A 144,179-nucleotide genomic window follows, 5' to 3' on the forward strand; every position below is an offset into this window, starting at 1 on the left:
AATAGCATTGGGCTCAGGCAAGAACTTGAGGGACTCTTTCGTTGATCAACATTGTATGAGACAGATGGTTTGGGTTTAATTGTCCAGAAAATTCAAGAGCCACTGTAGCACCCTGACATAAACTCCTGCATCATGCAGTCTGCAAGCAATGTGAGCAATGTTTGCCAATGTTTTTGATTAAATTAGATGCTCCAAATGAAGGCAACTTGCAGCATATATGTACTCATCTATTAAATTGACGGAGATCGTTAATGAGCCTTGTTGGAGAATGGTTTATTAGTAAGGGCACGTAGATACCTACACTTAGTAATAAAGTCATAATCACAAATAAGGTCCAGTCAAAGTCTCAGTAAATGTATCCTTGCTCAACCCTTGGTAGCTTGGCTGGCGAGCAGTTAGGCTTAACTATGGAGACAGGTGAGTAAATAAAGCATTGAATATCACAAAAATAGTGAATAAGAAAGACACAACACATAATAAAATCCAACACCAATATATAAAACTCGGAAATCGTTTTATCTTTAAAATTATACCAAAAGGACAAGAATCCAATGTAGGGAACCGGAAATATGAATATCTAAAGACTCAATAAAAAAAAGTGCTTTCTAGCGCTTAAAAGCAAAAAGCACCAATAGTGGACATCTGGTCACACCTCACCAGGTCAAAGTAAAAGTTTGAGGCCTAATGCGGTGAAGCCCAAGTTGGATACATTGAGTGTTGGGCCTCTGTCAAAATGTTACCTTTTTGCCGCTTTTTCTTTTGACATTAAGCGGGTCTCTTCCTAAGGGCAGCTTGCTTTTTCCCAGAAGTGCTCCGAACTTCTCTAAAATTCTGGATGTTCTCCCAGAAGGTATTTTTAGGGCCTTACAGTGTCCACAAACCTAATTAAAGGTTCCAGAAGCTCTTGGGACTATAATTCCCACACTGCACTCAAATCATTAAGAGTCCACTGGACACTGGTCAGCTCGGCTCGTCTTGCAGGAATTAATGCAGGACACTCTTGGTAGCTCCTTTGTTCCTGTTGCTTGCAGGGATTCCTCTCCTGAATCTTTAGAAGCAGGGCAACATCCTTTTTCGAGTGAATCCCACAGTGAGCAGCAGGTGCAGTCCATCTTGATGCAGTCCAAGGGTTCAGCAGGGCAGTCCTTCTTCTGAGTTCTTCCAGCAGGGATCTGAAATGCTGGGCAGCTCTTCCACTTGTATTCAGGTTTCTGGGTTGGCAAGCAGGGTGGCATCCCTGACCAGTAGGGTGCAGGGTGCCACCTTCTGTAAAGACCACTTCCTGCGTCTGCATAGTGTGGCACATTTCAGTCTCAGAAAGCACTATTTCTCAGAATTCAAGATGGAGAAAATCTCTTCTGGAGGTTCAGGTGTGGTTAAACCCACCCACAGGTTTGGGTAACTTTCCCCTACACTCCCCTTACAGCACTTTTCTCAATCTAATTGCATGGGTTCCCATATGGATGGGGGTGCAGGAAATGGGAGAGGTCTGGTTTCTGTCTCAAGTATCATTCCCTCAATTGAAGACCAGTTTGGCCACCCAGCCTCCTTCCTGCTTTGGCATCTGCTGCTGCACTTCTTCCCCTACCAGATAGTTCCTTTGTATCAGCCCAGGCACTTCACACCTCATTAAGGTAGCTCAGCTTAGTTCAGCTCATCAAAGGTTGACTAATCAGGAAAGTCCACTACAGGGCTGATTTTAGATAACTTTAGGAAAGAGTTCTAAAACACTTTCCCTGTAATAGTTATAATAAACCTAACATTGGCACGTTGGTGGATTTGTTCTAGTAATTTGACATACTGAATGCTATTTTTAGCTCACTGTAATCAAAAATAAGGATTTATTAATTTTAAATGAAGCCTTCCCATGTTAGCCTATGGAGCTAATGCACTACAATGGGGAAAAACTAAATTGGTAGTCTTTCCCTCACCAGGGCTTATAAACCAACTTCTGTAATGCCCCTGCTTATAATTACACTGGACCCTACCAGTGGGGCACCTAGGGTAGACCTTAGGGGTGACCTTTAAATAAAAATAAGGTAGTTAATAAGGTGGTTTAAGACTTTGGAAGTACTTTTAGTTCCAAAGTCTAATTTGGGCTTATTTTTCTTCTAAGCTTTAAGTTTGTCTTTATTCAGCGAATATCACCATCCATCAGAAATAGCAACCAAGTATCAACATAAGTAATTCAATGATAAAACATTCAGTCAGAGTGAGAAGGTGCATGCCAATAATTCATACAGACAGATATAATAAATAACAACAAATATTAAACCAAATATAAGCTTAAAAAGAGATAGCCTCTATAAAATGAACACCAGAATATTTGAATTCTTTTAATCGCCCTCATCATAACCCTCCAAATCGATATCAAATACCGTGAGATGGGCAATACAATAAATTGCCTAGTATCTAGCTGTAAAAACTCTCAACACTTCTCCATAGTCTTTCAGCCCCAAATTATGTCATAAAGGGGCAATCCAATTAATTATCAACCTGTCAAATACGGACCAAGAAAATAAAACATGCTCAACAGTTTTGTGACATAAGCTACACAATGGACAATAACTATTGGACGGGTTTTCCAACCGATCCCACTTGGCCGTATATGAGATGAGGGGGAGGGTTCCATGCCTTAAATGAAAAAGATCTTTTTTGCTATGTGTGGCTCAATTTCATACATAAAGAACTCATTAATTGCTCATATCTTCCTCCAGAACAGAAGCGCCCGCAGCCAGGCTTTATTGAGAGCAGGTTTGAGTCCCAGGTCTAACCATGAGGGGAGCAGTGGAGTGCCGATTGGAAGTTCTAGCATTCAGCGTGTAATGCAGTTCTCAGTTCTAATCAAAGCTGGTGCCTCCCTATTCCCCCATAATTTGGCTCCATATAGAGAAGCCCCAACAACTGATGGTTATAGACCTGCAGAACTGGGCTGGCCGGGGGATATTGTGATGCCATTAGCATCTTCAACACGCCGCTGACATGTTGATTGAGCTTGAGGCCAGACCTTGCAATATGGGGTTGCCATTTAAGATGTTCAGTTAAGATAATACTCAAGTATTCAAAGGTATGTCCTCTCTTGAGGGGGCTTGCCCTCAGAGTTGGATTTGGTTAGGATTAAGGACCATGTATTTAGTCTTGGCAAGGTTAATGTCAAGATCTCCTACCCTACAAAAGTGATCAAACCTACCAAGGATTTTTTAAAGGCCCATAGGTGTTTTAGATGTAAGAAATGTATATTCCAAAAGCCGAAGGAATCATTTCTTGGACTGCAGCAAGTAGGCCTCCCATTTCTGTATCTCCCATTCCCTCTTAGCTGTCCATATAGTTCCCTGATATATCCCTTTTGCTTTTTGAATTAGGGGAGTGCTACATGATTTAATTGCACCAGGTTGGAACACGTCGCCTACTAGTGGCAACATTAACTTCTATAAGAAAGTGACTTCTCAGGTTTGCAAACATTTGAGCCTGTATGGTGCTGATCCCGCATACGTTTGAGCTTTGCTACAATGGTGTGTCAAGCAGAGGTAGAATTTCCCACATTGACTCCGAGACCACATTATAAACCTTGCCAACTGATTTCCTAGAGAATGACATTTTGCTCCATTTAACCCTTCATCTGTTGGAGGCCAACACTAGTCTTCGATCAAAAGGTACATTGCCATCCGCCTGTTGAGAGTAAAATAGGTTTCTAAACTTTAAAGCTAAAGCATTATGGCCACTATCTAAGCAAATTAAAACTACCATTTCAACTAGTTTAGAACAGAGCCGAACATCAAACAGAAAATAAGCAATTAAACGTGTGCACTGTAATCTACTGTAGCTGTGATTGCGCCTTCGCCTGACCTAGACCTGCCATTACATGCTCTAAACCAAAGAATAAAGTTGCAGGGCCAGAGAGGACCATTTCTTTCTCTGCATAATGGACAATGCCGGAATATCTGATCGTAGATCTTCTTCCTCCGTATGGAGTGCCAAGTGCATCCAAAGGTTCAAACTCTCATTAAAATCACCAATCACAATTTCTACAACCTCCCCAGGACCTAAGAAATATGGGCAGATAGCATTTGCGGCACACTGCATTTTTTTTGTTTGGTGTAGGCCTACATTAAGGGGGTCATTCCGGCCGCGAATGACGGAAGCACCGCCAACAGGCTGGCGGTGCTTCCCAGCCCAATCTGACCGCGGCGGCAAAGCCGCGGTCAGAAAACCGGGTCCGGCGGTTTCCCGCCGGATTTCCCCCGGGTGGGCGAATCCGCCAGGGCAGCGCTGCAAGCAGCGCTGCCCAGGGGATTCTGACCCCCTTCCTGCCAGCCTGTTTCTGGCGGTTTTCACCGCCAGGAAGAGGCTGGTGGGAACGGGTGTCCTGGGGCCCCTGGGGGCCCCTGCACTGCCCATGCCACTGGCATGGGCAGTGCATGGGCCCCCTAACAGGGCCCGAGCCTGCTTTTCACTGTCTGCCTAGCAGACAGTGAAAAGTGCGACGGGTGCAACTGCACCCGTCGCACACCTGCAGCACCGCCGGCTCCATTCGGAGCCGGCTTCAGTGTTGCAGGCCTCTTTCCCGCTGGCCCAGCGGGAAAGTTTCAATAGCCGCAGCGGTCTTTTGACCGCGGAGCGGCCAAATGGCAGTTCCCGCCAGGCGGGCGGCAACTGCCGCCCGCCGGGGTCAGAATGACCCCCTCAATGTTATAAATACAGTTAGTAACCAGCCCCAGTGAGGTTAGTAGGATGCACAGCAAGTCGGGGGAATCAAACATGATTTCTTTAATGCTACAGCTCAGTGTTGTTTTAACCCAGATTTTAATACCCCCTGCTGGCCGACACCTGCACTGGAAAGTGGCTCCCTTGCTAAATGCCACAAAACCAGGTTCATATACAGAGGCAATTGTCCATGTTGCCTGAAACATGCAAATGTTGTACTCGTCGACAAATGCATACTAATCTGGGAGAGCCAACTTTAACAATAACCCAGCTACGTTCCAGGTTAACAACCTGATTATCGTGCTGCAAGGAGCCCCCATCACATCCATGTCCACACCCACAATGGCAGTAGAGATTGGAAGGCTAGCCACATTCCCGTCCTCTGACACACTGACCTAATCAGTACTCCCAGTGCCTAACAGGGACAGGACCAGTTCTTTTGGAGGCACATAACTCAATACGTTCAACCCCCCTCCAAACCTGCTCATGGCTCATCTACGTCATCCTGCCGCTCACTTCCTACCAAATCAAACTCATCCCTGAATGGCATTTCATAGGTCATTATGGAGAAGTTGGGTTTGGAAACTGAGACCGGAGAGACTGAGGGTAATGGGTGCAGGATGGCTGACAAGCCCACAAATGATCTTTCGGGTTTGCAATTGCATGGTTGCCCTGACAGCTAGTGCACCTACACAACCACCCTTCTTCTCAGCATGTCAATCAATACCCTCCAGACCTGAAAAGGCTTAGAACCTATTTTGTAGGGGAAGACTAAACTGAACTGGTCACCTAGCCAGGAACAGATCTGCCAACTGACCCCTACTATTCCTGGAAGATGACTGGGTTGAATTCTTATAGAAGAAAGCAAGTGGCCGATGGCAAATTGTTAATGACTGGTAATACATTAACAGATGACAAGTCTGCGGGACAGGCAGTAAATTAACTTCAAGTACTTCCAAAGTAATTTGGGGAGAGTTGGTGCCAGCAACCCCAGGCTTCACCAGTAGACTCAACTTAGCCCCAATAGTGGCTAACTGGTCTTAGATCGGTTGCAACTTTGCATCTAGTAATTTGCTAAAGCTATTGCTCAAATGATTCCAAATATTGGTACCTGGAACACACAATGCAGCTATATGATCAGGCCCTAATGACACCAGGTTCCACTGGGTTTTCTCGGTCTTGACCTCCGTGGTTTTTTCATTCTCTTGACCGCAACCTAAAAGACAGAAGAGCAGTCAACATCAGGGGCGCCATTGCCAATGCCATTGGCAAGAGTAGATCATTCCCATGAACAGATCCTTACAGGTCCAACAGTAGCCCTGGCCCCCACCCCCATAGCATCAACTGTACTTGGATGCTGGGCTGAGGGTTCAAACAAATTGTCAGAGCTTGAAATGGACATGTTAGTTGGCATCAGAAAGTCTGAAGCATCTGACATGAGTGAAAGATGACGCTCTACTAACTGTATTTTGAGAGAAACAAGATCGACTGCCCGTACCAAAAAGTTATCTTTGGTCTAGTGGGCACAGACTTGTGAGCCCACAGTGATTCCTAAGTCTGCATTCCTTTTCCCCATATTATTCCCAATGCACAGGTATACACAGTATCAAATAAGCGTCACAAGATCTAACTAATAAGTTAATAAGTGACTGCCAATGAAGGTTACCCATGCACAGGAAGCTGGAGCCCGAGTTATAGAGTTCCGAGGACCCTCCTTAACATAGTGCACGCTGGGGGACGAAGTCCCACCCCAGCACGTTCGAAGGTTGAAGCAATGCAGGCTGGTAAGTAAGTTAGTAAGTGATGGGATAAAGGTAGATAATGCTCCCTGTGATACACCTGCTAATCTTGTGCCTGTACTTAAGAATGATCCAGAGGCAATGATGTGTAGCCCAGTCATCAATTTGACTTGAGGAGAAAGGGTATGGCTCCTTGAAGCTGCTATCTGAAGACTTGGCCCTATCTTCTACAGCAAGTTAATGATGGACTCCGTCTTCAACCTGTAAAACTGGATGAGCTCCTCCTCCCTAAGGTCAATAAGGGATATGAGCTGCCAGAATACATGCTTCCTCCTCCTTCGCTGCCTATGTGATGGTGGTAGTCTTCTTGCTACTCCTAGTTGCAGAGTGACGACCTCCATGACGAAGTCGAGCTTGCCAAAGTGGTTTGTGGTGTTCACATTTTTATACCACAGCCACTGCAGCATTTCCTATGCCTGGTTTGCCGATGCACTGCAATTCTGGTACAATTCTGGTGCATTGTGCTTCCCGTAGATGTGTGCCACAGAGGTAAGCATATAAATACCATTGTGTTACTGTTGCTTCTGAAGTTCCAAGGGAATACCTACAGTGCATATATTATAAGCTGCATGGCACAGCTGCTCCGGGGGCAGCTTTTGCCCCAAACAGCACTTACAAAATGACACATTTTTCAAATGAATAATTAAAAAAATATGACCTTAGGCTTGCACCACCGTTGCACCAAAATTCTCAGTGCCATGCTGGCGCAAGCCTCTCATAAATGTACCTCAAAATGTAAAAGCATCTTTATTGCTGATTCACCTTTTGAAATTCCAGCATGGTCATTTTAGGATTTGCTACAGTACGCCCACACCCCAACTTCCACTACCTATGCAGCAAACTATAAAGCCTTTGTTTATGTGCATTGAAATTTATGACCTGCCTACTACAAAAGCATCCGAGCAACAGATACTCAACCCTTTCTGTTCCTTACACAACATGCATTCTGTGACAAGCAGGATAGGAACACAGTTGCTAAAGCTTGTAATGGGGACCTGTCACAGTGTCACTTGCAACCTACAGAGGATCCATCATTAAGAAAAGTATCCATTATTGGGTTATTTTAGAGAGATTATAATCTTTGGCCTGAAAAGTATACATTTGTCATGACACAATGACTAGGATTGACGCTGCTGTACGACGCTGCTGTACGACAAAGGTTTACACCTCAGTCAACCAACAACTCAAATTCTAATAGTCTCTTCTGCCTGACAGTCTCTTCTGCACATGTGTATCCCAGTTGTTTGATCCTAATGATGCCCATTTTACCTCTTGAGCATACCTCACCTGATGAAGTTCCTTTATATGTAGGTACTAAATGAGGGTCATGTGCTCCCTATACAGCTGTAAGAAGTTTAGGGTTCTCAGAGGAGTAATTTGTCTTTCTCATCTAATTTACTGTCATTTGTGACCTCCACAATGAAAGATATCTAGGCTTCTAAAGTTGCATCAAGCCTCCTTATTATCAGCATCCTTGGAGAACAAAATCTCAACTGCCTCTGCCCGATGCTTTTAAAACTGGGTAAAAAGCTTCACCTGAGCCTCTCTCACTTAATGATCAAGGAGATAGATAATAGGCATTCGTACCTATCAGGTACTGCCAGAGGAATGATCAGAAAATGGACCTCACTGTGTCCATATGCTGTGCCATGTTTTAACTGAGTAAATGCTTAAGACCATATGGTATCCAAAAAACCTAACCCCAGTGTCATGATGACCATCAACCCATAAATTGAAATACCAAGATGCAGTAAAACAAGTGTATTTCAACACTGAAAAGATTACCATGATGAGACAACAAATTACCTCCATACTGGGGAGACCTATAAAAGAATATAGAGTTTGATTCCCAAATACAGCTTAGCATATGTGAGATCATTCAGGCCTGAGAGATGAAGTCACAGGCAAATACCACAGATAAACCTCCTCCTCCTCCTTGCATCTGCAGACTACCCACCAGGGTGTATGTCTGCAAATGTTTGGTTGGCCTAAATGCCAGATGGGAAAAGTCAAAGAACAAGTTACTTACCTTCAGTAACGCATTATCTGGTAGAAACTCTATCTAGCTGCAGAATCCTTACCTCTGAATTCCCTGGCGTCAGCTCCGAATCTGGAATTTTTTGCTGAGCAATACACTGCGCACGCCATCGGGTGACGTTGTTCAGATCCATGTGTGTCGTTCCGCTCTGCGTGGTGTCGTCAGCATCATTGGGGCCGTCTGTGATGTCACAGTCGTCTATAAAAGCACCATCCCGAGGTGCGTACGTCAGTTGTTTTCCCACAAACTTCCATCCTAGAAGCCGCAGAGTCATGGATAGAACAAACAGTTTGTCTGTGCAAAACTAGAGCCCTAAAAGGGATAAACCCTACTAGACATATCCGCATATCAGGGAGACGTGGATGGGTGTAAGTAATCAGCAGCTAGATAGAGGGGGTCATTCTGACCCCGGCGGTCAAGGACCGCCGGGGCCAGGGTTGGCGGGAGCACCGCCAACAGGCTGGCGGTGCCCCGCAGGGCATTCTGACCGCGTCGATTTGGCCGTGGTCAGAACAGGAAAACCGGCGGTCTCCCGCCGGTTTTCCGCTGCCCAAATGAATCCTCTGCGCCGCCATGGGGCCCCACGACACCCCATACCGCCATCCTGTTCCTGGCGGTTCTGCCGCCAGGAACAGGATGGCGGTATGGGGTGTCGTGGGGCCCCTGGGGACCCTGCAGTGCCCATGCCAATGGCATGGGCACTGCAGGGGCCCCCGTAAGAGGGCCCCACAAAGAATTTCAGTATCTGCTCAGCAGACACTGAAATTCGCGACGGGTGCAACTGCACCGGTCGCACCTTCCCACTCCGCCGGCTCCATTCGGAGCCGGCTTCCTCGTGGGAAGGGTGTTTCCCACTGGGCTGGCGGGCGGCCTTTTGGCGGTCGCCCGCCAGCCCAGTGGGAAACCCAGAATCACCGCAGCGGTCTTATGACCGCGGAGCGGTGTTCTGGAGGGGGGAACTCTGGCGGGCGGCCTCCGCCGCCCGTCAGAGTTAGAATCACCCCCAGAGTCTCTACCAGATAATGCATTACCAAAGGTAAGTAACTTGTTCATCTGATAGAGACTTCTAGCTGCAGATTCCTTTCCTTTGAATAGATACCAAAGCCATAACCTCCTGGCTGTGGGCTGCAGATACCTCTACTTACACTAAAAAGTCCTGTAGGACTGAATGGGCAAAGTGTCTGAATTTCTGTACCTGATTGTCCAGGCAGTAATGTTTTGCAAACGTGTGTAATGATGTCCACGTTGCTGCCTGACAAATATCCAGGACTGGAACACTCCAAACTAGCACATTGGTAGCAGCTTTGCCCCTGGTTGAATGAGCCTTCAGGAGGCTGCTTACTGGCCAATGCATAGCAGATCTTAATGCAGAGAATGACCCAGCGTGAAATGGTTAGTGTCTGCACTGCCCGACCCTTCTTTGCTCCCACGTATCCCACAAAGAGTTAGTCAACCCCCCGGAACTCTTTTGTGCAGTCAAGGTAGAACGACAATGCTCTTTGTGGGTCCAGCCGGTGGAGTTGCTCCTCTTCTTTAGAGGGATGCGGTGGAGCAAAGAAGGTGGGCAGGGTGATGTTCTGACCCAGATGAAGTGGGATCACCACCATGGGAAAGAAAGAGGCACGAGTTCTGAGAACCACCTTTTCTGATAATATGGCGAGATACGGTGGCTTGGATGAAAGAGCCTGCATCTCACTCACCCTCCTGGCGGATGTTATTGCTACTAAGAAGGCTGTCTTGATAGTGACCAGCCAGAGGGGACAGTTGTCTAGGGGCTTGAAGAGAGCACACATAAGAAATATGAGGACCAGATTTAAGTCCCATTGGAGCATAACAAAGGGCACAGGGGGAACCATATGTACAAGCCCTTTGAGTAATCTATGTACAATAGGCTATTTGAAAAGTGAAGGCTGATCAGGCAGCCGAAGTAATGCCGGTAAGGCAGAAAGATAGCCCTTGAGAATACCCAGGTTGGAACCTTGCTGGGCAAGAGAAAGTATAAAGAGAAGGATATCAGTAAGAGAAGCAGAAAGAGGATCAATAGACCTCTCTGTACAATAATATCCAAAGCATTTCCAACGGCAAGGGTATACCGTTTTAGTGGAGGGACGCCTGGCTGCCAAAATAACATTACAAACTTCAGGAGGAAGGTCAAAAGCCATCAACTGCTGCTGCTCAATCTCCACACATGAAGTCATAGAGTTGACAGGTTCTGGTGGAGAATCCTCCCCTGCTGCTGTGACAGAAGATCCTCCTGAAGGGGCAGCCTGATTGGAGGATCAAGGCTCAATTTCAGAAGCTCGGGATACCATACTCTCTGTGCCCAATCCAGAGCCAATAAGATTACTTGGGCCCGGTCATTCTTGATCTTCTTGAGAACTCTGGGCAGAAGTGATATGGGCAGAAAAGCATACAGGAGGCCTAAATTTCACTCATAATGAAAAGCATCGCAGAGCGATTGCCGTCTTGGAAACTCCAACGCATAATACTGCTGACATTGCACATTCTCTGCAGAGGTGAACAGATCTAACCAAGGCTCTCCACACTACTGAAAGACTCCTTGCGCCACATCCGGGTGGAGATACCATTTGTGATCCGCTAGGCACCGATGGCTGAGTTTGTCTGCCCTGGCATTCAGAGAACCTGCCAGGTGTTGAACCACCAGGGTTATGCCTTGCTGTTCCAGCCATGTCCACAGACGCAGAGCCTCTTGACAAAGGGTCCACGACCCCATACCGCCCTGCTTGTTGCAATACCACATTGCAGTGGTGTTCTCAGTGAACACCTGCACTATCTTCCCTTTAACAACAGGAAGAAATGCTTTCAATGCCAGTCCGATCACCCAGAGCTCCAGTAAGTTGATATGGAGTCTGGATTCGGCCAGAGACCTCTGATCTCCACCTCTCCCAGATGGCCGCCCTATCCCAGAAGTGACGCATATGTCACTACTGTGAGATCTGGTTGGGGAAGGGGGAGGAGTCTGCCTCTGACCCTATCGCAGTTCACTAACCACCACTGCAGGTCTTTTGCAGTTCTCTCCGAGATCTGAACTGAGTCAGTAATATTCTCCTGATGCTGCGCCCTCTGGAACTTCGGGTCCCACTGCAGAACCCTCATTATACCATCAGGCATGCTTGACTAACGGGATGCAGGAGGCCATGGGTCCCGAAAACCTCAGAGTCTCTCTCACCGAAATCCAGGATAGAGGCCGAAACATCAGTATCATAACCTGAATATCCTGGACTCGCTGCTCGGTGGATAAGCCCAAAACTGCACTGGGTCCAGAACAGCACTGATAAAAGGGAACTTATGAAAGTGAGTCAGGTGTGACTTTGGCACGTTTATAGTGAACCCCAGTGAATGAAGGAGGTTCACCGTCATCTGAAGGTGGCTGATGAGAGCCTGGGGCGTAGGAGCCTTCAACAGCCAGTCTTGGACACAGAGGAAGACTGAAATCCCTAACCTGCACAGATGAGCTCCTACTACCGCCATCGCCTCGGTGAACACCCGAGGGGCACTGGTGAGACTGAAGGGTAGCACGGTAAACTGTAAGTGCTCATGGCCCACGTTGAACCGCAAGTAACGCCTGTGGGCAGGCAGGATGGGGATGTGAAAATACGCATCTTGCAATTCCAACGCTCCCATCCAGTCTCCTTGGTCTAGGGCAGACAAGACCTGAGCAAAAGTGAGCATCTTGCATTTCTCCTTTTTGAGGAAGAGACTGACATCCCGCAAATCCAAAATGGGCCAAAGACCTTTGTTCTTTTTGGGAATCATAAAGTAGCGGGAATAACAACCACTGCCTACTTCTGACATTGGGACCCTTCCTATAGCTCCCTTGGCCAAGAGAGCTGTAACTTCCTGGCGGAGCAAAATTAAGTGATCCTTCATCAGCCATTCTTTAATGGAGGCATATCAGGAGGGAATAGCCCTTCTTTATGATCTGAAAGACCCATTTGTCAGATGTTTTGGACCGCCAGGGAGATGAAATTGAATTCTCACTCCAACTGAATGTGTGTGGTCTTACAGAATACTAGGAGGACTTGGGTGCTGTGGAGGAGGGAGGCTGGGTGGTTGCCGCCCTCTGGCTAGACCCTCTGGGCCTAAAGGTACCACAACCTTGTCCTTGCACTGGATGCTGAGATGATGGAGGACAGTGGCTGATTTGAGGGTGGCATGGTACCCCACCCCTTCCAAATCCTCGAAAGGGAAGAAAAGCAGACTGCTGATGAGCTGGCGCCAAGAGGCCCAAGGACCTGGCTGTAGTCAGTGAGGCCTTGAACAGCTCAAGCGACGAGTCTGCCTTTTCTCCAAAAAGGTGTGCGCTATCAACAGCATGTCCATAAGGTTTTCCTGGACAACCCCCGAAAAGCCAGAAGTATGAAGCCAGGATTAAATCACCCTGCCCAGCGAGTTGGTCGTGTCCAAACCACACTAAGTCATAAACTTGGCTGCGTCTCTCTCATCTTTGGCAGCTTGGATGAGAGTGTCCTGTACGTCCTCCGGGACCTGGGGCAGCACCTGTGTCACCGTATCCCATAAAGTATGGGAAAAAAGGCCCAACAGGCATGAGGTGTTTACAGACCTCAATGCCAGGCTGGAGGCAGAAAACATCTTCTTTCCAAGCTGATCCAGCCTCTTGGATTACCTATCCAGGGAAGCGGAAGGGAAGGCACCATGGGAAGTGGAGGCTTGGACTACCAAGCTCTCCAGGGCGGGGTGTTGGGTGGGGAAACTAGGGTCAGTAGAAGCTAGTCAATGGCGGCGGCCGATTGTCCTATTTACAGGAGCCCCTCTGCTGGGTTTGGAACACGTCCCCAGCAGGACATCAGTGAGGACTTCGTTGAAGGTTAACATCGGTTCCAATGTGGAAACCCCTGGCTAAAGCACCTCTGCCAGGATGTTAGTCCTGAACAGCACCGTAGGCAACTCTAGGTCCAATACCTCGGCTGCTCTACCCGCCACCATGGCATATGAAGCTCCCTCCTCTGTAGCCACAGAAGGAGGTGAGAGCATGCCAGTATCAGGAGAAGTATCCAGTCCACTGGCTTCCCTAGATCCTCATACCAGTCCTGCACCAATCCATATTCTAAAGGGTCCTCAGACCCCTCCCATTCCTCACCTGCGCCTGGCTGTTTAAAATAAGCCTCAGGCACTGATCTGGGCCCTGTCGGTGCCGTCAAAGTCAGAATCAACGTCATACGCCGTCATTCCGGCTCTGGATCATCCGGAATGAGGATGGAGCTCGCACCACCAATGAGAGCTGGCGGTGGGGGAGCGCCAACATCAAGACCAACACCGGAGTAGGTTGACTGTGTGGGACAGGCATCGATCCGGATCTGATATCAGATACTGGGGTCCCTAACGACGTCGGGCCGAAGCCACAGATGTGGAATTCGATGGGGCCATTTCCGACCATGCAGGGCCCGAAGGCTCACCAGTGGGGGCAGCCCACTCAAATAAGAGGCGCATGGCTTCATAAAATTCTTTAAATTGAGTGGAGGTCACTCCTGGATTGGAGGGGGACGCAAAGTCAGCCTTGGCATCGGTTCCCGCAGAACCATGCATGGAATGTCGACGTTCCTGAGTCGCCTTGTCGGCCAACAAACATTACAAAGTCAAGGTCCTCTTGGACTTCTTCCTCTTTTTGGGCCTCTTTCCCGAGTGCCCAGAGGACTTGGAGTGCGAAGAAGAGGACTTGGGACTACCTGAGCGGTCCCGCGACCTCCTCCTCGACCGAGCCCGTGACCTCCTAGGAGTTGTGCCAACCGAACCCGACTGCCAGGCCGCCATGAGCTTCAGAGACCGCACTCTCAAAGCGTTGGGGGCATTGGCCCTGCAGTCAGAACACAAATTTGAATCGTGGTCTCTGTTGAGGCACCAGAGACATAGCTGGTGGGGGTCCGTCACCGACATGGTGCAATGGCATGCATCACATGGCTTGAACACCGTCTTCCTCGAGGAAATCTTGCACAGTCAAAAAGGTCGAAAAAGGCAGAGGGTAGTTCGATCCCAGACCTACGCATAAGTGGCGCAGAAGGAAAAGAAATGACGTATGTGCGCCGGGGTGGTGCCTTTATAGTCGACCGTGATGTCACAGACAGCTCCAACGATGCTGATGACGCCACGCGGAGCCGAATGACGGACGTGGATCCAAACTACGCCACCCGATGACACTTGCAGAGTATTGCTCAGCAAAAAATTCCAGATTTAAAGCTGATGCCAAGGAATTCAAAGGTAAGGAATCTGCAGCTAGTAGTCTCTATCAGATTCTCAAATTTGTGTAACAAGTTTCACACTGTCTGAAATTCATGATGGCAGTGCCAGGGGATTCAAGTTGGTATAAGGTGTAATATCCAGTGTTCAAGCATGGCTCCATCTTTTTCCGTACACCCAATGGACGAGGATAGAATCTTACTCTGCCATGCTAGCAATACAGTACAGTGGTGCCTTTAGGTCAATAGTTGCAGTGCATTAAATAAATATGTTAAAGATTATAATTTACACTCTTAATATCAAAGGTTTGTTTGTGAAGCAAAGAGTTATTATTGTTTTCTTTTGTTTTCAAAGATCAGTTACTCTGCATCAAGCCCACTCCTGAGCAACCGGAACCAGTTCCCTTCCTTTTTCCGAACCATCCCAAGTGACAACTTCCAATCCAGAGGTTTAGCCAAACTTGTGATGCATTTTGGGTTCACATGGGTAGGTCTTGTAGCTGATGATGATGATTATGGCCAACAGGGAATACGTCTGCTGAAGGATGAGCTTATTCAATTTGGGGCTTGTGTTGCGTTTTCTGAAAACATTATCACAAGTATGGCTGACAAGAATGCCTTTCACATTGTCCAAGTGATTAAAAAGTCAACAGCCAATGCCATTGTCATCTTCTCCAACAGGCCTAATGTTGTGCAAGATGAGATGGTGCGACAGAATGTGACTGGAAAGGTTTGTGTTGCCACTGAAGGGTGGTCAACTGCCCCTTCTCTTTCTATTGAAAAATACTCAAGCGTCCTTGCCGGCACCATTGGTTTTGATATCTACAATAAAGAAATGCCAGGCTTCAGAGAGTATCTCACCAGTTTCTGCTCTTCAAATTCTTCAGATCATATGTTTCTTCAAAGGTTTTTGAAAGAAGGCTATGGTACCAAGTGGGTGGACCAGGAAATCCAAAGGAATGTGGAGGAAATATGTGCAAAACTGAGCAGTAGAGCACATGATTTGGAAAGTCTTGACTTAAGTCCTAAAGGAATCACCAGTTTTGGAATCCCATACAATATTTACAGTGCAGTGTATGCCATTGCATTAGCTTTAGATGACCTGCTTTCCTGTAGGCTAGAAGGAGGACCCTTTTATCAGAAGACATGCACAGACATCATGGATTACCAGCCATGGCAGGTGAGAACCACACTTTTATCTCCGAGCTTCGCCACAAAAATGGCTACAATTAAAAATAAATTGCTCTATTTGATGGACAATATACCTATATTTTCGTATCCTCGTGCGTTTCCAAATCACTTTAACATCAGTGCATCTTCAGGTTGCTCATTAGCATAAAGAACAAAATTATCATAATACATCCAATAAGAAATTGACATGTTTACCTTTACCCTAAATTCTTCACAGTGCTCTGCCAGTAGATCAATCATTAAACTTAACATGTAAGAAAGCAGAACTTGAATGATAATTATTGGAGCTCCCAACATATTCAAATGCTAGATCCTGAAATGTTGATATTGTTTTCTGAGATTCATCTGCTTGATAAATTTCCTGCCTCCCTAAAACACATATGTAAGATAACAAGGGTCTGTTCCAATGAAGTGTGTGATTATTCTGTGCAAACATTTTCATAGTGTAATCTGAACTAAAGAATTAAAAACAAACTACTGTTTATTGTAAGTGGAAACACAGATGTTTGATTTAACTCAGGAACCTAAATTAACATTTTTAATGGTAACAAAAATACAACTAATAATCAAAATTATAACATTATGTCATGCACTGCATCTAGACAAAAACTGTTTAGAAATGTTTGGAATATCAAAATAGTATCATAATCACAAACATGAAGCTTTTGGGGTGTATTGCTTTTAATGTACTTTTAACTTAGGACATTACTTTGTATAATTATGGTAGTGAAGATACCAAATAATATTAACCTTAGCCACACACTAGCATATATAACCACTATTGTTGTAATGCATATAGCGTTAATGTCAGCATAAGAATGAAAGTAGCAGATCATATTTGGATTTGCCGTCTTTGCAGCTGTAATAACCATATCATGTTTTCCTTTGTCCCTTAAAGTTCCCAGACCCTTTAGCTCTATAAGAATCCTGATCCTAAGTGCCACCTTAGACTGAAAATCTCATGCACACACTGGGTGTGCTCTTAGATGGGGAGAGCCTGAATACTCTTGAGGGACTAGCCACGTGGAGCCACTCTCAACAGGTCCAGGCTGCTGGCAGCATTTATTGATTTTGGATTGTTAAGTTTTTACGGTACCATAGGGGCACATAGGGGAAGTGTTTCTAAGTTAAAACCAGTGCCCTCGGGCATGTAGGGGCCCTTTGGTTTTAAAATGTTTGCATATGTTATGCACCTCGGTTTTATGATAATGATTGCAAACATCATAACGCATGCTCAAAGCAGATATACTGCATTCACCAGTTGTGCATCCATCAATAATGGTACCATTAGCTAATCACAAACATCTTGATATTTGTGATAATAGTGGTTGCATTAGGCAAGATGCATGCTGCCCACAGGGGGACAAGGACAGCCATATCTGGCAGATCATCTTCCTCTTCTGTTCTTTTCTTTACAGGCTTTGTAGGGCAATAGATGATTTTGCCCACTATAGCAGACCCTAAAGGTTTACATGGCTAACTTCACAGATGCAATGATCATCTTTATGCATTCTGGGAAGAGCTAAAGGGATGTCTTTCTCAGACACCCCTCCTAGGAAACATTTTCTGCTTCAACCAGTTTGGATCTGCAAACTGTAAAAAAGTGTACAAACTTGGATTGACTGTGAGGTGCTTTCAAACCATAAGCTTATTGAATATCTCTTTCAATACTCAGTGTGGGCGATGTTGATGTTGGTACTTCCAAAAAAAGTGATGAGCAGAACGCATTAATAATTTCAGCCACTAGTAATTACTGTAGGACGCATTCCAGTGCACTGTTTTTTTGTCATTGAGCTACTGCAGACATAACATACAAGAGACAACTTTGTGCAAATCAACCTTGATACTCCACTAACAAGAGACGTCCAGCCCAAACGGCGAGTCCATTTCTGGAGCTGCCAGAGAATGTAACTGAGTGATGCTCATTTCTCCTTAAATGGAAACATGCCTGCTGATGCTGTGGAAATTACTTGTGTGAAAGTCTCTCGAAAGTCTAGGAAGTCTGGAGATATGGGCACAAAAAATATATGGGACATATTCAAAAGCCACTCATGAGTATGTGCAGTACTATACCTTTACTGGCAGAGACTAGCACAAGCAAGCTGACCAACCGCTCATGTAGCCCTCTCCTCTTCTCCATTGCAACCTTGTATTCAATTCCATGCACAAGCAAGTAGATAGATGTGAATGTTGAGGCACAAATATAGATAAAATGATGCAGAGTTGCTGGGTCGTGGTAAAGCATAGCATTTGCCGATGAGGTCACCTTTGAGGAGGTCCTGTTTTGATTTAGCTGCAGACGGTGGGCCTTCGATCTCTGTGATAGCAGTATAAGTATCATTTCCAGTACTGGCAGCATCCCACTTCTCCCCTTGTGTTGGTACTAGTGTTCTGTCTTGCTATGATAAGTAGCTACACCATCCAGAAGTTCCTTGGAGCACCATCACAGTGCACCACATCCTGTGCTACTGCTCACAGCACTGATTCATGGTTGTGGCTGTCGAACTGGTTTGAGAAGTCAGGTAGTTTTCCAACTTTGAGGCTGAATTGCAGTGCCCATTGAGTCTCACGGCAGACAATTTAGGTTAAGATGATGAAAGGAAAAGATGAACCTAAGCTGGAGGAGGAATCATTAAATATTAGAGATGAATTACATCAACAGCTCTTGCCCTTTTTAGTTGCTGCTCTGTAAATTATTATTGTGAGAAACTAGTTTGTTAATTCGGGTGAATGACAGTCCACCACAAGTAATATTATCACTATATTTGTTAGATGCAATAAAGATTTCAGTAATTTAAACCTGAGCTCAACCCTTTGTAGCTATGGTACAGAGTGGACATTCTTAACTTAAGAAAATATAATATACATTTAAAGGTACCAAAACAGCTAAAAGTCAAAAACACAACACAGCAAAAATCTCATAATAATTTGATGAACATAATGATACCAAAATGACAAAAATCTAATGGGAGAAGCGATAGATATGGAATTTGTAAACTTTTAAATAAAATTAGCACCATGAAGACTTAAGTGCCAACCACTGTGATCTCCTTATACTTAAAGGCCAAGCCTGATAGAGCAAAGGGTTGGATACAGAAACCTTGTTTGTCCCATTAAGACGTTTTACCTTCTGACTTAGGACCCGATATAGATCTTGACAGAGAAGGAACCCTGTTGCAATGGCAACAGAGTTCTCTCCCCCAAAGAATATGGTCCCCCCATAGTTTAACTTCTGAAGGCTGACTCCACCGTGGTCAAACTTCTTTGATGGCTTAACAGAGTAAGGGTCATTAGAGAATTGGCTATACATGTCCTCTTGTCTAATTTTGATAGGCAGAAATATAGCAGTTTTTCAGTGCCCATCAATGCCACAAAAAAATATGGCAGTAAGGGGCACTGAAAAGTGCTCAATGCCCCTCTTGCCATGGAAGGAATGATTGCTGCCGTAATATTGATATAAACAATATTGATTCCCTAAAATAATAGCAATTAAATATAATTTACCAAAATATTTTCTTCCTATACTTAACTAGCAAAAACATAAATATCGATAAGCAAAATATCTCTATCATAAATACCTATTTTCACTTATATTGATAACAAAATTATTGGACACACAACTGTTGTGACCTTTACATAATCATATGAAAACACACAAATATTGGAATATAATATGTACACTACATGAACATCGGAAAAAAATCTATTGTTTTAAAGCAAAAACTTGCAAAACCATTTTACATTAAAACATATACAGTTAGCCATTTAAAAATCGGTCAATATTCTAACAGTATTGTAGCAATTGTACATAATTAAAATAAATATAAAACACCCAAAAAAGGAAACAAATCAAAACATGAAACTATTAATACAAAAATATATTTCACCACCATTAACATTTAAACAATAAACACAAATTATTTTCTATATGTAATTAAATTATACATCCAAATTAAAACAAATATATCAGTATTTATTACACACTTATTAAAGTTCATCATACACAAAAAAATCTAAAAGAACACTGAATGTCAGAATCACAAAATAAAAAAAACAATAAAGGTAAGCATTTTAACTAAGACTAGAAAAGGCATACAAAATGTACTTAATTACTATTAAAAAAACCTACAAAAGCTGCAAGAAGATGATACTCTGCTGGATTTTCTAAAAAGAACCAGCAAACAGAAGAGGAAACATATATACAACCACCTTCTAAAGGAAGTAAAGCAATTATTTATACTAAATTTCAGACTAACTAATTTTAAATTAGTAAAATGAAGATTCCCCAACTACACAATCCACAAATTTTATGTTTTTTAATATAGATACTAGAAAGCAATTTCTGCAACTTGAAGAAAATGCAAAACAACAGAAAAGTGATAGAAATTAAATATCTAGACAAAGACTAACAACAATTAATTTAATTAAAACATTTACTAAAAACAAATTCACCCTAACACTACTATTAAATACCTACACTCCCTTGGTCCCCCACTAACTACCAAAACACATTTAACAGAAAACTAAGCACTATATAGATCATTTCCAGAAACTAACACAGTGCCAAACATGGATGATAGATGACACATTCAAAATGCTCCCCAAACCATTCACTCAGATTTACACCATACATTGGAAATACCAAAACACTAGTATACGATTCATGCACGTCCTACTATCTAATAAACAACATTAAAAGTAAAACAAAAAACTACTACATACAATATTAATAGATTTTGAACAACCATGATTCAAACTATTCTAAAACTAGGGGTGATTATAAATTCTACTCCGCTGGCAGAGTGTGTGGGGTGACAGAGTTTTTTCTTGTGAGCGGCCCACCAACAGTAAATTGGTGAGCACAAGCGAGAATTGCCATCCCCAGTGTGATTTTCAGGTGCTAGGAGGACACCCGGTAAGATTTTCTCAACGCAGGTGGACGCAACAGTTTGGGCTGAGTAAGCAGCCACTGGAGCAGCAAATCTACTTGAGCAGCAGGAAGGAAGCAGCACATGGTGCCGTTCACGCTGATTTTGTAGTGCGGAAAAACTCCTGTTGATAAAAATCAGAGTGAGCAGCGCAACATGCCGATTTCCACCAATTTGCAGATCTGTGCGGAATCCTGAAGAGTTATTATTTAACTCCCTGGAATTCAGCAGAGTGAAACTCCACAACTTTTGCCCCCACCCCAACCTAAATCTTTACCTACAAACAGCCATATATGGCTATATATTGAATATCCTTGGGTTGGCAGACTGCACTGGTCAGGGCACAGACGCCAACCCAAATTCCAAATAACATGGTGAAATTTCTTTGAAAGCACCATGGCATAGGAAACCAAAACAAACCATGCAGTGGAAGGATGGCACAAAGCCTTCAAATCTACACCTGGCAGAATCCAACCTACACTATACAAATTCATTGAAGTCCTACAAAAAGAACAAAGTTACCACGAATTATGAGTGGAGTAATCAATAACCCAAATGAAACCGAAAGTAAACAAACACAAAAAAAAATGCCATACTCCAATGTAATGTGAAAATCTTTAACAATATATGAGTATACTAATAGGAGAATCAATAGCCAAAAGCCTATTATAAAAAAAATCCTACACAACACCAAATAAACTGAAGTAAAAATCCAAACAGCGACAATAACATTATTTTTAAGTAATTGTGAAACTAATTATTTTACATATCAACGTTAAAAATGTAAAATACAAATTAATAATTAATCTGAAGATGAAAAATAATATGTATATTAAGTTAAAAGATGACCAACTACCAAAATGTGTATTATAAATCAAATCAGATAACAACAATCAAATAAAGCACATTAAATAGAATATGATAAACAACAATCACATCAAATACACATTCATATATAAATATAACATTCCTCACCTAGCAGTACATAACTTAAATATAACAAAGTTTTGTTGTTGCAGATCATCCTTCATTGTGATGTAGTCAAGAATATAATCGACCAAAAACGGAAAAATAAATAGAAAGAATCCCCAAAAATGCAGAAATAACACAAGCCATTAGAAATCCATCAAAGCAATCCAAATTCTTAAAGATCAATAAAAAGCCTGAAAAATTGTTAAAAGAAAAAATTGTTCTGGGAAAACCGAAAAACCAAACGAAATTAAAATTAAAAATATTGGTTTGCTAGAAAAAAAAATGATTTCCTTTAAAACAAAAGTGAAAAAAGGTGACAATACCCACCCACAAAAACAGTAATTAAAATGTGAAAGTAGCATAACATCACAAAAAATAATATTCAACAATATCTTCCTAACAAATACAACCTCTACTTGATAGAAACTGCTATTCAACAAAAACACACTAACTACCTGTAAACTTCCCAAAAGCCAAAAAACAATACCCTAACTGGCATTTATAACCACTCCCTATATCTCTCCTGCCCCCGAAATCCTATTAAAAAAACCTTAAGTATGTCTTACTTACTCTACCAAATGGCAGCACTTTTTCACAATTTCATGGATGAAACTGCCCCAGAAACTAAAGTGGCGGTTGTGAATGAATGCGGTCCAAGGGACTGACTGAGTGTGGTAAGCAGGATTGCAGGGAATACTATTGTGGTGGCATGGAGAAAACGCTGTACATTGCCTGATGCTCCCTGGCCTGGGGGTGTACCTTTGTGGAGGGTGGTGAAGGTCCATGCGCCCTCCAGCTTGAAACTCCGAGGCTTGCATATGGACGAGGGCAGGCCTCAAAGCCATGTAATAGAAATCGGGAGTGCTGTTTGGGGTTCTGGCTCACCACTCTGATTACCTCTGAATTCCTCCCCAACACTGGACAGACTGCAGCCCCGCCAGCTCCTGCAGTGACACCCCGGGCGTCCTTCATACTGGCAGCTCTAACACGCTGACTGGGGATGACGCGGAGCAACCGTTCACCTGGGGGCTGAGTTGCAGAAGTCTCAGTAACAGATCCACGCCGAGACAGTCCTTCTGGTGCTCATTTTAGAACAGGTCAGTCGAGGCAGAGGAAGTGCCCTCTTCAATATTAGGCACTGAGTGACCTCCGAGTGGGGGCTTTTGAGAGTATCTACTGCAACTTTCCTAGGCTTCAGAGGGGATTGCACCCTTAAACTATCCAATCAGATATTGTTTATATATATAAACAGGCATTTGCTCTCCATGATTGATTGGATTAATGTGAATTAACTCAACTCTAGGCGTGGCCTTTGGGGCCTTTCCAGCATGAAGTATTGGGTGGGAACTAGCAGACTGTTTCTTCTGTATACTTCTTAAGCGCCCCCCTCATTGCAAGCCCACGCACAGTGCAATCCTGGACATTTAAGGCCTGACCCAGCTTCTGAATGACTCACCAGTTGGCGGTCAAGTGACAATGCCATATGACGACTTGGCTGAAACTGTAGAGCCGTGATCTGAGCTAAACCGGTGAGGCGCTATCTAACTGCACTGTGAAGTGCTTGCCTCCCTCCCATGCTGCTGGATCTGCTTGTGGCTTGAGGTGAGGTGTGGCGGGACCCCCACAGAGAAGACTGTCCTAGTCCTCTCCAGGAGGTGGGGGACAGCGACACTGCTCTTTGGACCCTTCTTGGTTATACTGCATTCAAGGGAAAACTGAACAACAGAACGCTTTGCCACCAATAACAATGGGGAAGGCTAATGGACACCACTCCAACCTACAGTTTGACTCTAATAAATCTGCCCCTGCCCCGCAAAGTAGCTCTGAACACTTAGCTGTCGATGACTCTCCAGCTGGAGGTGCTAGTGACTCGGCTGATATGAAGTCCTTACTAATGGCTCTGCAACAAAGCCTTACATCCACTGAGAGTAAAATGGATAACATGTGCACCTGAACGAATACTATCATCAACAAATTGAAGGCAAGATGGGTGTATCGCGGAAACAGAACAGATAATTTTAGCAGTCAAAGACACTATGGCCCTCATTACAACCCTGGCAGTCGGTGCTAAAGCGGCGGTAATACCGCTAACAGTCCGGCGGTCACAAAAATGGAATTACGAGCATGGCGGAAACCGCCAACACGGCAGCCACTTTAAAACACCGATCGCCACGACGGTAGAAACAAATACCGCGGCGGTAACCGCCAACAGACAGGTGGAAATCAATATACCGCCCATACTATTACAATGCACCAATCCGCCAGCTTTTCCGGGGCAGTACCAACGCCACCATAAGCACGGCGGAAACAGGAATTGGAAGGGAAACCACTCACCACTCACCTCTCGAACCAGGATGCCATGGAGCCCAAACTACAGGTGTTACCAATGTTGGTGTATCTTCTCATCTACCAGGAGTACGAAGGACGACAGCGACGACCATGGTGAGTAGTGCACCTAGCACACAGGGGAGGGTAGGAGATACACCCCGTCACCCCCTGGAAGAACGCAAGGACCAAACGAAATGAGTTTAATGAGTGTAATATTCGAACAAACAGATATCCCAAGAGAAAAGTAAATATTCAGTATATACAACTATTTACAGCAAGTACACAAGTCTGTACACTGTCCCATTAAATGTCCGTGGACAAGTGGTCCCAAAAAGCATGGGCGAAGCTCACACGACACCAGCCTCAAAATGGAGAGAACACTGCAAGGGCATCAAGTAAAAAAAAAAAACAGGCACCTCAAGGGGAAGGGGAGGGTGGGCACCTCAGCCGGATGATGGGACGACGCCACTGCTCCTCGAGGTACCTCCATGCCCACTGTCTGGTCCTGGGGAGTGCAAAGCCACAGTCTCTCAAGTGGGTGGTTTGCCCACTGCCTGCTCCTGGGGAGTGCAAAGCCACAGTCTCTCAAGTGGATGGTTTGCCTACTGCCTGTTCCTGGGGAGTGCAAAGCCACATTCTCTCAAGTGGGTGGTTTGCCCACTGCCTGCTCATGGGGAGTGCAAAGCCACAGTCTCTCAAGTCGGTGACATGTTCCACTGGTTCTGGAGGGGGCTTGGCGCACAGAGTGCTTCATCCTGCCAAGGACTGTGTTAGTGGATGCTTTTCTCCATTGCTTCTGGAGAGATCGGTGCCCAGAGTACTTCATCCTGCCAAGGACTGTGTTAGTGGATGCCTTTCTCCACTGGTTCTGGAGGGGGCTTGGTGCCCAGAGTGCTTCATCCTGCCAAAGACTAGGTGAGTGGATGCTTTTCTCCACTGGTTCTGGAGGGGGCTTGGTGCCCAGTGATGCTGCACCTGGGGTGTGGCAGTTCCCATTCCCCCACCTGGGTGTCTGAGCCACGAGATTTTCACGGAACAGTAGCATGATACTCCATGGAAGCAGAGCCACACTCAAACTGCTTGTAGTGCCAGTGCTGGTACCTCATGTAGTGTTTGCAGGGTCCAGGACGTCTCCTGCAGCCTCGGACAGCTGCCCCCTGGGGATGCTGCTGATGTCTGCTGTAGTGGCACTGGCTAGGCACGTCGCGGGGCAGGTGGCGGTGGCTACGGCGGAGATGCAGGCGGTGCTGCCCGTGGTGCAGGTGTCCGTAGTAGTGGAGGGAGACACCAGGCCGCCTCCAGTAGCCTCGGACGGCTGCCCACTGGGAATGCTGCTGATGTCCGCTGTAGTGGCACTGGCTGGGAACGTCGCGGGCAGGTGGCGGTGGCTGCGGCGGTGGCTGCAGCGGTTACTGCGGCGGTGTCTGCGGCGGAGATGCAGGCGGTGCTGCCTGTGGTGCAGGTGTCTGTAGTAGTGGAGGGAGACACCAGGCTGCCTTCAGCAGCCTCGGACGGCTGCCCACTGGGGATGATGCTGGTGACTCTAGGTATGGCAACTGCCGTGCAGGTGGCGGTCGTTGCGGCGGTGCTCACCGTGGTACAGGTTGCTGGCCTGTCATGAGAAATGGGTGGTCACCAGTCCCTCACCAGGAGACTCCGTGCCCTGACTTTCCTTTGATTTTGTGTCCCTTCCCCACCTTGGTAGTCACTGCTGGCACCTTGGCACTGTCCTCTTTGGTTCTGGATGAGGTCTTGCTGGGTGGGTGGTGCGGCTTTTCCCTTCTGCATGCTAGCCCCTTCTTTACCTTGGCAGGTGGCGGAATCGGTGGTCCTTAGCTTCAGTAGGTGGCACACTGGCAGCCCTGATGGGTGCCCCCTTCGATCCTCCCAGACTTGCAGGGACCACAGTGGACGACGCTTTGGTGGCTGAGGTGCTGGTCTGGGCTCTAGACATCCTGGCCCTAGAGGAAGGACGGGGGTTGTAGGGAAGAGGTCAATGTTAGCCAGGAACAGTTTCTTAAACACACTGGGACGGGAAGTGGGAGGGGGTTTGGGAGTGGAGGAAGAGGTAGTGGTTGTAGGAGGTGTACGTCTGCTGAGTTTGGGTGAAGGTGCATGGGCTGGAGGCTGTTGTGAGGTGTATGGCTGTTGACTGGGTGTGTGCCGGCATTTGTGTACTTTGGGAGGAGGGCTCACAGACACACTGGGAGAGGACACGGGGGATGTGTGAATGGTTGTGGGGGTGGTGACTGCACGTGAGCGGTATGTTGCGATGGGCATGCTGGTGATGGAGGTAGTGGCTGAGGATGTAGTGCATGCAGGTGTGACTGGAGACGAGTCTGGGAGGGAGGTGGAGGACATGGAGGAGAGGGACACAGTGGAGGCATTGAATGTTGGTGTGTCTGCATGGGTATGGTGCTTGTGTGAGTGCCTGTGGGATGTGTGGTGCTTATGTTTTCCTGAGCCACTTTTGTGTGTTGATGTGTGTGCATGCTGATCTGATGGTGTGCTTGGGATAGGCTGAGGTAGAGGGGATTGGGTCTGGATAGTGGAGGTTGGAGGGGGAGGCTGGACACAAGTACAATGGCTGCCATCAGTGCTGAGGCCACAGCCTGAAATGCTCTCTGTTGGGACGCCATGCCAGAATAAATGCCCTCCAGGTATGCATTTGTTTGTTGCAAATGCCTCTCTACACCCTGGATGGCATTCAAAATGGCTGACTGCCCAACAGTGAGGGATCTCAGGAGGTCCATTGCCTCCTCAGTGAGGGCTGCAGGGCTGACTGGGGCAAGGCCTGAGGTGCCTGGGGCGAAGGAGATGCCCACCCTCCTGGGTGAGCGGGCACGGGAAACACGCTGAGGGGCTGCTGGGAGGGCTGTGCTGGTTGGGGGGAGTGGCGGCGGTACCTGTTGTTGCGGTGTGCACAGAGGTGCCCGCCACCGCAAGGGAGCTCCCATCAGAGGAGGAGTTGCTGTCGCTGTTGTCCCCTCCTGTATCCGTTGTGGAGCTCCCCACTGGTGCCTTCAGACTCCATACATTCACCCTCCTGGACCATGTGGGATGCAGCTCCCTCCGTCTCTGGTGCCTCTCCTCCTCCGGCAGATGATGCTAATGCACACAAGGACAGGGTGACAAAACAAGATGGGGGAAAGGCAGAGGAGACACATGGTCAATGCCAACAACACCACTACCGTTGGCGGACACAACACACAGGAAGCAGCCCTATGCACTAGGCCATGCACTAGCAGTTAGTAGGAAAAACACCAGCCCATGGGGGACTATGCCTAACCCCATTTGCTGCACACCTCAAACCCACAGGAGGATGACTAGTTGTAGATGGCCACTAACACTATTGGGGTTAGAGTGCCACAGAGTAACAAGGGACCTACCCTACCAAGTCCGCCCTGGCCTAGGGGAACCCACAGCCCACATCCCCCACCCAGACACCTCATAAAGCACGCAGAGTCAGCTGAATGAGACTGTACTCACCCCCTTGTGGCTGCTGTGATGCCCTCAATCGCCCATCCAACTCCGGATATGCCACCGCCAGGATCCGGAACATCAGGGGGGTCACGGTGCGACGGGCACCCCTTCCACGTTGGGAGGCCATCCCCAGCTGGGCCTCCGCCGTCGTCTTGCTCCAGCGGTGCAGGTCCTCCCATCTCTTGCGGCAGTGGGTGCTCCGTCTATGATAGACCACCAGGATCCGCACTTCCTTGGCGATGGCACGCCAAATACCTTTTCTTCTGGTGGGCATTGACCTAGAGGAAAGGTATAGCATGATAGGAAATTACTCCCCAGTCCGGTTCGTCATACTCATTGCCCACCACTTCCCACCCATGCCCTGACACACATACACTCACCATCCTCTCATGCAGCCCTCAGCCCCCAATCCCACATGTATCTTCCATCCACTCCATACATTCATAGCCCACGCATCATCCTCACAGTGTACTCACCTGTTTGTCTGGAGGACCGTAGAGTAGCTTGTACTGGGGGAGGACCCCATCCACTGGTCTCTCCAACTCCTCAGAAGTGAAGGCAGGGGCCCTTTCCCCAGAAACTAGAGCCATTGGGCCAGATGTATAAAAAAGTTTTGCACTCGCAAACGGTGCGAATCGGTAAATTTGGCCGTTTGCGAGTGCAAAACAGTGGTCTGCGATGCATGGAAGGCATTCGCAGACCACACATAAGAAAACGCTAAAATTTCGATTTCTTGCGTTGCGACCTGGAAATTGCGAGTCGCAATTTGCGATTTGCAAATTCCAGGTCACAAGGCTATGCTGCAAAAAATCGCAAATTGCGATTTTTCGCAGAATGGCATTTTGCACTTGCAAAATACCATGATATGCAACCAGGTGGTAACCTGGTGCAAAATTTAAAAATGCAGTTAAACTGCATTTTTAAATTGAACATGTGAAGCACACATGCCCTTTTGTCATGTGTATACCTTACATGTTGCTGAAAATGATTTTGGGGTGCAGCAGAGGGGGCCTTAGGCCCCCAGCACCCTGGCCTTTTGCATTTCCAAAATTGCGATTTCTGTTTCAGAAATCGCAATTTTTGAAATGCAAAAAATTCGAAGCTATGGGCCAATAGGCCCATAGCTGCGAATGGGGCCAGTATCGCAATTTGCGAATCGGTGATAGCATTTGCGATTTTTAAGAAACCGCTATTACCGAATCGCAAATGTGATACATGGCCCTTTGCGAGTCGGTAATAGCGATTTCTTAACAATCGCTATTACCGAATCGTAATGGGCCGTGATGATACATCTGGCCCATTGTCGCTTCCAGACACAGGTCACAGCAGCACTTGCAGTGTAGGTCCTCTCCTGTTGAAGATCAGGTATCAAGTGAGTGAACAGATAGAAAATGGCGGTCACGTCCGCGGCGGTGCGTACCGTCACCGCCGGCATACATCGTCATTGGCTCATGGAACCTATAGGGCCCAATGATAACCAATGCTGAATCAGCAAGATGCCTGCGCAGTTACCTCATTTCCCCTTGTCCCTCCTTACAGGTTAGGCAGCCGCCATTTCAGGGTGGCACATGGCATGGCACCTAGCTGCGTCACTGCACATTTGGGCAGAAATACGGACAGACAACGCCACACACGGATTTACTCACATTAGAGCAAAAACACCTGTGCAATCTATGTGGTACCTGAACCTCAGCTCACCATTCTCCTCCATAGGGCACATCCGCTGGGGCAGATGATGACATCCTCCGGTGTACAGACCCCTGGTGGACCTGTCAACAATGGAAGATAGACACATCATTATCACCTACAGACTTGATCGTGACACAATCCAAGAACTGTGTGCCCAATTGGAGCCAGACCTGATGTCAGCTATACGCCATCCCTCAGGTATCCCCCATCTAGTGCAGGTCCTGTCAGTGCTCCATTTCCTGGCAAGTGGTTCCTTTCAAACAACAGTGGCCATGGCATCAGGGATGTCTCAGCCAATGTTCTCTAACATGTTGACCAGAGTGTTATCTGCCCTGCTGAAACACATTCGAAGCTACATAGTTTTCCCCCAGATGGAGGATTTGGCAACAGTGAAAGCGGACTTCTATGCCCTGGGACATATCCCCAACATCATTGGTGCCATTGATGGTACACATGTGGCATTTGTACCCCCCCACGCCAAGCAGGAATGAACAGGTGTACAGAAATTGAAAAAGCTACCATTCAATGAATGTGCAGATGGTGTGTTTGGCAGACCAGTATATCTCTCATGTGAATGCCAAATATCCTGGCTCTGTGCATGACGCTTACATTTTGAGGAATAGCAGCATCCCTTATGTGATGGGCCAACTCCAGAGGCACCGGGTGTGGCTAATAGGTGAGCCTAAGGTTCCCACACAGTATGAATAGGTATCTGGGTATGGGGTAGTCCCTAAGGGTTGGTGTGTGTCTAACAGATATCCCTTGACATTTGCAGGTGACTCTGGTTACCCCAGCCTCTCATGGCTACTGACCCCAGTGAGGAATGCCAGGACAAGGGCAGAGGAACGCTACAATGAGGCACATGGGCGAACTAGGCGTATTATTGAGCGGACTTTCGGCCTCCTGAAGACCAGATTCTGGTGCCTCCATCTAACAGGTGGCTCCATATACTACTCACCAAAGAAGGTGTGCCAGATCATCGTGGCATGCTGTATGTTGCACAACGTGGCTTTGCGACACCAGGTGCCTTTTCTGCTGGAGGATGGGCCTGATGATGGTCTTGTGGCAGCTGTGGAGCCTGTGGACAGTGAGGAAGATGAGGCAGATGAGGAAGATATTGAAAACTGAAACAACATCATCATGCAGTACTTCCAGTGAGACACAGGTGACAGACTGGCACTGCTCATCTCATATCTCACTACTGTAGGACATTGTATAAGTCAGCCTTTTAACCTCTGTGTATGGACCCTGACAGTTCACTTTGGCTTTCCTTTTCACAGATCTGGGTACCTCATTCTGCCTTCTGCTATGCTTACTGCTGCTTAACAACTGTCATACATTGGTATGTGCAAATGAACATTAACATTGATATTTGTCGAAGAAGTTGTAATAATACATTTGTGAAAGTAAAGACTGACTCCGGATTATTTTGTGATTGAAGGGTGTTTATTTCAGTGCTAATAAGTAGAGGTGTATGTGCAATGGGCTGGCAAGGGGGCCTGGGAAGTGGAGCAATGGCAGTTTAAGGTGGACAGGGTGACATAGTGGGTCAGAAGGGTGACAATCAGGAGAGTCCTATTTCCTGGCGGGGGTCTTGGTAATGTTCTCTGTCTTCTGCCTGGATCTCAGGGACCGTTTTCGGGGTGGTTCTCCTTCTGCAGGGGGTGGGGTGCTGGTGGCCTGTTGGCCCTGTGGCAGGAGCTCCTGTCCACTAGTGCTGGTGGACGTGGAAGGCTGTTCATCTGTTGGGCTAGTGTCAGGGGCCCGGTGGTATGCCACTGTCTCCCTAATGGTGTTGGCCATGTCTGCCAGAACCCCTGCAATGGTGACCAGGGTTTTGTTAATGGACTTCAGGTCCTCCCTGATGCCTGGGTACTGTTCCTCCTGCAGCCGCTGGGTCTCCTGAAACTTGGCCAGTACTGTGTCCATGGTCTCCTGGGAATGGTGGTATGCTCCCATGATGTTTGAGAGTGCCTCGTGGAGAGTGAGTTCCCTGGGCCTGTCCTCCCACTGTCGCACAGCAGTCCTCCCAGCTTCCCTGTTGTCCTGTGCCTCCGTCCCCTGAACCGTGTGCCCACTGCCACTGACCCCAGGTCCCTGATCGTCCTGTGTTAGTGGTGTTGCCTGGGGTCCCTGTATTGGTGGACACACTGCTGACTGACATGTCCTGGGGACAGAGGGATGGGCCTGCTGGGTGGTTGCTGTGCTGGTGTTTCCTGAGGGGGGAGGTTCAGTGGTGGTTTGTGACTGTGGCAGGGGAACCGACTGTCCAGAGGTCCCTGATGGGCCGGGCTGGTCATCTTGATCCAGGCGTGCAGAGCTGCTGTCATCACTGTGGGCCTCTTCTTCGGGGGGACTGGATATGGCTGGCACCTCCTGTGCGGTGACGTTGTGTAGGGGTCCTGTTGGGGTGTAAATGCATTGTTATTGTATCTGCGTGTGCCATCTTGTGCATGGGTGTGTTTACCTGTATGGTTGTGATTTTTCTGTCAGCTTGGCCTTAAGTGAGTGGTGATTTTGTGGGCTGGGTGAGTGTCTCTGCTGGGCATGCTGTGGTGATGGGTGTCCATGCAGGTCTGTGTTTAGGGTCCATGATTTGGTGTTGCATGCAGGGCTTGGTATTGGGATGTGTGGGTTGTGATAGTGGGATATATGTGAGGTGTTGGGGTGATGGGTGTGAGGGTAGGGGTAGGGGTTTGTGATGGCATGCAGGTTGGGTGGGGAGGATATAATAGTAGAGATATGACTTGCCAGAGTCCAGTCCTCCTGCTACTCCTGCGAGGCCCTCAGGATGCATGATCGCCAAGACTTGCTCCTCCCATGTTGTTAGTTGTGGGGGAGGAGGTGAGGGTCCACCGCCAGTCCTCTGTACTGCTATCTGGTGTCTTGAAACCACGGAACGCACCTTCTCCCGTAGGTCGTTCCACCTCTTCCTGATGTCATCCCGTGTTCTTGGATGCTGTCCCACTGCGTTGACCCTGTCGACAATTCTCCGCCATAGCCCCATCTTCCTTGCTATGGATGTCTGCTGCACCTGTGATTCGAATAGCTGTGGCTCTACCCGGATGATTTCCTCCACCATGACCCTGAGCTCCTCCTCAGAAAACCTGGGGTGTCTTTGAGGTGCCATGATGTGATGTGTGAGGTGATGGTTGATGTGATGTGTGGGGTGATGTGTTGGGGTGTGTGGGGTTTTGTGTGTGGATGGTGTATGAGTGATGGTGTTGTGTGCCTCTGGATGCTGGTGTTGTTTTTGCTATTCTCTCTCTCTGCTTCTTCCAAAAATGTTGTTGTAAGGGGTTGTGGGTAATGTGGGTGTGTGTTTTATAGTGGTGTGGGTGTGGTGTGTGTACGTGTGTCAGGTGTGTGTAGTTTGAATTGTCCAATGTGGTGTAGTTTTGTAAGTGTGTGTGTATTTTGAGCACAGCGGTGTATGCAGCCAATGGATTACCGCGCTTGAATGACCGCTGCATTGTTTCGTGGGCCGTGATAGTGTGGGCGTATTCCACTGACCTTTGGTGTGGCGGACTTGTGTGGATGTCTGTATTGTGGAGGATTTCTAAGTGTGGGTCATAACACCCTTTTTGTGGAGTGGCTCCTCACCACCCTCTTTGGTTCTGAAGCATTCTCCAAGATGCTACAAGTGGAACAAGCTCATTGGACACTGATGACCCAGTCCCCGCCAGTCGCTCCTCCCTGAAAGATAATTGCTAGACTTTTGAACTATTGCAACAGACATACTGCTTTCCATCTGACTTGTGACAAGCGTGATTTGCAGTTTGAAGGTAATACAGTGTCAATATACCCAGACTTCACAGTCGCGGTACAAGGAGCCCGCAGGAAGTTTCTCTCCATCAAACAAAAGCTGAAAGAGGCCAATATCCCCTATGCAATGCTGTACTCTGCACACCTTTGTGCCTCCCACAGAGGTAAAGAACATGACTTCACTTCCTCACAAAAGACGGAAGAACTCCTAAACTGGACTGTCGTGCGGGCTCCCCACTCTCCTTGGTGGATTACAAGACACCTCACTCCGGCCCCTCCTCTCCCTTGTCAGAACAAGGAAAACATGGCATCTATTGTAATGGCTAACCTCAGCTGACAGCGGCACATCCCAATTTGCCCAAACTGTCCAGGTGAGCTTGCCCGCTGTCTGAGAACCAGTTTAAAACTATCAACACACTTGTATGCCTCTCTGACATGCTAATACTGAACATTATTCGCCTATACCAATCACATATTTTGCTAATGAAACCCCAGATATGGTGCTGCCTGAGATCTATGGGGCACTTAATAATGCTCCCTGGAAAGCATCAAAATGTGAGTGAGGTGGTACAGCATGGCTCTCTTGATGAAACTTCTGTAGGATAACCCTGATTTTGTTGTTTAGCAATATCTCCTTTTTTGTTGTTTCACTTTCCTCTGATCCTTTGGAGGTATCTTCCCCCAAAACCGGCCCAGTACTACATCACCCCTATTTTATTCACTTTTAAAGTGTATTATCTCTTCTTCCCAAATAACTCTAATTACCCATTATGCTTTCTTCTTTTTGCACTTCTAACTTTCATCTCGTAGGATTCCAATTAATCATATGTTACAATAAGTGGAGGTTCCCATCCCACTGTAGCTGGGGGCGTTAATGTTCTTGATTTGTCTTCAGTGTTATTGGCTTGGTGGGAGCAATATTTCTGGTAGGATTGGGCTGCCAGTGTGAGTGGTGGCCAAGAAAGGGTTTATTTTGTTCATTTTCTTGTGCACATCTACCTACGTTGATGTTACCACCTTGGCTCAGTCCAATGTCTCTGTAATTTCACTCCTAGTTTGCTAAGCAGGCAACATGATCAAGCTTTAGAGATAACGGACGTTGAAGACATGTAGTCTAGTGACCGTCATCTCAGCTTTAATTGTCTCACATGGAACATTAGAGGCCTATAGTTGCTTATTTGGATAGGCACAATATACACCTAACTGTGTTACAGGAGACACACTTCGTTAACAAAGCACATACAACATTCATCATACAAATGTGCTACATATTCCTCTTATGCATGTGGCACAGCAACAGTGGTATGTAAGGGTGTGCCATACATCCCAGAGGGAGCTTGAAATGACCCTCAAGGGCACTACACCTTGATTTGGGGCAGGTTGCCACAACACTAACTCACCATTGTTAATTGGTATGGCCCAAACACTGACGACCCCTCCTTGATAGATTATGGGGACAAATAGAAGATATTGGATTCACATACTTTCTATGGGGAGGAGATTTCAATCTGACTCTCAATGTAGAACTGGATAGAATGCACAGCTCCTCCTCCTCCCACAGTGTAGCAGCACAACATGTTCTTAACATAATGGAGGAACATGGGTTATTAGATGCCTGACCAATAATGTATCCACATCTGACAGAAGGAATCCTTTATTCAGGAGTACATGCAAATTGGTCTAGATTGAATTATTGGACCCTATCTCGAGCGATGGTGTCGTGGATTCAAAGGACCATACATTTGGCGCACAATTATTCAGAGCACTCACCTGTTCTCCTAGAGTTGTGTCCCCCACCACTACTCACATACTCCTTCACCACACATACTTTGGAGACTCTCTCCAATGTTACTGTTAGATACTCCACTTAGGAAAGAACTACAGTGAGAAATCAGGGACTTCCTTCATAGGAACTGAGAATCGGTCCCCAAACTTAGTACTATATGGGAAGCCTTTGAAGTCACAGTGTGAGGCCGCTGCCTAGCTATAAGTAGGAGCGTACTGTGTGCCCTTAGAAATATGCTAGATAACTTAGAGGGGAAGATTCGGTCTTTAGAGGCCCAGATGAAGACCTCCAGGGATCTTGAGGTGGCCAAGAAAATTACGACTGCCCTGACTGAATTTCAAGAAACTGCAGATCGAGAATTGCTTTATCAGGGCAGGTATGTGCAGACGAGGACATATGGGGAGGGAGAACAACTTGGACAGGCCTTGGCATCGATGATCCATAAACCCCGCTGCACAAACACTATACTTGAGATCAAAGACCAGAGTAACACCACAGTGTGAGACACCACAGACATATTGCAAGTGTTTGTTTCATTCTTTGGTACTCTGTACATCTCTATAAGGAGACAAGGGAAAGACACGGACGCCTATCAAGAGGACGTTGCGTTGGGGTGATAAAGTGACACCTAGAGGCAATTCCTGGCAGCAGATATCGAAGAGGATGAAATAAGGAAGGCCATAATGCAGTTACATTTGGGTAAGGCCTTCAGCCCAGATGGCCAACCTGTGGACTTTTACAAGCCCTATAGTGGTAGTCTCATATTGCTGCTCAAAGTGGTATACTGTGAAGCGAAACAAGACGGTATCCTGCCACCCTCTATGAGGGATGCCATGATCATCTCCTTACTCAAGCCTAGGAACCAGCAGATACCTGTGGCTCCTATTGGCCCCTTTCGCTCATCAACTGTGATGCTAAGATACTAACTAAGGAATTGGTGAATCACCTCGGCCTCTTAATGACGTTCTTGGTCAGGCTAGACCAAGCAGGCTTTATCCCTGGCAAAGCCACCTGTTCACCTTGTTACAGACCATACATCTGGATTTATCTGCAGTTGCAGTCTTTCTTGACGCCATTAAGGCACTGCCAGAGTCCAAATAAATGGCTCTTGTTCAACTCCTTTTACCATCACTCAGAGTAGATGGCAGGGGTGTCCTTTATCACCCTCTGCTGTTTGCCCTTGCGGTGGAACCGCTGGCTTCTAAGCTTTGACAGCATCATCACCAATATGCTATCAAATGTCCAAATAGGCACATTTTAGTATCGCTTTAGGTGAACGACATCACATTATACATTCAGGACCCTTGTGACAGTCTCCATACATTACTTTGCGAGTTTGTTCGATTTGGTGCAATGTCAGAAATCCAGATCAACTGGAAGAAATCTAATATTTTCCCTCTAACTGCCGCCACCCAGAAATTCCAACCAGATTTCCCTCTTAATTGGTGCTTTCCATCCTTCAATATCTAGGCATACAGATCTCTAGATGTGAAGAGGAGCTTATATGTGCGAACTATTACACACTGGATCTCAAATCCCCTTTCCATGGCAGAACTTATCTCCCTGATGAAAATGGTCATACTGCCAAAGTTACTTTACTCGTTTCACAATATTCCTCATTCATCGAGGAGACACTTCTTCAAAATGCTATAAGCACAGCCAATGCAGCTGGCCTGGGCAGATAAGCAATCACACTCGAAATGGGAACTACTCACTCAACCCTTTGAGTGAGGAGGCTTTGACGCTCTGGGCATGGAGCTCTGTTATTTATGCGCCCAAGCTCACCATGCCATTTATTGGTATAAGTCACTCCCTTACATGCTACACTTGGCTACTGAACATGGATAAATGGCCTAATCCCTTACATTGCTTATTTGGGGACCCAGGCATCCACCACAGCCCCCCCACCCCACAGGTTTCACCGCTGGCTGCACAAATCTAGCGTGGAGCAACCTGGACAAAACAATTTGTAAATTGCTAATGTACTCCCCTCCCACTTAAATACCAGGCCTCCATCCCTGTCATGCACAAAATCTCCTGTCAGAATATGCCGGCTGAGGTACGGGTTAACACTTGTGGGGATGTTATAAAGATGGACAATTAATTACGCGAGAGGCTTTCTTTGCTGGAAAGACTCCAACACCCCTAGATGTCTTCCTATATATCAGATTAAGACACAAAGTTAAAGTGCTACCCCAGCTTTCCCCCTGGGGCTCCACACTCTTGACAGATTACACTTACTACTCAACTCTGAAGGACCGCAGCACTTGGTGTCCATCCGTTACCATATGGCACAGCAGGAGTCACCGGGTGTGAAGGGCGGTGCCCAGGAGTGATGCGACCAGGAACTGGGTACTTCCCTTACAGATGTCAACAGTGCTGTCCACAAACAGGGCGCATTGCTTAGACTACGCATTATCCATTATAAATTTCTAAATAGGGTGTACGATACTCCTGCAAGGCTATATATATATTACCTCGGCCCAAAAGACAGAATTGCTAGATGCGGGAGGGGGAGATTTCCTCACCCTGGCCAGGTCATGCCCCCCAGGTCGGTCCTACTGGATGAAAATTGAGGCGCTGCTCAACCGGTCACTGGTTAGTATTTCACCAGACTAATGGCCTTTTTTAGAGTGTGGCGGAAGGGTTGCTCTGTCAGAAACGTGGTGGATATCCGTTCTGCCGTATTACAGTGTCCATAGGCTAATATGTAATCATAATATGGCGGACGGGATAGCTGTCACATTTATGAAGGAGTAATCCTCTCTGCCAAGATCTAAATCAGGCCCTTAGGACCTGAGTTAGAGTTTGGAGGTGGGGATTCCTCTGTCACAAAAACACATACACATACTGACTCACATATACAACTCGTAGCAAAACATCAGAGGTACAAGTCCCCTCACAATGTGCACACATGGACATTGTCGACAGGTGCAAAACTACCATCATTGTGGTACCAGCATCCATTTGTCAATGACTACGGACACTACAATTACAGTTGGCAATATGTGTCAGCTACAAGTGTGTCCCCATCCATGTCACACACAAATGTGTCCCAAACATGTGTATTTCAAAGGAATTAAAAGAATTACTGTGACATGTATTTGACTGCAGTGGTCTCGTGCCTATTTGCCGTGCCCACCCAACGTATTCAGCCAATACATGTTCTCTACCTAAAGGTCGCTGATGGAGGCGTCATGTTTTCTCCATGGTCCAGTGGCAGCAGCGACGGAAGGTGTTGCCCAGTCGTGTCCAGTCATAAACGGAAGCGGAAATGCAGGGAAAGGTGAGTTTTGGGCACTTCTTCATCCGCAACTCCAACCACTCAGACATGGAGTTCGGACCGGCACAGTTGTCTGGGCAGTAAGCCACATCCAAATCTGCTCGGTGGCAAAGGTGGCTGCAGACTTGCCGTCAGCTCCAATTCTCAATGCCACCATCAAAAATATTGGTGGAGTCGGCAGGACTTGGGCTGTCTTTCGCCTATGGTCCAGCCAACTTCTAAATTGGGATGGTGGACCACCAAGGTGGCAGATGCGATCCAGCTGTTTTTTGACAGTGGGATCATTACCTTCAACATCTAAAACAGCCCCTAAGTCTTGCCTTCTTAGTCTCAGGGATGGTAAAGTTTGTGTCAATGTGAGCTAGTGTGGTGCAGAATAATACTATTTTATGACTGAAGGAGAAGACATGGTTTCAGGGAGGTGACTTTCAGCTCCCAGGCATTATTGCCCATGTAATAGCATTGACCTAGAGTACAAAAATGTCAGATCTCTGAAACTAACCACAAAAATTGCTGAACCATAACAAAGAAAACAGTGTGCTGATATTTTTCCTAATCCCATTTATTTCTAGCTACTTGGATACATTAAAAATGTACAGTTTCCAGAAAGGTTTGGAAGAGGGAGGTTCTTTGATGAGCAGGGAAACCCACCAGCGCGGTATGATATTGTTAACTGGCACCTGAGTGATAAGGGCACTCTTACACAGGTGAAAATTGGTGAATATGACTCTAGTGCACCAATGGGGGAACCTCTCATCATCAACACCAGTGCTGTCCGGTGGATTGCAGGAAACCTAAAGGTGAGAATTTGCCAGATATGAAAAATTATTTGACACCTAGTTTTATGTTATGATTTATTATAGTTTCTGGTCTGGTACAGTGCTACTACTCCTGAACAGTGCTGATGTGACACCAATTTCAAGTGTCCTTTCGATCAGCTTTCCAGAGGTTGAAGGCAATATCTCCCTTTTGTCGCCAAATAGGTTGGGCCACTTGAGATCCCTGTATTATTTAATGTGAAATGTTAGTACATTTAGGAATCTTTAATTATCCAACTATAGGCCTATTTTAATTAGGCTAATCTGCCCCCAAGGGGGGGGCAGAGACCACTAGGCACCAAGCATTTTTTTTTTTTTTACAGATGGGGAGTGACCCCTTAGGTAAGGGTCGCTTTCCTGGGGGGGGGCAAATTTATTTTAGGCCATTTCTGCCCCTGTGGGGCAGATCGGCCTATTTCTATTAGGCCCATCTGACCCTAAGGGGGGAAGAAACCAGTAGGCACCAGGGATTTTTTTGCGCCAATTTCACACAAGGGGAGCGACCCCTTAGGCCAGGGTGACTCCCCTGGGGGGGGGGACAAATCATTTTAGGTAATTTTGCTCCCCTCTGGGGCTGATCGGCCTATTTCTATTAGGTTAAAAGTGAAATGTGTGCACTTCAAAACCACTCTTTGAATTTTCCTCCACTTGAAAGGCACTTTTGGGTATATATACTGGGTCTGTGACTCCATCAAATCAGACACTTCTGGAACTACACCTGGACTCTGTCAAAGGAACTGCCTGGCTGCCTGAAGGACTCATCTGGGCTGTTTTGCTGGAAAGATTGCTGGCCTGCTTGTTGCTCTGTTGCATGCTGACCCTTGACTGCTGGAAGGACTCTGCCTTCCTCCTCAAGTGCTCTTCAAGGGCTTAGATTGAGCCTCCTGTTCTGAGGTCTCTGGGCTACCAAAGACTTCAACAAAAAGATGAAAATACAACGCATGTGAAAATCCATGCAGCGCCTGCAAAATCTGATGCGTCTGCCGGATCGATGCAGCATCTGCCTTGTCACTGAAAAATCACTGCATCACCTGAAATTCAGCAGTTGCAGTTATACTTATAGTTATACCTATCTGAAGAAATAGTTTCACATGTTAATTCCCTTAGACTCTTTAGACATGCCTGCAGCCCAAACCTCTGGATGGAGTTACACCAAATTTGGCACAAAGGTAGTTTTTGGTCCGCAGTTCACAATTTTTTTAGTTGGTGTAAATCTGTTCAATTGCTTTGAAATATTAAAGGGAAAAGAAACTTGTATCTCTAGGGCCCCATATCCAGGAAGATCGCCTGCTGAGACCTGATTGGCTGCCAACAGCCATGCACTGGTAATTAACCTAGATATTACAGCACTCTTGACATCTTTTATAACACCACTGATAATATCACTGTAACAACTGATGTAAAATTATTCATAAAATATGAGCATGGCAGGGGTGCGTTTGATGAATCGTCATAAAACTTTCCAAAAAAACAAAGGTGTTCACTTCAGCTGCTGTCTGGAAATTTTTGGGCTGATCCGTCAAGCATGCATTGCTTGGAGGGTGGGGAAAAACAATGTAAAAACATGTAAGGGGACAGGATACCCTTATCCTGAAGCCATAGGACACAAGGCATAAAATTGCCCTTTTCTTTTCCAGCCAATCTGCGGATTTGAGGATTCTCCTCGGATCTTGGGGAAAAGCAAGGCCATGACTGGCTTGCCACAACGTGACACAAATATTATTATCATGTACGATAAACAAAACATAGAAATTCACTGAAAAAAACAAAGGCTACAGGGACATTATAGTTAAGTTTAGGTTATACCCATACAAAATCATAGAAATTCAGCAGTTGTAGTTATACTTATAGCTATACCTATCTGAAGAAACTATAACTCAAGCCGCAAAGTAACTTTGTGCAACGAGTTATAGTTTCACATGTTAATTGCCTTAGACTATGTAGACATGCCTGCAGCCCAAACCCCTGGATTCTAGGCCCCCACTTGACAGATCACCCCGAAACTTTCCACGCATAATAAAACCCTTTGAGCACGTTTTTTTGGTAACGTTTCATCAAGATTTGACAAACGACGCCAAAATAAAAAAAATGCTTTGTCTATGCAAACTAGGAGCCTGATTTAGATATTGGGGGGCTGGGTATTCCGTCACAACGATGACTGTCTGTCGACTTCTAAATCCCATTATTTCCTATGGGATTTAGATTTCGGCGGATGGGATATCCAGCACTGCAATGACGGAGTAACTAAGCTGCCAATTTCTAAATCAGGCCCCAGGTCCTAACTATAACTACCCATCTATTACTTACATTCCCGCTGCTAAGTCCGGCCTATTTGATCATCAATTTGCACATCTAGAGCCATCACACCATTACAGCCTTGACAGAAGAAATATATAGTATGTAAATGATGCTGATAGCAATCTAACATGTTATTACTGGGCAAGTGCTCATCACAGCCTACGTAAGACAATATATATGTTTGCCCACCCTGATTCCAATATAAAAAGGTTGTTAACATCCTTTATACAGACATGGGCATGTTATCAATAGTAAAATACAGGATAAAATATAACAAATAATGGGGAACTGAAGCGGTGTAATGAGCAACTTATAAAAAAAAAAAAGAGAAATAGCTGAAAGACATTAGAAATTTTGCAAAAAACAAAGCATTTCCCTATTTTTATGCAAACGTCTCTTCTGGTAGTTCATTTGATCTGAACTCTGTCCAGAATAGAAATTTTAAATGAATAAGGAGGATTACTGGTTTAGCAACAAGGCTTTGAAATAAGAGGGGGAAAGGAGGCCTGCATATAAAGGAGGAGGAATTTTGCTGATATGGCGGTCAGATCTATCAGACTGATTTTCATGTGTCGCTGGTTGCTAGAGTATTGTCAAGGGAATCTGAATGGGACAAACATAAAGAACTGAGGTGGAAGTTAGTTCAGAGAGCAGCAGCATCTTCAAATTTATATGTAGACGAGGATATAGAGATATGGAAACAGTGGAGGGTCCATATAGCTGACAAAGAGCTTATTCTAACTAGTAGTCTCTTTATCGTCGGTGTCCACTGGATAATTTTGAGCTTTATAAGGACATCCATAGTTTTTTTCAAGATAAGGTAAACAACTTTTCATGCAATATGCTACAAAGTAGAGACTGCTAACATATCTAAAGCCAATATCGGGTTATTATTGATTTATTTTGCATTTTTACGAAGCAATTCAACTGGTTAGGGTGGTAAAGATACTTGGTACCCATTGCAACAAATCAACAGGAGAATGGTAAATACAATTTCTGCTGAGAAATAGTTTTAAACAGTTCAGGGACATCAACATCTAGAAAAAACACGGATCAGGAGTCTGTAAAAGTGAAGGGAAGTGCAGAACTACAGGAGACAAAACAAAAAGTGCACTGAGGTAACAGCTGAAAAAGGAGAGACAGAATATGTGTAGTAAGCTATGGAAGTAATTAACTGAAAACGCTACCACTTTTGCGAATGAACTTCTGTTCGTGGTGTGCATTGGGTTCCAACAGGGAAAAAATACGCTAAAGGCAGCAGTTTTTATTTGAATGGAATAGAAACCCCAACTGAGTTGAAAATATTATATGATTGTGGGGATCACTAAATAAAGATAATCAATAATGTAGATTTTTTGAGGGAAAAAAATTAACATAACTTTATGGAGATAACAACTACTGTAATTTAGGGTCCCTGTAGCAGGAGACTACAAATGCTATGGCCATTTGCAAGCACGTTCTTGTGTAGCTGATAATTAATTAGTATGCACTTTCACCATGATTTAGAGTTTGGATCACAGGATAATCTGTCACAAACATGGTCGAATAACCTGCTCACCAAACTCTAGGTTAATCTGCTGTAATGGACCAACATTTTCCTAAGGTGTGTTGCCTCTGCTGGCTCTACCATCGTAAACCATACTCTAAAAGCCCAAAGAAGCAGGGGCTGATGGATTGAAGACATCAGACCGCCCCTCCTCTTCGGAGCGAATGGTCTGATGTCTTTTAAGTTGTCCATCGCTGCCAGGAAAAAAATGAAGGAATGATATCTACACCCAAGAAAAAAACATCTCAGGGTGAAGGAGTCCTTCTTTTTTTTTCCTTTAGTGACAAACTCATGTTTTTGGAGTTTGTTTCTGAAAAATAAAAAAGTTTGATATTTGACTGCCTTACAGATGGCAGCCGTCCACCAAACTTGTAGTGCCTGCAGAGGAACTGCCATGACAGAGATAACTGCTGGGTTGCCAGTTATCGCTAGCAATAATTTAGACCCTAAGCCATGTGGTTGAAGGGGTCCTAGACTAATGTAGACATGTTTAAAGAACTCCACCAAGAATTCAAATTATTGTCAAATGTTCATAAAATGTGGAGGTTGTGCTCCTTCATGACGGTTCTTCACTGAATGTTTATGGTTATTTCATTCATTGTTTTGTTTGTGTAGAAAGCATGCATTTTAATTGAGTTTTGTTGTAAATTGTTTCTTATACCAAAGTTGTGTGTTACAGAATGATTATCTTGATAGAATGATTAGAAAAACCTCTTCTCAAGGCCACAGTGTAGACTGTTGAAAAGTCCACAATACCTGCATGAGATACACTGAGCTCTAATTACTGACCAAATATGTCAATGCAACCCAACATGCGTTTAGCAATTGTAAGTGCAGATAACTGTTGGATATAAATTAAACAGTTAAAAGCATGCAAGAAAGTATTTAGCATTCAAAACTTAGATGCACCTTGTAGAAAATTCTTGCATGAGGCACAATAATTTTACAATGCTAACCTCAATAATATAAACTCTTAAATATGACAGCCATGTTCTTGGTGTCTACCTGTTTGTCTTTTCCACAGGCCCCAATTTCTGTGTGCAGTCCCAGCTGCTTATCTGGCTTCAGAAAAGCTCCTATAGAAGGGGAGCCAGTCTGCTGCTTTCAATGTGTCCGATGTCCTCAAGGGGAGGTTTCCAACCAAACTGGTGGGTTAATCAGCAATAATGAGATCCAGTGAAATGTCTTTAAAAATAAAATGAAGATAAATCTGTGATAATAATATGTTTCTTTTCTATTTCAGATTCCATTGAGTGTTCAAAGTGCCCCTGGGATCAATGGCCCAACGAGAACCAAGTCTACTGCATCCCAAAGATCACTGAGTTCCTTTACTATAAGGAGCCCTTAGGAGCCCTGTTGGCAGCAACCAGCATTTTATTTTCTATGGTACCCGTTTCAATCCTTGGACTATTCTTTCACTACAGAAAGACCCCCATTGTCAGAGCCAATAATCGCTCTATCAGTTACCTTTTACTTCTGTCTCTTACCTTGTGTTATCTCTGTTCACTGATTTTCATTGGGTTTCCAACACAAGAGAAATGCCTCCTTCGTCAAGTTGCCTTTGGTATCATTTTTGCTCTTTGCGTTGCATGCATCTTGGCTAAAACCATTATGGTTGTCATAGCATTTAATGCTACAAAACCCAACAGTAATTTAAGGAGATGGGTTGGACCAGAACTCTCTTATCCAATCATTGTTGTCTGTACACTGTTTCAAGTTCTTCTCTGTGTCTCTTGGCTGAGCATCTCTCCCCCTTTTCCACAGTATAATGTTCTATCAAAACCGGAAGTGTTAATATTTGAATGTAATGAGGGTTCTTCCATTGCTTTTTGGTGCATGCTGGGATACTTAGGGCTTCTGGCAACCATCAGTTTCATAGTTGCATTTCTAGCTAGAAAACTGCCTGACAGCTTCAACGAGGCTCAATTTATCACCTTCAGCATGCTGGCCTTCCTCAGTGTCTGGGTCTCTTTTATTCCAGCCTATCTCAGCACCAAGGGAAAGTACATGGTGGCCATGGAAATCTTTGCCATTTTGTCTGCAGCCTCTTCATTAGTTTCCTGTATATTTTTACCCAAATGTTACATCATCATTTTCAGACCTGAGATGAATTCAAAGGAGCATCTCATGGGGAAGGGAGCCGGACAAAAGAAGAAGGTGTAAAGCAGTGTTGTCCAACCTTTTTATCGCCGCGGACCGGTAAATGTTTGAAAACTTTTCCGTGGCCCGTTTGGGAGGGTGCAATGCTCTGCGCCTCGGCCGCCCGCCACAGTGAAATGAAGTTGAAGTTCCTCGGGCGGCCCGGTGCCGATTGATCCACGGACCGGCACCGGTCCGCGGCCCGGGGGTTGGGGAACACTGGAAAGGACCTAGGTCTACAGCCTGAAAATATTGACATAATTCTTCTTTTATTCAAAAACCTAGAACTAAAGAATACGTAACAAGATAATCTATCATGAAGTAGCACATTGGAAACACTATTGGTTTTCCGCTGGTGTCACTGTTATAAGTATCTGCTTTACAACCCATTGTGTGTTCCTTATGTTGTGATGCACTTAGTTTATGGGCACCTTATTGACAAAAGCATAATGTTAATAAGATTGAGGGAAGTGCCGGTGTGCAAATGTGTTCATTTATGTAAAAATTATTGAATCAACATAAACATAATTGTTTTGACCACGTACATAGAGTCCCCCGTGTATGATACACATTTGGCAAGAGATTAATGATGTTGTAGGTTCCAACTGTTCTGAGAGGACTGTTTTGGTGGTGGGGGCCCGGGCGGGGGGGGGGGGACACACTATAAGAATGTTGTGAATTAAAGGTGGGCTGTGCAGAGACTTATACTGTGCACATATTTTGTTTGTGTGTTGGTATTTGCATAGCTACGAAGCATCAAAATGCTATACATTGTTGAAGAAGAGGTAGTTTCTGATCAAGTAGGGTAAAAACACATGGTGCAGACATACACAAATAACTGTGAACGTGCACTTGTAATTTTACTCAAATGAGAAAATCTGCTTAGGGCAGGCTGTTGACTTTTCTAAGTAGAAAGACCTGCTGAACGTAAACCTTCCCAATCAAAGTATGCCCTGAAAATGTACTTGTCAATTGCAGGTGTAAATATTTATTCAGGTTGATAAACTTTTCCATCCTTGACTGTATGTGGACGCCTGAAAATGGAAACATTTGTACCTATTAGGAATTTACTGAAGAATTTCTGACAGGTGTATCGTGCTTTACGACTCTGGATTTCTTGGGCAAATGCAATAAATCTTAAGAATAAACACTATGTATAGGCTGTAAAGCGAACAGACAAGGTGTTATGTGTCTTAAAAGTTCGTGAACGCCCACAAACTTGTGACATTATGGGCATTCACCTCCAACACAATTCCACACTGTAGTCACTCCAGTTCCAGGGTGGGATGAGGTAAAACATAACTTTTAACCTTGAAGTGAGTGGAGGAGAAGGGGTGCCTCCATGGGGAAAAATATGTGCTATGCACGCTGGGAAAATGAAAGCTTTAGGAGACATTTCAGATGGCCTTCCCTGTAGTAAAGTTGAAGGTATACTGTGATTGTTTGTGAATTCCCAAAAGTAGTAACTCTGCATCCCTGTATGAGGTACTGGAGGTACAGTTTTACCAATTATTTGAAGGTTAGGCCCAAATCGTTCTTACTCCAAGTGAGGTGTAACCCTCGCTTGGGGCACAAAGGCCCAGATTTACAAGAAGATGATGGAGCGTGACGCTGCAACAAATTTGGCAGCGGAGAGCTCCGTCATTTTCAAAATGCTGGGATGTGCCATATTAACAACAATACAGCACACCCCTGTGTTTTCCCCTGCACCGGCGCTAAATTTGCTGCCGATCACCAATGCAGTCACCCTTGCGCCATGGTGCAAGAATGGCTGTGTTGCAGGGGAGATTGTTTTTGCGTAGGAAGGGACACTTCCAGCACAAAAACAATTTTTAATGGCGATTTGCTCTTTCTATGTGTGCTGCAGAATGCAGCACACATAGAAAGAGCAAAAAACTAGGTGAAATGAAAACACTTCTCGTTTCGCCATGCTAATGCCATCCCTGGGGTGGCGTTAGATTTGGCGCTGCCTCAGGTTTACAAAAACTCATAAATCTAGGGCAGCGTCAATATGCAATGGATGTTGCTGTGGCACGCCCACACCAACAGTCATTGCACGCCCCTTCCACGCAAAGTGCTGTGTGTGAAGAGGCCGTATTTACAAGGTGGCGTTAAGCCGCAAAAAGTGGCTCAACGCCACCTTGTAAATAAGGCACAGTGCATAGCGTTGTTAGGGCCTTGTAAATCTGGCCAAAGTTTTATACACCCAAAAAATAAATTTATATTGGGTTCAAAGTTCCAGTAGAGATTCCATGTGCTCAGGATTTTAGTGATTTTCTAAGACCTTCTCATGCTTATAAGCAATATAACTGAAGAGTTACAAACAGCCTTCAAAGACAGCCAAGTCATTTTCAGTAAAGGAAGCCATGGCTCATTTCCACCATAGAATTGGTTTAGAACAAGAGGTTGTACGATTGTCCAGATGTTATCAAAAGGTTAAAAAACAGCTTCCTAAAAACAGCTGATACTGTGCAGCCTAAGCCTTCCTTGCTATATGTGTGCTTGGATAGAAAGTTGTGAATTGAGTGTAGTATCTGGTGACTCAGCTTTCTCAATAAAAGTTGGTCAGATACACACTTTGGTTAAAATGCATAACCAAGATTCAGGCACAGAATTTGCCTTCTTCAAAGAAATTATCAAATAATGAGTTGTAACTGAATTAACTTTTAGATATGCAGCCTGGCAAAGGCCTCAATCTTTCAGAAGCAAATTTGAAGGCAGTCTGATCTCCACTTACAACAACAGTTATAGATGTAATTGAGAACCTTTGAAATACTGGTGCTTGAGACCAAAATGTTGTCCATCAAATCTACCAGCAATTAATATACATATTGAATGTTTTTAAAGAACACACTGGCACCCACAAGACATCAACAATTGATGGATATTGAGGTACCAATCTGTATATATTGTGCATGGCCAGCAAGCTGTATAAACTAATCAAAAAACAAATCTCCCATCCCAACAGTCCATACCTGACCCATCATTAGTGCAAAGGGTAAACTGTATCAAAAACAACAAAGAGAGTTAGCAAAATCAGCAAGTAAATATCTAAAGTATCAGCAACAATAATAGCCCATCTATCATCTGAAGCTGAGTAAGGCCTAACTTCGAGCTGTATTTTAAGAAAATGTGGTATGAGCTGTAAGAAAGTCAATATCAGTGCAGTAGCATTTTCACCCTTTGCAGGACTCAATGCTCATGGATGTCGACAAACCTTTTGACCCAGCAATAGAGTGTAGTATAGCCATTATACAAAATTAAATTACAATGCAATAAATCTTTAACAGTATGACCCATTTGTCCATTTAAGGAAACTCCAGCTGCGAATAAAGTTAAGGAGATTTATTAAAAACTCAGGATTAAAGTCACATAGATTGTTCTTAATATGAGATTACAAACATACAATATCATCAGGGTAGCCCAAATTGATGAAAGAAGTTTAGTCAAACTAATATTAATAAAATTAAAAAGTTCACTAACCAAAATACAAAACACTAACAGAATCAATAGTGGTAAAAACAATAAATGTTGCTCAGGCTGGGCAAACATTAATCAAATTCAATATGCATCATCAATTTTCAAACGATCAACGGAGAAGCCCTACCATAGCCGAATTAAGGACTGGCATGTGAAGGGCCGAACACATGCAAACAAAAAAAAACAAAGAGGATCGAAGGGAATTAGTAAAGAAGAACTCAGACAACCAAGATCTAACTAACTAAAGTGGACAAAAGGAGGGTAAGAAGGAAGGAACAAAATATCAGCATGTCAGGGGCTCAATTAAGAGTCATCTGAAAGAGCTTGGAAGGGAACATTCTAAATCTCAATAGGGCTTCTCAAAGCACAACGCCGATAGGAATATACCTTTCCAAGGGGTCCAGCATACAGGGGTTCTTCATCAGCAAAGGTTCAGGTCGAAAGGCATCTAGAAATCTGTCAGCATCTTCTGACCATAGTTCAATTGAACACTTTAATATCAGAGTTCATAAAACAATTTGATTTGTCAGGGGAATCGGTCCATGTTACATTAAAGAGCATCATCCAATAATAATTTATCACTGAACTCCAAACTGCATAATATGTATCCTTTCCCAAGACCGAATTGGGAACATCTTCTATCTGTGAGACTCCATGCAAGTTTGAAACAACTGCATAAAATGGCAGTCCATGCTCCACAATCTACTAATTCCAAGGGCGCTGAAATACAGTTTCTCTATGTTTAAACAATGGGGTCAATTACCAAAAGCTAGGCTTTTCATGGGAACGAAATCTGAAAGAAAACTCATATTATGAAAAGAAAAATCAACATTTCTGCACAGTCACGAAATACAGCTTACAGGCCTCACTTGAACTAACACAAGAAAAAATAATCAATACATATAATTCTTACAATTTAATAAAAACACCGTTACTACACATATTTATTTGTTCATCATAAATAATTCTTCAATAATATGCATGTCACATTCAATTTAAATGTGCACAAATTCTGTTAATAAGTGTTAATACATTTCAAGAGATATGGCAGAGTACTACATTTCTTATATATTTGTACACATATTTTAATCAATAATCATTTGAAATTCAATATTGTTTCAATATATATTCTATTGGTCTATAATCTAAATTAAATTTTAATACCAGTTTAGTCCTTTTAACATTTAATTCAAATACCACCTAAGTCGAACTCTGCATTATGAAGAGTACATTCATAAACGTGTCAATTAATTGTTCTATGTTTTAAACTGTTAGTACTCTGAACATTATAAGGCACAACTGTCAGATTCTGATGACTTTTGTGACATGAGGGACACCACTAAATTTGACTTTTGTGACATGAGGGACACCACTACATTTCAGGCTCCATCGCCAGTGACCTTTCCTTTGCCCTAAGAATGGCACAGTCTGAAGAAAGAGTAATTCAAGAGTACTGCTATCTTTCCTCTTTTCAACAGCATAATTCCAACAATGAACATAGGGTTATTCAAACTTCTGAATGTATATATTTACAAATGTACTGATTTGTCTATTGGTTAAGTTGTGACATTTTCATTGGGCATTTTAGATCTGACTAGAGATAGTTTTAACTTTTGCAAGAGTTCATGAATAAAAATAAAATAAAGAACATTGGCCCTCATTATGACTTGCCTGTTCCCTGTCGGACGACCTCCTCTCTGGACAAGGTAAGTTGTGCGTCCGACACTGGAGGGAGAGTGTTGTGTGTGGTGTCTGCCTGTGTCTATGAATGTGTGTGTTCGTTTGAGTAAATGCATGTATGAATGTTACAATGAGTGTGTTTCTGCATGTCAGTGTATATGTGTGTGAGTATGTTAGTGTGGATGTATGCCTGTATGTGTGAGTGAATACGTGTATGAATGTGTGTGAGTGAATGCATGTATGAATGTGTGTGAGTCAATGCGTGTAGGAATGTGTGTGAGTGGATGGGTGTATGGATGTGTGTGTGTGTGTGTCTTGAAGTGGAGGTGAATGGGTGTATGCGTGGTGCGTGTGGATGTGTGTGTGCATGTATGGGGGGAGTGGGGGGTGCTGTGACTGTAAAGGAATGGAGGTCAGGGTGGGGGCAGCGCTGTGACTGTAGTGGGGTGGGGGCCAGGTGATTGCTGGGGGGGAGGCATCTACTGGTCACAGGGAAGGAGTTCAGATGGTCCCTAAAAACCCCCACAGGACCTCCACACTTCTGAAAATCGACGAAGATCTCCCTCCAGAGTGAAGGCATAACTCTTTTGCAACAAAATTTAGATGACCAGCTGGACCAAATTCCACCAGATGGACGGCAAGGATGAGACCTACCACTGTGCTAAGTTTTGTGGCACTGCAACCTCCAGTGACTGAACCGTGCAATAGCCCCAAGTACTGGTGACTCCCCATTGGACACTCAGAAGTCCGCTCCAGACTGAAAAAGGACCAGGAGGAAGCCCCAGTTGAGGGAACTCAGAAAACACCAGGCCCTCCCACCAGAGTACCCCTGCTGACCTCAAAGTTACCCTCAACGTGACCTACCTCCTGCTTCCAAGGGCACCTTTGTGCACAGCTCTAGGCTCACTGATTCGCTCTGCTCCTGGCCACCCTGTGCCCTGCACCAAAAATCCAGCTGTGCCCTAAGGGTACCCCACCCCTTGTGACCTCAACATTCCAAGGGGACCCACTGGACTCACCTTGAAGTTCACCTGTGCAGTGCTTTTGCAAGTGGTCCCCCGCAGTGGCCTTGCACCAGCTCCAATGACTTTCTGAAGCTATTCCCGCCAAAACTGGGAGCCGCCCAAACTTAACCAGCTGGTCTCCAGGGCCCACTGAAGACCCCAAACAATATGCAAAAGGAGACATTGGTAAACGCATTGCCTGATTTTATATGTATTTTTAAAGTATTTTTTCACTGATTCATATGGTGCATAAATACTGACAGAACACAGACACTTTCTAAATTTTGAAACATCCTAACTTGAAACTAACTTATTTTTTTAACCCCTTCTCTGCGAGGCCTTTCCCCCTTCAGGTGCCAGGCCTCTTTTTGGCTATTTGGGATTCTAGAAGTACCCAGAGTTTGTGGGTTCCCCTGTAGGAAACCAAGAAATGAGCCAAAATACAGCGAAAATGTAGTTTTAAAAAAACAAATGGGGGGAAAAGGGCTGCAGAAGAAGGCTTGTGTTTTTTATCCTGAAAATGGCATCAATGAATCGTTTTCGGTGCTAAATTCACCATATTCTCAGCTTCAGGAACAGGCAGACTTGAATTAGAAAACCACATTGTTCAACACAATTTTGGCATTTTACTGGGATATACCCCATTTTTACTATTTTTGTGCTTTTAGCCTCCTTCCAGTTAGTGACACAAATGGGTATGAAACCAATGCTGGATCCCGGAAAGCTAAACATTTCTGAAAAGTAGACACATTTCTGAATTCACCAAGGGGTAATTTGTGTAGATCCTACAAGGTTTTCCAACAGAAAATAACAGCTGAAATTGAGGTAAAAAAAGCACATTTTCTTCATTTTTTCTTAAGTAACTTTTTCCTGCGATGCCATATTTTCAAAAGTAATACACTGTCACGTCTGCTGGACTCTTCTGGTTGCGGGATATATTGGGCTTGTAGGTTCATCAAGAACCCTAGGTTCCCAGAGCCAGTATAGAAGCTGCACCTTACAGTGGGCTTTGCTTGTATACCTGGTATTCAGCAATTCATTTGGTGAAATATAAAGAGTGAAAAATAGGTATCAAGGAAACCTTTGTATTTCCAAAATGGGCACAACATAAGGTGTTGAGAAGCATGGTTATTTGCACATCTCTGAATTCCAGGGTGCCCATACTAGCATGTGAATTACAGGGCATTCCTCAAATAGACGTCTTTTTACACACTGTCTTACATTTGGAAGGAAAACATGTAGAGAAAGACAAGGGGCAATAACACTTGTTCTGCTATACTGTGTTCCCCCAAGTCTCCCGATAAAAATGGTACCTCACTTGCGTGGGTAGGCCTAATGTCCGCAACAGGAAATGTAACATGGACACATCACATTTTTACATTGAAAACTGACGTGTTTTTTGGAAAGTGTCTAGCTGTGGCTTTTGGCCTCTAGCTCAGCCGGCACTTAGGGAAACCTACCAAACCTGTGTATTTTTGAAAACTAGACACCTGGGGGAATCTAGGATGGGGTGTCTTGTGGGGCTCTCATCAGTTTCTGTTACCCAGAATCCTTTACAAATCTCAAAATGTGGCCAAAAAAAACACTTTTTCCTCACATTTTGGTGACAGAAAGTTCTAGAATCTGAGAGGAGCCACAAATTGTCTTCCAGCAAGTGTTCCTCCAAGTATCCTGATAAAAATGCTACCTCACTTGTGTGGGTAGGCCTGGTGCCACAACAGGAAATGCCTCAAAACACAACGTGGACACATCACATTTTCCCAAAGAAAACAGAGCTGTTTTTTGTAAAGTGCCTGGCTGTGGCTTTTGGCCTCTAGCTCACCCGGCACCTAGGGAAACCTACCAAACCTGTGCATTTTTGAAAACTAGACACCTAGGGGATTCCAAGATGGGGTGACTTGTGGGGCTCTCACCAGTTTCTGTTACCCAGAATTCTTTGGAAACCTCAAAATTTGGCCAAAACAACACTTTTTTCCTCACATTTCGGTGACAGAAAGTTCTGGAATCTGAGAGGACCCACACATTTCCTTCCACCCAGCGTTCCCCTACGTCTCCCGATCAAAATGGTACCTCATTTGTGTGGGTAGGACTAGTGCCCGCGACAGGAAATGCCACAAAACACAACGTGAACACATCACATTTTCCCAAAGAAAACTGAGCTGTTTTTTGCAAAGTGCCTAGCTGTGGATTTTGGCATCTAGCTCAGCTGTCACCTAGAAAACCCTAACAAACCTGTGCATTTTTGAAAACTAGACACCTGGGGGAATCCAGGATGGGGTGTCTTGTGGGGCTCTCATCAGTTTCTGTTACCCAGAATCCTTTACAAATCTCAAAATGTGGCCAAAAAAAACACTTTTTCCTCACATTTCGGTGACAGAAAGTTCTAGAGTTTGAGAGGAGCCACAAATTGTCTTCCAGCCAGTGTTCCTCCAAGTCTCCTGATAAAAATGCTACCTCACTTGTGTGGGTAGGCCTGGTGCCACAACAGGAAATGCCTCAAAACACAACGTGGACACATCACATTTTCCCAAAGAAAACAGAGCTTTTATTTGTAAAGTGCCTGGCTGTGGCTTTTGGCCTCTAGCTCAGCCGGCACCTTGGGAAACTTACCAAACCTGTGCATTTTTGAAAACTGGACACCTGGGGGAATCCAGGATGGGGTGTCTTGTGGGGCTCTCATCAGGTTCTGTTACCCAGAATCCTTTACAAATCTCACAATTTGGCCCAAAAATTACTTTTTCCTCACATTTCGGTGACAGAAAGTTCTGGAATCTGAGAGGAGCCACAAATTGTCTTCCAGCCAGTGTTCCTCCAAGTCTCCTGATAAAAATGCTACCTCACTTGTGTGGGTAGGCCTGGTGCCACAACAGGAAATGCTTCAAAACACAGCGTGGACACATCACATTTTCCCAAAGAAAACAGAGCTGTTTTTTTGTAAAGTGCCTGGCTGTGGCTTTTGGCCTCTAGCTCACCCGGCACCTAGGGAAACCTACCAAACCTGTGCATTTTTGAAAACTAGACACCTAGGGGATTCCAAGATGAGGTGACTTGTGGGGCTCTCACCAGTTTCTGTTACCCAGAATTCTTTGGAAACCTCAAAATTTGGCCAAAACAACACTTTTTTCCTCACATTTCGGTGACAGAAAGTTCTGGAATCTGAGAGGACCCACAAATTTCCTTCCACCCAGCGTTCCCCTACGTCTCCCGATCAAAATGGTACCTCATTTGTGTGGGTAGGACTAGTGCCCGCAACAGGAAATGCCACAAAACACAACGTGAACACATCACATTTTCCCAAAGAAAACCAAGCTGTTTTTTGCAAAGTGCCTAGCTGTGGATTTTGGAATCTAGCTCAGCTGTCACATAGAAAACCCTAACAAACCTGTGCATTTTTGAAAACTAGACACCTAGGGGAATCTAAGGTGGTGTGACTTGTGGGGCTCTCACCAGTTTATGTTACCCAGAATTCTTTGCAAACGTCAAAATTTGGCAAAAATACACTTTTTCCATACATTTCGGTGACATAAACTTCTGGAATCTGAGAGGAGACACATATTTCCTTCCACCCAGAGTTCCCCCAAGTCTCCCGATAAAAATGATATCTCACTTGTGTGGGTAGGCCTAGAGCCAGCAAAAGGAAATGCCCCAAAACACTATGTGGACGCATCAAAATTATCAAATGCAAAACTACCAGTTTTTTTGGTGGGGGGGGGAAACCTGCCAAACCCAAACATTTCTGAAAATTAGACACCCGAGGGAGTACAGGGAGGTGTGACTTGCATGGATCCCCCTGGGTTTGCTTACCCAGAATCTTCAGCAAACCTCAAATTTAGCTAAAAAATAAAAAAATTCCCACATTTATGTGTGGGATCTCCGCAACAACACAAACGTTCCCATCAGTCTCCAGGTAAAAATGATACCTCACTTGTATAGGTGGGCCAAGTGCCTGTGACAGGGAAGGGCCAAAAACATGTTGAAAATAAATGGGAACTAAAGCGGGTCCAAAAGGGCAGCTTAAAAAAAAAAAAAAATGCGTTTTTGGGCTGAAAAGTGAGGCAGAATTTTTATCAGTATTGATGCAACAATGCTGGGTGGTAGGAATTTTGTGGATTGCTGCAGAATCCGGAAGGTTCCATCACAAAAATGTGGGAAAAATGCGTGATTTCCAGCAAAGTTGGAGGTGTGCAGGGCATTGTGGGTAAGAAAATGAAGCAGGGTGCATGTGAAGCACACCACCCTGGACTCACCCAGATGTTTAGTTTTCAGATGTGTCTAGGTCTCGTAGATTTTTCTACCCGGCAGTGTCCCAAAGTCCAAAAAGTGCGGCCCTCACCATTCCAAGTGAGACGATTTTGAGAGTTAGACAAGCTCTCATGGCCCAAATGTAAAACCAAAACCCAAAATAATCAAATGTCCTCTTGCTTGCCGTGGGATAAGATGTTTTAGTGTGCGGCGGGAGAGGTGAAAGACTGTTACAGTAGGGGTGGGTGCATAACCATGCCCATACGGGTTGGTAGGCACCACCCCATTAATTATTTATTTTTTAATTCCCTGGCCTAAGGGGTCGCTCCCCTTGCGTGAAATTGACGCAAAACAAAATAAAACTCCCTGGTGTCTTTTGGTTTCTGCCCTCCTTGGGGGCAGATTGGCCTAATAAAAATAGGCCGATCTAATGGCCTAAAAAGATTTTCTCCCCAGTGGAGCGACCACTGCCTAAGGGGCTGCTCCCCACGTCTAAAAAAATAAAACAAAAAAAATGATCACTGGCGCCTAGAAGTTTCTGCCCCGAACTGCCCCAAAGGGAGGCAGAAATGGCCTAAAACAAATTTGCTCCCCTAGGGGAGCGACCCTTGCCTAAGGGGTTGCTCCCCTTGGGTGAAATTGACAAAAAAAAAACAAGAAAAATAGGCTGACCTGCCCATCAAGGGTGGGCAGAATTGGCCTATAATAAAAGTGACCACTCGGGCGGAAGAGAAATGGTTTGCATTTCTCTTCCGGATCGTGCTGGAAGATCGGAGGTGACCTCTCAATCGCACTCACAGTGTGTTCTCAGCTTTCCACCAGATACCCTCACTCGGGTCCACTACTTTCACCTGAAGGAACAGATAATGCAGGCAGCCAGGCAACAGGAACCAACAGTATTTCAAGCTGACGCTGTCTACACATACCAGAACGTCTTGGCCTATACCCTATCCCGCCGCGAGGAGTTTAAAAGTGATACATAACATCTTCAGGTCTCAAACTCTCCTACCAATGGAGCTTTCCACTCTGCCTCCACTTTAGCTTCCAGGAAAAGACAATCGTCACCCGGACTACTGGGAGGGGATCTAAATGTTTCCCTTGATCCTGAATATGATAGATCACACCCCTGACAGGGAGAACCCCTTCGACCCCCAGCCCTCACCCACGGCCTTCTTGATCTTTCGTAGCTCTATGTCTAGCGTCACCATCACCTCACAAACGAGATTACACATTCTGCTAAAACGTCCTCAGGATGTACTCCACTTTTGACTACTTCCTGGCTTCCTGATCGCTGCTCCATTGCCTAACCCATACCTCAATAGAGGTTAAGGTTCTGGACAATCATACACCTGTGAGGCTGGACATGGGCCCTGAAGCTCCACAACCTCCGTTTCCGAAACCATGGATCATGAATGAGGTTGCCTTTCATGATCCGACTTTTAGTGTCTGTACAAAAGATATGATTGAACACTATTTTAATGAAAATGAAATAGGTGCAGAAGTGGCTCCGCAGCTAGGGCGGAGAATCGTCGCGCCCCGCCAGCAGCAGAATCTGCAAAACGTTTATAAGTAAAAACATAATTGTTAGAAATGGGGTCTCTGGTTGACAGTCAGGTTACCCCCTGTTCAAGCAAGGACCCTCACTCTAGTTAGGATAAAAGAGAATCACCCTCAGCTAACCCCTGCTTACCCCCTTGGTAGCTTGGCAGAGCAGTAGGCTTAACCTCAGAGTGCTAGGTGTAAAGTATTTGTACCAACACACACAGTAACTTAATGAAAACACTACAAAATGACACAACACCAGTTTAGAAAAATAGGAAATATTTATCTAGACAAAACAAGACCAAAACGACAAAAATCCAACATACACAAGTCAAGTTATGATTTTTTAAAGGTTTAAAATAAAAAGAGTCTTTAGGTAGTTGTAACACCACACTAGCGCTGCTAGCGTGAAAATGTACCTGGTTTGCGTCAAAAATAACCCCGCACGGGCGGTGGGCGTCGAAAGTAACCCTGCACGGCTGTGTGCGTCGAAAACAACTCGGCACGGCGGTGCGCGTTGAAAAAGCCAGCCACCCGACGATCCGAAAGTCCCGCGGCGCAGGGTGCGATCTCTCAGCCTCCGTCAGCGATGCTGCGCGTCGTTTCTCCTGCTCCGGGCGTCGGTTTTTCGGTCGCGTTTCCTGCGGCGTCGTTTCTCAGCTGCGGAGCCGGCGTCGCGTCGTTTTCTCAGCCGCGATCGGATTCGCGTCGATCTTTTCTCCGCACGGCGCTCGGTGCGTGTATTTTTTGTCCTTAGGCTGCCAGCCTCTCCTTTCAGGATCCCAGGAACTGGAAGGGCACCACAGAGCAGAGTAGGGGTCTCTCCAGAGACTCCAGGTGCTGGCAGGAAGAAGTCTTTGCTATCCCTGAGACTTCAACAACAGGAGGCAAGCTCTACATCAAGCCCTTGGAGATTTCTTCTTCAAGATGGAAGGCACACAAAGTCCAGTCTTTGCCCTCTTACTCTGGCAGAAGCAGCACTGCAGGAAAGCTCCACAAAGCACAGTCACAGGCAGGGCAGCACGTTTTCCTCAGCTATCAGCTCTTCTCCAGGCAGAGGTTCCTCTTGGTTCCAGAAGTGTTTCTGAAGTTTGTAAGTTTGGGTGCCCTTCTTATACCCATTTTAGTCTTTGAAGTCACCTTTCTTCAAAGGGGACTCACACCTTCTTGTGAAATCCTGCCTTGCCCAGGCAAGGCCTCAGACACACACCAGGGGGCTGGAGACAGCATTGTCAGAGGCAGGCACAGTCCTTTCAGATGAGAGTGACCACTCCACCCCTCCCTCCTAGCAGAGATGGCTAATCAGGAAATGCAGATCACACCCTAGCTCCCTTTGTGTCACTGTCTGGTGTGAGGTGAAAAACAACCCAACTGTCAAACTGACCCAGACAGGGAATCCACAAACCAGGCAGAGTCACAGAATGGTTTAAGCAAGAAAATGCTCACTTTCTAAAAGTGGCATTTCCAAACGCACAATCTTAAAATCAACTTTACTACAAGATGTATTTTTAAATTGTGAGTTCAGGGATCCCAAACTCCACATGTCCATCTACTCTCTAGGGGAATCTACACGTTAATCATATTTAAAGGTAGCCCCCATATTATCCTATGAGAGAGAGACAGACCTTGCAACAGTGAAAACGAAATTGGCAGTATTTCACTGTCAGGACATATAAACCACATTACTATATGTCCTACCTTATCCATACACTGCACCCTGCCCTTGGGGCTACCTAGGGCCTACCTTAGGGGTGCCTTACATGTAAGAAAAGGGAAGGTTTAGGCCTGGCAAGTGGGTACACTTGCCAAGTCGAATTTACAGTGTAAAAATACACACACAGACACTGCAGTGGCAGGTCTGAGACATGATTACAGAGCTACTTATGTGGGTGGCACAACCAGTGCTGCAGGCCCACTAGTAGCATTTGATTTACAGGCCCTGGCACCTCTAGTGCACCTTACTAGGGACTTACTAGTAAATCAAATATGCCAATCATGGATAAACCACTTACATACAATTTAAACAGGAGAGCATATGCACTTTAGCACTGGTTAGCAGTGGTAAAGTGCTCAGAGTTGAAAAGCCAACAGCAACATGTCAGAAAAAATTAGGAGGCAGGAGGCGAAAAAGACTGGGGATGACCCTGCATAAGCAAAAGTCCAACACGACCCCCTACCAGCCTAAAGCCAGGGGAGAACAATCAATACCTTGATGTACTTCCCTGATTGGGGCGATAGAACAGGGACCCAGGCCCACAACAGCAGGGGCATGTTCCAGTTCTACGCCTTCCTGACTCCAGTTGGATCCCTCTGTCCATACTCTCAGGGCCCACTAAGCTAACCCATGGGGAACCCTTCTCCACATCTACAGACACCATCTGTGCAACACCTAACTTTACTTTGCTCACAGATGTATTGCAATGGGCAGATAGTACCACCAGGGCCAACACAGTGGTGTTGCCCACTCCACCCCCGGGGTGTGACTCTCGTCCCCCCCCCAGGGGCAACTCTGTCCACCAGGACAGCAAGCCACGGTGGCCCCGGACAACTGTCAGGGATGAGAGCCCGACCTCAGGCCTCTCCAACCACTGTGACTGCGGAGAGTGGGGGGCGGTAGCCCCAGGTGCCTGGCACCCTTTGACCACTCTCTCTTCCACCAGGTCAGGGATGACAACCTGACCCTGGTCCCCCCCTCTGGGGCTCGGTACCCTCCCTGCAGAAGCGGCACCCCCAGAGTCAAAAACTGTCAGGGTGCTTGTAGAAGCAGTCCTGCACAATTCTTCCACCAGTGCAGGGATGTTAACCTGCAACTGATCCTCCAACCTGGGGTCTGTACCTTCAGGTTGGACCAGGGCCAGGGGTGAGGCTTCCCTCCCCCTGCCCTCTCTTCTGGGGTCCTGAACCACCCAACTAGGAGTGGCCCCCCCAGAAGACAACATGGTAGGGGCACTGTTAGTAGTAGCCCCTTCCTCCAGGTCAGGGGGGACACCCTTAACCTGGCCTCCCAATCCAGGGTCTGTACCCACAGACTGGATCACTGCCTGGCAAACCAGGACTTCCTGGGGGGCATACCTACCCCCTACCAGGTCAGAGTTTACCCTCTGAACCTGGTCATCCAACCCAGGGTCACCACCCTGCGGTTGAACCACTGCCTGGCACACCAGGACTTCCTTGGGAGCCCACTTACCCCCTATCAGGTCAGAGTTTACCCCCTGAACCTGATCATTCAACCCAGAGTCACCACCCTGCGGTTGAACCATTGCCTGGCACACCAGGACTTCCAGGGGGGCACACTTACCCCCCTCAAGGGACACACTGTCCCGAAGGGCCACACAAGAGTCTGGCTGGCGCAGGTCTCCTGACCTCTGCCCATCTGACAGAGTCTGGATTCCCCCCAACCCAGAAATGGTCTCACCAAGGTCATTCATGGGGGTCTCTGCTCTCAGAGCTGACCCCTGACCCTCCAGGTTCTCCACTGGGGTCCGCAACCCCCTCTCAACCCTCTGTCTGGACTTCTGCACCCCCTCACTAGGAGTGGTACTGCCAGACACCAGAACTGGTGGGACGCTGGCTACAGCGGCCCCCCCAAGTTCTCCTGACACTGTGGGGTCTCCCTCAACAGATGGCCCTATGGTACAGGCTAGGCTCCCCTCCTGGTGTTCCCGCAGGGAACCCTCCAGGACCTGGGACCGGATCTCGGGCACCTTGGGCCTCAACCCATCCCCATTCCCTCTCCTCTGAGACTGGACATGGGGTCCCTCACCCATCCCACTACACTGGGACCTACCTGGGACGCTACAATCCTTCCCTACCTCACCTGGTTGGGAACTACCTAGACCACTCCTCTCAGGAGCACCCCCAAATGCCTCTTCAGACTCTCTGGTACTCACCCAGAAGTCTGCCTCCATTGTAAGCTCCCTGGGGTCAGAGAACTCACACTCCACCTGGTGTTGGCATAGCTCTGGAAAATAAGGACTAGACATATGCTCTCCAGCAATTACATCACTCAGCCCCTCACATGAATTAACCAAAGTACCCTTCACCCAACCATCCAGTGACTCTGCTTTGAAAAAGCACCCCACATCACCCTCCTGAGACTGGTGAGACAGTACCTGACTGTCCCTGACACTCAACCCACACTCTTCTGGGATGTTTTCACACTCCATAACCAGGACTTCTACCTGGGGGGAACCCCTCTCCCTGTCACTCTCACTTAGAGTCAGTAGAGTGTCCCTCCCACCAGTAGGAATATGACTCCCCATGCCAGTTCCCCAATCCACCTCAGGGACCCTGTGCATCACTGGAGCTACCTCATACCCCTGAACCTCCTGGCGTGTGTTAACTCCCTCCTTCAAGTAGGGCACCACCTCTCTGGGCATGTGCACTTCTGCAGCATCACTGGATATACAATTGTTGCTGCCACCATTCCAGCTGGACTCAGCCCTCATGACTTCCAGCTCTTTCAATTTAAGCTCGTAAGCATAAATCATTTTTTTAATCTCTAAGTTCCTCCTCCTTTCTTCCAACTCTTCCAACCCCCAATCGAGCTTTTTCAGCTCCCATTGGTACTCCCTCTCTGCCTGTCTGTCCTGTAACTTTTCAGGAGTCAGACCCTTGGGTGACACCCTGCCACCCCTCCTGGGGACCCTCCCCCCAGGCGTAACAGGTTCCTCCACTACACCACTGTGTATCCTCTGCACTTCCCCCCCCATATTCTCCTCCTCTGTGTGCCTTCCAGCCTTCTTGATTGTCACCCAGGCCCTCTGTGCCTGTTGCAGCTCCCCCTCCCTGGTGGAGCTCTCAGTGGGACAGTCAAGATCTTTAAGGAACTGTTTCAATTGAGCAACTGAGTACTCCTTCAGTTTCTCCATTTCAAACACAGCTCCAGCTGTTGCATCTCCAGATTGAGACATGATGGTCACAAGTGCAAAGTTCCAAAGGCAGAAAAAAATAATTTCCCAATGAAGTAAAAAGAATCAGTCAAGGGATCAGCAAAATCATGGAAGTAGAATAAAAAGAGTCCTTAAGAGAAAAATAAAAAGATCACCAAACAAGTAGTATGTGGTCACGTAGTGGTCTGAGATCAAAACAGTAGTGTACACTTAATTACTGTATGTCAAGTACAAATACAAGTCCAATCCCGACCGCTGGTCACCAATGTTAGAAATGGGGTCTCTGGTTGACAGTCAGGTTACCCCCTGTTTAAGCAAGGACCCTCACTCTAGTTAGGATAAAAGAGAATCACCCTCAGCTAACCCCTGCTTACCCCCTTGGTAGCTTGGCAGAGCAGTAGGCTTAACCTCAGAGTGCTAGGTGTAAAGTATTTGTACCAACACACACAGTAACTTAATGAAAACACTACAAAATGACACAACACCAGTTTAGAAAAATAGGAAATATTTATCTAGACAAAACAAGACCAAAACGACAAAAATCCAACATACACAAGTCAAGTTATGATTTTTTAAAGGTTTAAAATAAAAAGAGTCTTTAGGTAGTTGTAACACCACACTAGCGCTGCTAGCGTGAAAATGTACCTGGTTTGCGTCAAAAATAACCCCGCACGGGCGGTGGGCGTCGAAAGTAACCCTGCACGGCTGTGTGCGTCGAAAACAACTCGGCACGGCGGTGCGCGTTGAAAAAGCCAGCCACCCGACGATCCGAAAGTCCCGCGGCGCAGGGTGCGATCTCTCAGCCTCCGTCAGCGATGCTGCGCGTCGTTTCTCCTGCTCCGGGCGTCGGTTTTTCGGTCGCGTTTCCTGCGGCGTCGTTTCTCAGCTGCGGAGCCGGCGTCGCGTCGTTTTCTCAGCCGCGATCGGATTCGCGTCGATCTTTTCTCCGCACGGCGCTCGGTGCGTGTATTTTTTGTCCTTAGGCTGCCAGCCTCTCCTTTCAGGATCCCAGGAACTGGAAGGGCACCACAGAGCAGAGTAGGGGTCTCTCCAGAGACTCCAGGTGCTGGCAGGAAGAAGTCTTTGCTATCCCTGAGACTTCAACAACAGGAGGCAAGCTCTACATCAAGCCCTTGGAGATTTCTTCTTCAAGATGGAAGGCACACAAAGTCCAGTCTTTGCCCTCTTACTCTGGCAGAAGCAGCACTGCAGGAAAGCTCCACAAAGCACAGTCACAGGCAGGGCAGCACGTTTTCCTCAGCTATCAGCTCTTCTCCAGGCAGAGGTTCCTCTTGGTTCCAGAAGTGTTTCTGAAGTTTGTAAGTTTGGGTGCCCTTCTTATACCCATTTTAGTCTTTGAAGTCACCTTTCTTCAAAGGGGACTCACACCTTCTTGTGAAATCCTGCCTTGCCCAGGCAAGGCCTCAGACACACACCAGGGGGCTGGAGACAGCATTGTCAGAGGCAGGCACAGTCCTTTCAGATGAGAGTGACCACTCCACCCCTCCCTCCTAGCAGAGATGGCTAATCAGGAAATGCAGATCACACCCCAGCTCCCTTTGTGTCACTGTCTGGTGTGAGGTGAAAAACAACCCAACTGTCAAACTGACCCAGACAGGGAATCCACAAACCAGGCAGAGTCACAGAATGGTTTAAGCAAGAAAATGCTCACTTTCTAAAAGTGGCATTTCCAAACGCACAATCTTAAAATCAACTTTACTACAAGATGTATTTTTAAATTGTGAGTTCAGGGATCCCAAACTCCACATGTCCATCTACTCTCTAGGGGAATCTACACGTTAATCATATTTAAAGGTAGCCCCCATATTATCCTATGAGAGAGAGACAGACCTTGCAACAGTGAAAACGAAATTGGCAGTATTTCACTGTCAGGACATATAAACCACATTACTATATGTCCTACCTTATCCATACACTGCACCCTGCCCTTGGGGCTACCTAGGGCCTACCTTAGGGGTGCCTTACATGTAAGAAAAGGGAAGGTTTAGGCCTGGCAAGTGGGTACACTTGCCAAGTCGAATTTACAGTGTAAAAATACACACACAGACACTGCAGTGGCAGGTCTGAGACATGATTACAGAGCTACTTATGTGGGTGGCACAACCAGTGCTGCAGGCCCACTAGTAGCATTTGATTTACAGGCCCTGGCACCTCTAGTGCACCTTACTAGGGACTTACTAGTAAATCAAATATGCCAATCATGGATAAACCACTTACATACAATTTAAACAGGAGAGCATATGCACTTTAGCACTGGTTAGCAGTGGTAAAGTGCTCAGAGTTGAAAAGCCAACAGCAACATGTCAGAAAAAAATTAGGAGGCAGGAGGCGAAAAAGACTGGGGATGACCCTGCATAAGCAAAAGTCCAACAATAATAAACTCCATTCATTATGTTTTTACTTATAAAAATGGGCGGGCCATAGGTATAATGGGAAAGGAGGGGGAGTGCACAGCACTCCCCTTCAGTGCGCACGTATGTTTGTCCGGCTGTCTCCGGCCGGCCAAACACACATGCGCAGTAGGCTCTCTCCAGACCAGCAACATAGTTGCTGGGCTGGAGAGAGCAAGTACAGTCTGCCTGGGAGCGCACTGGCTGGGCACTCCCAGCTAATCCTGACGCTGCTCTGAGCAGCGTCAGGATTGGCTGCAGGGCAGGCTTGGAGCCTGTGCCTGCAGTGATGGAAGAGCGGTGTGGCACAGGAAAAAGGTAAGTTTTCTTTTTCTTTATTTTGCTCCCACCAAACCACAAGCTGCCCCTTTTCCCTCCCGTGAGCCACACCTGCACGGGTGACGTCTCTCAAGCAATCTTGTGGGATGCAGTGAAGGCAGTTTTTAGAGGAGAACTCCTATCACACACAGCAGCATTTGAAAGAGCAGCCAAACTTTGCAAACAGGAACTCGAAACTCACCTCCAATAGGCCGAGTCTTGGCATAAAGTAGGGGGTTTGTATGGGACCCTATGGGACCTTAGACGCATTAGGGGACAACTGGAACATCTGCTAATGAAAGATGCAGCCAAAACCTCCTTTACATTGGCCAAACTTATTACGGGCATGGGGACAAAGCTGATCGCCTTTTAGCCCATATAATATGTATACAATCCACACACAATCACATTTCAGAAATCCAGGATGAGGAGGGTGGCAGACACACTGAGATGCCATACATTGTGTTAGTCTTTCACACCTATTATTCGGCACTCATTTTCAAGCCCAACATCTTGACGAACATCGCCAAGAAGACTACCTCCGGGACTACATACCCCCTGATAGGAGGGAGGGACTGAACTTGCTAGAGGACAAAATCAGTCCTGATGAGGTTGGGGCAACGATTGGAAATATCCACACACGCAAGGCTCTTGGCCCGGATGGGTTTCCAGCTGTTTTTTTCATAAAGCTTTTGCGCCCATGCTAGATTGATCCATGGCCAGGGTGTTTAATTATTTCTTAACGGTGGGCACAGTCACTGACTCGATGTGTTGTTTATTCTACCGCTCAATTGCACTTTTGATTTGTGATTTAAAATTCTTGTAGCACTGCTCCATCATATATGGCTGGCTCTCAGAGCACTCCAACAGTCAGATTTATACGCAATAGACAGGCCCATAATAATACTCACCTGGCCATAGCCCTTAAGTGAGCAGCAGAATGGGGTCTTCAACCTATGGCACCCCTCTCCCTTGATGCTGAGAAGGCGTTTGACAGGATTGATTGGACATATCTGTCAAAGGTCGTTGCTAAAACTAATATGGGCCCTAAAATGACAGCCTATATACAAAGCCAGGGCTCAGAAAATCTACTCTACCACTCGCTATGGCGAGTCATAATTGGTCAGGTTGAGCTATTTTTTGGACTTACTCACCCCTTCTGGTGAGTTAACAAAGAAGAGTTGTTCTATTCAGTTTGAAAGTGGTGGGGCAATAAAATATACCTTTAAATCTTGTACTTATGTCACATTTGCTCTGTGTTCACAGACAGAGGTCAAAAGTCAGTTTGTCTTACAATTAATTTTCCTTCTGAATGCAGAGTTCCAGGACTTTGTAAGGTGAACTGTGTGACCTGCTGTTTAGAGTGTAAAATAAAATGATATATGGTGTCAGGTTTTTCCTAACACACAACATTTAAATGACTAAGACAACTGTACAGACATTTCAAAATACATTTCAGTAGTTGTGAAAGCCCATTTTATGTACTTCTGTGTGATGAACAAAATATTTTAATAGGATGAAAACAAATCAGAATACTTTGCATGTTGATGTGCAAAGGTTGTGTTTTTTTAAAACCCAATTTTCATAGATTGTTAATACGCTATATAGTTTTATCAGTAAAGCCGCAAGTTAGTAGAAAGGTTTTTGGACATGTATTGGAAATTTACTGTGTCTATATGACAAAATGCTACCACATTATGGTTGAGTAATATATTTATTAAAAGTGAATGTTTAAACATAAACCGAGAAACACTTCTGCCCTCATGGTAATGTTGTTAGTAAATTGAAAGCAAGTCAAGGGTCATATGTCCCCTATATATGGCCTAGATTCTTGTGATACAGGCAGCAAACTTTAGTCTACTTAATCAAACAAGAGAGTTTTTTTTGTACTGCAGAAATGATGAACTCACATATTTGAAGGGGCAATCATATGTTATAATGAAGAAAAAGGTGACTCTGTAAACTTAAAGGCGACTCTGTAAACTATTTGCCTAGGATCACAGTATTTGAAGTACATTACAGTTAGGTTAAGTAGATTATTTAAGTTAATCGACCTGCAGGTCTAGTCACATTTTTATGATTTTTCGAGGCCTGCAAGCCAACTTTAAGAAGCCAGTGGCCAAGTTAAAAATCAACTCTTCCCTATCACCTATCATCACTCTCACAAGAGGGACCTGACAGGGTTGTCCCTGCCCCCTTCTATTTTTGCCCTAGCTATGGAGCCCCTAGTGACAAAGATCCAGTGTAACTCAGCTATCCAGACCATTCCCCCTGCCATACCTAAACTGACACAAATCTAGATACCCAACAAAATGTTTAGCTTCGCCTAGGGAGGGAAGTCACCTCAGTTGGCCTGGGCGTCATTATATAGTACTGTAGCAGAAGGTGGCTTAGGGTCCCAGATATCTCAACTTACACCCCAACAGCTCAGAATGGTCCCTCATTGGACTGGAATCATGACCCAGACCTAAAGCCATGGGTGCAGGTTGAAAAGGCCCCCATAGACTGCCTTTTGTGGCTCCTCAAGATAATGAGGGCTCAAGATCCCAAACCTCACCCATTGACATCTACCTTAGTGGCCTATTGGCGTGAAGTACGAGAGAGGCAACATTTCCCATTATATCCCTTTGCCACCACCCTGTTGTCACCCAATGTGGGCTTTCTGCCAGGTATCACCAATCCTGGTTCTTTTTGCTGGGCTCAAGGGCGGCCCCCCAAATTGACGGACTTCTATGAAGATGGGAATTTATGGACTAATGATAACCTGAAGGAAAGGTTTTCCTTGCCAAGGAGGGATACATACAGGGTAGAGTAGACGCTAAACTGGCCCAGACGTCCTGCTGCCTCCCTGGCTCTGCAATGAGGGGAAACACCTATACAAACCTTGTGCCATTCTAATGTCAGACATAAAAGCATCTCTTTTTTATACCACTACATACTTAAATCTAACCCCACCCAAGAAGCATGCCTATTTGAAGCAATGGGAAAGAGAACTAAATGTGGACATTACAGACAACACTTGGGGATCAAGATGGCAACTGGCTTCTACATCCTCTCTATATCTCAGTTATAAAGAAAACTCCTATAAACTCCTCCCTCGGTGGTACTTGACACCCGTGCGTCAACACAAAATGATTGGAAGTTCGGACCTATGCTGGAAAGGGTGCGGGGAACAAGGTATACTTTGTCGACATGGTGGGCAAGGCCGAGAGTACAAACATTTTGGCATGAGGTCCTACTCATGATCCATGCTATCACCAGTGTCACCTTATCCCAGGATTCCCTGGTGATTCTGTTAGGTGACACAGGGACACACAGAACCCTTCCCTCGTCAACTTACCAGGGGCAATTTCTCTCCCACCTGCTACTGGCAGCACAATTCTGTATAGCTCAAGTGTGGAAGCAAGGTCAAGCTCAAACCCTGAATTTGTGGTGGGAACAGATATGGAATCTATACACAGTGGAAAAGCTCACTGCCACATTAAGGGACAGGGTGACTAAATCCAGTGCCATATGGCGTCCTTTCACAACACATACGCAGACAGTACAGAATAGGGGGCATACACCTTACCATGTCTAAAACATTGAGGGTCTCAGATATATAGGTACTATCCTCCCCAGAATCAGAAGACGACCCATAATGTCTTAGGCTTTTCTAGGGGCTAAATTAACTGTGCTATCAGGACGCCTTATTATAGATCAGTCCCCTCATTATTCTACACTAAATGGCAGTTTTTTTCTTGTAACTTTTAATACCTGTGTGACTCATGGGAGTGGGGGGTGTAGGCTGTCAAGGCATCAGGAGTGCTGTTGGTCTTCCTCTGTTTGCTTATTTTGTATAACTTTGGGGAGGAGTGTGTGATAATCCTCCTGCTCTCTAATCTTCGATATTGATAACGTTACAAAGTGTATCTTGTTTCTCTATACCAAAATTCTAAAAAATAATTAAAAAAAATAATCAAATGACATGCAATTATGTTTAATGACCCAATCAAATTCCCCTAAAAATGATGTAAATGATATTAGACATGGTATGACAATGTGCTTATCAAAACAAGCAGTCCAATTTCTCAGAAAGAAAACGTGAAACCAAGCATTGGTTGCACTAAACTACAACTTCCGGAGTACCTAATTACCCTGGTATTTTGAAAAGTGTAGAAAGAATACAACAAGGCCATCAAAAGACAAATAGACGTTGATCATTTTAAAATAAGAAAGATCTTACTAAAAGGAACAGGAGCTATATACAGTATATGAACACTCTTAGTTTTTAAAAAACAACTATGGTGGTAGCATTACAGGGAGGCAGCTTTGTTTACTTAGTACTCAAATTAATTACTGCAGGACTGTGATACTCAAGTAAAAGGGACGCTAATGACCAGATTACTCACCAGTATCTTTTATAACACTTAGGCCCTCATTCCAAACTTGGCGGTCGGAAGAGGCCGACCGGCAAGGCTGTACCGGCAGTCGGCCGTCCATGCGGCCAGAAACCCGCTGGCCGCATCTGGACATCCCCGCTGGGCCGGCTCGGCCCAGCGGTGATGTCGGCTGTAACATTGCAGCCGGCAGCAATGTGGCGGTGCAGCGAGTGCAGCAGCACCTGTCGCCCTTTTCACTGTCTGCCAGGCAGACAGGGAAAATCGTGACAGGGCTGTGTCTGGGGGCCCCTGCACTGCCCATGCCAGGTGCATGGGCAGTGCAGGGGCTCAAAGGGGCCCCACGACTCCCCTTCACGCCAGCCTTTCCATGGCAGTGTCTACCGCCATGGACAGGCTGGCAGTAAGGGGAGTCAAAATCCCCAGGGCAAGCAGCACTGCCCTGGCGGATTCAGACCGCTGGGACAACCATGGCGGTAAACCGCCGGTCATGGCGGTCTGACCGCGGAGCTACCGCCGCGGTCAAAATATGGCAATTTGTACCGCCAGCCTGTTGGCGGTACGATCGCTACTTCAACCCTGACCGCCAGGGTTGTAATGAGGGCCTTAATCTGAGTCTTCGTCACAGTTGTAGTGACTTGAGTATTAGTGTATGCATTTCAGCCGTTATGCTAAGGCTGCAATAGTTTCTTCCTGTTTAGATTTTTAATTTTTACTAAGGAAAAATATTTTTAGTCTTCTTTTTATTTTCCTGAACAAGGAAACCCTCCATTTCCCTACCCAATATACTGGAGAATGCTTAGAACCAATTATTAAAATGCTTATATTTCATAGATAGGTTGAGAAGCATATTTAGACTGTGACGAGGAAGACTCAAAGTAGAAGCAATGAAGGTAAGTAAGTAATTGGGTTATTACCTCCATATCTCGTCTGCTCCTTCACAGTCCTGACAAACTGAGGATTTACCAAGCGATCTCAATATTAAAGTCTCTTTGTTTCTTCAGTTATACATTACATCATTTTAGTTACATGAATTCATTAAAAGAAAAATTATTCACAGATTCATTTTCATATCTTATCCTGTTACACATAAACACAGGACAACACGCCGTCTGCTAGATACTTTTCTACTCTGTTCAGTAACTTGTAAAAAAATAGCGATTTATGAATGTATTAGTTGAAGCCATTTAGTGGCTACACAAATGTTCATTATTGAAAAAGCTTTTGATTGGACCCATCAAGTTGCAAGACCTCTTGCTGATGGAGCATAAACCCCAAAAAGAACTTCTTGATTCATTGTCTTATATGTATTGACAATAGTAAATTTTACCCATCTACTTAAAGAAGCAGTAGTAGGTATTCTCTCCTTAATGGTTGTTCCATAGGTAACCAAAAGAGAAATAGTTATTCAAAAAGATTAAGGGTCAGCTGTATGAAGTGCTTGTTAATCTGTAATGGGTAAACAGTTAAGTTTGTAAGGTATCGTAACATGTATTTTGGTTACAATCACACAAATAGTGAGGCAAGCCAAATCATAGCGACTCATTATTTTTACTACTGTAACCAGTTGGTTTTCTGATTTTTGAACGTACTAACTGTTCGCAAATTTCAAACAGTAATAAAAGCAGGTTTTAGCACTCACAAATTAGCATCAAGTGGAAGGAGGTGGTAATCAGGTGCAAACTATCAAAGGAGTGGAAACTCCTTTTTCCCCATAATGGCTGCACTGTGTGCTATGGCGAGGAGGATGAGGCTTTTTTTTCTGCACAAGAGAAAGCACAGACGGGCGCTCATTAGCTGAGTCCGAAGTACTTTATTCCAGCAGGCGGAGGAGGACTTTGCAGCACGTTAGCCTTAGTATGCTATTAGAGGGCTGCCGCCACAGCAGGAGGAGTTTCACAATCTCACGTTCCCCTTTTTTAAGGACTTTGTGGACGCAGTGCTGCATTATATAACTAAATATAGTTCATTTCCTAATACTTTCCAAGAGTTGCAGCAAATAAACAATTGTTTTTTTTTATTTGGCATATTTTCCATGGGATATAGGCTGCATGGATGGAACACATGTTTTAGGAAAAGTCAGCACACTTCAAACATACATACTGCATGGAATGCTGGCTGTTTAATTACTGATCTAGTTATAAATTGCATGAATTGCATAACACAAATATTTATTTCTTTCCTTAAAATTATCAATGTTATGTATTACTGGAGACTACTCTATCAATATTTCAAACAGTCTTGTTTCTAGCATCCAATTACTTATTTTATTTGTCTAACATTGATGTATCTATTTGGACGCATTCTGTTCTAGATTGTTCAATTGATGGTATTGTCCTGATCCTCTACCTTATCCTCATTCTGATCATCATGGCTTTCTGCAATGTTTCCTTTATCCATATCTCCAGCAAAAGTGTGTGTTATGATGCATTAAAAAAATTATTTTGTTGCTTATGCCATAAGAACAAAGTACAAGGGAAAGCATGCTAAATATAATAAAGTAATTATTAGTTTAATATCTTTTTTACAGGATAATGAAACATGAAAATAATTATTTTTTATAATCAAAACATAAATTAAAGTGTGACTTAATTATGAACCAGGAAAAAGTCACGAATTGTAAAGGACTACAAATCCCATAATGCATTTCAATATAGACTAACTACATAGTGCATTTTCATGTGAAATGTTTCCGTTTTTAAATACAATCAGCTCAAACATAATTAAGTTACATTTATAACACATGTATTTATTGATTAAAATGTTTTGATATAATTCTTACCCTAACTTGTGATTTTAGAGGAGGTTCAGATGTGTCTGTATTACTAAGGCCATATATAGATTAGGTCTCTAAGGTATTTTCAATGGCTTCATTCACAACTGTAGGCGATCACTGAGTGGGAAGGGCCAGCTCCAGTGCAAGCAGATTCCCTTCTCTCATTTGCCAGCTTGCCTTCGTTCTGAGCAAAGGTCACAGCACCTTTCATCTATTTCCACCACACTGAGGAGCATATTTACAAGTGCTGATGTGCCAGTTTTCTTGCATCACCCCTGCCCCACCTAACAACACCATGGGTGTGCCTTACTTACAATACAGCGCACAATGGCTCATGTTAAACCAATAGTGTTGAAGTTTTTGGTGCTATTGTGGCGCTCTGCTGCACTAGCGTAAAAAATGTTAACATTTCCATCACAAATGTACATTACAAATGTATACATTCTAAAAATATCTAAAAATTAAAACCTGTGCTTGTCACTGTCCCAAATGACAGTAAGTGCATGGCACACACATTAGCAGAAATAACATCATACGCAGTTAGAAACAATAGAAAAATAAGGCCAGGGCAAAAGTATTGTCAAACTTTTTTTATGAAAAGGACATAAGTCTTTCAAAATTACATTTCATAATAAATTTTACAAGAAAGGGTCATGCCCAAATGGCCCAAACTTGGATTACATGTCCAATTCTTGCCTCATATTCACACTGCCAGATCAACCTCTTCCGGAAGGGGCATCTATTGGGCAGAGAGCAGGCACCTCAATGGTATTACTTTGGGGGAGGGGGTCCTTGGATTTGGGAGGGGTCAGTTTGGTTGTAGGAGGGGTAGGTTTGGATTTGGGAGGGGTGGGTTTGGATCTAGAAGGGATGGGTTGAGACGTGGAAGAGGTGGGTTGGGTTGTGGAAGGTGGAAAGACAATAGGGAGGGGTGGATTTACATTTTGGAGGGGTGATTTAGGATGTGGAAGGGGTGGATTGGGGTGTGGAAGGGCTGGAAAGGTCTTTTGGAGGGGCTGATTTGAATGTGAACGGGGTCAGGGTCAGGGCAAAAAGAAGGCCTTCCATGGGAAAATGGGTAGGGTGATTGGCAGGAAGTTTGGGTTGGGAGGTAGAGGGAGTGGTAGTGTCTGATGTCTATGTATTTGTTAATGGTGCCGGTGCCTTTGGGTCTGATGTATGTGGTGTATGTGTTGTTTTGTGTCTCTTGTCGGTGTCTATTGTATGGGTGAGTGTGGGTGTTTGTGTACAGTGTGAGTAACCTGCAACGTATGTGTGTGGGAGGGTGTGCTGTGGAGGTGCTGTGTGTGGTAGTGGTACTTGTGTATCTGCTGGTGCATGTGTGTGGGGGGTGGATGTGTATGTTTGTGACATGGTGAGTGTGGTGTCTGCAGGTGTGGGGTGGCTGTGGTGGCTATGGGTGTTTGTGTTATGGTGGGTGTTGTGTCTGCAGGTGTGGTGGTGGTGGGTGTGGATGTTTGTGTTGTGGTGGGTGTTGTGTTTGCAAGTGTGATGGTGGCAAGTGTGGATGTTTGTGTTGTGTGTGTGGTGACTGTGGGTATGTTTGTGGTGGAGGTGAAGGGTGTGGTGTCTGTATGTGTGTGTTTCTTGAGGCATTTGGGTTTGTGTGTGGATGTGCTGCTTGTGTGTGTTTGAATGGGTGCATGCAAAGAATCTTGCTTTTGATAGGGCTGGGATGAGGGATTTGGAATGAAGAAGTAATGGGAGTTGGAGCAGTAGGTAGGGATTGAATGACCTCTGTAGGCCAGACATGGCACTCTGAATGCCATCCATGTAAGCTAGCATCTGTATCATCTGCCCAAAAAGCCCCTGAATTGCAATCATTAGTTTGGCCTACAGAGATAGTCTGCAATAGGTCAATAGCCTCCTCATTGAGTGCAGCCTGAGAGACAGGGGTGGGGGAGGTGCCTGCAGCAAAGGTGACACCACCCATTTTAGGGGAGCAGCTACAGCCAACTGGAGGGGAAAAGAGGAAGGGGGGAGGTGGAAATGTGGGTGACAGACAACGATGCAGGTGGAATTGTCTCACTAGGGTCTGCCACCACTAGGGACTGGTCTTCTGTAGAGGCCTCTGAAGATGATATAGAGTCACTGGTAGTCTCTGTGTCAGTCCCCTCACCCTCCATGGCACGGGGTCCTCGGTGTCTGTGGTGTCTTCAGCTTCATCCCCACCGACGTGGCCACTGACATCTTTGCACACAGATACAACAGTTTGAATGTATCTTTGTAAATAGAATTGAACATTAACTTTGCTCACAAATCATTTGCCAAGTATACATAGTAAATCAGCTTCAAGACTCTCAAACGTGGCTTCGTTACCATCAGTATCTCATGCAGTAGGGAAGACTTTCACAAACCATTAGCTCACAGCCTAGAAATTCCCCATGCTATCACTCATATCATGTATGCCTTTTGTCTCTCATCCTCTTTTATTTCTCTGCATGACAAATGGTTTTAACAGCACGAGTGAATACATAGGGATGGATATATTCCTAAGCCACTGTAGTACAGAGCAAAAACAGATCCACATTTTCAAAAGAGTCATGTTTTGGGCCCTAAGTTGACTCATCAAGAGGAGATACTCCAACATTATTGTAACTAGAAAAGTTAAATTCTGAGACACCATAAAAAGAAGGAAGACAGGAGGTTATTGACTAGGGGTCCCACTTAAGAAATTCACAATTTAATTGAATCCTATGCTTGAAGTAATTGGAGAAACAAGAGGAAACATGATTTCTAGAGCAAACCTGACATAGATACAGCATTACACACTTTAGCCACAGTGCATATGAACGCTTCCAATCCTACAGAAAGACTGCTAGTCCATCAATGAGCCTTCATTACAGTATGCAGATAAATTTACTAACGCTATTTTACAACCAACTGCGTCACCCTCATGAAATAGTATCATTCACATTAACATTGTGAAGGACATAATTTTGATTCCACTTATTACATAGTCAACAAGGATTTATACAGAACGTCTAAACCAGTATCCAACCGGATGAGGCTATCAATGCAATTTAACACGCTTGACCTAAGGCCAAGACGTCACAAACATCCCACACATTTCATCACAGACTGTGCACAGATTTAATTGAATAAAAATTGCTTTGTTCAACAAGTCTTTTTATTCAAAGAATTCAGGACCTTTGATGGGCATTTCACTGTGCATAATCAGTGGAATCTGTATGTGGCACACTACAAGGAAAAGAGATCTATCATGAATAAATTCACGTTCGGTCAAATATTGTTGGCTGTAAGCAACATATTGAGGATGTCCTCCTGAATTGGAGAGGTAACATCACAAAATTACAAAAACCTTTCGCAAAGCTCAATTTAAAAAGTGATGACTTGAAGTTCACTCTGGGATATGACAAAAGGAGCCTTAGTTTTCTTTAACTCAGATATTGTTCCAAATCAGGGCACTCATTAAATCACGACCTTCAGCAAACCTATTGAGCCAAACAACTTACTGCTTTACAATATCCATCACCTCAGCAACTTCGGCACATTTTACTGTAGGTCAGCCTTTGAGACCATGCCACAACTGAACCAAGAAAGGTACTTAAGTACTTAAGTAAGGCACGGGTGAATAGGTTTTGGTGAGTAAATTACTTAAGTGGGGCTACCCCAATAGCCCGTTTAAAATATTATTCCAAAAGGCCTTAGCATTCCAAAGACAATTTAATAGGATACAACATCCAAACCGAAATTGGGTCTATGCTTTTGCATTTGGGTCACACACCATACCAATTAATAAGATATTTCTAGAAAAAAAATGCATTTTCTGACTACAAATTGGAGTAAGCTGAGTTTGAATTCAGAAAAGCAAACAATCAATGTAACCATTGGTCATGTCATTCAAAGAAATGAACAAAAGTAACGGATCTATAGGCTACACAGGTTGTGGGAGAAAAAACTTTAAATGCCGTATAAAGTTCGTATATAAGTTCAAATATATTGGTAAGTGTACACAGGAGGACGCACGCAAACAATTCCAGCATCAGTCATGAATAAGATGCAGTGTTGCTAATGCACCTCTAGTTTAAAAATTTTTGGAAATTAAACTTCTCTACAATTAATTTTCATGCAAAGTAATCGAGACTGTTCAGGTGTTCAAGAGAGCTACTAATGTTGACAAACGTTTCACCTTAAAACAAAATCCTCGATCTGCAAATTCGAGTGTTTTCATAAAAGAATGATTTTTTGAGGCCTTATTTAAAAAAACATTATCAGATTCAGCCAATGGTAGAAATAATGAATACGTACATAAACATGATCAGGGTCAACTGTCCTATGTCTTTACTAATTGTGTACTTGAGTAATTAGCGCTAGAGTCCTTAACCAAATTCCTTAGCGATCTGGAGCAATTACATCCCATGCTGCTCGGTTTTCCTTTAGTCCCCTGGGCCACAGTTTTCCATTAAAAGGCCCCGCTCACTTGTGTCGGTGCATACAGTGCTCTCTTCCCTGAGAGCATCAGTGTGGCTGAACCCTCACACACACACACATGCCGAAGGAGCTGGCGTGAGAGAACCCTGTGTCCACTGACACACCCAGGAGGCCAGGGAGAGTGTCCCACCCATAAGGAAAGATTAGAGCATCCTGGATTCAGAGAGACACTCAAAAGGGACGGTGGTTTCCAGGAGCAAAGAGACACTCCGCAGAAGGGAGTGGCGTGGAACTTTGCAGACACCTCAAGAGCGCATTATATCACTGTAACTTCAAAGAGACACCCAGAAAGGACACCCACTGTTCTGGAACAGAGACACTGTCCTGAATTTGTGAAGTCACACTGTCCCTGAGGATTAATGGAGTTTTGAGTGGTCCAGGTGCCATTTGACAGATCGTTTTCCTAACTGCACAATCAGCTCAACAGGGGAATCAGACTGCAGCTCTGAGTAGGGGCTACGAGGAGTAAACTGTGAGCTATTAGGTGATGGGACAGCTCTTTATTCAGTATCACATAAATTAATGTGAACCCACCCGCTCCCGGGTGCAGTCTGGACATTACGCTAAGAGAAAGCCTGTTTCCCATGACATTGCTTAGGTGCACGCCCATGACGCCCAGGAATCTTCAGGTAAGACCCACAGATTAAAACCGTAGCAAGTGAGATAATGAGATTGCACTGCCCCCTGATGTACCTTGTAGGGACATTGCAAGTCACCCAGAAGTTCCATAACCATATAGAGGAACAAGGCAGAAGGTTATGGAACTCCTCGGTGTCTTGCAAAATCCTTGTAGTGTACACGAGGGAGCACTTTATCCCATATAATACATTGTCACATCATCGCCTTTCCCACAAACCACTTAAAACCTTGGTGTGTGGCTCTTTCCTACGAAACTGCAAGCATGTTTGCAAACATGAAAAATAAAAATTGAACACATCAAAAAACTTGCTAGATATTTGTTGCAAACAGATACTAGACACAGTTCAATACAAGTCATTAAAAAACTGCAGTAGCTTGGATTTTTGAAATGGCGCAGCGTCAGCTTCAGAAATAAAATCACCATTCAGCACATTTTACAAAGCCTTTCTGTGTGTAAGCGATATTTACCCACAGGGACCAAAAACTCTCAACAGAAAGTCCCGATCAGAAGATTTTTGCAGGATACAAATGAGGAGGTTTCCCTACAATAGCACTTCTACATAATATCATAATGTATGAATTTTAATTAATTAAAATTATTCAATTCCAAAAGCATCATGCTTCTGTGCAACATACAAAAAAAGGGTAATATTCCCCCTCAACACTCTATTTCTGTGCAGGTGACTACCTGGACCATTGTGGGCCATGCATGCTTTCATAAGAGTTGACTAATCCAAGATTGCACTATCTATTATAGGGTCATTAAGAACCTCCTTTAAGTGCGACAACAGAAGTTGATGCTTCTCGCCTTCTTTGCAGGGATCCCCTGGCCTGCCTAAGAACAGGACCAGGAAACACAGCATGTGATGATAGTAAGAGAACACCCACTTAATTTTGGGAGGCACTTACTTTCACCAAACACATTTTTCACATATGGGACCCATAGTGAGAAATTTATCTAATTTATGATGTATCTTTGTTTTTAATTTTTCTTTTCTTAATGTATCTAGTGAATTCCTGATGACTTTATTGCAGGTTTATTGCAAGAGCAACACCAAAAAAGTACATATTTATTATAGTGGTGGAAGAGCAGAATGCAGATGTGAAGGTCCAGTGGGAGTTCGTCATGGCGTTAACCCAGACTGGTGGGAGTATGCCCATCAAGAGCTTTCTCAAGACCCTCTTCTGCCACAACATTATTGTGTACTGGATGATCTTGTGCCTTAAATGCAGCTGTGTGGCTCAGCATCTGGTGCCCAAGTGCCATCTTCAAAGAAACATAGTCAAAGGATTGTCGAGAGATGGAGATATCTTGGTCGGGGGTACGTTCGCCATCCATGATGCCAGGGAGTATGAGTCCCTCACTTTTACTGAGAAACCTGAAAGGATTTCATGTCAGACGTAAGAAACCTGGAATGTATCAAGAATAAGCATTCTATTCTACTTTTCAGTCATTACTTAGAGGTTTTTCAACAGTAAAGTAAGGAGGTTTCCCAGTAGGCTGGGGTTCCAGAAAGGTTAGTAGGGCTGAAGCCAATCCAGTCACATGTAAAGCTGGCTGTGACTCCTCTCTACCAGAGAGAATCCTTGATGGCTTCAATGAACAGACAGTCTGTAATTGTTTCAACTTCCAGGAAGAATTCAGATACTTTTCAGCAGAGCCATTTTGCAGACCACTGCTTCATGGAGATTATGTGCAGTGAATGTAAATGTCTAGGTGTTTGACTGCCAGGGCATGACTTGCTTACTTGCAGTGGCGCAGGTGAGGGATGATGTGTGTTGCAATATCTGTGTCTTATGGGATCTAATCTGAGGCAGTATGAGTGCCTGACAATCAGGATGTAACTGGACTGGAAAAAAGTGATTTTTGGTTCAGACCTGTAGCAGGAAGCCCAACAACATGCATGAGGTGGACTGGTAGACATGACTGTGAGCGACAATGCAGTAATAGCAGGAGCTGCTGCATACCAGGAGGGAGGTGCATTGACAAACCAGCAAGGAAAGTACCAGGAGTGATGTAGCATGAAGTGCTTTAGGCCAAGAGTACGGTGCATTAATAGAGATGGACATTTTTGTCTTTGTGTCTATAGAGCGGTAAGTGCTTCTAGTTGTGATTGAAGACGTGCTAGATTTAGGGTGTTTTAGTTGCATCGAAATGAAGACTTTTTAAACTCCCACAAAGATTTGTAGCTCTCTGTCTCTTACTGTTTCCCCCTCCTGTGCCAAGCCTTTTTTTTGCCTATTTGGGGTAGTTTGCGCTACGGTCCTCATAACCTTTTGTACACATAAGCTATCCAACATCCTATGGATTCTAAAGGTACCCAGAGGTATTGGGTTTCCCTGGCAGAGACCAAGAAATTGGCCAAAATACAGCTAAAATTTGTGTTTTTGGGGAAAAATGGGAAAAAGTGCTGCAGAAGGAAGCATGTGTTTTTTCCCCTGCAAATGGCATCAACACAGGGTTTGCGGTGCTAAAATCACCATCTTCCCAGCTTTTAGGAACAACCAGACATGAATCAGAAAATCACATTTCTCAACACAATTTTGGCATTTTACTGGGACATACCTCATTTTTACTATTTTTTGTGCTGTCAGCCTCCTTCTAGTTAGAGACAGAAATGAGTGTGAAACCAATGATTGATCCCCACCAGCTAAACATTTCTGAAAAGTAGACACAATTCTGAATTCAGCAAATTCAAGAATTTGTGTAGATACTTCAAGGATTTCTACAGAAAGTAACAGCTGAAATAAAAAAAATATTGAAATTGAGTTGAAAAACACAGCCATTTTTGTCCACATTTTCTTCTGTATAATTTTTTCCATCTATAGCAGATTGTTTAAAGCAACATACTGGTACGTCTGCTGGACTCTTCTGGTAGCGGGGATATATAGGGCTTGTAGGTTCATCAAGAACTCTAGGTACCCAGAGCCAATAAATGAGCTGCACCTTGCAATGGGTTTCCATTGTATACTGGGTATCAAGCAATTCATTTGGCAAAATATAAAGAGTGAATAATAGGTATCAAGGAAACCTTTGTATTTCCAAAATGGGCATAAGATAAGGTGTTGAGAAGCACTGGTTATTTGCACATCTCTGAATTCGGGGGTCCCCATACTAGCATGTGAATTACAGGGCATTTCTCAAATAGATGTCTTTTTAACACACTGTCTTACAGTTGGAAGGAAAAAATGTAGAGAAAGACAACGGGCAATAACACTTGTTCTTCTATTCAGTGTTCCCTTAAATCTCCCTATAAAAACGGTACCTCACTTGTGTGGGTAGGCCCAGTGCCTGCGACAGAAAACACCCCAAAACGCAACATGGACACATCACATTTTTACAGTGAAATTTACGTATTTTTTTTTAAGTGCCCAGCTGTGGATTTTGGACTGTAGCTCAGCCAGCACCTAGGAATACCTAACAAACCTGTGCATTTTTTTAAACTAGACACCTAGGGGAATCCGGGATGGGGTAGCCTGTGGTACTCTCACCAGGTTCTGTTACCCACAATCCATTGCAAACCTCAAAATTTGGCAAAGAAAATACTTTTTCCCAACATTTCGGTGATGGAAAGTTCTGGCATCTGAGAAAGCCACAAGATTCCTTCCACCCAGCATTCCCCCAAGTCTCCTAATAAAAATGGTACCTCACTTGTGTTGGTAGGCATAGTGCCCACAACAGGAAATGCCCCAAAACACATCACATTTTTCTAATGAAAACTGACCTGTTTTTTGTAAAGTGCTTAGCTGTGGATTTTGGCCTCAGCCAGCACCTAGGGAAACCTAGCAAACCTGTGCATTTTTTAAAACTTAATACCTAGGAGAATCCAGGATGGGGTGACTTGTGGGGCTCCCACTGGAGTCTGTTACCCAGAATCCTCTGTAAACATCAAAATGTGGCTAAAAAACACTGTTTCCTTACATTTCGATGCTACAAAGTTCTGGAATCTGAGGGGAGCCACAAACTTCCTACTAACTAGCATTGCCCCACATTACGTGATAAAAATGGTAACTCACATGTATGGGTAGGCCTAGTGCCCCCGACAGGGAAGGGTCCAAAACACAACATGGACACATCGAAATTATCTATTACAAAAAATTCCTGTTTTTGCAAGGGGGGCACCAGCGTTTTTGGTCCTGGGACCAGCAGCCATCTAGGGAAGCCTACCAAATCCAGACACTTCTGAGAACTAGACACCCGAGGGAGTCCAGGGAGGTATGACTTGCATTGGTCCCCCAGTGTTATTCTTACCCAGAATCCTCAGCAAACCTCAAATTTAGCTAAACAATCACATTTTTCTCACATTTGTGTGTGGGATCACCGCACCGGCACAAATTTCCTGCCACCTAACGTTTCCCTCTGTCTCCCGATAAAAATGGTACCTCACTTGTTTAGGTGGGCCAAGTGCCTGTGACAGGAAAGGGCCAAAAACATGCTGAAATTGAAAGGGAACCAAAGCGGGTCCAAAAGGGCAGTTTGAAAAAAAGCATTTTTAGGCTGACAAGTTGGGCAGAATGTGTATCTGTCTAGTTATGACAATGATGGGGGGTAAGAATTTTGAAGATTCCTGCAGATTCCAGAAGGTTCTATCACAAAAATGTATGGAAAATGCATGATTTCTAGCAAAGTTGGAGGTTTGCAGGGCATTGTGGGTAAGAAAATGATGTTGGCTGCATGTGATCCACACCACCCTGGACTCGCCCAGATGTTTACTTTTCAGATGTTTCTAGGTCTGGTAGATTTTTGTAGGTGGCAGCGTCTCAAAGTCCAAAAAGTGCAGTCACTCACCATTGCAAGTGGGACGATATTGAGAGTTAGCCAAGCTCTCTTGGCCCAAAAGAAAAATCAAAACCCAAAATAATCAAATGTTCTCTTGCTTGATGTTGGGATAAGATCATTTAGTTTGCGGGGGGTCTGAAAGACTTACTCCCTTCAGTTGGGATGGGGGGGAACCATGCCTATAATGGTTGGGAGCCCTCGCACCTTTATTTTTTTAAAAATTTCCTGGCATCTAGTAGACTTTCTGCACTCCCCCTCCCTGGGAGTGGATCAGGGGTAATTACCCCATCTGCCCACCAGTGGGCAGAACAACTCTGTCCCCATTTATTTGGTGTGGAGGTATGATCATACCCCATCCTCTTTAAAAAAAAATATAAAAAAAATCTTCCCTGATGTCGCAGAGTGGGGGTGGGGGGTGCAGGGTAACAAGGGTCACTACACATCTTGGGGGCAGATGCACCTTACAAAAATAGGCTGATCTAGCCACAGGGAGGCAGAAATTGCAATCAGTAATGTGCCCCCATGGGGAGCGACCCTTCCTTAAGGGGCCGCCTCACCCAAACAAAACTCACACACACCCTGATCCCTGGTGCCTAAATTATTTCTGCCCTCCTTGGGGGCAGATGGGCCTAATAAAAATAGGCTGATCTGCCCCCAAGGGAGCAGAAATGATCAACAGTAATGTGCCCCCATGGGGGGGGGGCAACACCCCCAAACAAAAAAACACCCACCAATCCAAGATGCCTAAGTGGTTTCTGACCCACTTTGGGGCAGAAGAGCATAGTAATAATAGGCCGATCTTCCCCCAAGGGGGGCAGAAATGGCCTAAAATAAAATGCCCCCACGGGGAACAGCTCTTGCCCAAGGGGCAGCTCCCCTTGTGTGAAACAATAACAAAATCCCTGGTGTCTAGTGGTTTCTGTCCCCCTTGGGGGCAGATTGGCCTAATGAAAGTAGGCCGAACTGCCACCAAGGGAGACAGAAATGGCATAATATATTGTGCCCCTCTGTGTAGCGACCCCTGCCTAAAGGGTCACTCCACTTATGTAAAATAAAAAAAAAATAGATTGCCTGGTCTATGGTCATTTCTGCCCCCTTTGGGGGAAGATGGGCCTAATTATATTAGGCCGATCTGTCCCCAAGAGAGGCAGAAATAGCCTTAAAATAAATCCCCCTGCCTTAGGGAGTGACTCTTGTCCAAGGGGCCACTCCTCTCGTCAGTTTCCAAAAAAAGACAAACTCCCTGGTGTCTAGTGGTCATTCCTGCAGTGCTCCCCCCGTGGGCCTGTACCAGGACGTAATGGTTAAGTCTGTGGCACAGCAGCGCTGTGCCACTGGACATAACCATTACGTCTTTGGCAACAAAGAGGTTAAGAAGAAGTTACAAAAAATTATGGTACGCAGAATTGTGTGGAATTTCACAAGATGTGGGTAAGTTGAAATGTAGAACTATTGGTGACTTCACCAATGCAAATAAAATTTTGTTGAGGGCTTGTTATTGGTAGATCAACAGTAAAACTATTACTGCTACCCTCGCGTAAACCTGTTGTTAGTTCTGCTGACTTCAGAAGAGCATACATTGAGAACCAGAGATACCACACCCTTTCTGCTGTCAGGGGTACCTCTAATAACCTGACGTACTGCACCCTTGCTAGTGACTACAAAAGAACATTCTGTGGTAGTGAAATCGTATGCAGATGTCATCATAAGGAGGAAGTAGCAAATCAAGAACTTACTTTAGGGGAAAGATGGGGAATTATGTAATAATATCATCATAAGCACAACGCAATTTACATATAAAGTAGCATGTTGTACAATTAGCAAAACTGACGTTTGAAATTATGTATGAAACCAGAATTTGAAAGTATTACTTACTGATTAATGGGGGCAATTATGGGTATGTAATGAGAATTAGTGGGTGATGATTAAACTCAGAAAATGCACTATAGAGTACTGAAAGATGGTGCACATCTCAAAAAGCACTAGTATTAATTTTGAGTCATGATGAAAATGGTGAAGATGTGATCATACAGCTACATCTTCTAAGTACCTGCCTTCACACTCAAGAGTTATGAGTGCAAATCTGAAGACAATTCAAGATGAATGAGTGATGGTGCCATTGAAACATGCACTTTTTTTTTGTAAACAACATTTAGGACACAATATTTCTGTCAGTTAATGAGTGTGTGTGTGTGGTTGTGTGTGTGTGCATTGAGGTGTGTGGATTAAAGCCCAGCAAAACTGACTTGTCTTCACTGTTAGATACGTGGTACAGACTGTGTGGTCAAAATTTACGTTGCATGGATAATCTTTTGCTTACCCTATACAGGATCTACATATTGTTAGAACTAAAGAACAACAAGAGTAATATAATCCATTTCAGTTTGACATCTATCTCTCCCCACACTATATACTCCAGGTTTATGTTTGATGATTTCCAGTGGTTCCAGGCAATGGTGTTTGCCATTGACCAAGTTAACAGAAATACCAGTCTCTTACACAACATCACCCTGGGCTTCCAGGTCTATGATTCCTGCATGGTCATACAGCGAGCAATCGAGGGGACTTTGTGGATTCTGACAGGGCAAGAGGAACCAATCCCAAATTACCAGTGCCCGAGGAATCACTTTCCTGTAACCATTATAGGAGATGCAACATCAACAGTTTCCATTCTTATGGCACAAATATTGAGTCTTTACAGACATCCACAGGTAAGCTAGAGAATGTCAAAATGCATTGATACTAAATTTGCAGCATAAAGAAGTTGTCATCTTCACCAAAACATATCATGGTATTTTATTGTACGAAAACGTTCTCAAACATACATGCGCACAGAGCACTCCCCTCAGTGCGCATGTATGTTTGGCCGGCCGTCTCGGCTAGAAACAGTTTCCCTAACGTCCTGGAGTGAGTGGTCATTTTAGTGACATCACAATATTTTAGCATTATTAAAGTAACAACAGTTTCAAACATTTCCACCTTTTATCTCACTATAGAAAAATTACACCTGATGTGACATACATAGTGGTCATATATTGTTTCTATCTAAAACATTTTATTTCTTTAATACTGAGGTTCATCTTACTGTAGTTGAAACTATGAAAATGTTTGACAGCTCTATATATATACAATCAAGCGGCAAACTCCTGATATTCTGAAGGTGAATGTAGATTTCACCCACTAAATCAGCATTCTGAATATTCATCAGTCCCTTGCTAATAAATGTAAATGCTCTACTATTCCAAGATAAAGTAGTCTCCTTGTATTGATTACCCCTGGTCTACAGAGTGTCATACGTATTGTAATGCTTCAGGTATCAGAAGTTGCTTGGCTTCAACAGTTCTGGCTTCACAGTCCAGGACTCTCCAGTTATAAGGTCCAGAATTAGCACGTGCAAAGGACAGATTACAATCGGTGATTACAGCTAATGTTTTTGAATATGACACTACCAATGGCAGCCTGTAATGTGCAGCAACAGTGGGTCGGGCACACAAAAAGCCACACACTCTTTCACAGTTGTGCATGTATACTCACTCCCACCACATACACCCACACACACCCACTCAAAGCATGCACAAATAAACAGTCATACACACAAAGCATGCATGCACCCAACCTAAAAAAAGAGATATCAGATCCCTGGTGGCAATCTCGAGTGGTGGGAGGGAAGCTTTTACTGTTCTTAGTGGGAGGAAGTTCATGCTGTATGCTCTCATTGGCCGAACTTGTCGAAAGCCAATGAATAAGAAGAAGACCTTCCTTAGCTCGTCATAGAGTGAGATGGGGTCATTGTGAGTTTGTGACCACAAACCACTTTGCGATGACTCACTGATGTACACACAACCCTGGGCACTTCAGGGCTTAAAACTGAGGGGCTCAGGTGGACGCTATCTGTGCCACTCCCCTTCATCATGAGCAGAATGCTCACAGAAGTTTTTGCTGTGCTGAGGGGGTTAGCCTTTCTGGGCTGTGAAATCTTCAGCCACGTGAATGCGGCCTGAAGAAGCCAGCTGCACACACATTTTGTGCATGTACAGTGCCTGAACGCCTGACACTCTTCCAGTGTCAAAAAAAGGAGAAGGGAAGGGGCCCCTCAATCCTTAAAGATGGGCCGCGGCTGCATACTACCAACCCGAGATTTTAAACTTGCCCATGTGTTGGCAAAACTCAGGTACGGGGCAAGTATTTGAGTCTTATTGCCAGGCCCATCTGCCCCTTCCTTCATGGTCACAATATTATTGGAGATGGAAGTAAACAAATCATCAATTATTTATTTTTCACTTTTATTCAATTGCTTTCTTTGTCACAAACAGAGCATCTGTAACCCCACAGCTATGAGGTAGGAGGTGCTCCTATATACCCAGAAAACCTGTATAGAAAGAAAATATAAAATAACATTTGATTGAGGGCCAGGAACAACTTTTTTATCTTTTTAGGAAAACTTGAACTAAAACATGTAGATTCTCTGGAGCAGCATTGTGCAGGTAATCTGCATTTCAATACAGTACACTGAAGTAGCACTTTTGGATGACCAAATAAATAAGTAAAAAAATATGTGGTGAACATTGTACTAGAGTGCAGAAAAAGTGGGGATGCTCTATCCCATCACACATGAGAGGGATTTGCTGGAAGCTGAAGGAGGCAACTAGTAGACACAATGCTGTTCCAGAACAGAGCAGTGTGTGGGGTGTAACTGTGGCTTATTACACATTGAAAGACTTTATTGTGTGTGTGACACTGGAGGACTTCCACTGAGTCCTTAAATAATGATCTAATACAAGTGCCTTCTCCACATGTCGTAAGGCATGCTTTGTACTAACAATTGCTCACATTAGCAGCACACTGTTGCCTGTCCCAAAAAACCCTTGATTTAATCCGAAGGGAAAGTACACCAGCAAGTAACAATAATAAAGCGGATTTCAGAGATTCCATCAATGTGCACATGATGCAACCAGGTTGATTTGTTGCCAAGCCAACCAAACACATTAAGCATGAGACAACATCTCCATTCTGTAGTGCATAAAACTGTACTACAGCAGTATCAATCACTCATGTGACCTGGGATCATATGAGATGACAAACTCAATATGCTGCACAGGTGGACACTGTTACTTCCTCTTGCTTCCATATGCTTTGCATCCTGAGAACAAATCTTTGGATGGATTCCCAAGAGCACCGGATACACTTTCACACAAGCCCTAATCACCAGCTGACTTGAATACTGCAAAGCACTCTATACCAGGAACCCTTACCACCTCCTCCTTGATCTTCGAATCATCCAGAATGCCACTGCCAGACTCGTCGTGGACCTGCCTCGGTGCACCCACATCATTCCTCACATCAGAGATATCCACTGGCTGCCGTTAGACAAACGCTGCCTATTCTAACTCCTCACACATGCATACAAGTCACTGCACAACACTGGACCAGAATACCTTACTGCCGCATCAAATTCCACCAGCCCAACAGACACCTATGCTCTGCTCTACCTCTAGCATACTCACCCTGCATTCGCTTAAGAAAAACAGAAAGCCTAGCTTTCTCATGCCTCACATCCAAAAAGTGAAGCAAACTTCATCTTTACACTTAAGGGCCTCCTCCTCACTTCTGGAACCCTGCAAGAAGCAGACTTCCAGAAGACCTGACTCAGCGAAGACCCTGCAGATGACATTCACACCTGCTCCAGCACCTGAATACCCCTAGAGTGATAAGTTTACACGTAGACACATTCTGATAACATAACATACTACTTACTTGCTATAAAATGCAATTCACAAACCTAATGGGGGCAATCTCCACCTCCACCTTGCCTGTCTTTCCTGTTGTAGATCTTCACACATGTACATGTACTACCTAATAGTAAATGTGGGTGAGACATGGGGAGTGACTGGAAAATAGGGAACAAGTTACTACTAAGTGGGATTGACTTAAGGGAGGAGTAAGGGAGGTTTAGGGAGGCCTAATAAGTGGTTTGGGTAGGGCCTGACACTCCCCCAAAAAAGTTAAGCTTATTGTTATTCCCAAATTGCATTTCTAACTCATTACAGCTGAAAAGGACCCAAAGGCAAGTGTACTCCAGCTCTAACCTGAGGTAAGTCCAGCACTACACATGGCCAACTACTAGTACTGCAACACCCTCCTATAGAAAATAATGGATGCAGAGTTTTAAAATTGAACCATATATATGCATATGTGCCTAAATATGTGCTGTGTTTAATAAAGCCTAATTTCATGGTCACTGTAGGACCCAGAATCAGAAGGTTCTGCGGCAGCTGGAACAGTCTATTTAAGTGTTTGCATTTTGTTATAATGAAACAGCCTTGAGCATGGGTGCAAATCTATATAAAAATTCTTTCTCTCTCCCATACCAACACACACTGAGTGGGACACTATATGAGTATCTTTCTTACTTCCATGCTAGCCTAGCTCACAGTGAATTGAAAAGGAAATATTAGTTCTGCTTGATGAATAGACATGTGACACCAGTAAACTACATTAGCATGCTTTACATTTGTAAAATCATCACCTCAGTATATTGAAATAGGTCAAAGTTAATTTAATCAAACGTGTTTCTACTGGAACGGATTTTTGATAATAACATTGTTTTAAATATTTTATAGATCAGTTATTCTGCATCAAGTCCACTCCTGAGTGACCGGAACAAATTCCCATCCTTTTTCCGAACTGTTCCCAGTGATGACTTCCAGTCTTGTGGCTTGGCTCAGATGGTCATTTATTTTGGATGGTCTTGGGTGGGCCTCTTGGCAGACGATGATGACTATGGCCAACAAGGAATAAAACTCCTTCAGGATGATCTGACCAAGGTTGGTGCTTGTATTGCATTTTCAAAGAATATTGTTACAAGCAGAGCTGACAAGAATGCCTTTGACATTGTCCGAATGATTAAAAGGTCATCTGCCAATGCAATTGTCATCTTCTCCAATGGCGGAAATATGGTGGTGCTAATGGATGAGCTGGTGAAACAGAATGTGACTGGGAAGATTTTTGTTGCCACTGAAGGCTGGTCAACCTCAACTCTACTGCTAGTGGAAAAATACTCTGAAATCCTCACTGGCACAATTGGATTTGAAATCCACAGTGGAGAAATGCCAGGGTTTGAAGAGTATCTCACCAACCTCCACCCTTCAAGCACCAGAGATCATATGCTTCTTCAAGAATTCTGGGAAGACACATTTAGTTGTAAGTTTTACCAGGAAGAGGAAAAATCACTGAATGAATACCACAATGTCACTGTACTGTGTACTGGTGCTGAGAAGTTGGAAAAGCAGCATGTAAACCCTAGTGGAGCCACCAGTTTTGGACTCCCCTACAAAATCTACAATGCAGTTTATGCCATTGCACTGGCTTTGCAGGATCTGAGCTCCTGTAGCATGACTGGTGCCCCCTTCAGTCAGGGAACCTGTGTAGATATCATGGAATTTCAGCCATGGCAGGTGAGAGCCCTGAAAACGATTAATACCAAAATGCTAATTTGTAACTAAAATCGTTTGACAAGTTGCAATATTTATGGGGTAATACATTCTTAAAAGTGGCACATTCATCAGATCAGTTCATCGTTAGCTCATTCTCTTTTTGTCGCATGCATTTGTATTACACTGTTGCTTGGGAACATCTTTAACATTGTGAGAAAAAGCAAAAATAAATTAACTATGTATGCACATAGACAAGTGCCTTGATTAGTACAGTTAGCTTTATAAAAACGTTGCACATTAATTGATTTTCTGAAATGTGCAGACAGTGTACTATTGAGTAACATACTATACCCACAACTTTTCCCCTTTTTTGCTTAAGGTGAACCCATACGGATATTCCTCTTGATCTACTAATCTCTACATTGTCACATCTAGGTGAAAGACGTACCGAATGTGTGCCTGCTTTATTTCTTCGAAATGGAGTCGGAAATAGTGTCCCACATAACTTACAGAACTGGGCATATACTAAGAATATGCACTACCATCCCCAACCCCTTCACCATTTATCCAACACTATCAGACCTTCCTTTGTGGTCTGCTATATGCTGAGGTGACCTGCCTTCTGCATAAAATATTTATGTGAGTTCTCCCCTTTGAATAAATCTTACCAAATTAGTTAATACTGAAACATTTCAGTCTGTTGGTCTTTTCCCGACACACTAACCACACAACTCATCGTCCTGGTCATTTTGAGATATTCAGTTAACATGTTTTTGAGGTGAGGATCACTGCTTACCAATTAAGGCAAGACTGTGAGCACAGCCTGTCATTCTTTGTAAGAGTCTTTAAAAGCTGTAAGACAACTTGCGGATATGTGTGTGGTTGGACAACTTGCAGATATGTGTGTGTTCTAAGTGTGCACTGTCCACTGTGTAGTTTGACCATACCTAATTCCTTAATGTTCATTGATCCTGAAATCCACATGTTCTTATTGCAAATAATTCATCTTGCTTATCAAGATTGTGTGCAGAGTCTGTCATTCTTTGTAACAGTCTTTACAAGCTTCAAAAGCTGTAAAACACCTTGTAGGTATACTTGTAATCTAGGTGTGCACTGTCCACTGTATAGCTTGACCACATTTTCTTATTACAATTAATTCATCCTGCTTTTGAAAAACACGTCCTTAATTTTAGTGCATCATCCCTCCTGCATGCTCTCAAGTCAGACATTTTATCCCTAATATAAAACCTGCATTCCCAAGGAATGGTGTGAAAAAGCACTTGTCATTCTCTGACTACTATCTAATCCTAAATGTGTGTGTGTGTGGGTGTGTGTGCGCGTGTGTGTGTATGTGCGTACGTATATAAACACACATATTAATATGTGTGCTTTTAGCCATTCTTTTTAGATTAAGAATGCCCTGCAGGTCTTCTAACAAATAGCTTTTGCAAAACCCATGACCAGAAAATAATGTTTTGAGGTACTGAGAAGGGCAAAAGACTTGTGCAAACACCAGACCTCTTGTCTGTTTTGAAATTCCTGTGAAGCCTTCCTTCCAGGTCCTGAAGTAGCAAATTAGCTGGACAGAATCCATAGTACTTACTGCCACTTACCTCTGGTGTTCGCATGATCTAAGACACTATGGGACACATATACAAAGAAATCTATTTGCAACTTACTAATTGTGAATCTTTGCGATTCGCAATTAGGAAGTCGCAAATAGCGATGTACTAATGTGTCTAAGACATATTTAGTGATTCCCAGTGGGTCGCAAATGGAAATACCGTATCACTATTGAGTATTTTGGATGCAATTTGAGACCCATTGGGAAGGGCCTAATATCACAGGGATGGTGGCCTGCTGGGGTTAGCAAACCACCTTGTCTGTGAATGCTTTTTAAATAAAGAGTTTTTTTTTTAGTACAGCCCGTTTTCAATAAAGGAAAACAGGATGCGTTTGAAAAAAAACAACTTGAAGTTGGTGGTAAACTGCAAATGTTTTGTAACCGCATTTAGGTCGCAAGATATACATACATCCACCTGCGATTAGGTAGGGATGCTGTTAACACGGCCCTCTCTAATACCAAATCGCAAACCTCTCTGCGATTCGGAAATAGATTACCAAATCACAAAATAGGCTTTGTACATCTCTTAATGGTTTTTATCGGTCGCAAACGTCCTGATTCTGTGAATCGGGCTGTTTGTGACTACTAAAAACGTATGTAAATGTGGTCCTATATGCCGGGGAAATGGTGCAGTGACCACTGCCGTCTTCTCTGACTTGCATGTTACAAGCTTAAATAGTGGCTAGGACAACTAAGCATTTCATGCTTCATCAGAGTTTATTAAATGGAATTTCATTATGCCTACGTTTCTTATTACAAACACTTAAAGGCATCAAAAAATTTGGTATGGGGTGCTATACAAATTATGAGGACTGCAGTCTAATTGAAACTATCAAGCTCTTCCTTAGAATTCTTAATTCTTAATAAATTATTTAGATCAGCAGTTAATGCTTTATTCACACCTTATGAAAGTGTTGGTTTGTATCTGTGCAGAATGTCATGAAAGTGGAAATGTGAACTCACCAGCTGGCACAATCCATTTTTGTCTCTGCATGTCTTCAATTTTCTCATGGTACAGATGTTATTTCAGACTTTTTAAGTTTGGATCAGGTCAGCTGGGCAGCAGATCCTCCTGGTTCTTTAGGTAGGCCCATTGCTCCTCAGTGGGGCAAGATAAACTTTAATACACGTGAGAGATAAAAACAGCCAACCTGAAAGTCACAAAAGTATATGAAAAAGTATATGAAAGCACATCTGTCCATAAAACCTGCAAACTTCCACTGCTGTTAATACAATTTGGTGTTATAGTGTAAAGTGGTTCTAGTAACAAGGTTGCATGAAAGGCTGTTCATTTTGGTTCTCTTTACCCAGTGTTTGAGGTTAAATAAAGGGCCACAGGAAGTGAAATTACAAGAAATATGGTGGAATTCTGATGAAAAGGTGCATGAGGTCATGAAGTCTCCTATCCTCCTTTGCGACTCCAATAGTAGACATGATGTTACATATAACAAACAACATGATAACTCCCATCCACACCGAAAAGGATACAGACTTCAAAATACAAGACATTGAGAAACCACATCATGCTGTTGTCAACAATGCCATATCATCGGCATGATTCATTCTTTTTATTTTCTTCTCTATAAAATGTATCCCTTCCATTCTGTAACCAATAAAACAACTTTTGAGATAAATTAATATTATGCCCTACCTCATCTTGTGTCAGATTTGCACAGTCTGCAAAGTCACCTCAGTGCCTTTAACAGAATCTACATTTATTTTACTTTAGTGAAGAATGTCTTCGTTCTTCACAATCTAGTTCTGAAAATTGAGAAAATAAGGATGTAGTCCTAATAACATCTGCCTCTTCCTGAGACTTATTTCCTGGAACTGGCTATGGATGGTTTGATTTGGGGGCATTACAGCATCTTGAACCAGATAAATCCCCACTGTCCTATGCTTAAACTGAAATAAATAACTCTTTTCAGCATAAAGTGCTAGAGTGAGGCTATGCCATTTTGCTTCCGGTGAGCACCACATATAGACTACAACCGCACTCTGATGTTAGCACTCCACTAGAGAGTGTTTAACACCAGTTTAGCTTGCCTTCATGTGGGAGAAAGCTTGCCTTTTTCTCTGAACAGGTTGGGAAATTATCTTATTGGACTTTTGGTTTAGATGTCACCAGAACCCGTTAATGGGAATATCCACCCATAATGAACAGTTAACACCCTAAATGTAAGTCTGAGTGGTACTTTCTGGTAAAGCCCCAGCAGAATCTTTGTTGTCTAATCTGCCTTCATGCCCCAGAGTGTTTGGCACTTGTACCCGTATCTCATCAAGCTCCCCAAGCAGTCTGCTTTGTCTGAACAATGTGCACCGGCCACACCGAGTGGAGAACTGACCCTTGATGGTAAAGTTGCCTGAGACAAGGAAATCGGCCTGATTGGTGGTGCATGCAAGTAATGCTGCCTCAACCAGCAATAAGACAGACTTTCCTACGCCCAACACTAGATTCTCGGTCATGTCGCACTTCAGGAACTTCCCCTTTGTGATGTGCTGCATCGTTACTGGTAAAGTATCCCTGGCAATTTAGTCTTGCACAATGGGTCTATGTGTCAGTCATCTTGTTGCTCCAAGTTGTGAGACAAGTTAGGAAAGCCTGGGGTGGAAAATGAAAAGACTGAAAGCTGGAGGCAGTGCATTACATCAGCATAGACCGTGAGACATTTTGTCTATGTTCATTTACTGCACAGTCTTCAACATTCAGTGACCGTCTTAAGTGCTTGAGACAGGACACCTGCCAGGGGAGCGCCAGCCCTGAGGGTCCATGGAGCTGAAGCAAGACCCATCCAGAAAGCTGATGGATAAGTAAAAAATTATTTCAAACACCGGGCTCATGCATGGGGATGAGAGATTGTGTTTTTGTGTGTGGGAGGGGAGTTTGTGTATGTGTCTGTAGGTGAATAAGTGAGAGTGAGTAACAGTAAATGTGGGAGTGAGTGAGCCTGCGAGTGTCATAATGAGGGAAACTGCTTATTTGTGAGGGAGACAGTGTGCGAATAAGACTACGTGAGTCACAGAGTAAGTGAGGCAGTGTGTGAGAATGGTGAGTTGTAAAGTGCGTGAGTATGTGACTGAGGCAGTTTGTGAATATATGAGTGAGTAGTGAGGAGGATGCAAGTGAGATAGTGTGTGAGTATGTAAGTTAATCTTTGCATCAGTGAAACAGCTTGAATGAGACAGTTGGGCAGAGAATGAGACAGTATGAGACAGTATGTGTATGTGCCAGAAAGTCAGTGTGAGTGAGACATTGTGTGAAATTGTGAGCAAGAGAGCGAGTCAGACACAAACATGGCAGATATGTAAGTGAGAAAATATGCGAGTGATACAAAGTGTGAGACAGTTGTCAGCATATGAGAGTGGGTGTTATGCTTGTGAGTCTGCCAGTAGCCTTGGCATACTGGAGATAATTCTTACTGAAGGAAGAACCTCTGGTAGCAGGGTAGCGCTGACATGTTCGAGGTGAATATCGCATATGTGAAAGCACCACTGGCAAAATGCAGACTGGAGGTGATTCTTGGTATATGGAGTGCCAACGCTGGTGCTAGAAAAGGTATACTGAAGGTAAACAGTCGCTTAAGGAAAGTATGTCATATACAGGGAGCGGCACATAGGGTAAAAAGTTGGCCCAAACACACTGGTGGTAGTTATTGACACATGTTGCAGCTATAGCACATTTGCCAGAAAATTAGGTCAGAATCAAAAGTATCAGGCTCTACTGGCATACCAGGAACGTACTTGAATATGTCATGTGTTTCTTTTCAGACCAAATGGATATTTAGCAAATGTATGTGAAAATTGTACTTTAAAATGAAGGCACTATTTGCCTCCATATTTCAACGTCTCCTCTAGGGAGAACCCTTGGACCCCTCTGAAAGAAGATGTGTTCAGTTGACAGACTTCTGGTCAAGTATTAGATCTTTACCTATCTGGCAACTTATCATGGTCCCAATTGAACCTCTGATCAACGTCATCTTGGATTAACATTCTCTCTACCAATAAATGCCTTCCATGGTTGTTCTGCTTCTGTTACATCATCTCCATCAGATGAATTCCCCACTACGTTACTATGGGGGTCATTACAACCTCGGCGGTCTTTTTACAAGACCGGCGAGGGACCGCTGTGCTGAAGACCGCAGTGGTGGCGGTTTTCCACTCGGCGTATTATGACTGTTGGCAACTCTCCGTCGTTTTCCCGACGGAGAGCTGCCAACAGCCATAGTGATGGACGGCGGGGAAGTGGAGGTTGCTCCACCTCCACCGCCACGCCAACAGAACACCGCCCAGCGAATCACGTCCTGTGATTCGCCGTGGCGGTGTTCTGTTGGCAGTGTGGTGTCGGCGGAGCTGCCCCCATGGCTCCCATCCCCTCCCGGAGGATCGACGGAACAGGTAAGTCGATCGTCCGTTAGAGGAGGGAGGTGAGGGGGTGTTGTGTGTTGTGTGGGTGCATGGGGGTGTGCGTGGGTGTATGTAGAGGGGGTGTGAGAGTGTGTGAATGCTTGCGGGGGTGTTGCGTGTTTTGGGAATGAGTGCGTGTATGTCTGTAGGTATGTCTGTATGGATGTGTGCGTGTATGTTTGAATGTGGGTGTGCGTGTCTGAGTGCGTGTGGATGTTGGCATGTATGTCGGTGTGTGTGCGTGTATGTGTGTTGGTGGTGCCTGCATGCGTGTCGGGTGTGTATGTGTACGGTAATGTCAGGGGTGGGGGTGGGGAGGGGGGTCCTGCCACCTTTGGGGGTGGCAGGAGTGGTGGGGGGTGTAGGGGAGGGAGTCGGGTGGGGGTGGGGGGTGGGGGAGACCCCTATCAGTGCCAGGGAATGAATTCCCTGGCACTGATAGTGCTTACCGCCATGGATTTCATGGCGGTTCCTACCGCTGGAAATCCACGGCGGTCAGCCGGGTCAAAATACCGGTGGCGGTATTGTCACGGCCGCCGGGCTGGAGACCCAGGTCTCCAGTCCAGCGGTCGTCTGCGCCGTGGCGGGCGGAACGGAGAAGCGGCGGATGACCATGGCGGTAACCGCCATGGTCATAATCCTCAAAAAAAGACCGCCAGCCTGTTGGCGGTCTTACCGCCGCTTTAACACCGTCCGCCAGGGTTGTAATGACCCCCTATGTGTTTAACCTTCTTTTATGTGGCCCAGTCCATACTTTATAAAAACCATATAAATAACAGGAAAGTAGGACACATATATGGCCACCACCGCCATGGTTAATACAAAGTTGACCTACTGCACAGCAGGAAGTGCCTTCCCATTCACTGAACTTCTGTTTGGGATTTTGTGATGGATGGAGGCAGATTCCACTGTATCTTATATGTGAGTCTAATTCAGAGATGAAAATGTAGTGCATTTGGAGCATCAACAGAATCAACCCGACACAGATTTCGATTAGATTTCCAGCTTCACTTACAAATCTTAAGCATATTTCATCATTTCCACAGGATCTGAATACACATATCTTTGATATCTACCTTCTGGTCTTTAATCGCATATTAAAGAAATAAAGGCAACTGCAGGTGTTGATTTACAGAAATACAAGATGCAGCAGGAAGATCTCCATTTTGACTTCTGATGCACTAGGTGTGATTGACAGTGGATAACTAGTTACAAAGGGCCAATGGACAATAGAGACACCTAGAGGGCAAGACAAACACTCTCACGCAGGAAGCCACATAAATCCTCCCTTCTAATGGTTTTCACATAATATGAAGATTGCACTCTCTATGTCAGTCTTCAGCCTTCATTACATGTTTCTTGTTAAAAAACAAGTTTACCGGGTAAAAAAAGGCCCAGTAAAAAGTCAGACATCTGGAAGCTGGTGCCAAAAACGCAAAAACCTGCATGTTATGCCCCTCTTCCAGGGAGAAACTTCAAATTGGTGACATTTATCACATCGATAAATAGCAATCGCCAAAGTATCATTACTTATTAGGTGCAATAAATATCGCACAATTTATACAGAACTCATAACCAAGGCCTTGACGTTGCATAAATCCCTAACAAAGACACATGCAGGTAAGCCAAGCTTTTACCGCACCACATTACCTTCTGGAAGAACCTGGAAAAACATGTATAAACAGAAATGAAAAATATTAAGCCGTTTTTGGAAAGGCATATTAAAAGGAGAAGGAGTAGGGCTGATTACAAAATCCTAAAGGGACTAGCCGACTAAATGTGGATGATTGCTTTCAATATTTTAAAGGTTTTGACATTCCAAAAATGTTATATTGGTGGAATTCTCAAGCCGGAGGATTTAAAATGAGGTGATTTTAGGTGAATCAGGTTAAAATATTTTTTTGTCCCATTTTAGGATTGGTGATGTGTAACTCACAAGCATCAGATATGGAAAGTCAGATACTGGAGTGGAGCAGGTGAGAAATACAGAAGCCCTCAATTAGAGTATTCCAGTCCAGTTTACCTACACAGTTGGTATGGTGGCTCCTTTAGGGAGGACTGTAGGCTACCTTGACCAGAGCAGGGATAGGAATGAATGTATAGATCACGGGTGTCCCACAATAAAGCTATCAAGTCATCCAACATACACCATCCAGGTTAATATAGCAACAGTACCTGTGCAGTGTGGACAGCACTTTCCCCAGAAGTAACGGGAAAGCAGGGGGTCAAGTCCACATGGAACTGTCATGATACCCTTCCTCCAAGGAAGGCAAGGAGATGGAAACAGTCATTGTTTTATTAGGCCAAAAAGGTCCTTTGTCCAACAGTCAGAGAGTTGTGGTGTCAGAGGCGAGCTGTGATATGGAATCAGCCAATATCACAAGGGGAGGGCAGATCATCTGGGCGGGTTTACAGTATCCTATAAAAATACTCCCCTCCCATGATGAAACCCTAATTTTATTTCAGATGGATAGCCATCGCCCTGACAAAGTCGACACAAGAGAAACTATGGAGTAAATATAAGCTCAACATTTCTACCGTGCATGTTGCATGTATTAATCCGATGATGTGAAACTCAAGGGATAGTGCGAAAATGGTGAAATTACCTACTGCACTGGTTCTGAACCTTTTGATACCTGTGGAACCCCCACATATGAATCATGACTGAGCTCGGCACCCCAAACTAAGCAATTTCTTTACAATCCGAATTGCAAAACAATACGCAAAAAACAGAAACAAGTGTAGATCGAACACATACACATATTATGAAGTATTTTATTTTAAAAAGTACGCAAAAATCTAAATTTTAATGGGAATGTTGGAGCTTTTCAAAATGTCGTTTTTTCTTACAGACAAAGCACTATCTGTACTATCTATACATACAAGTGCTTCACTTGAGGACACAAATTAGTCATGCTTGATTATGTTTTCTACTCTTATGCTGCTCCTACAAATCAAACTAGGCATGCCACCTTATTTTTTAGCCTTGGATTTCAAATTCCTTCAAATGTACAGGGCATTTTAAATTTGCTAATTTTCACAAGTTTAGAACCCCCGACCTACTGTATATGCTGCGAAGGGTAATAGACTTCTGGTGAACTTGTTGTTGATATTTTAAAGTAAATATAATTCCCATATAAAAAATCAGGATTTCAAAGTTTCGCTATGTCTGGCATCTGACAAAGGCTATTTAGGATGAATGCACAAATGTTGCTCCTTCTCATTTTGTCAGGCATCTATCATCAGGTATTAGTGGCGACTAGCATCACAAACTCTGCAAAGTACAGTAGTAATGTTTGCAATACAGGAGAAAATCACTTGTCCATACACTTCCTCGTTTGGAATGAGAGGTAAAATGGGTGAAACTAGTAAGTGGCATATGCTATGTATAGGGTTCACTACCTTGGCTTGTGCCCGACGCACATTTAATTTGGTGTGCCGGGCACAGACCTGGTTAGTGCACCCTCTTACAGTTAATGCGTTCCCCAACGGGTAGCCATGAACTTGAGTCAGTCCTGGAGTGGCACATTAATGAAGGAAGGACTGGCTGTTTGCAGTCGCAGCTCGCGGGAGGGGAAAGGTGAGGGCGTCGCAGTGCGTGGCGGGGAGGGGGCACAAAAAACATCATAGTAATAAAAATTAAACTTACCTTTTTTCTTGCGCAGCTCCATTCGCTCTGCCCCTCCATCGCAGGCTGCCTCTAACAGCTCATTTGTCTCATTGCCCATGTATGGCACAGAGGGAAAGTGTCCCCCATTTGCTTGGGGCGATGTCCCCTTGTAAAAGAGGGAAAGTCCCCTTGGGATTGAAGCGTTGCGTGCTTATCGCTAGAGCAATCTGTATTACAGAAGAAGCTGCACAATCTGCAGAGGTGCAGAAAGCAGATGTGCACGCCTGTTGCACCCCAGGGCAGTCAGAGTAATGCGACCCCTTATATCTGGTGCAAATGTTATTATTACAACAGGGTTTACCACAGAGATCTAAATCAGCTAAAATATGTGTATTGTGTACAGCATACTGTAACAGACTAGTAACATCATTTCTATTATTTCCATAATATTACATTAAATTTTTTACATAAATGATCTTCTATCTATTTACATCCACACTGAAGTATGGAGACATTATTACCTTCAAATGATGGAAAATTAAAGCAGTGTAATAAGGCTGTCTTGTAAATATTTTGTTATGTTTTTGAGAGGGTCTGCATGATAAAAGGCCTGCAACGATGGTTAAATATTTTTTCCTGCTTATCCGACTAATTTGGGCAGCCAAGTTTCAAGGCACCTAATCAGTAAAGCGCACCTGCGTGTGGGGATATTCTTGCTATGGCACATCCCAAAAGTTGATATTCTTTCATGAAAGCAACCCCAAAAATATTAATGAAGAAGAAAGAGTAAAGTTCCATTGGATGTCTTCCTGTTCTCCCTCCCTCCAGCTTCTCCGCTACATAAAAAATGTTCGTTTGCAAGAACATGGTGGCCGAGGGGCATTTTTTGATGAGCATGGAAACCCACCTGCGCAGTATGATGTTATAAACTGGCAACGAAGTCAGGAGGGCACCCTCAGACCTGTGAAGGTGGGCACATATGACTCAAGTGCCCCTCCTGGAGAGACCCTGAATATTAATACCAGTTCTGTCCGGTGGAATGGAGGAGACACAAAGGTAGAATTTCATTTTACACCCGGGGAAGTGTTTTTGCTGCTCGCTTAACAGAAGATGTGGTTGTGAGGTCTGACTTAAAATTCTGGTAAATTACACTGGGCAATTAAATTTGGCAGTTGTTCACTAGTAGATTCATAGCTGCACATCATGGTATTACTTGTAAGTAATGTTTGCTTATACTTTGGGTTTTATAACTCTGCATGTTTTGTGTTGTTTTCTTCATCAGTGAGTGAGCAGCTTCCTGTACTATGCCACAGCAACAATTTCAGGTGCAGCGTATATTGCGTGAGGCACTGGATCACCAGGGAGCCCAGGCAACTTTGTTGTGAATCTATTTTTTTCCCTGTGGTGCTGCATATCTGTTATAGATTCACATGCTAGATATATTGAACCGAGTACAACGCAGACATTTATGCGGTTTCAATTACTCTGTGAGCATTATCCAAACGCATTCTTGAGCACTCTTTTCTCCATTTGTGCCTGGCCATTGGCAGCCACTTCCAAGCAATAAGGATGAAGCACTCAGTGGACATTGATGCACCCACCTTGCAAATCTCCTGTTGGCATGTGCCAGCGTGATGTGTAGGTGCAACTACTTTGCCTTTCATGGATACAGTGCCATTTCTCTTTGTGAAGAAGTCTAGTTGTCTTTCAGTGTGGTAACAGGGCCCCATGCAGGCCTATATGCTTCTCATTAGCCATTGTTCCTCAAAAACAATACCATTTATGACAGATGAAGATGGCAAACTGGAAAAGGGTGTACTGTAGATAAAAAAGATCTCAACAAGAGAGAGAGCCTCAAAAATTAAATCAGTCTCAACAATGGAACCTTTACTAACCATGGAGGCTTAAGCCTTCAAGTGATTTCACATGGTTGCAGAAATTTTCCACAGTTTGATGGCCAAGTTTGCTTGAACCTTACTCGAAATTATAATATTGGGACAGTTGCCTTTCTGAGGCTGTTTGCACCAACCCTTTTTTGCAATCATCTAGTCCCTCATTCAGTGCTTCCAAAGCCACCGTATAGTGGCACTTCTAAATGTAGTAGAAGGTATAACTTCAGAAGAAGGCCCTATCATAGGTGAGGCATTTGCAGAATAACAGAAGGACTATATTTTGTATTCCAGCTAACAGCCATTTCATTACTTCTAAAGTGCAATGGACAAGAAAGAAATGGTGTCTTCAATACCAAAGATAGTACTGTTAGCATGTTCAAAGTTGCATAGACATAATAGAAGAACTCTCTTCTGTGATAGACAATATAGTTATCAAGTTATGTGTAACATTACAGACATGCATTATTTTTATGTCCAAGGACAGTGTTTCCATTTCATTTGCAGTCACACTAGAAATGCTGTCTTTTCTCTTTCACTGTCCTTTGGTTAAACTTAAGCAAATAACTACATTCTATTGTTAAAGGTAGATCTTTGATTATGTTTAGCAGGTGCAAAGCAGGTGGCTACTTGGATGGGCCTCTGTGGAATTGGTGCTTCAGCCTAGAAAAGATGAGGCAACCCAGGATCTTGCCTAATCCAGACAGAGGCCCACATTAGAGTAATCACCCAACCAGTGACCTTGGGAGCACCGTCATCAGCAGGAAACGGCGAGTCCCCCTAGTACTGTTGTGGGGGCTCACCACTGGTGCATCAGCCACATCTGGTGCCTCAACACTGTGTCATGTGCCAAAGGAGTAATGGAGGCCCAGGTTCCAGGACTTCAAGGTGACCATTGATGCTTCAAATTATGGTGGACTTTGGCTTCTCCCCTCTTACTCTGTATGGGAAGGTAATGTTCTGAACTGGTTGCTTTCAAGCTATGGCTGATCCCCAAATACTGAGTCCATTGCAACCAGAGCACTTTCTCCTTCACTTTGCTGTGGTAGGAGACATATGTGACTGCGATTGCAAGAGAGTCAGTTTTTGGTGCCTGATCCTCCCCATAATTGCAGCAGACTTTCCCAAATGTTTAGTTGTGTAAAACAAGTGCAGCATCAAGTAGTGACATCATGGTGCCAGCACGCCCAACAGTAGAGACTGCAGAAGCCTAGCGATCAGGTTAGCAGAAAAGAAAGATTGTAAAATGGTTTTCAAACAGCGATGAAAATCACTTGTCTACAGTGGTCAGGGAGAGAATCCCATAGTGTGGGGGGCCAGTAGTCTAAAAACTTTCCAAGACATCACATTTTATTGGACAACTATCAGAGTTTGCTAGCCAGGTCTAGGAGCTCATGTTGGTACAGAGGGAGTAATGATGTCTGAGAGAAACGAAAGACCAGTACGGTGCTATTCCTGCACTACAAGATGAAGAGCATTAAACTGAGGAGGTTTCTAATGGGTAACACATTAACAGTTCATCTTGCCTTTGCCATATGATCATATTTCTGAAGACCACAGATGAGGCAAAGAGTTGTGTTCTACAATCACAGATGTTTCCTCAGATATAGTACATTACCGTAGTTCAGGCAGAACTAGGAAGCCAACAATAAAGGCAGGTTGCTCATGGGGAAGAAATGTGTAATCTTGAATAAAGATCACAGGAGCAGAAATCAGGGGGAGGGACCAGACCATCTGAGCCTGGGTCTCAAAGCTCCAATTGTGATTAAACCATACCCCAAGAATTTCTGCTTTGGGTATTTGTGTAGCAACTAAGAGCCTGATTTAGATCTTGGTGGATGGCGTTCCACGGTCACAAACATGACTGATATCCCATCCGCTGTATTACAATTCCATTATATCCTATGTAAATCATAATTTGGTGGATGGAATAACTGTACCGTTTGTGACAAAGTAACCTGTTCACCAAGATCTAAATCAAGCCCTATGTTTGCTTGGTTGAGAACTATTTGAGCCTGGCAAAAAAGGCTTTTATCTGGGCATGCCTACCCTCTTCTCGGTATGTTAGGAGTGACTGGGGCATCCAGCCTGATTCTGTCGTCTTCCTGGAGACTTTCACAAACATTAACAAACATCTCTGAAGACTTGATGGTGCTTCAGCTTCGATGCACCTACGTGGGAGATATAGTACAGTCCCAATTCAGGAATAATGAGGACAGCAGCAAAAATTGAGGTTGGTTTCGCTGGTGGTATGCCCAGCTTTGTCCTGTGCTGTTCTGGGACATTGGGTACCATTTGCACAGCAGGGTCAACATTAAATATTTTATGAAGGTTTAACTTGTTGCCTGCTGATGAAACCCTTCAAAAATCCCATCACAATTTAAAAGGTGTTTGAAAAGCATCTTGCGTAAAAACACACTAGATATTATGTTTTACATAGTAATTTATTGAAATGTCTGTTGATTACAGAGAAAAAAATTACCTTTTCCTTCGAAATAGAAGTTGTACAGTGAAGATGTTACAAAATAATCACCATATAAGATTGTATGGATTTTGCAAATGACTCTGGTGTAAAAACGCTATGAAGAATTCTAAAACAACCAAATGCAATGTGGATAATACTATACTTCTGCGTACTGGTTGACTAAACCAAGAAAGCCAAGACAGTGGAGTGGGAAATAAAGGAGAACCACTATGTTAAAAGTACAAGGGATTCCAAGCTTTATTGCAGGGTCTTTCCATCACTAACTGTGTTTAAGATGAGGCCCTGCAAGTACCTCACAATAAAGGATGTGAAGTTATGAAAGATTCTCAGTGGTGGAGAACCCACTCAACAAATAGAAAATTGTTGTCGTGTATGTCCATCCAATCCACGTTTATTCCTAGTTCTACTGTGGTTGGTTGCAGCTGCAAAATTAACTCGTTTTTCTACAGCGTGGTCTAATCCAGATGGCCTTAATTCCCTATAGTCGTGCTCTGGTTCTCTCTGGAATTTCCATGGCTAAACCTTGTGACCTTCAGGTGTTCTAGGCACCCCAGCAGTGTCTGTAATCTTCCTTGTAAGGTACAAGTTGCTTTGAGTTTCTTATACAGTGCTAACGTTTTTCAAAAGATTTGCATTTCTTTTACAATTTGTAAAGCTCACATGAAATCATAACATTTTGTGAACGGTGTATTTTTAAATCTATGCACCACATATATGACCTCATTGTGAACTGGTGGGTTTAAAGGGGAGGGGTGATACCCAGTCTAGAAACAATGATTCTGGCCAGCATCTCTGCACCTAAATTAGTAATTCAAGTGATTCTCAGCTTTCATTTAGCTCTGAACAGGCAGAAAATAAGATCAGGGAGACAAAGGAGGGGTACAGGTGTTGTCGGTGTTGTCGGTTGATTGTTGGGAGATTTCCATGCTCTCCTATGGTGCAGAAAGGGAACGGGTTGGGGCCAAACTCAACTTCTGCCACAGCCCCTTTAAGAGGACCCTGAAGTTCTGTTGGGTGTGGACCTGCGTGTGGACTTGGTAATTTGTGTTCCAGAAACACCAGAACCACTTGTAAGCAGCGTATCCCCCGGGATACACATCCTCCAAACCTAGAATGAAGGCCAAGATGAATTAAATGTGTGATTACTGTTATTGAAAATATGACATTGAGAGAAAGAGTATCCCTGGTAATACTCTAAACCTCTTTCTTTGCCCAGGTACCTGTGTCTGTGTGCAGTCCCATATGTTCTCCTGGATTTAGAAAAGTTGCTAAAGAGGAAGAACCTCCCTGCTGCTTTCTGTGTGTTCCTTGCCCCGAAGGGGCAATTTCTAACCATTCAGGTGACGCCCTCTCCAAGAAAGTTCAATTTTCTGTTTATCGCTATTTTTTTTATTGGATGGATTCATAAAGACTGAACCTAGCCCAAAGGCCTGTAGAGTGCTGATGACAGCAAAGGGAAGTGCAGAAAAGATGGGCACAGCAATATAGATGAACGTTTACATGGTGACAATATTTATGTAAACATTTAGAAGTGATCAAAAACGTAGCACTGCATTGTGGTGAGGTACAGGAGGGCAGAGACGCATTATAAAATGGCACAAATGTTATGCAGAGATGGGTTGGAGATCTGCCCTAAATCGTGCGTGATCCTCTTAAATTTCCAATTTGGCTATTGAATTTCTCATGGCAGTGCGGGTGTCACTGGATCAGTTGAGTTTAAAGGTGTGGTAGTTAGGCAAGCTGAGGTGGACTTCCTTGGCGGTCACACAATTGACTTAAAATTATGAATTGGATTCTGCTAGCGCATCGTAGACAATGATTCAAGGTAAGAGATAGGCTTGAACTTATTTTGTTTGGTAATTAGTTGAAATACCACATGGAAGAATAGTTTTGCGTAGTGCCGCTGAGGCCTCTGGGAAACCAGTGAGTAAAGCATCTCTTCTGTGATAAAAGATCAGGGCATGAACCATTTAACGGAAGACAATAGAGGAAAGGTTCGATTGTTCACCATATTGTAAGCTACAATCATGCTCTTTGTGCATTTGTCTTGTAAAATTAACATATCGATATATATTACATCTGTATTGTTTTGTTATTTCAGATTCCATTGATTGCTCCAAGTGTTCCTGGGATCAGTGGCCAAATCAAAAACAAGATAGCTGCATTCTAAAGGTTGTAGAATTCCTGCACTACGAAGAGCCTCTAGGAGCCATGCTGACAGCAACCACTATTCTATCTTCCATTCTACCTGTTACTATCCTGGGACTCTTTGTTTATTACAGAAACACCCCAGTTGTCAGAGCAAATAACTGTGCACTAAGCTTCATCTTGCTCCTGTGCCTTACACTATGCTTCCTCTGCTCTTTGGCTTTCATTGGCTACCCCTCACAAGAGAAATGCCTTTTGCGTCAAGTGGCATTTGGCATCACCTTTGCTCTTTGTGTCTCCTGCATCTTGGCTAAAACTATCATGGTGATCATCGCCTTCAATGCTACCAAACCAAACAGCAATTTAAGGAAGTGGGTTGGGACCCAATTATCATACATAGTAGTCAATGTCTGTACTCTCATTCAAGTACTTTTCTGCATCTTCTGGCTAGTTCTTGCTCCACCTTTTACTGAATATAATATAATTTCTAAGCCAGGAATGATAGTTCTTGAGTGCAATGAAGGATCCTCTATTGCTTTCTGGGGCATGTTGGGGTATCTTGGACTTCTAGCCACAATCAGTTTCATAGTGGCCTTCCTAGCCAGGAAACTGCCTGCCAGCTTTAATGAGGCTAAGTTTATCACCTTCAGCATGCTCGCCTTCCTCACAGTCTGGCTCTCATTTATTCCAGCCTATCTCAGCACACAGGGAAAATACATGGTGGCCATGGAGATCTTCGCCATTTTATCATCTAGTTCTTCCTTGGTTTTCTGTATCTTCTTCCCCAAATGCTACATAATTTTGTTCAGATCTCAGATTAACACAAAGGAGTACTTGATGGGACGGGGGACTGCCAAAATACAAAGTTGAAAGGAATGTAAAGATACATCTTCTTTGCATCAACTCCTTCATGCTTTCTTATAAATTACTTTAATTCAACTTGTCTTGGATCTAGGATGAGCAGACAGTAATAATTAGCTGTTTTATGATTTGGAATACTTGGAAGGTAATGGCATGAGTAAATGGTGGAGGGGATGTCATTTCTCTCCATGTTTTCCTTTTCCCTGCCATTCTTCTGGATCCTCCTTCTACCAGTAACACAGGGTTTAATTGCTTCATTATACCTGCATTTATTGTTTTATTTTATATGTAGTAATATTGACTCCTGGCTTCAAAATGCCATGTGTTCCTTATTCAAAGGCACAATCTCCTTCCAAATTTATCAGTTTACACATTCCATTTATTTTTATGTGACACTGCCCTGAAAACACAAGTCAGGGCTTCACATTAACTGACACCCTACTGAGAAAACTAGAGTTAGCAATAATGCTGTATCTCTGTTAGGTGATTAACAGTCATTTATTCATGAATGTGTGCCATGGTGGTTATCATAACACGTTGAATGTAAATTGATGCCCACACTCTTACTCTCCTTCACTAAAGATATAGTTTGCAGGCATGAAACTTTAAAATGCATTCTCAACAGCTTTGCACCAAACCTCTATCTGTGATATATTATGCACATTTATCTCATTCCTCCAGAGAGGGTGGGAGAATATTAAAATACTGAGCCAATTTAAATGTCTGTGGGAAGGGACCGGTGCAATTTCAATGTCTGTCAGAAGGGACCAGTGCAGTGTCCCTTATAAAGGTCTCTATGTACCCTTCCAGCATGGAGAAGAGATAACATGGGATAATCCTTGACAATCGTAAGGCCTGGATACACCTACAGTCTCCCCTTACATATATACCCCACATTGAGACCTGGCATTGTAAAGCAATGGTCTATTTTGCTTGGGGACACTGTATGGACATCTGACCCCACTTCTTCACTTATCTGATATCAATATTACATTGGGGATCTTGGTGATGGGTATTTACCAGCAAGAGGGCTGGCTGGAAATAGGTGGCAGCTCCTGGCCTATACAGACATCCTGCCACTATGTAGTAAATTCTGGAATGAAGCTTTCAACCTTCATCATAATTTTGTTTAGCATATTTTTGAAACCACACATAGAAAAAGAAACTCCCATAACACCAACTCCTTCCTAGCTCTCTTGCTCTGTGGGGAAGTCCCAGCACATTCGTCCTCACTCAAATTATCAGATTTATCAGCAAAAATCTATTAGCTTGATCATTACATCAACGGGCCAATTCAGAGTTTCATACTGACTGTGCTGTAAATACTACAATATGAAGCATAATTGCTATGATCTAGACAGTGGCGTAGCATGAGGGGTGCAGGGGGGGCCGGCCGCACCTGGCGCAACATCTTGGAAGAGACTCGAGTGCTAAAATCCACGGGTTAGGGGGCGCAAATTACTTGCCTTGCCCCGGGTGCTGACAACCCACGCTACGCCACTGGATCTAGAGAAAAGGGAAAGTCATATAAGATTGCTTAGGGTCCTGTAGCATCGGAAATATGATAAAGTGCTAGGTAGTTTTTAAGAAATATTGAACTCTTCATTTTAGCAGAAATTGGGCTTAACATGTAAATTTGAAATGGTGTAGCACTATATGTATAAATAACTAATAAAAAATCTTCAACAAATTCAGAGGTATTAAATCATTTGATTTCCAAGGTCAAATTTTATCAACTCTCGGGTATCTGTGATAACAATCTACCTGTAATATAAAAACAAAATCTGCCACACGTGGAATTTCAATTGTCCTAAAACTTTAACCACAAAGCAATTGGAGGTGTTACTGGAAATATTCTCGAACCGAGACCCAGGGCATAGATAGACAGTGATACTGGTCAGAATGATGTGTAAAACAGTCCAAGAGTCCCACGTAAACCTGACACCCAAACCATTAGCCTTCATCCCTCCTGTTTTCTGAATTTCGTTTTTGTTGGCATTAGGACTATGTGCACTTTACCACTGCTAACCAGTGGTAAAGTGCTTGTGTTCTCTCCTTCGGGCATGGTAGAATTGTCCTACGCCTAATTTGCAAACTTAATTTACTTCTAAGTGCCTAGTAAATGTAACCACATGTACCCATGGCCTCTAAATTAAATGCTATTAATGGATCAGCAGCACACATTGTGTCATTCGCTGAAGTAGCCTTTTAAAACATGCCTCAGGCCTACCACAACTGCAGCCTGTAGAGCATTTTTGAAACTGACATTTTGACCTGGCAGCATAAACCTTTTTCCAGGCCTAAGACCTCATTTTTAATACATATAAGGTACCCTTATGTTTGCCCTAGAGACCGTGGGACAGTGCGCATTGGTTTAAAAAACTAGGACATGGGTTATTACGTTTTACATGTCCTGGTAGTGAAGACTCATAAATGTGTTTTTCACTATGGTAAGGCATATCATCTGGTTGGATAACTGTGGTTACCTTATCACATTTATTAAGTGCTAACATATGATTGGGAGAAGGTCAGAATGTCAAGATTATACCCTAAAGAATTGCAAAGTGAAATACTCTTTCACCATAAAGGCAGATTTTAAGTCACAGATCTGAAAAAAAGAAATTTTAGAAAATTTAGATTTTCTTGCCCTAACCATTTGGTGACTGATGCCAGTGTCTTTACTGGATTGCGAACAGCTGTGCTTTTGGGGTTTGTGTATTGCTGCCAGACAGTGAGACAAAGGGCACTGAAGGTAGGTAGGATGGGCCAGCCAGCCTGGATGGTTGGGGGCAGAGCTGTTCCCCGCCCCACTTACATTTCAAAGGGCTTGCCTCCAGTACACACAAAGAAACCTAACACTAGTCTTTTGTCACCACAGACTACTTGTAGCCTTGGCATGGGAAGGGAAGAACTTTCTAGAAACAAATGTGGTGGTTGCACAGCATGTCCCCCTACTTCAAAGGCTGGCACCATGTATAAATATTAGATCCCTGGACAACTCTTCAGTACCTGTGAAAGACTTCAGGAGGACTGTCTTGTACTTCAGAGGACTACCCTGTTGCTTGAGGTCTGCCTTGTTCCACAGAGGATGTCCTTGCTGTTTGAGTCATGCCTTCCTCCCCAGAGGACTGTCCCGCTGCTTGAGGCCTGCCTTGCTGCTTGAAAGGGAACTAGACCATCCCCTTGAACCCAGAATCACCAGAAGCAACTCCAAGACTAGTTGGCTCACCTACTGTGTGAGCTACAGGTACATAACATGATCCAGAGACCTTTAACCCTGCATCTGCCCTTTGCTGGTGTGAGGTCGAACACCCTAAATTGTACTCTCCAGATCCAGGATGATGGGAAGTGGTGTTAGAGGTACTGCTATTGTCTAACCCCACAAATTTCACCAGAAAGTCCCAAGAGAACCAACAGAAAACCAGGACCTACCTCCCAGATGATCTGCCAAGCTGCATCACTAGTGAGCCTGACTTTGTGGGAGGTCCCTCTACATTCTTCAACAGTAGCAAATCCTATTTAGAGGGACCTCTCAGTGATAGTGTCTGGCCTCATGGAGCCCCCTTCGCTACAACTTGCAGCTTTGTTTCGCTGGAGTGTTTTCATAGGCTCCCCATTGACGACGATGACCTCCTCAGCCTGGAACACCAGCTTTTCCTACTCTCAGTTTTTCCCCCATCTTCGACAGCTTCACCAAGACCACGCCCAACGGCTTCCTTTTGACAACGCCTTCTCTGACACAGCGTGCTGCCTTGCCCCACTGAACTCTACCTTCACCTGGACTTTTTCAGTGAAAATCCTTTAGGATCAAAAGTGAGAAAAGGCCAGGCCCAATACAACCTTGTATCGGACACGCACTCCATCGTGGTCGGCCTTAGCTTTTGATTTTGCACCAGTCTCATACGACCAGAAACCCACAGTAGGCACTTCTTTTAGGTGCTAGATTTTCCCACAAAAATATATATATATTAACTCCAGTTCTACTCATTGGATTGAATCCTTTTTATTGAAATGTTCTCTATTTTTCTAAATTGGATTGGAACATTTCTTGTGTGTGTTTTCACTTTATTACTGGTGCTACATAAATACGTTACACATTGCCTTCAAGTTAACCACTGCTGCTTCTGTGCCAAGCTACCAGCAGTTCATTTAATGACTTTCATGGCTCACCATAACCAGGATTATGGTTGTTGGTTGAGTAGGATTTTCACCTCCCCTCAATCAATAATCCAATTTCCTACAACCAATGACTGAGGTGCTTTCGTGAGATAAAGGTACAGGCCTTACTTCAGTAGACAGAAATGTTATCCCCCCCCTGATATAAAACACAATCATATCACATTTCCATCTGCTCAGCACTACCTCAACTAAATTTGCTTTTTCAATTCCATTCCCTCATTCACATTTATATTGTTCACTGTTGCTGTGTCAACACGACTAAAGGACATCATCATTCCAATTATGTCCCTCTACAGCAGTGCCAACCCCACAGTCTTCATTCCTCAAGGCACCTAGGGCCAGATGTCAGAAATTGTTTTGCACTCGCAAACGGTGCGTATCGCAAAATTCGGCCGTTTGCGAGTGCAAAAAAGTGGTCTGCGATGCATGAAAGGCATTCGCAGACCACAAATAAGAAATCGCAAAAATTGCGATTTCTTGCGTTGCGACCTGGTTTTGCGAGTCGCAATTTGCGATTCGCAAAATCCAACTCGCACGCAGATGCTGCAAAAAATCGCAAATTGTGATTTTTCGCAGAATGGTATTTTGCACATGCAAAATACCATGAAAAGAAACCAGGTGCATTTTTAAATTGAACATGTAAAGCACACATGTCTTTTTGGCATGTGTGCACCTTACATGTCCCCCAAGACATTTTTGGGGTGCAGCAGAGGGGGCCTTAGGACCCCAGCACCCTGGGCTTTTGCATTTCCAAAATTGCGATTTCTGGTTCAGAAATCGCAATTTTGGAAATGCAAAAAATTCACAGCTATGGGCCAACAGGCCCAGGCTGCGAATGGGGCGGGTATCGCAATTTGCAATTCGGTAATAGCATTTGCGATTTTTAAGAAATCGCTATTACCAAATTGCAAATGTGATACATGGCACTTTGCGAGTCGGAAATAGCGATTTTTAAGAAATCGCTATTTCTGACTCGCAAAGGGCCGTGATGATACATCTGGCCCTAAGACAGTAAAGAATTTAAGGCCAGATGTATGAGACAATGGTTGCAAACTGTGACCAATATTTTTGCAACTAGTGTGGAATTTTGCAAACTGACCTTTGTATGATAGATTGGTTCACAAAATTGCAACTCATAGTGGGCCCCAAGCTGAACTACCTCATCAATATTCATGATGTGAGTCACAAATCGTGACTCTGGTCTGGACAGGCTCACTTACTCTTTTACCACACTACTGAGGATTCCTTCCATTTTTGTCTATTCTTCTTTCTCCCTTCACTTCCTCTCTCAATTGTTCTTTCTCTAGGTCCTCTTTCTCATCTCTCTAACCCTTATATCACCACTTGTCTCATCAATATTTTATTACTTTCACTCTTTGTTTTTCTGTATCTCTTTGACTTGGTCTCTTTCTCTCTATTCTTCTTATGTTCACTTATTGCTATGATCAACATGTGTATCTTTTGTGCTCCATTTGTCTATTTTTTCTTGACTCTCTCTTCTTTTTTTGACTTTCATCTCTATCCCTGTTTCTTTTAATCTTTCATGCTGATGCTCACTACTGCTCTGTGCTTCTCGCTGGTAATACGAATCGCCATATATTGCATTCTCCATACATCACGTTTGTTCTCTCTCTCCTTTCTCAACCTCTATCATCTCTCTCTTTCCTCTCTGTTCTTCTCCATTTCCTTCTGCTCGCTCAGTGGCTTGCTGTGGTATTTGCTTATTAAAACATCATTATGTAGCTGCTCTGTAATTCACAAGACTCCTTTGTTTCCCTATTAGCTACATGGCTGGTCTTTGAGACTGGATGCCTGGGCCAGAAGATGGTCCTCTCTTTCTCGCGCTTGAATATTAAGTAAATAAGATGTTGTTCAGGCTGACACACCTGACACCCTAGAGGAAACAAAGAGAACAAAGCAGTTCCACTACAGACAGAGCAGAACCATCCGGCTCCGAAGCAAAGAAAGTCTTTGGGTATTATTTCTCCTTTTTGCCACCTAAAGGCATGTGTGTGTATTAGTCTCTAGTTTTTGATACACTCCAAATAATACAAAAACAGACTGGTCCATTTTGAGTAGTGGAATAGGTAGCACATTGTGTTGCACACCCGGCGCAGAGTTATGTGTACCCTGACAGATTTACATCCTCCTCAAATTGAGAGTGATCCATGCCCTCCAGAAGCTGGAATCACGAATACCATTTGAGTGTGGTTATACTATTGCCTTATAGTCTACTGCCGAGGCCTGTACCAGTTGGTAAAGGTCCTGAAGTAGAATTTACTTACCTTCGGTAACGATTTGTGGAGACATCTTCTAGTTGCATATTCCTTACCTTTGATTTCCCCAGGCGCCAGACTGGATCCGTTGGCATTGTGTTCGCCGTGATGACGTCTCAGTCGTATATAGGCACCACCCCAGCATGCTGACGTCAGTTTCTTTTCACGACTTTCCGCGCAAGTAGCGCAGAGCCATTAAGAACACTGAGAGTGGTGCGCCAAACTACGGCCCTTAAGGGGAGTTCCTGTCCCTAGAAATCAGTTTGCAGTGCAGGGTGGATGGGCGGGTCGGTAAGGAATCTGCAACTAGAATATATCTCTACCAGATATATCATTACCAAAGGTAAGTAACTTGTACATCTGACAGAGACTTCTAGTTGCAGATTCCTTACCTTTGAATAGATACCCGAGCAATACCATCCCCGGTGGTGGGCTGCGAACCAAGATCACACCAAGAAGTCCTGCAGGATGGAACGGCTAAAGCAGCCGTCCCTTTGGACCTGATTGTCCAGGCAGTAGTATTTGGTAAAAGTTTGCAGAGATGCCCACGTCGCTGCCTGACAGATGTCCAGGACTGGAACGCCCTGTGCTAGCGCTGTGGTGGCAGCAGTAGCTCTGGTGGAGTGAGCGCGCAAACCTTCGGAAGGTTGCTTTTTAGCCAGAGCGTAGCACATTTTGATGCATAAGATTACCCATCGTGAAATGGTCCTCTTCTGCACCGCCTTCCCCTTTGGTACGATCAAGGTAGAACGCCAACGCTCTTTTTGGGTCCAGACGGTGGAGTATCTCCTCTTCATGAGAGGGATGTGGGGGTGCATAAAAGGTACGTAAGGTGATGGACTGTCCGACATGGAAGGGTTTCACTACTTTAGGTAGAAAAGAAGCCCTAGTGCAAAGTACATCTTTGTCCGGATGTTTTGGCCAGGAAAGGTGGCTCAGATGACAGGGCCTGGAGCTCACTTACTCTGCGGGCAGAGATAATGGCAACTAAAAATACAGTCTTGATAGTTAAGAGCCGTAAAGGGCAGTTGTGAAATGGCTCAAACGGGGTACACATAAGGTAGGTCAATACCAGGTTGAGATCCTATTGGGGCATGGTGAAAGGGATAGGAGGAAAGATGTGTGAGGCCTTTAAGAAGGCTGATCTGGTAACCTCAAGAAAGCAGAGATAGCAGAAAGATATCCCTTAAGAGCTCCCAAGGTGGAACCCTGCTGGGCAAGGGAAAGACTAAAGAGAAGGACTTGAGGAGCAGATAGAGGATCAACAGATTTGTCAATGCACCATGCTACAAATTTCTTCCAATGACAGGCGTATACAGTTTTGGTTGAGGAATGCCTGGCGGCCAACATAACGTCACAGACTTCGCGTGGCAGGTCAAAAGACGTCAACTGTTGCCGCTCAATCTCCACACGTGAAGCCATAGATTTGACAGGTTCGGATGGAGCACCCTCCCCTGCTGCTGCTATAGATGATCCATCCGAAGGGGCAGTCTGATCGGAGGAACTATGGCCATGCTCAACAGCTCGGGATACCAGACTGCTGGTGCCTAGTCCGGAGCCACCAGAATAACTTGGGCTCGGTCTCGTCTGATCTTCTTCAGAACTCTGGGCAGAAGTGGTATCGGTGGAAAGGCGAACAGGAGGCCTGAATCCCACTTGCAATGAAAACGTCACCAAGCGAGTGCCACCTTGGAAACTCCAACACGCAAAACAGCTGACATTGTGTGTTCTCTACGGAGGCGAACAAGTCTAACCAAGGTTCTACCCACTGCAGAAAAAGACCTTGCACCACCTCTGGATGGAGGCGCCATTTGTGATTGACTACACATCGTCAATGTTGAGTTCATCTGCTCTGGCATTAAAGGAACCTGCCAGGTGTTGAACCACCAGGGAAATGCCCTGATCTTCCAGCCAAGTCCAGAGGCGAAGAGCCTCTTGACAAAGGGTCCACGACCCCACTCCGCCTTGTTTGTTGCAATACCACATGGCAGTGGTGTTGTCTGTGAACACCTGCACTCTTTCCCCTTGAGAGAAGGAAGGGATGCTTTCAATGCTGGTCGAATCGCTCGGAGCTCCAGATGATTGATATGGAGCTCGGTTTCCACTGGTGACCAGAGGCCTCTAATCTCTGCCTCTCCCATGTGGCCACCACATCCCAGGAGTGACGCTTCTGTCACAACTGTAAGATCTGGTTGGGGAAAGGAGAGGGCTCTGCCCTTGACCCAATCCAGATTCGTTAACCACCACTGCAGGTCTCTCGCAGTTCCTTACGAGATCTGGACCTTGTCGGAGAGATTCTCTCGATGTTGCGGCCACTGGAACTTCAGGTCCAACTGCAGAGCCCGCATATGCCATCTGGCATTTTGAACCAGCAGGATGCAGGAGGCCATGAGGCCCAGCAGCCTCAGAGTCATTGTCACCGAAATCCAGGACAGAGGCAGAAACATAGGTATCACAGCTCGAATATCCTGGGCTCACTTTTCGGGAGGATATGCCCGAAACTGCATTGTATCCAGAGCAGCTCCAATGAAAGGGAGCATATGAAAAGGAGTGAGGTGTGACTTCGGCACATTGATAGTGAACCCCAGCGAATGCAAAAGGTTCGCCATAGTCTGGAGGTGGGAGACGACTGTCTGGGGCGAGTTCACCTTCAACAGCCAATCATCAAGATAGGGGAAGACAGGAAGCCCTAACCTGCGCAATGAGCTGCCACCACTACCATCACTTTCGTAAACACCTCTGGGGCACAGGTAAGGCCAAAGGGGAGCACGGTAAACTGAAAGTGCTCGTGACCTACCACAAATCGTAGGTAACGTCTGTGGGCCGGCAAGATGGAAATATGGAAGTATGCGTCTTGCAAGTCCAACGCCACCATCCAGTCTCCGGGATCCAGAGCAAATAGGACCTGAGCCAATGTTAACATTTTGAACTTCTCCTTTTTGAGAAAGAGGTTGAGGGACCGAAGATCTAATACAGGGCGAAGACCTTTGTCCTTTTTTGGCACCAGAAAGTAGCACGAATAGCATCCACGACCTGCTTCTGGCAACGGAACCCTCTCTATAGCTCCTTTGGCCAAAAGGGCTTGGCCTTCCTCATGGAGAAGTGCCATACGATCCTACGATATTTGATTGTATGAAGGTGGAATGGCTGGAGGAGGTGTCTCAAAGGGGAGGGAGTAGCCCCTTTGGGCAATTTGGAGGACCCACATGTCCGAAGTAATGGATTCCCATTTGGGCAGGTGATGGCGACTCATGCCGCCAACTGGTTCCTGATGTACCCGGGGACTAGGAAGGGGGAACTGGAGGCTGAGGAGGGGCTGGCGGTGGATTGGGTGACCGGCTGGCTCTCCGATCCCCGGGGGCATGAGTTCCCGCATCTGCGGTAGCGCAGGGGCTATACAGCATGCGCGGGTCGAGGGCCAGGAGGGAAAGGACGCGGTTGGGTGCCCCTTTCGTGGATACGAATGGCTGGGGTCTAGAAACAGGCGCCAGGCCAAGGGACCGGGCTGTGGCTCGGGAATCCTTAAAGCGCTTGAGCCCCGAGTCCGCCTTATCTCCGAAGAGATGTGTGCCATCAAAGGTCATGTCCATCAAGGATTGTTGGACATCCCCTGATAAGCCAGATGTTCTCAGCCAGGCGTGGCGTCTCAATGCCAACGTCGATGCAACCGATCTGCCCAGAGAGTCGGTCGTATCCATTCCACAACAAATCATGAACTTCGCTGCATCCCTCCCATCTGTTACGGCCTGGGAAAGGATAGTCAGGGCCTCCTCCGGAACCCTAGGTAGCACTTGCGTGACTGCATCCTAGAGAGTATGGGAATAGCGTCCCAAAATGCATGCAGTGTTCACGGACCGCAGCGCTAGACTGGCAGAAGAAAACAACTTCTTCCCCAAATTATCCAGTCTTTTTGATTCCCTACCCGAGGGTGCGGCAGGGAATGCACCAGATGAAGAAGAAGCCTGGATGACAAGGCTCTCAGGCCTGGGGTGCTGGATGAAGAATTTCGGGTCTGACGGCGCAGGCCGATGGGGGTGGACAATCACCCTAATCACAGGAGCGCCCGTGCTGGGTCTGGACCAAGTACCCAAAAAGACGTCTGTCAGTGCCTCATAAAAGGGAAGCAGGGCTCGGAAGAGGAAGACCCCGGCTGATGCACGTCAGTCAGGATATTAGGCCTAACCTCCACAGAAGGTAGCTCGAGGTCCAGGACCTCAGCCCCCCTTTTCACCTCAATGGAATAAGAGGCACCCTCCTCTGAAGCCACGGTAGGAGGAGAGAGCATACCAGTGTCGGGGGAGGTGTCTAGACCACTGGCATCACCCAAATCCAGCACCCAGTCCATTTGGGGGTCAAGCTGGTATTCTAAAGGGTCCAGCATCCCCTCTATATTCTTCCCGTATCCATACCAACAAGAATGTGCGTCTGGATCAACCCTGGACCCAGGAGAGCCCATAGAGAATGGAATCAGCGTCGATCAGCATCGTTCTGGCTCTGGGTCGTCGGGTATGAGGATGGGATCGACGTCGATTCTGTGGCCCAACTGACGTTGGGAGCATCGACATCTGACCCGACGCTGGGGAAGGTCGCCGTGGCACGACCGGCATCGGGACGGATCCGCGATTAGATCCAGAGGTGCCCTCCGGAGCCTTGGCCAAAGCCGATGACTTTGAACCTGAGGGGGCCTCCACCAACTCACCTGTGCCTGAGGGCGCCGAAGGTGGGTCTGTCTGTCCAAAAATGAGGCGCATTGCCTCATAAAACTCCTTGAGCTGGGCAGGGGTGGCTCCGGCTCCTGGGAAGTCGGGGAAGTGTGGAGCTGACCCAGATCACGGCTTCAATGACAGAGGCCTAGAGCGTCGACGCTCTTCCCGCGCTGCATCGTCTGAGCAACGGGGTGCAGTCAAAGAACGCTTATCATTCTTCGACTTCTTCTTTTTGTGACCCGAATGTCCCGATGACTTTGAGGACGAAGAATGGTGGTGACTCTGCAGCCGGTCTCGAGACCTTCCTCTCGGATAAGACCGTGTGTGCCGTGGAGCCGAGTGTCGGGCCGCCATGAGCTTTAGGGACCGCTTCCTCAAAGCTTCCGGGTTCATGGCCCGACACTCGGAGCACGACTTCGGGTTGTGATCGCGCTCCAGCCACCCAAGACACACGAGGGTCGCATCCGTCACCGACATAATTTGGTGCAGGAGTCACAGGGCTTGAATCCGGTCTTGCGGGACATCCCTCGATGCATCCACAAATTTGTCAAAAAACTTCACCAAAAATTTCGACGTAGTCAAAAAATGACTGAGGTAGCTCTCCTCGGATCTGTGCCTAGCCTGGCACGGAAAGAAACTAACTGACGTCAGCGTGCCGGGGTGGCGCCTATATACGACCGTGAAGTCATCATGGCGAACACAACGCCAACGAGGCCCGCAGAGTCAACCAATGCCACCTGACGGCGCGCAGAGCTTCTGAACTAAAAAAATCTCTGGATCCAGTCTGACGCCTGGGGAAATTCAAAGATTAGGAATCTGCAACTAGAAGTCTCTATCAGATCCCGAGTTATAATGAGGGAGAGTGCCTTTAACAACCGGTATAACCCTGAGCAGAAGGGCTGTAAAGCTATTAGAACATTTCAAATACTGAGAGTAGATTTTAACAAATTGAAAAAGGAGAAACAGAAAACAAACATTCGAACATTGGACCAGAAGGCTTCTACCAGCCGTAAATACGATTTACTCTTTACAAATATTACCCTTGAGCCTATTCATTTTCCTCAATGGAGTTCTATACATTCCAATGGTCATTACAAAGTTATATAATCATTGATTATACAAGATGATATTTCATTATGTACACTTGCAACAGAAAGATCCTGACTATTTTTAGGAGCTGGGATGTTCCTACCGAATATCAACATACCGTACAGTTTGCAGGGTTTAAGTGGATGCTTTCTTTTTCAGAAAAATAAAGATGTTCAAATTCCACATACCCCTGCTAAAAGGAGTCATTTCGTAGAATTCTAAAGCCACAGCAAAGTGCCTTGCTCTGTAAACAGGTACCAGCCCTACTTTTGAACTTGTTTTAAAATATCCTCCCATTTCACCCTGCAGACCTGCGAAATCTTTGATGCGAAGACCACGGAGTTTGTTCCAATTATCCAGCAGGCATTTTAAGAGAGCAATACAGAACACTTCATGAGCGAACAACCCCCCAACCCAAAAAAACACAATACAAAGATAATTACTAAACTTCACCTTGGAGTCACTGCATCTTATCTATGACTAATAGTTAGCTAAGAATTCACAAAATAATAGTGATTATAGCAGTAATAAAAGCAGAAAAAATATAGTAATACCAACAAGCGCTCATAGTACTATTGGCCAGCTAAATAGTATATTTACCGATAGTCACAGTAAAAGTTATATCTATAGTAATTTCAGCTCCACTATTATTGTTAATACCATTAGGAAACATGATAAGGAATGGTTTCTTACCTGTAACTCCAGTTCTCTCGTAGGGGTATTTCCATGATAGTCATAAGCACTGAATAGTTCCGCGCGCCTGCGGGGACCCCGGAGCACTGTTGTGAAGCATATTCTTAAGTGCAATCATCAGCCCCTTGACAAAAAAGGTCTGTGAAAAACACTTAAGAATAACAATGTGCAGCCTATGTGAACAGCTACACAGGCCAAATTGTTAGAAGAAAAAACAGTTGTAGTGTAAATTCACGTTTAAACCTCTATTTATTCTATAAATACATAAATAAATACATTCTCATATTTTATTTACACCTATCATGAGAATAAAACAATGTAGGGCAGTGTAGCCCATAGGCTGCCATTATACAGAATGAAAATAGAGCTGTGCCTTTAAGAAAGTAAAGTCTTCCTGTTTCCCATCATGCACAGCAAAAGGCAGTTGCCTCAGTTCTTTTTTGGAGGCTAGTAACCTGACATGAAGAAACAAAAAAAAAAAAAACATTTGTTGGAGTACCAACCTCAATAATACTCATGTTCTATGTCAACTCCACCGGGGAGGACGGAGGGTTGCTTATGACTATCATGGAAATACCCCTACGAGAGAACTGGAGTTACAGGTAAGAAACCATTCCTTCTCGCGTAGGGGATTTCCATGTATAGTCATAAGCACTGAATAGAGTAGCAAGCCCATCCCCATAACCGCGGTGGAGTAGACAGAAGAGTACTGAGAAAACATGAATCATGCAAATAAATTCTTGAGCAAGGCCTGTCCAACCTGCACATCTGCCCTAGCGTCTGTATCAAGGCAGTAATGCTTAGTAAAGGTATGGACCGACTTCCAAGTGGCAGCCTTGCAAATTTCTGCCAAAGGGACATTTCTCATCAAGGCTGCAGTAGCTGCCTTCCCTCTGGTAGAGTGGGCTTTTGGCCTACCACCAAGGGATTTGTTTGCTAACTGATAACATAACATTATACATGAAACAATCCACCTGGATAAAGATTGTTTAGACGTGCCCAATCCTGTTCTGATTGGGCCATAGTTAATAAAAAGCTGTTGTGATTTTCGTAAGCTTGTTGTCCTGTCCAAGTAAAATTTCAAGACTCTCTTTACATCCAGAGAGTGCAGAGTTCTCTCAGCAGGAGTAGCTGGATTCTGAAAGAAAGTCGGTAATGAAATTGTTTGGTTCACATGGAAGTCGGAGACTATCTTAGGTAAAAATTTTGGATGAGTTCTCATTACCACTTTCGCAGAATGAAAAACCGTGTAGGGTTCCTGAGCGCAAAGGGCCTGGATTTCGCTGACCCTACGCGCTGAAGTGATTGCCACCAGAAAAGCAGTTTTCCATGTGAGATGCTGCAGCGATGCCTTATGTATCGGCTCGAATGGAGGCAGCATCAGACGTGATAAGACAACGTTCAGTTCCCATGGAGGAGAAGGCTTTCTAATGGGGGAAAAAACCTTTTTTAAAACCTTCAAGGAAATCCTTAATAATCGGAATCCGAAAAAAGGAAGTTTGTGAAGGACTCTTTCTGTATGCCGTTACGGCCGCCAAGTGAACTTTTATTGAAGACAGTTGTAAGCCCGATTTTGCCAAACTTAACAAGTATGGCAGGATCGATTGTTCTCCACAGGAAACCGGGTCAATGTTGTTGTGTAGACACCAAATGCAGAATCTCTTCCACTTGCTTGCATAGGCTGATCGTGTGGAAGGGCGCTTTGCTTCTTTCAGAATTTCCATACAGTCCTGAGGTAGGTTCAAGTGTCCATATTGCACTATCTCAGGAGCCATGCTGCCAAACTCAACGATGAGGGGTTGGGATGAGATATCTGCCCTCTGAACTTCGTGAGCAGGTCCGGACGATATGGTAGCCTGATGTGTGGTTTGAGTGACCGGTGAAGAAGGTCTGGGAACCACCACTGGCGTGGCCACTCCGGAGCAATTAGGATCATTTTGGTCTGAGCATTGGACAGCTTCTGGAGGACCGCCGGAATCAGGGGAAGCGGTGGAAAGGCGTAAAGAAATGCTCCTGACCAGCTTATCCACAGGGCATTCCCCAGTGTCCCTGGATGGTAATATCTGGAGGCGAAGTTTTGGCATTTTTTGTTTTCTGGGGTTGCGAATAGGTCTGTAGAGGGGGTACCCCAGAGTGCGAAAATGGAATGAACGACGTCGTCGTGTAGTACCCATTCGTGGTTCTCGTCCATTACCCGACTGAGGGCATCCGCTTGAACATTCTGGATGCCGGGCAGGTGAGTTGCCACTAGCGACAGGTTCCTGGCAAGAAGCCAATGCCAGATTGTCTGAGCCTCTCTGGAAAAAATTCTGGACCTGGTGCCTCCTTGTTTGTTCACATAGTACATAGTGGCCACGTTGTCTGTCTGGAGAAGGAGAGTTTCTGTTCTCAGAGAGGGAAGGAAGGCTTTGAGCGCAAGGTGGACTGCACGAAGTTCCAGCAGGTTGATGTGATAGAGACTCTCTCTCTGTGACCACTCGCCTTGGACTTGAAGATGTTCCATGTGCGCCCCCCATCCGAGCAGTGACGCATCTGTTACGATGGTTTGAGATGGAGGCCGTTGTTGGAACAGAACCCCCACCAAGAGATTGCTGGGTAAACACCACCACTTGAGGGATTTTAGGGTGTGAGGGGAAAGAAGGACTTTGTTCTCCCAATCGTCCCTCAGTTGACACCACTGATCCTCCAGATTTTCCTGCAATGGTCTCATATGGAGGCGAGCATTGGGAACAAGATGGATACAAGACGCCATCGAGCCCAGTAGAGAAGCTATTAGTCTTGCAGTGGCTTGAGGTCTTTCCTGCAGTTGTTTGCACTTTTGGAGAATCGATAATCGTCGTTCCTCCGAAGGAAACACCTTTCCTAGCTTGGTATCTACAATGGCCCCTAAGTAATGCAACCTCTGAACAGGTGTTGCTGTAGATTTCAGGAGATTGACTTGAAGACCAAGTTTCTGCAACAGTTGTAGAGTCCATTTGAAATGCTGTTGCGCCTCGAGATAACTGGAGGCCTTTATGAGCCAATCGTCTAGATAGGGGTAGACGAATATTCGCTGTTTCCTCAAGTGGGCGGCTACTACCGCCATGCATTTGGAAAAGGTTCTCGGCGCTGATTTTAGGCCGAAAGGTAGAACTGCAAATTGGAAATGACGTTTTCCGACGGTGAACCTTAGGAATTTTCGATGTTTCTTGGTCACCGGGATATGAAAGTAAGCGTCGCAAAGGTCTATTGCACAGAGCCAGTCGCCCTGACGTAGATGTGGGTAAATTTGGTGTAAGGCTAACATCCTGAATTTTTCTTTGCGAATCCATTTGTTTGCTGTCCTCAGATCTAAAATGGGACGAAACTCTTGTTTGTCTTTTTTCGGTACAAGGAAATATCTCGAATAAATCCCCTTCCCTTGCTGGCTGATCGGAACGGGTTCTATGGCTCTTTTTTGCAATAGGATATTGACCTCTAACTGAAGAGCTTCGAGATGGCAGTTGGCTGTTTTGGGTGGGACCGATGGTGGAGAACTGGTGAATCTGAGAGCGTAACCATGTCTCACAATATTCAATACCCAGGCGTCTGATGTGATGCGTAGCCACTCGTCCAGATGATTTGAGATACTTCCCCCTACCGGAGTGGATAACGGAGGAGGGGGAAGCAAAGATTCAGGGCTTAGACGTGGGAGCCTGTCGAGTTGTCTGAGTTTGGGGTGTTGAACGACCCCTGGTCGACCTTCGCTGGGTGGAGAAACCCCTTTGATGTTGCTGTTGTTGCTGCTGCTGGGGGCGCGAAGACATCCAGTGTGGCGACTGATACCGGTGGGTGAAAAGTCGTCGTTGATATGGCCGGAATACCTTTCTTTGTTCTTTCGGCCTTTCCATGCCTACCGCTTTCAGGGTATCTAGTTCAGTCTTCATTCTAGCCATCTCGTCATCGGCATGAGAATCGAACAAGGTGGAGCCCGGGAAAGGTAAATTTTGTATTCTCTGCTGTGCTTCAGGTTTGAGTGATGTAAGTCTCAACCATGCATGCCTTCTGAGCGCTATCCCGTGAGCATAATTGTGTGCTGATAGCACCGAAGAGTCAGCTGCAGCACTTATAACTTGGTTAGAAACCATGGCTCCCTCACTCACGACCTCCAGGAAATCTTCCCTTTTGTCCTTAGGAAGATGTTCCGCAAACTGCATTAAAGAGTCCCAGAGGGCCCGGTCGTATCGCCCTAATAACGCAGTAGCGCTGGCTGCCTTCATCGTGACGGCTGCAGTAGAACATACTTTTCGTCCTGCAGCATCTATCTTCCTGCTCTCTTTATCTGGAGGCGAAGAAGAAGACGGTGAAGTTGAATGCAGTTTCTTTGCCGCTACTATGACCACCGAATCCGGTGCTGGGTCCGACCTCAAGAATAGAGGATCTTGTTCTGGTGGACGATATTTTTTAATAAGTCTGGAGGGAGCAGACTTCGTTGCGGCCGGTGCAAGGAAAATATCCATTGCTGGTTCAAGGAGACCTGGAACCATTGGAAGCAAAGGTCTGGAAGATGTCCTGTGATGTAAAGTCTCGAAGATCACTGACGTCGATGGGGCAGGTACCGCCAGCGGGATGTTCAGCTTGGTCGCCCCTCGTACTAAGACCTCCTGGAACGTATTCACATCATCTATGGGGGACACTCTCGGGGACGGTGAGTCCGATAGGGTTGGAGAGTAGTCCCGTGTAGACGAAGAAGAACGCCTGTAATGTGAACGCTGAGATCTCTGCGATTCATGACGGTGGTGCCGAGAGGAAGATGAGTGTCTAGAGGAATGTCCAGAACGTCTTACAGACCGCGTTGGAGTCCTCAAAACAGACTCTGAAGGAGGAGCCGGAAGAGGCGCCGTAGGTGTTACCGGCGTCTGTGGCAATGGCGATTGTCGAGGAGAAAGTTGTGGAGACGCTGGAAGTAGGATGAGTGAGGCCGAAGATTCTGACGTTGTATAAACCCTTCTAGGCCTTTTTGATTGTCGTCTCGACGTCGACACACTCCTCGACGTCGAAGTACGGTGACGGCGAGTGCCCTTCGACGTCGATTCTTCTCGCCGTTGAGAATCTCTCGACGACGACCCTCGACGTCGCCGTGGTGACGGTGAACATCTACGACGTCGAGCACTCCCCCTCGACGTTGATCGCCCTTGCCGTGTCGACGGCGAGCCGGACTCAGATCTCCTCGACGTGGAACGTCCTCGCCGTATCGACGGCGTCCCAGATCTCGACGGCGAGAGTCCACGTCTTCTCGACGGCGAAATAGTTGTCGACGGCGAGCGATGTCGCTTTCTCGCCGGTGAACCACTCCTCGACGGCGAGCATGTTGGCGCCGTTCCTTGTCTCGACGTCGACGCCCTCGACGTTGTCGGAGACCTGTGTCGTTTTTTAGCAGGTCTGGTCGGAGTTATAGAGGAAACAGGGCGAGCCCTGGTAGAAGACTGACCTTCTCCTCGCTCTGTGGTAGAATGACCACTTTTCCCCCTGTCCTCTTTCGCCTGGAGTCGGATTTTCTCCCTGTCACGAAGGGTCCTTCTGGAGAAAGTTTTGCAGATGTCACACGACTCCGGTTTGTGGCTGGATGGAAGACAAAGTATACAGACCCGATGTGGATCTGTTTTGGCCTTTTTTCTGCCACAAGAAGGGCATTTGTCAAACAGTGAAGGCATTTCTGAAGTAGAAAAACCTCAAAATTCTGTCATAATCTAACAGAAAAAAGTAGAAAGTGATCACTCAATGTTAAAAACGTCGAGTGAAATTGAAATTCAAAAGATTTTAAATGAATTTCTGTCACAAAAGGATTTTGTGAGGTAGAGCTCAATGCTTCAGGGTCCTGTCAGAAAGGAGCCGGAAAAAAGAACTGAGGCAACTGCCTTTTGCTGTGCATGATGGGAAACAGGAAGACTTTACTTTCTTAAAGGCACAGCTCTATTTTCATTCTGTATAATGGCAGCCTATGGGCTACACTAGCCCTACATTGTTTTATTCTCATGATAGGTGTAAATAAAATATGAGAATGTATTTATTTATGTATTTATAGAATAAATAGAGGTTTAAACGTGAATTTACACTACAACTGTTTTTTCTTCTAACAATTTGGCCTGTGTAGCTGTTCACATAGGCTGCACATTGTTATTCTTAAGTGTTTTTCACAGACCTTTTTTGTCAAGGGGCTGATGATTGCACTTAAGAATATGCTTCACAACAGTGCTCCGGGGTCCCCGCAGGCGCGCGGAACTATTCAGTGCTTATGACTATACATGGAAATCCCCTACGAGAGAATTATTATTATTCATTATAGTTACAAAGATATCCATAGTTAATTCAAAATATTGACAGTAATTGCAGCGGTGGCCGACGCAAATCTCAAGGACGGAAGGGGGTTGCAGAGAGTACAGGAGGAAATAATATAATAATTTTAAACACGTACCTGTTTCTGCTGCCACTGCTGGCCACCTCAATCCTCTTCCCTCAATGGTGTTGGTGTCCCAGAATTCCCTGGAACACCACCACAGACTCCCCCCCTCAATCCTGGCACTGCTCTCATGCTATACCTAGCATGAGAGCAGCATCAGGATTGGTCTGAGCAGCTTGGTCTGCCACTCAGACAGTGCACTGCGGTTTGTGCAGTTTCTCCAACCCGGCTCTGCAACACAGCCGGGTTGGAGAAACCTCAGTGCGCATGTCAATTTGGCCAGCTTAAAGTGGCTGGTCAAACTGACATGCACACTTAGTGCAATAACTCCACTCCTCCTCTGCTCTCCCATGGGCCAGCCCCGCTCCTCCCTGCACATGCTGGCTGAGTTACCAGCTGAAAAATAAAACAATATTAAAATATTGGTTATTTTTTTCAGCTGCTTGCTCCGCCAGTAGGGCGGCGCTCCTTTGCCATTGCGAAGGAGCCACCCGAGTATTTGTGATGTGGGTACCCAACATAATGCCAGATGCTTTAGTTGTAGTAACAGTCATAGCAATGCTAATGCCAATTGTAAACAATCTGGTGCTTTGCAGTGAACAGGCAGACATGTTACAAAATGTCACATCAATCTTTAAGTCTTGTGAGATTCAGTAATCTGGAGCTGGGACACCGAAGAAGCTGTTTCTGCTCTGCACCTGGTACAATGAAGGTATCTGCTCTGGGCTCATTATGGAACACCGCATCACTCTCCTAACAGTTCTGCCATTCCCTCTAATAGTTTAGGTTAGCTCTGGATGTGTGACAAAGTGGTTCATTTATCTTGTAGGAACCCACCAGTTGATGCCTGGGAAAAAAGATGAATCTACTTGTAGTTACAAGTGGTCCAGATCACATGGTATTGCACTTTATACATTAGGGCTCCATTGCATCCCTTTTCACCTCCAGTGATTGAATCTAAATGGCTCCCATTTAATCTTAGTAACCCTTACAAAATAATATAGTAATGAGGAACACAACACTCGATGTGAAGCACGGGAACCTATACTTTAACATATACTTATGGTCACCTCTGGATCTGCCCCTTGCATGTAACTGTGTAAAGAACAAAGGTGACTGTCTGGTAACCCCCTGGATACTTGGAAAATTTGAGACCAGATTTATCAGTGGTTGATGCAGCCCAACACAGCAAGACAACTAGCAGTGCTGCGTTAAATTGAGAGAGCAGAAATAGGCCTTATTTCTTAACATATGGCACATTCCTTCTATACATCCGTGCAGGAGCACCTTGTGCAGGCTAGCACCAACGTAGGCAATCGTGCGCCAAGTTGCAAGAGTGCCTGCATTACAAACAGGATTGTTTCTGTGCAGTAAGGGGCACCTTCCTGCACAGAAACAATCCTTAGAGGTGTTGTCATCTTCCTGAGTGTGCAGCATTTTGCAGCAAACCCAGGAAGAGAACAAAACAAGGAGAAATAGGGATATTTTTCCTAGTTGCCCCTCTGTCTGGAAGGCCCAGGTTTACTTGTCTTGTTAAATCTGGGGATGCTCCAAAATACATGGATGTATCTTGGGAACACTTACTCTCCATCAATTGTAATGCCTTTCCAGCACAGAGTAAGGAAATGGCCTGTGTTGCAATTTGGAGGTTCAATGCTATCAGTTAGCCTTGCGAGTACTTGGGACTGACATAATATTGTAGTGGTATCCGGCATAAGTACATTTTTATTTTCTGTGTGGAGTCAATGGAAACTACTGGGGCTACCTTTTTAAATATAGTTTTATTCCACATGATGTATTCTAGATAAACCAGTTGAATATTGTATATTTTTCACATCGTATATAGTTGTTATATGAACTGGATGTGTTTTATGCATTGCATTTTGTAAAGGTTTAAAGAGAAATCAAGCTGAAATAAACATTTTCAACAAAATATATGACTATGCAGTGAACCTAACAAAACACGCTCTTTTAGAAACACAACACCTGAAACAAATTACTAAAACAAAATATACTATGCATAGCACATACAAAACTATAATAAAACAATCAACTGTGAAAGCAATACACATTTCCCATCGATTAAAAATTACCTATAACCAGGGCTCCCGGTTTTATGGTGTTTATTTTTTTAATATTTCCGCCTGTATTTAGCCATATTTTTTTTAGCCATCTTATTGTTATTTATCCATATTTATCTTGTTTTTTCATAACAAACTGAGCTGTGAAAATTGTATATTTCCACATTTATTTAATTCTTAGATATGCATTTATGCATGGATGCCTGTCATGTTTTAGCATATTAAGCCGCCACATATAACAAAAGACCACAATCACGTGCATATTAGAGATATACTACAAATGTATGTTAAGATATACCTATATTTATGGAATTCTCATCCTGTTTTTAACTTACTGTGATGTTCATCTGCACAGCTTTTGCCTGGAATTCATGAAAGACAGCACGGAGAGTCACTCATAAGAAGCAGAATCCTCAGTATTTTTCCGCTTTTAAGAATAAATACAGACAGGAAACATTACAAGTCTGGAAGTCACTAGACCGCCAGACTCGCGGATGGAGGTCGGACCATCACCAATGTAGCCGTCCTAGTGCCACATTAGAACCCTGGCGGTCAGGCCGCCAGTAAACCGCCAGCTCCACCAGGTTCAGAGATCCCAGTGTTCTGGAGGTGGTGGTGATCCTAATCCGCCAGGGCAGCACTGCTTGCCATGGAATTACGACCCCCTCTCTGCCAGCGGTTTCATGGTGGTACCCTCGCCATGAAAAGGCTGGCGGAGAACGGGTGTGCTGGGGGCCCGGGGGGGGGGGGCCTTCACTGCCCATGCAAAGTGCATGGGCAGTGAAGAAAGCCCCACTGGCCAGCACCCTTGCAGTGTTCACAGTCTGCTTTGCAGACAGTGAACACTGCAAGGTTGGTGCACCCTGCAGGCTACAGCATTTCTGCCGGCTTGATTACAAGACAGAGACAATGCTGTAGCCTGTTTACCTCTAGGCCAGCAGGTGGAACTTTTAAGAGGGCCGGCAGGGAGGTCTGAACCGCCATATTTTGAACAAGGGAGGGCCACCAGAGGTGGCCCTCCGCTACCACCAGGCTACCGCCGACAGACAGGCTGACGATGGCGGAATACTTTATCCGACTGGGCAGCCCTTGCCCTGCGGATAAAGAACCCTGGTTCCTGGGCTGGCGGAAGGGGTAGTCCGGGGCCCTTGTGCAATGCCCCATTGCACAGGTCACTGCCCGATTTAGAAAAAGACCAACAGCATGAACACGGCAGGGTTTCCCGCCGTGTTCATAATGACCCCCTTAATGGGGCGGTAGGACTGCCACAATAGTGGCAGTCATGACCCCCAGCCTCATAATGAGGCCTATAATATTTACAATAATACAATAATATAGAAAAAAACGGTTACAACTAAATCGCATACACAGAAAGGCTAGGCCGAGCTCGACGGCGGCTCCAACATTGGTTTTTCTCTCTTCTTTCTATCCTTCTCTGGGTCTGTTCTCTCTTTTCTTGTCTGAACCTTCCTTTCCTTTTCCTTTTTGTTCCCTGTAGAATAAGCCTTATACTACAAGATTGCATTAGGTATCTTCCTTCCGTTTTATTTCTGGGGTGTCTTGTTCTTCTTATGCTACTTTTGACTGTCTGAATCTCTCTCTCTCTCTCTCTCTCTCCTGGTGTTGTGTCAACTGAAACGCCTCCCAAAATATGAAAACAAAAAAAAAAACTTTGGGGGCGGGGGGAAAGGGGAAAGAAAATACAATAAAAAAATAACCAAACAACAAAGAAACTCAAATGGCCCAAACGGCAACCATTCCTCGGTTCAATTCACCTTCCTTTTTATCTACCCCTCATTTTTTCCCCACCACCTTACTATAACTAATGGGACCTGTCCCACGTACCTGCTGAGGCCACGCTCTCCCTAGAGCGTGGTCGGAGTTGGGGTGTTCTGCCTCCTGGCCCTCGGTTGCGTCTCGTGGCGCTGCTGGTGGTCTCAGTGCTCCCGGTGTCTTCCTCACTCTCCTCCACCTGTACGCTGTGGACTACTTCCGCGCTCTCCACTGTAGAAATGCCGCCGAGGTTGTTCCTGCTTTACCCTCCGGTAACGCGCTGAGTTCGTCTCTGCTCTCCTCTCCTCTTTCCGCTGTGACAGCGCGAAGGGTTGTTTTTTGCCTGCCGTCACCCGGAAGTCGTTCTTGATTGGTTGCCGACAGAAGGATATCCGGGTCGGGAATCTTGTGATTGCTGGTGCCCCAGGGGCATGGCGGATGCGACCGAAACAGTGTCGACCTGTCCCCAGTAATAAAATCAGCCCAGGGAGGCGCTAACAAAGCTGGAAGCTGTAGTCGATGAGAGTTCCAGGTGACAGGAAACACCTTTGCCAAAGAACCACTGACCAGGGTTTTATGCTTCAGGGTTGAAGATAGCGGGAGCGGCCACGAAGTTAGGCCGACCGACAATGTACCTTGGGTGGATAGATGAGCAGGTTGGTCCTGGTCTCCTCTGTATTCTTACAACAGTTTATAGCTAAAAATGTTATAAGTCTCAAGTTTGGGATTTTGGATATATGGGCAAGCCAACTACCACTTGTAGTCACTCTGGTGGTACTTGTTTCAACAGTAGAACAGGACTCAAACAGCAGGGCAGGCCTCTGAAGGATAAAGGTGGACTTTCAGCAGCAAAGCAGTTCTTCCAGGTGCAGCATCGCTGTCTTCTGAGAGTCCTTCCACAGGTCCAGAAGGTGAACTGAACAGTGGGTCTGAGGGCCCCCATTTTATCCTTGGCGCCTCCATTGATGTAGGATAGGTTTCTAGGGAATTCCCTTTGACATGATTGAAATTTTCTGACTTCCTGCCCTGACTCCAAGCTGCCTGCATGAACAATGCAGAGGTAAGTCCTTTGTGTGAAGGCAGAGCAGAGTCTATTCAGTTGCAAGTGGGGCTGTACCCAGCTCCAACCCCTTCCTGACGGTTAATCAACCCTCAAGGCACAACTAGGGCCAGATGTAGCAAACTTTTGCGAGTCGCAAATGGCCCGATTCGCTATTTGCGACCCCGCAAAATTGGAAATGGGATGCAAAAATCCCATTTCCGACTCGCAAAATGCGTTGCAAGCCGGTACCGACTCACAAAATTTGCGACCCCATTTTGCGACCCGCAAATAGGAAGTCGCAATTTGCGAGTCGCAAACCATATGCAATAGCAACTCGCAAATTGCGACTAGTCGCAAAAAAACCATTTTGCACTTCCAATTTACCACTAACTTAGAGCAGGTGGTAACCATTACCAAAGTATAAAAGGAGAACCAGAATGCATCTGGGTTACTCAAGATGGTGGAGATATACCTGATAGCAGTGAGGAGGAGAGCCCACTCCGCACAGCAGAGGAGGAGGAGGAGCCAGAGACAGGAGAAGATTTACAGAACAAGGCAGACCCTCTTCCAGCAAACTGAGGAGGAAATTTATGACTAATATAGACTTAGCAGCGCAGCTATACTAGATTTAATAGATTTACTCAAACCACAGCTAGAACGCCAGACTGTGCGCGGCTGCGCCATCCCTACGCATGTGCAAGTGCTATGCTCACTGCACCTCTTAGCCTCAGGTAGCTATCAGGGGGTCATTGCTGTGGCAGGTGGGGTATCCTAAAGTGCACTATCAAGGTTCTTCAGGGCATTCCTAGACGCCTTACTCACACACATGTAGAGATACATATACCTACCCAGGAATGAGGCAGAAATCAACAGCACCAAGTTGGACTTTTACCGGATTGCCAACTTCCCCCATGTCATAGGGTGTGTAGACGGGACACATATTCAAATATGCCCTCCTGCAAACCTGGAATATCTGTTCCGCAATAGGAAGTGTACCCACTCACTCAATATTCAGGTGGTATGTGACGCCCATTGTGTCATCACTGACATGGTTGCTAAGTTTCCAGGCAGTACTCATGACTCCTACATTTTTAGGCACAGTGCGATACACCAACGCCTGGAACGTGGGGAGTTTGGAGACGGATACCTCCGAGGTAGAGCTGAATACACCTTGAAGACATGCACACAGGTCAATGTGCAAACCACCCATGCATTGCTAACAGTGTACGTTTTGTGCCCAACAGGTGACAGTGCATATGCACTACGTCCATGGATACTGACTCCATACTTAACACCCAGCAATGATTGCGAGAGGCGATACAACAGTGCACATAAGCGGACCAGGAACCTGATAGAACGAACCTTCGGACTGCTAAAAGCAAGGTTCAGATGCCTCCACCGAAGTGGAGGTGCCCTCCAGTATACCGCAATAACGGCATTCAAAATAGTTGTTGCATGCGCTATCCTGCACAACATTGCCACCCGACGTGGGCTACCTCTCACCCCTGAAGACCCAGATTCGGAGGATGAAGAGCAAGACCAACCACATCGCCATCATGGGGATAGGAGCATCGCAAATCAAGGCAGACTGAGACGGGAACACATTGCAAACCAATACTTTGGAAGGTACGTGCCAACTTCTACCATACTCACCAATAGAACAAAGAGTCCATGTGTGAAGTGGAATGAACAAATGATTTAATAAGTGCAAAAAAACAAACTATGTACATGAAAAAACAGTTCAGGGGCTTCAGTAGTCCGCCTGGCATGGGACACATTGCCATCATGTGCCCCAACCCCAGGGACAGTGTGGAGCTCACACCCTATGGCGGGCTCGACCAGCCTGGCTGGTACTAGGTGGGTCAGCAGTGCTCTGCCTTGTGCTTCCACTACGTAGCACCCTGGTGTCACTGGCAGAGACACTGCTGACAATGGAGCCCTCCTCACTGTCTTGTGGGGTGTCGCCTGTGCCCCTGGCCACCTGCCGTGCCTTCATTAGGTCTATTGCATGGTTGATCCGGCCCAGTCCCCGTGCCACATCACCCGCAAAGTGTCCCATGTCAACCTGGAGGCTGACTGTTCGCCTAGACAGCCCAGTTGTGTTAACTGCCAGCCTAACGATAGAGGAGGCCATCCTGTCCAGGCGTTGCAGCAGCTGGCGGTCCCTGCGCCGTGCACTGTCACTCTGTGTTAGCAGTCCTGCCACCAGTTCACGCATAGACAGGGCAAGGTCACCCGTGTTGTTCCCAATAACCTGCAATTCTGAATGCACCTGCTGCATACTGATGGCATGGTTTCTTTCAAAGCGCTGCAATACCCCACTAATCCTCCTTAACTGTTGGTTTTGCAGGCGCTGACCCCGTAGCAGTTGGGCCTCTGTTGGTGCTGTGGAGGCAAGCCCTGACTCTGCCTGCTGCCCTGCTGTTGTCATCCTACTTCGCCTGCGCAGCGAAGGAGGCCCTGTAATGTCTGACGTGGCACTCTGGCTTGTACCTGGTGCAGGCTCCAACACCACTGTTGCAACAGGTGTTTCCAGAGAGGGCATAGTGTTGGTGGTGCTGGTGGAAGTGGTGGCAGGTCCTGTTGTCTCCTCTCTGTGCTGGCTGACCAGTGGCCCCTGGCTGCTTGGGCTGGTGGGGGTGTCTTGTGGGAGACCTGTGGGACATAGGGAACACAATGTCAGTGTCTACTATCTGTTAAAAACTTCCTAATAAACAATTGCCTATAGACTGCTTACTTGACTACATTGCCCATAATGCATCATTCTGGTGTTTGCTACTCTGAAATGGAGCTATCTTGGTTGTGCATGCCCCTGTGTACAAGGTGGGTGGGGGTATGGCATTGATGGGGGTACATGCATATCACATGGTACTCACCGGTTGATGGTCCTGGCTCTGAGGTGTCCAGTTCTCCCATTCCACTGACAGCCTCAGGCTCAAGGGTCTCCTCAACCCTTTCCTCCAGGGGTGTGGGTGGTGGTATGGTAGATAGTCCCCCTCCTGTGCCTCTCATCTCCCGGAGCCGCTCTGCCACCCTCTCCTTGGTCCGGGAGCGCAGGTCATACCACCTTTTCTTAAGTTCTTCCCCCCTCCGGTGGCTGACCCCCAGGGAGTTGACCTTGTCCTGGATATCCTGCCAAATTCTTTTTTTTTCTGTGTCTGGCACAGTGAAGGCTGCCCTGCCAAACAGCTTGTCATGGTGCTGACAGCACTCATCTGTTAGCACCTCCAACTCCTTCTCAGCAAACTTGAGCTTCCTTTTCCTGGGAGTGTCAGCCCTGGTTGCTGGAGCTCTGTTAGCTGTGCTGCAGTTAAAAAGGGTGTGGTCCTCCACCCTCCCAGGCGTATTTGTAAACTTCCTGGCTGTGATGTCATCATCATGTGCCAGGAAGTGTTTTCCTGAGTGTTCTGAAGTGATTTCCAGAGTGTTCTGCAGCACCTGCTTTCAATTTTCAGCACAGTCGCAATTTGCGACGCCCACTCGCAAATTGAGAGTCCGTTTTTTGCGCGGTCACAAAAAGCGACCTCGCAAACAGCGGACTCGCTATCTGCGGTGCGACTCCGTGTGCGAGTTGCAAATTGTCCGCGCACTTTCTACCTGCATTGCAGTTAGCAACTCGCAAATTGCGAGTCGCAAATACTCGCAATTTGCGAGTCGCAATTTTTTGCCTACCTACATCTGGCCCTTAATTCCTTTATTATGTGGTTGTGTGGGAGGATAAACAAAGTCCTACTGTCATCACTCATCAAGGCCCTCATTACGAGTGCAGGGGTGTCTTAAGACCACCACACTCAAGGTGGCGGCCGAACCGCCGCCAAAGTGGCGGTCCGACCTCCACATTGTGACCGTGGCGAAAGTGCCATGGTCAGACCGCTGGCACCTCCACTTTTAGGCCGGCAGATGGCCTAGCGGTGCCAGCGGTCCCAATCTGCCAGGGTAGCACTGCAAGCAGCGCTGCCCTGGGGATTATGACTCCCATCTCCGCCAGCTTTTGCATGGCGGTTCCACCGCCATGCAAAGGGTGGTGGAGACGGGGTGCCGGGGGCCCCACTGGGGTTCATGCATTTGGCATGGGCAGTGCAGGGGGCCCCCACGGTCAGCCCCATCGCATTTTAAAGTGTGACGGGTGCTGTCGCACTCGACACGACACGACACACCGCTACTTTGCCGCCGGCTCGATTACGAACTGGGGTCAATGTTGTGGCCTCTTTCCCGCTGCCCCAGTGGGAAACTTTTAAGAGTCAGCAGGAGGAAGACCATACTGGCGGTCTTCCGAACGCATGACTTTGGCGGATGGCGGACTCGGAATGAGGGCCCAAGTCATGTAACAAGCAACAAGTTGCAGGCATCAAATAGTTAAGGCAGGAAAATGACAACCTTCTAAAAGTGTCATTTTAAAATTTGAATTTGTCTATACCATTGAAGAGGATTTTTAATTACAATTTCTCAGACTCCAACAGAAAATGTCCATCTATTCCCAATCAAAAGTTAGCACTTATTAAATGTTATCCTATGTGAGGGGTTATGCCTTACAGTAGCGAAAAACAAATTTAGTAGCCTATTACTACCAGTGACATGTAAAACTTAAAAATATATGACCAACCTTTTACAGTACACTCTGCCCTATTGGCTGCCTAAGGCCTACATTAGGGGTGACAAATGCAATAAAAGGAGAGTTTAAGACTTGGCAAGGACATTTTATTTTTAAGTCTAACTGGCAGTTCAAAACTGCAATCAGGCTGCAATAGTAGGCCTGGACTATGTTTTATGGGACCATTTAAGTGGGTGGCACAATAAGTACTGCAGGCCCAGTAGTAGCATTTCATTTTCAGACCCTCAGTTTATGATATACCACTTAACCAGGAACTTATATATAAATTAGGTATGCCAATCAAGTGTGAGCCAATTTGACCATGTCTTAGGGAGAGAGCGCAAGCACTTTAGCACTAGTTTTCGGAGATAAAGTGCACAGAGTTCTAAAGGCAGAGTCCTTGAGTCAGCAGCAATGGTAGGAGAGTGAACACAAAAGGTTTGGCGGTGACCCTGCAGAGAGGGCCAAGTCCAACAGTGACCTTCTGCTCCTAACTAAGGTAGCTGCTGATGAATATTCAGGGGCAAAACATAATAACAGAAGTAGCTGCTACTAACTGAAGGGAAAGATGTATCCAGCAGATTATATAATACATGTTGTATGAGCGTATCACCAATAACGAAACAATTACTTATAGGTGATCTTTATTATCCTGATTCATAGTCCTCCTCATCCCAGTCATGACAACAATTTGAGGCAGTAATGCCTCGTACTGTCATGACTGGGATGATGAGGACAGAAATATGAGGTTGACGGATTTTGAGCAACCAACACAATTAACCTGCGTGAAATTCATGAAAAAATGCCCAAAATAGAACACAACATTATGTGGTATTATGTGAAATGCTGATCTGGCATTTTATCTTTTTCTAGTGTGAATTCACGTGTGACACTAACAACAGTTGCCAGTGTTTGGCACATTCAGGTAATACTTTTATTCCCACAATAAAAGTATTACCCTAACCAAATCTCAATTATGCGATTTGGGTGAATGCCAAATTCTCAGGATTTTTGCATAACAACTGCAGTGCAAAATGCCGGAAATTATATGAGATTATGCCAGCATAAATAAATTTCACACGGGCCTTCAACAGAGCAGCAGAATCAAGCAGTGCAAATTATTATTAATAAAAGGGTTTTTTTACTGAAATTTTTTTTTTTGTATTGCCTCTTTGAGAGGCAGCTACTGTACCCGAAGTCCCCCGTAGCAGGGCACTCCAAACTTTATTGGCATTGGCAAAAACCTGATCATCTGGCATTTAGTTTAGGAGTACGCTCTCGGTCCGGTAGTTGAGGTACTCGAGAGTAAAGTAGAAAATGTGTATTGCTCGCCCTTGAGAATGCAGATTTTTGCCTCAGTAGTTTATCTCCTTTGACGTTCCCTGAGTACCTATGATTATTTTACTCTTTATGTTTAAGAAGGGATGTCTGCATTTTAATTGAACTGTGACTGTCAAACATTGCTAAAGCAACAGGCTTCAGTTAGTCAATGCATTGAGCGATTGCCGAGAAAGTGTTCTTAGTCCAGTCACTTGAAGGACTAGTGAGAAGGCTACCTTCAGTGTATCAATTGCCAGTGTGAGGTAATATCCTTCGCCATGTGATTTTTTTGACTCGCATATGTGCCACTCATTGAGCTAATGATACATGTTAGCTTTAAAGATTGCACTCTAGTTAATGCATGCAAAACTGTTTCAGTGTCACCCGCAAAGCTAGTGGAAGTGGTAATTTCTCTTATGTGGCAAGAGGATTCTTGAATGCGGACCTCACTGTCAACCTCCTAATAAGATAGCAATTTCCTTGCAATAAACTCTCTTTTCCCTAGGCCCCAGTCTCTGTCTGCAGTCTGAGCTGTCCACCTGGCTTCCGGAAAGCTGCTGTTGGACTTTTGCTTATGCAGGGTCATCCCCAGTCTTTTTTCGCCTCCTGCCTCCTATTTTTTTCTGACATGTTGCTGTTGGCTTTTCAACTCTGAGCACTTTACCACTGCTAACCAGTGCTAAAGTGCATATGCTCTCCTGTTTAAATTGTGTGTAAGTGGTTTATCCATGATTGGCATATTTGATTTACTAGTAAGTCCCTAGTAAGGTGCACTAGAGGTGCCAGGGCCTGTAAATCAAATGCTACTAGTGGGCCTGCAGCACTGGTTGTGCCACCCACATAAGTAGCTCTGTAATCATGTCTCAGACCTGCCACTGCAGTGTCTGTATGTGTAATTTTACACTGTAAATTCGACTTGGCAAGTGTACCCACTTGCCAGGTCTAAACCTTCCCTTTCCTTACATGTAAGGCACCCCTAAGGTAGGCCCTAGGTAGCCCCAAGGGCAGGGTGCAGTGTATGGATAAGGTAGGACATATAGTAATGTGGTTTATATGTCCTAACAGTGAAATACTGCCAATTTCGTTTTCACTGTTGCAAGGTCTGTCTCTCTCATAGGATAATATGGGGGCTACCTTTAAATATGATTAAAGTGTAGATTCCCCTAGAGAGTAGATGGACATGTGGAGTTTGGGATCCCTGAACTCACAATTTAAAAATACATCTTTTAGTAAAGTTGATTTTAAGATTGTGAGTTTGGAAATGCCACTTTTAGAAAGTGAGCATTTTCTTGCTTAAACCATTCTGTGACTCTGCCTTGTTTGTGGATTCCCTGTCTGGGTCAGTTTGACAGTTGGGTTGTTTTTCACCTCACACCAGACAGTGACACAAAGGGAGCTGGGGTGTAATCTGCATTTCCTGATTAGCCATCTCTGCTAGGAGGGAGGGGTGGAGTGGTCACTCTCATCTGAAAGGACTGTGCCTGCCTCTGACAATGCTGTCTCCAACCCCCTGGTGTGTGTCTGAGGCCTTGCCTGGGCAAGGCAGGATTTCACAAGAAGGTGTGAGCCCCCTTTGAAGGAAGGTGACTTCAAAGACTAAAATGGGTATAAGAAGGGCACCCAAACTTACAAACTCTAGAAACACTTCTGGAACCAAGAGGAACCTCTGCCTGGAGAAGAGCTGATAGCTGAGGAAAACGTGCTGCCCTGCCTGTGACTGTGCTTTGTGGAGCTTTCCTGCAGTGCTGCTTCTGCCAGAGTAAGAGGGCAAAGACTGGACTTTGTGTGCCTTCCATCTTGAAGAAGAAATCTCCAAGGGCTTGATGTAGAGCTTGCCTCCTGTTGTTGAAGTCTCAGGGATAGCAAAGACTTCTTCCTGCCAGCACCTGGAGTCTCTGGAGAGACCCCTACTCTGCTCTGTGGTGCCCTTCCAGTCCCTGGGACCCTGAAAGGAGAGGCTGGCAGCCTAAGGACAAAAATACACGCACCGAGCGCCGTGCGGAGAAAAGATCGACGCGAATCCGATCGCGACTGAGAAAACGACGCGACGCCGGTTCCGCAGCTGAGAAACGACGCCGCAGGAAACGCGACCGAAAAACCGACGCCCGGAGCAGGAGAAACGACGCGCAGCATCGCTGACGGAGGCTGAGAGATCGCACCCTGCGCCGCGGGACTTTCGGATCGTCGTGTGGCTGGCTTTTTCAACACGCACCGCCGTGCCGAGTTGTTTTCGACGCACACAGCCGTGCAGGGTTACTTTCGACGCACACCGCCCGTGCGGGGTTATTTTTGACGCAAACCAGGTACATTTACACGCTAGCAGCGCTAGTGTGTTGTTACAACTACCTAAAGACTCTTTTTATTTTAAACCTTTAAAAAATCATAACTTGACTTGTGTATGTTGGATTTTTGTCGTTTTGGTCTTGTTTTGTCTAGATAAATATTTCCTATTTTTCTAAACTGGTGTTGTGTCATTTTGTAGTGTTTTCATTAAGTTACTGTGTGTGTTGGTACAAATACTTTACGCCCAGCACTCTGAAGTTAAGCCTACTGCTCTGCCAAGCTACCAAGGGGGTAAGCAGGGGTTAGCTGAGGGTGATTCTCTTTTATCCTAACTAGAGTGAGGGTCCTTGCTTGAACAGGGGGTAACCTGACTGTCAACCAAAGACCCCATTTCTAACATTGGTGACCAGCGGTCGGGATTTGGACTTGTATTTGTACTTGACATACAGTAATTAAGTGTACACTACTGTTTTGATCTCAGACCACTACGTGACCACATACTACTTGTTTGGTGATCTTTTGATTTTTCTCTTAAGGACTCTTTTTATTCTACTTCCATGATTTTGCTGATCCCTTGACTGATTCTTTTTACTTCATTGGGAAATTATTTTTTTCTGCCTTTGGAACTTTGCACTTGTGACCATCATGTCTCAATCTGGAGATGCAACAGCTGGAGCTGTGTTTGAAATGGAGAAACTGAAGGAGTACTCAGTTGCTCAATTGAAACAGTTCCTTAAAGATCTTGACTGTCCCACTGAGAGCTCCACCAGGGAGGGGGAGCTGCAACAGGCACAGAGGGCTTGGGTGACAATCAAGAAGGCTGGAGGGCACACAGAGGAGGAGAATATGGGTGGGGAAGTGCAGAGGATACACAGTGGTGTAGTGGAGGAACCTGTTACGCCTGGGGGGAGGGTCCCCAGGAGGGATGGCAGGGTGTCACCCAAGGGTCTGACTCCTGAAGAGTTACAGGACAGACAGGCAGAGAGGGAGTACCAATGGGAGCTGAAAAAGCTTGATTGGGAGTTGGAAGAAAGGAGGAGGAACTTAGAGATTAAAAAAATGATTTATGCTTACGAGCTTAAATTGAAAGAGCTGGAAGTCATGAGGGCTGAGTCCAGCTGGAATGGTGGCAGCAACAATTGTATATCCAGTGATGCTGCAGAAGTGCACATGCCCAGAGAGGTGGTGCCCTACTTGAAGGAGGGAGTTAACACACGCCAGGAGGTTCAGGGGTATGAGGTAGCTCCAGTGATGCACAGGGTCCCTGAGGTGGATTGGGGAACTGGCATGGGGAGTCATATTCCTACTGGTGGGAGGGACACTCTACTGACTCTAGTTGAGAGTGACAGGGAGAGGGATTCCCCCCAGGTAGAAGTCCTGGTTATGGAGTGTGAAGACATCCCAGAAGAGTGTGGGTTGAGTGTCAGGGACAGTCAGGTACTGTCTCACCAGTCTCAGGAGGGTGATGTGGGGTGCTTTTCCAAAGCAGAGTCACTGGATGGTTGGGTGAAGGGTACTTTGGTTAATTCATGTGAGGGGCTGAGTGATGTAATTGCTGGAGAGCATATGTCTAGTCCTTATTTTCCAGAGCTATGCCAACACCAGGTGGAGTGTGAGTTCTCTGACCCCAGGGAGCTTACAATGGAGGCAGACTTCTGGGTGAGTACCAGAGAGTCTGAAGAGGCATTTGGGGGTGCTCCTGAGAGGAGTGGTCTAGGTAGTTCCCAACCAGGTGAGGTAGGGAAGGATTGTAGTGTCCCAGGTAGGTCCCAGTGTAGTGGGATGGGTAAGGGACCCCATGTCCAGTCTCAGAGGAGAGGGAATGGGGATGGGTTGAGCCCCAAGGTGCCCGAGATCCGGTCCCAGGTCCTGGAGGGTTCCCTGCGGGAACACCAGGAGGGGAGCCTAGCCTGTACCATAGGGCCATCTGTTGAGGGAGACCCCACAGTGTCAGGAGAACTTGGGGGGGCGGCTGTAGCCAGCGTCCCACCAGTTCTGGTGTCTGGCAGTACCACTCCTAGTGAGGGGGTGCAGAAGTCCAGACAGAGGGTTGAGAGGGGGTTGCGGACCCCAGTGGAGAACCTGGAGGGTCAGGGGTCAGCTCTGAGAGCAGAGCCCCCCATGAATGACCTTGGTGAGACCATTTCTGGGTTGGGGGGAATCCAGACTCTGTCAGATGGGCAGAGGTCAGGGGACCTGCGCCAGCCAGACTCTTGTGTGGCCCTTCGAGACAGTGTGTCCCTTGAGGGGGGTAAGTGTGCCCCCCTGGAATTCCTGCTGTGCCAGGCAATGGGTCAACCGCAGGGTGGTGACTCTGGGTTGAATGATCAGGTTCAGGTGGTAAACTCTGACCTGATGGGGGGTAAGTGTGCTCCCAAGGAAGTCCTGGTGTGCCAGGCAGTGGTTCAACCGCAGGGTGGTGACCCTAGGTTGGATGACCAGGCTCAGAGGGTAAACTCTGACCTGGTAGGGGGTAGGTATGCTCCCCAGGAAGCCCTGGTTTGCCAGGCAGTGATCCAGTCTGTGGGTACAGACCCTGGATTGGGAGGCCAGGTTAAGGGTGTCCCCCCTGACCTGGAGGGAGGGGCTACTGCTAACAGTGCCCCTACCATGTTGTCTTCTGGGGGGGTCACTCCTAGTTGGGTGGTTCAGGACCCCAGAAGAGAGGGCAGGGGGAGGGAAGCCTCACCCCTGGCCCTGGTCCAACCTGAAGGTACAGACCCCAGGTTGGAGGATCAGTTGCAGGTTAACATCCCTGCACTGGTGGAAGAATTGTGCAGGACTGCTTCTACAAGCACCCTGACAGTTTTTGACTCTGGGGGTGCCGCTTCTGCAGGGAGGTTACAGAGCCCCAGAGGAGAGGACCAGGGTCAGGTTAACATCCCTGACCTGGTGGAAGAGAGAGTGGTCAAAGGGTGCCAGGCACCTGGGGCTACCACCCCCCACTCTCCACAGTCACAGTGGTTAGAGAGGCCTGAGGTCGGGCTTTCATCCCTGACAGTTGTCTGGGGCCACTGTGGCTTGCTGTCCTGGTGGACAGAGTTGCCCCTGGGGGGGGGAGGACGAGAGTCACACCCCGGGGGTGGAGTGGGCAACACCACTGTGTTGGCCCTGGTGGTACTATCTGCCCATTGCCATACATCTGTGAGCAAAGTAAAGTTAGGTGTTGCACAGATGGTGTCTGTAGATGTGGAGAAGGGTTCCCCATGGGTTAGCTTAGTGGGCCCTGAGAGTATGGACAGAGGGATCCAACTGGAGTCAGGAAGGCGTAGAACTGGAACATGCCCCTGCTGTTGTGGGCCTGGGTCCCTGTTCTATCGCCCCAATCAGGGAAGTACATCAAGGTATTGATTGTTCTCCCCTGGCTTTAGGCTGGTAGGGGGTCGTGTTGGACTTTTGCTTATGCAGGGTCATCCCCAGTCTTTTTTCGCCTCCTGCCTCCTATTTTTTTCTGACATGTTGCTGTTGGCTTTTCAACTCTGAGCACTTTACCATTGCTAACCAGTGCTAAAGTGCATATGCTCTCCTGTTTAAATTGTGTGTAAGTGGTTTATCCATGATTGGCATATTTGATTTACTAGTAAGTCCCTAGTAAGGTGCACTAGAGGTGCCAGGGCCTGTAAATCAAATGCTACTAGTGGGCCTGCAGCACTGGTTGTGCCACCCACATAAGTAGCTCTGTAATCATGTCTCAGACCTGCCACTGCAGTGTCTGTATGTGTAATTTTACACTGTAAATTCGACTTGGCAAGTGTACCCACTTGCCAGGTCTAAACCTTCCCTTTCCTTACATGTAAGGCACCCCTAAGGTAGGCCCTAGGTAGCCCCAAGGGCAGGGTGCAGTGTATGGATAAGGTAGGACATATAGTAATGTGGTTTATATGTCCTAACAGTGAAATACTGCCAATTTCGTTTTCACTGTTGCAAGGTCTGTCTCTCTCATAGGATAATATGGGGGCTACCTTTAAATATGATTAAAGTGTAGATTCCCCTAGAGAGTAGATGGACATGTGGAGTTTGGGATCCCTGAACTCACAATTTAAAAATACATCTTTTAGTAAAGTTGATTTTAAGATTGTGAGTTTGGAAATGCCACTTTTAGAAAGTGAGCATTTTCTTGCTTAAACCATTCTGTGACTCTGCCTTGTTTGTGGATTCCCTGTCTGGGTCAGTTTGACAGTTGGGTTGTTTTTCACCTCACACCAGACAGTGACACAAAGGGAGCTGGGGTGTAATCTGCATTTCCTGATTAGCCATCTCTGCTAGGAGGGAGGGGTGGAGTGGTCACTCTCATCTGAAAGGACTGTGCCTGCCTCTGACAATGCTGTCTCCAACCCCCTGGTGTGTGTCTGAGGCCTTGCCTGGGCAAGGCAGGATTTCACAAGAAGGTGTGAGCCCCCTTTGAAGGAAGGTGACTTCAAAGACTAAAATGGGTATAAGAAGGGCACCCAAACTTACAAACTCTAGAAACACTTCTGGAACCAAGAGGAACCTCTGCCTGGAGAAGAGCTGATAGCTGAGGAAAACGTGCTGCCCTGCCTGTGACTGTGCTTTGTGGAGCTTTCCTGCAGTGCTGCTTCTGCCAGAGTAAGAGGGCAAAGACTGGACTTTGTGTGCCTTCCATCTTGAAGAAGAAATCTCCAAGGGCTTGATGTAGAGCTTGCCTCCTGTTGTTGAAGTCTCAGGGATAGCAAAGACTTCTTCCTGCCAGCACCTGGAGTCTCTGGAGAGACCCCTACTCTGCTCTGTGGTGCCCTTCCAGTCCCTGGGACCCTGAAAGGAGAGGCTGGCAGCCTAAGGACAAAAATACACGCACCGAGCGCCGTGCGGAGAAAAGATCGACGCGAATCCGATCGCGACTGAGAAAACGACGCGACGCCGGTTCCGCAGCTGAGAAACGACGCCGCAGGAAACGCGACCGAAAAACCGACGCCCGGAGCAGGAGAAACGACGCGCAGCATCGCTGACGGAGGCTGAGAGATCGCACCCTGCGCCGCGGGACTTTCGGATCGTCGTGTGGCTGGCTTTTTCAACACGCACCGCCGTGCCGAGTTGTTTTCGACGCACACAGCCGTGCAGGGTTACTTTCGACGCACACCGCCCGTGCGGGGTTATTTTTGACGCAAACCAGGTACATTTACACGCTAGCAGCGCTAGTGTGTTGTTACAACTACCTAAAGACTCTTTTTATTTTAAACCTTTAAAAAATCATAACTTGACTTGTGTATGTTGGATTTTTGTCGTTTTGGTCTTGTTTTGTCTAGATAAATATTTCCTATTTTTCTAAACCGGTGTTGTGTCATTTTGTAGTGTTTTCATTAAGTTACTGTGTGTGTTGGTACAAATACTTTACGCCCAGCACTCTGAAGTTAAGCCTACTGCTCTGCCAAGCTACCAAGGGGGTAAGCAGGGGTTAGCTGAGGGTGATTCTCTTTTATCCTAACTAGAGTGAGGGTCCTTGCTTGAACAGGGGGTAACCTGACTGTCAACCAAAGACCCCATTTCTAACAGCTGCTAAGGGAGGAGAACCTGTCTGCTGCTTCCAGTGTGTCCGCTGTCCTCAAGGAGAGATTTCCAACCAAACTGGTGAGTTGATCGGCAACACTGATGTCCCATGAAGTGACTTTCCACATAATAGGGAAATAGATTTAAAATGCACATTTATTACTTTTT

Source organism: Pleurodeles waltl, chromosome 12 (assembly GCF_031143425.1).
Source record: "Pleurodeles waltl isolate 20211129_DDA chromosome 12, aPleWal1.hap1.20221129, whole genome shotgun sequence".
In the NCBI taxonomy this organism is placed as follows: domain Eukaryota; kingdom Metazoa; phylum Chordata; class Amphibia; order Caudata; family Salamandridae; genus Pleurodeles; species Pleurodeles waltl.